At 44.0% G+C, this 143,184-nt stretch overlaps 4 protein-coding genes across 6 annotated transcripts in view; 3 read left to right on the top strand and 1 right to left on the bottom strand.

Moving 5' to 3' along the window:
- Positions 1–5,015: 5,015 nt before the first annotated feature.
- On the bottom strand, positions 5,016–12,644 carry ATP5F1A (ATP synthase F1 subunit alpha). Its single transcript, XM_061350369.1, has 12 exons — positions 12,480–12,644; positions 11,454–11,532; positions 10,191–10,360; positions 9,214–9,387; positions 8,964–9,130; positions 8,677–8,825; positions 7,526–7,677; positions 7,177–7,401; positions 6,979–7,086; positions 6,258–6,402; positions 5,878–6,028; positions 5,016–5,224 (listed from the first exon to the last, which is right to left on the bottom strand). Exons 1-12 carry the CDS (start codon positions 12,540–12,542, stop codon positions 5,143–5,145), a joined length of 1,665 nt encoding a protein of 554 aa, XP_061206353.1. The 5' UTR covers positions 12,543–12,644; the 3' UTR covers positions 5,016–5,142.
- A 5,591-nt stretch (positions 12,645–18,235) lies between these two features.
- On the top strand, positions 18,236–29,089 carry HAUS1 (HAUS augmin like complex subunit 1). Its single transcript, XM_061350368.1, has 8 exons — positions 18,236–18,341; positions 19,563–19,698; positions 21,441–21,575; positions 22,520–22,643; positions 23,516–23,581; positions 25,041–25,112; positions 27,312–27,359; positions 28,355–29,089. The coding sequence occupies exons 1-8, from the start codon at positions 18,236–18,238 to the stop codon at positions 28,430–28,432; spliced, it is 765 nt and encodes a 254-aa protein (XP_061206352.1). The 3' UTR covers positions 28,433–29,089.
- An 8,401-nt stretch (positions 29,090–37,490) lies between these two features.
- Positions 37,491–90,307, top strand: ARK2N (arkadia (RNF111) N-terminal like PKA signaling regulator 2N). 3 transcript variants are annotated; one of them, XM_061350370.1, is made up of 5 exons: positions 37,491–37,595; positions 61,164–61,980; positions 80,051–80,233; positions 83,690–83,816; positions 87,392–90,307. In XM_061350370.1, exons 1-5 carry the CDS (start codon positions 37,542–37,544, stop codon positions 87,579–87,581), a joined length of 1,371 nt encoding a protein of 456 aa, XP_061206354.1. In that variant the 5' UTR covers positions 37,491–37,541; the 3' UTR covers positions 87,582–90,307. The 3 variants fall into 3 exon arrangements, with proteins under 3 accessions (XP_061206354.1, XP_061206355.1, XP_061206356.1); XM_061350372.1 differs by lacking the exon at positions 37,491–37,595 and adding an exon at positions 59,920–60,362; XM_061350371.1 differs by lacking the exons at positions 80,051–80,233; positions 83,690–83,816; positions 87,392–90,307 and adding an exon at positions 67,830–68,294.
- Positions 90,308–100,287: 9,980 nt separating this feature from the next.
- The window catches only part of ARK2C (arkadia (RNF111) C-terminal like ring finger ubiquitin ligase 2C), a 50,714-nt gene continuing 7,817 nt past the window's right edge, over positions 100,288–143,184 (top strand). The window contains exons 1-3 of the mRNA XM_061350374.1: positions 100,288–100,445; positions 137,578–137,887; positions 140,516–140,641. Of these exons, the coding sequence (XP_061206358.1) occupies positions 100,385–100,445; positions 137,578–137,887; positions 140,516–140,641 (497 nt within the window). The 5' untranslated portion in view covers positions 100,288–100,384. The remainder of the gene's footprint in view (positions 100,446–137,577; positions 137,888–140,515; positions 140,642–143,184) is intronic.

Here is a 143,184-nt window from a genome sequence, read left to right on the forward strand (position 1 = left end):
TATGTTTCTCCAAAGGTACCAGATAAGAGATCACCTCTGATTCAGGAGGAATCCTCTGATTCAGATGAAGAGCAAGAACAAAGTGTAGAAAAAATTTCTTCCGCTCCTGTTGCTGCCCGTGTCCATAGTAAAACTAAGACTGTCCTGCAAGCCCCTCTTAGGGAAGCAATGGGACGAGAGGACCAGGATAAAAGTCAATTTCTCTTTAGGAGATTTGGATAATTGGAAGCAGATTGCAAAAAAACTATCAAAATGACCCTATAGGGGTAGCTAAGAAATTTGAGATGCTGGTAAAAAGTCAGGATCCTGATTGGAAGCATCCTGATTGGATGCATTAACAGAGACAGAAAAACAGTTGGTTATAAAAACTGCATGTACTCAGGTAAATGCTCAAATTACTGCAGGGGCGATAGCTGGGAGAGTTGAAGAACATATCCCCCTTACAGCTCCAGACTGGGATTATAATGATGCTGGAGATTATTCATCTCTAAAGAGATATCAAAATTGGATTAAATATGGTCTTGAGAATGCTATACCTAAAGCAGTAAATTGGTCAGTGCTATTTGAAATAAGACAGGGGCCAAAGGAGTCACCGACAGTTTCTGGACAAGCTCAGAGAAACTATGCAAAAATGCAGCACAATGGATCCTTCCTCAGAGGAAGGTAAATTACAGCTTGCAAATTCCTTTGTGGGGCAGTCATTGGAGGATATTAGGTGAAAGCTCCAAAAATCATCTGATTGAAATAAGAGATCTAGAAAAATTATTGGAAGTGGCTTGGGAAGTATACAGGAATAGAGAACAAGAAAGGAAATTAGGAAAGGTTTGGACAACAGCCACAATTGCAGCATTGGAACAAGCGAATGGGGGATATAGTGGAATGAGAGGTAGAGGTTGTGGCTGGAGAATGGTGATGAGAGGTGGGGGGGGTTTACAGAAGGACTTCACTTAGTCTGGATCAATGTGCAAACTGTAAAGGGTTTGGACACTGGAAACGAGAATGTCCACAATGTCTAATGTTGTGAATCCAGCATCTTTCCTTCAGGAAACCCCTACTAAACTGTTGACTCACGACTGCTTGGCTACTATTGAGACAGTATATTCAAGCCAACCAGATCTGACGGAGGAGCCTCTGGAGGGTGCAGATTCCTGGTTCACCGATGGCAGCAGCTTTGTTAAAGATAGTAAATGACGAGCACGATATGCCATAACTACAATTTCAAAGGTAACAGAAGCTAAAATGTTACCCTCTAACACCTCTGCCCAAAAGGCAGAAATAATAGCCCTGACTAGAGCCTTGCAGTTGTCAAAGGACAAGCGGATAAACATATGGACCGATTCTGAATATGCCTTTGGTGTAGTTCATGCACATGGAGCAATTTGGAAAGAACAAGCACTTTTAAATACCCAGGGAAGACAAACATGCAATGGAAATTCTGCGATAGTTGAACAAATGTTGTACAACTACCCAATGAAGTGGCTATCACACATCGTAAAGGACATCGAAGAGGTAACTGATCAACAGATTGGAAATAATTTGTCTGATCATGAGGCTAAACGGGCAGCAGAAACAGAAAGAGTTGAGGTGATGTCCTTAATTCCTGAGGGTAAACTGGTAATATAGCAAAATAAACCTAGGTACTCTAAAGAAGATATGAAACTAACTGAAGGCTTGAAATGACAGGAAAATGAAAAGGGTTGGATAAAAATACCTGATGGGCGAGTAGTGATCCCCTATAATCAATTAGGGAAGTTGATACAAGGAGAACATAACAAAACTCACTGAGGAAGTAATGCCTTGTATAAACATTTAAACAGATCATACGAAGAAATTTATATACCATAGTGCAATTAGTGACAAAATAATGTCAACTATGTCTGAAAAATAACCCTAAGACTTAAAACAGCAATCAGGTATGGACAATTGGAAAAGGGAATTATCCAGGACAACAGTGGCAAATAGATACCTAAAAAAGGAGGTTATCGATATTTGCTGGTATTGACAGATACTTTTTCAGGGTGGCCAGAAGCATTTCCTTGTGTGACAAATAATGCAAAACAAGTGATTAAGGTGCTATTAAGTGAAATAATACCTTGCTTTGGGGTACCAGCAACTATCTCCTCTGACCACAGTACACATTTCAGTGCAAAATTATCACAAGAAATCAGCATGAACTTGGAAATAGATTGGCAATTACTTGTTCCATATAGGCCTCAGGCCAGTGGGCAAGTGAAAAAAATGAATCAATTAAACAACAGCTTCGGAAGACTTGTCAAGACGCTAAGTTGTATTGGTATCAAGCATTACCATTGGCCTTATTGAGAATCAGAACAAAACCTCGGTTAAAGGAGGAAATTAGCCCATTTGAGATTCTATATGGAAGGCCATATCAATCTCAACTTAAAGGAGAGAGCCTTCAAGAAGTAGGAAAAGGACACCTTCAACAGTTCTTGGTAAACTTGGGAAAACAGAAGAAATACATGGCAAAGTGTTAGGGACCAGGGCAGAGGTTTAGATTATCCTATTCACGCTTTTAAGCCAGGAGATTGGGTTTTTAGTAAGAATTTTTCAGGTGATCCCCTAGAAGAGGAGTGGACCATACCAGGTATTACTGACTACCTTACAGCAGTGAAGATAAAGGAACAGCCTGCTTGGATACATTACTCAAGAATCAAGAAGACGCCATAACCAGAAAAACATCAGATCCGAGAAAAAGTATGGCGCGTCGAGTCTTAAGGACCCACACATACAAGACTACATCAATCATAATTTGGACTTGTATAATTCGTGTAGAAGCTTGGAATCAAAATCTGTATCTGAGATTGATACAAAATGTTACTAATGTCTTAAACAAGAGTGATTGTTGGATCTGTACTCACCTACCTATCACAAGACTAGGTACTCCTTCAATTGGCCTCCCTATCCCCTTTAAGACAAATAGGAATAGATTATGGAGAGACCCTGTTTATACCAACCAGGGCCATACAAATTTACAGGTTTTAAGGATAAAAGCCTTGAATATGTCAGAAGTTGAATGTGTAACCACTAACAAAACTCTTATCAAGGCAACATGTCAGTAGGAAATTACCCATATTGCAGCTGGCCAATGCAACTTCACCTTCAAAAACCTTTAACTGGTTATTGGAATATTCCTGAAGGGACAGGGTGGTATTGGTTATGTGGAGAAAATGCCTATAAAGCTTTGCCTCCTAACTGGAAAGGGACATGCACACTAGTAGTGGTTCCAAACTTTACAGTAATTGACATTCATCCCTCTGGACCCTGGGTTCAGAGTTTTATTAGAATCAAACGAGGATATAATCCCATAGCAGAAAGAAACACTGCTTCCCATAGCTTTGTTAGATGGCTTATTCCATCTTTAGGTGTTAGTGAATTAGAAAAGGCAATTTTAAGTGTCTCAGCTGCAATTGAGGAAATGGGAGATCAAACTGCTGCTGCCATTCTAGCACTACAAGAAGAAATAACCAGCCTGTCTAAAGCACTGCTCCAAAATTGAATGTCATTAGGTACAGTCAGCATCCCAAGGAGGAAGTTGTTCTGTAATCAATGATAGCTGTTGTTCCTATATAGGTCAAAGTGGAAGAATTACTACTGATCTAAAGGAAACGTGGAAAGGAAGTATTTCATGAAGTGGCACAGGACAGCACCTCATGTGGATTTGAGGAAATCTTGGAAAAATTAACATCATGGGTACCCAGTCTCTCCTGGTTGAGACAGTTGGTTTTTACTGTATTTGTAATATTAGGAATGGGTGTAATTACATGCATAATGGTTCACGTTCCTTTTGGTGTTGCAAACAAACCATGATGCACCATGATGAATGGAAGAAAAACAAAACTAAACATCAAGTAGGAACAGGGAAATACTTCAGGAAACTTTAAATAAAAATGAAATAACTCAGTTGCAAAAGAATTTGCAATAGGACAAGAAAAAAGAGGGGACTGAAGAGTGGGACTGACTGAAGAATAGGGTGGGTTGAAGAATGGGGTTGTAAATAAGTAACCTCAAGAACAGTAGGCTTTGTTAGCAACTACAAAATTACTAAGATAAGCTTTGCCAGAACCACCTGGTGGTTACTTATATGACAACGATCTAAAAGAAAGTGATGAATAACCACTGAGGGTCCGAAAGCCCACTACCATATTTTTGTATGCATACAGGAGGCAGGACAGTGAACTGTTTGAAAGAGTCCAGCGCAGAGCCACAAAGATGATTAAGGGAGTGGAACACCTCCCTTATGAGGAGAGGCTGAAGGAGCTGGGTCTCTTCAGCTTGAAGGAGACTGAGGAGTGACCTCATCAGTGTTTACAAATATGTAATGGGTGGGTGTCAGTATGATGGAGCTAGGCTTTTTTCAGTGATATCCAGTGATAGGACAAGGGGCAATAGGTGTAAACTGGAGCATAGAAGGTTCCACATTAACTTCAGGAAGAACTTCTTTACTGTGAGAGTGACAGAGCACTGGAACAGGTTGCCCAGGGGGGTTGTGAAGTCTCCTACATTGGAGATATTCAAGGCCCGCCTGGACAAGTTCCTGTGTGATGTACTCTAGGTTACCCTGCTCTTGCAGGGGGATTGGACTAGATGATCTCTCGAGGTCCCTTCCAACCCTTGGGATTCTGTGATTCTCTAAGAAGTATGATGTAATGTATGTAATCTAATGAATGTGTACGTTTAAGGACAATATAATCACAGCCTGGTTGATGCCAGGTAGAGACACGCTTGGAGGAGCGATCCCTCGTGTCTCCCAGCACCACAATAAAGAATACCTGCTTGTCAGCTTAGAACTTCCTTGGCGAATTCTTGGAAATTTCTCCAAATCACCATACTCCATATTCCATATATAGTCCAATCCACTCAATTCTGAACCCGCGGTTTGAATTTTCAGAGTTCCTCTCACAAGTGAGTGTCTAGAAGAGTTTAACTCTGTTTTTAAAGGCACAAGTGGCACACGCAGCAGGGCAGTATAACATACAATGAACAGAACATACACATCTTTTTACACAGGAATTTTTATTCTCACCAGTATCTGTACATTCAAGTTGCACATTCTTTTAAGTCTTTGATGGAGCTGGAGCACGGGATCACAACAGCCTGGCCTGTTTTAACAGTTTTACAAGTTTATGCCTCAAAAGTAGCCAGGAAATTGGTGACAATTTCCTTCAACTTTGCTTCCGTCTGGTCAGAGATCTTCCCTTCAGTCCTGTTGAGATAATGTAGTTAAAATTCTGACACAGGAACAGATAATGGTCAATCCCCAAGGCAAAGAAAACTACAATGAACCTTCCCATTTCTAACAAGATTAGCACAGTAATTAGCGTGTTTGATGCATGAAGCTATGTAGCAGTGAAATTAACATAACATCACTTCTTCTAAAGTCCTGTTGAAGAAAGGGGGGTTGTCAACAAATAGCTTTAAAACAGCTCTATGTAGTTCAGAAAGGCTCTGCCTTCTACAGAAATGGTAGGCATGTAATTTGACTCATGACAAAACAAGCTATGACTAGGGCAGAAACACTCAAAAACCCCAGCAGACCACCCAGCAGCAGGGAAGGCACTGAACAGCACTTAATCAACAGCACTCTCATAGCTTAAAGCTGCCAGAAATTTAGGACCTAACTAAATTATTTGTGTCAGATTATAGGTATGCGAGCAGGTTCTCATTTTCCCCAAGTAAAAGCTGAAGATGTGAAGCCAAGCTTAGGCAGCAGCAAAGCTGATTTAACCTCCAGCTCCAGAACAGGCAGCTCAAAGCCTGATATTGTAGGATACCCTGAATTAACAGTTCAGTGCACATTACCTGCAGTCCAGCCACCCATACCATCATCTTGGGATGATGCATGATTCACTTTCATACCTGATTGTGGAGAGGAGGGCCTGGTGCTGGCTCAGTACATGAGCTAGGAAAGCACTCTCAAATTTGGTGATTTTGCTGGGCTCCAGCTTGTCCAAGTGACCTCTGACACCAGCATAGATGACTGCAACCTGCTCTTCAATAGCCATGGGAACTGCAGAAGACAAAGCAGTTCATGCCACTGGTAACTCCCAACATCAGGACATTGTCAGTGCTACAGAGTCCTTCTTAAAAATCAACTGCACATCTACCACATGGTTTAACCAACAATCCAGTCTGCGTTCACCATGTCCACAGGATGGATGCAATGCTGCCAGGAAGACCAGCCTTGTTATAGCACACACTAACAGGAAATGCAGACTTGTTATGTCCAAGACACTCACCGTACTGTCCTTGTTTCAGCAGCTCTGTCAGACGTACACCACGGTTCAGCAGCTGCTGTGTGGCAGCATCCAGATCAGACCCAAACTGTGCAAAGGCAGCTACTTCACGATACTGAGCCAATTCCAGCTTCATGGTACCTGCCACCTACCACACAAAGATATAGATCAGGCTGAGTCTGACCACCTTTTAAATTTGTCTAGTAGTCTGCAGGTTATCTTCAGCTAACAGCTGTCACAAGTCAGCTTTGCCTGGCATTACAAGTCAAGTGAATCCTAAGATTCTGACAGATAATTATATGCATTTCTATAAATCCTGCTTTCTACAAATCTACAAAGTCTGCTTGGCCTTTTTAACAAACATGCTAATCCTCTCTGAAATGCTGACAGTAGATATGAAACCTAATTCCACACCTGGACTAAAAGACTGGGGTAAAGAGAGGATTATGTGTTTCTAGTTAGATCAGTACCCAGTTCAAGATACTGAAACTTAACAGCCCTACGTCTTTGTGCAGGCACAATTTTCTTTTCCCCCTACCAGCCCCAGGAGGCAACAGAAGTATCAAAGAGATCCCCAGAGTTTGCTCTTTTATGATTTCAAAATGCTAAGGAATCAAAAGTTTTATTCTCTGTGTATTCACAGCTCTTTAAAGAGTGAAATGGGTTGAAAGCCTACACACTACTTGTCTCTAGTAAGAGGACGACGTTGCAGTTTCATGCTTACCTGCTTCATAGCCCTGGTCTGAGCAGCTGAACCGACACGGGACACAGACAGACCAACATTGATGGCTGGACGGATACCTTTGTAGAACAACTCAGTTTCCAAGAAAATCTAGGAGAAAATATCTTGGTCAGAAGCCTGGAAGTTTCCTCAGAGATCTGCCATTAAATTACACAGAAGTACTGGCATGAGAAGTCCTACCTGTCCATCAGTGATGGAGATGACATTGGTTGGAATGTAAGCAGACACATCACCAGCCTGAGTTTCAATGACAGGCAAGGCGGTCAGAGAGCCACCTCCAAAGGAATCATTCATCTTGGCTGCCCTCTCCAGCAGGCGGGAGTGCAGATAGAACACATCACCTGGGTAGGCTTCCCGACCAGGTGGGCGACGCAGCAGCAGAGACATCTGACGATAGGCAACAGCCTGTGTAGAAGACAAAGATTTCAGACTTTAGTAGCTTATATAAAAATTTGAATTTCTAAACCTGAAGTGATCTGACTGCTACAAACATACCAGACTATAAGGCCTACAAACAGTGTTTCCTGACCTGTTTGGATAAGTCATCATAGATGATCAACGCATGTTTTCCATTGTCTCTGAAGTATTCCCCCATGGAGCAGCCTGAATAGGGAGCCAGATACTGCAGGGGTGCTGCATCAGATGCAGTGGCAGACACCACAATGGTGTACTTCATCGCATCTGGAAAAGAAAGGGAAACACACACCATGAGTATTTTACTTCAATGTGCGTGTGAACAGCAAACAACAGGCATGTGAAGTACTAGTCACTGAAGCAAGCCCAGGTAGCATCCCTACACTGTTACAAAAAGACCATCCTACTAGATTAAAACATTCATCCGCACAACTAACTAATGTCTAACACTTGCAGGCTCATTTCCCATTTAAAATTAAGTTTAAACTTTCACTAAGAAACACTTTGGTCCCAAAAGTAACTCAGCCTGGAAGCGCATGGTTTCCTGGCTGCTGCAAGGCAATACAATCCTTTGTTTCAAAGTGCCAAACAAATTACTGCAATTAAATGTGGTTTATTTCCTGTTAGGTATGACTCTGCTTTACACGAGCAGGCAAGAGGTAAGCTGCCTGATCTCTTGCAAGCTGTTACATACGCAGCTTTAGTCAAGGAGATCACTGTTTCTGTAAAGACACTATCATCTAATCTCTTATGTTTGGGCAGTAAAATCTATCTGCCGCACTTACAACTGCCACTCACACTGACTTCCGTATGTATGAAACAAATGCCAAAATACTTGCAGGCCACAGTTTCTCATCAGGCCTGCCTGCCAAGAGAAAGCTCAATGCTGCTGAAAAAAAACAAACCAAACAACAAAACAAAAAAAAAACAACCCACACATACACACAAAAACAAAACAAAAACAAAACCCAACCAACCAACCAAAAAAAACCCCAAAACAACCCAACAAAACCAGGCTGACTTTTCCAGAAGCAATGCAGGAGTTCTGGGGCCTCATACTAGTCTTTTAATGTGCTGCAGTAGAAGGAGGCTCTTTCCCCCAGGCAGCTAGAAAGATTTCTTGTCCACAAAAGCAAGTATTTCAGTCATTCAGTAACAAAAGAATTCTGTCTACATTCACAGGTAGGAGAGGTCATAGCAATATTTAGCATTACAACGGGAAGAGGTCACCAGTTGCCACGCTCAACTATCTTCAAAAATCTGTACCTGCATCAGTAAGCCTCTTCACCAGCTGAGCAACAGTTGATCTCTTTTGGCCAATTGCAACATAGATACAGTACAGCTTCTTCTTCTCATCTGTTCCATCATTAAATCGTTTCTGGTTGATTATTGTGTCAATTGCAATGGAAGTTTTCCTGTAACACAGAAGTTGGTAAGTTAAGCTACCTACAGTTCTCCAAACCTCTACACCACTCTGTGTTCAGCTCTGCAAAACAGCACATGCTGTTCTCAAGTTTAAAAAAAAACATTTTTAGCTTGTGCATTTAACTTACCCAGTCTGTCTGTCGCCAATGATCAGCTCACGCTGGCCACGACCAATTGGCACCAAGCTGTCCACAGCCTTAATACCAGTCTGCATAGGCTCACGCACAGAGATTCTGGGAATGATCCCAGGGGCTTTCAAGCCAACTCTTCTACGTGTCTTGGATGCAATGGAACCCTTGAAAGACAGGAAAAACCCTGTTACAGTCTGTATAACATACAAACAAGAAGAGATATTAAACATCTTGTAGTTACACTTACCTTCCCATCAATTGGATTGCCCAAGGCATCTACAACACGGCCCAGCAGCTCTTCCCCAACTGGAACATCCACAATAGCACCAGTCCTCTTCACTACATCCCCTTCCTTGATCAGTCTGTCATTACCGAACACGACAACACCAACATTGTCGGGCTCCAAATTCAAGGACATACCCTAGAACAAAGATCAAACTATCATGAGAAAACCCATACCGACACTTACAAGCATTCTGACAGTTTAAAACAGATGTAATTATTCTACGGTGTAGAATATCCAACATAACCTACTTCAGTCTTATTTGTAATAGTCAATGTTCTGCTTTTCCATACAACATGTGTATGTTCTTCCACAGTGATTACAGAACCTGCCTAAGGCTTCAAGCTTACTACAGAACTGTACCTGCAGTAGTCTAGCACTCAGCCCTTTCTCTCTAAAAAGAAAAGGTAAGCAGAATTCAAATACATTTGGCTCTTGACTAGGAATTGGACAAGGGAGTATCAGTGACTTCTTCTCTCCCTGAAGTGAGTTCGGTCACTGAAAAAACTGGAAGAGCCATTGCAGTACTCTCAGAACAGTCAAGACAGTTTTTTTAGCTTTAGACTACTCTTAGACTGTAAGAAGTCATAAAACTGCACACAGTACTGGAGCAGAGAGACTACTATCCAACAGTAAACAGAAAAGCCAGCCTGAGACCAAAGAAAACAAAATCCAACACCAGATTATCTCTTATACCTCTTAGATGAAGACAAATAAAGCTCTGGTGCTGGCCAAGAACCAGATACTGGAAGCAAAGTGTTACAAATTATAAGAGTATTTGCTTTTTTGTGGTTTTATATCAACTAGTTACTATGTATTAAAGTTGCAATGAAGTTTGTAAAAAGTCCATACAGGCACCTCCAGCAGAGTCTCATGTTCTCCTTATAAAAAGTCTTCTTTATATTCCTAGACTAAACAAATCTGCCTTAGAGAAAGCTTACCTTCAATCCAGAAGAGAATTCAACCATTTCTTCTGCTTGAACATTTCTCAGGCCGTACACACGGGCAATACCATCACCAATGGACAGCACACGGCCAGTCTCCTCAAGTTCAGCAGAGGTGTCAGCTCCCAAAATACGTTCCTCAAGAATAGAGGATACCTCAGCAGTACCTGGAAAGAGATATTTCAAACCAGATTTAGCATATTAAGACACCATATGAATTCTGTAAAAGCTTGTACCGAATTCATAAACCAAGGTACCATCTCGCAGATACGCCACATAGTATAGCAAGCTACATTTTTCCTCACATAGGAACTCAAGATAAATAACAATTTCTGTAGTCACAGACAATAAAAGCAGCTTCAACTTATCATTATGAGCCAGCTTTCATCAGAACATTGATGGCTATTCAGTTATCAATATCCTTCATTATGTCCTACACTATTACCTTCTCTCCCCTAGAAAGCAAACAGAATAATTAACCATAGCCCAGAAAGAACAGGTGTGCCAGCTCCACCTACAGAAGATTTACTTTGACTGAAGGCATCAAAACACCCTGTCAACTGATTTGTAATCCAGGATCTAAATATATTTAAAAGAACTTAATGCATTTATGGAGCAAGTTTTCCGATACAAGCTACAAAAATGTAATCTTCATGTTCCTCAAATTTGTTTGGCTCTGTACCTCCAACAACTTTTTACTTCCTTAAATATAGCTGTGAAACTGTTATTCCCTAGTAATACCTTTAATCACCCTAAGCAACTTCATAAAGTGCATATGAAGCACCACCAAAAACACAGCTGTGCAGTGCCGCTGTCTTCTCTAAGCACCAAGATATTGGCAGCGAAAAAATGACACTCAAGGACATAAGGTCAAACCCAGGCAGGCCTGGGAAAGTCATCTGTACCCTCATCCTGTTACAAACAAGACAGGCAACTGGAATCTGAGAGTTTTCCAAATAATTCTGCAGGAGCTTCTACAGGAGCTGAAGACTTAATTGAATTCCCATGGAGCAGGTAAGCTGTGTAAGACAGCTGACCACTCATTTGGTTTGGGCGTATGAATTTATTAAACTGAAGTCTCCTAAATGCAGCTATAGCAGTTCAGTGTTCCATACTGACACTAACAGTACATATGTGTCCTCAAATGTTTTGTCAATTGACAAAACCGATGTCCCTCACATTCCAAATTCAAACTCCTTTTTATCTGACAGAGCAAGTTCTGAAACCACACTCTTCTATGAAGATCTTTCTCAGACTCACCAGTTTTCTGGCAGCTTGTTTTGGAGGCATGGATATTTCTTGTAGCAACAAATGCTGCACCCAGGATGTTTCTGGAAACCTAAAATAAGTAATTATTTCAGTGAGATTTCTTCAGTCAGTAAAAAAATTTTTTTTGAAATAACAATCATATAAGGTTATACTTTCAACATGTCTGTTCACAAGTTGCAGTTATGGAAACATGTACAGCAATACTAAGCAAGCACAGATGGAAGATTGCTCTAAACTACTTTCTGCATTTTCCTGCATTGCACTGATGTCACCATCACAGCACTGCAGCAGCTCCCAAAGCACCACCTCGTCTTGTCTGCCATCTATGCAATGATGGTCAAAACCATAGGGCATTAAGAAACAGTGCACCCCTGATGGTTCTGCACAAGGGAAAATAAGATAGTGTCTTCTAAGGGTTGACCTAAGAAAGATCTAACTGCAGAATTTCCAAAGCATGGCAAGAACATATGTAACAGAAAAATAATAACTAATACTCTAAGATAATGCACTAAGCCATTATAACACATGAAAAGATTACAATCAGCATCCTAAAGCTCCTAGGGTAGTCCCATGCTGTTTTTCTGAACGCCTGTGCAGGCCTCTCCTTTCACCTTCATATGGGGACACACCAGGAACGGGTCCTGAGAGACTTTCACACTACCACTCCCCAAAACACAGGGGGGAAATTCCACCTAGCAAAGCCTCCCAGCTCAAATCCCCAACCTTGACCTTGTTCTAGCATTTTTCCGATACTGATCTCAATCCCAACCATGCAAATCCGAATCGCAAAGGACAAGCCGTCCTCTAAGCATCCCCTCCCCCAAACGAGAGGACCACTGCCTCAGCAGCTGCCGATCCCCTCAGAAACCCAGCGCTGTGAGCCCCGCACATCCCTCCCCTTCCCACCCAGAAACCCGCATCGGGAGCCCGCGACCCCTCAATGTCACCGCTGCCCCAAGATGGCGACGGCGCCCGTCTCGGAGACCGCTGGCCGTAGGGAGGAGGGAGAGGGCTCACCAGGCCTGCCTGCCGCGGTAGGGACCGGGCGAGGGAGGCGGCCACACGGGCGGAGAGCATCATGGCGGCGACAGCTCAGGCGAAGAGTGAAGCTAACAGGTCACGACTACCAGCCCCGCGCTCCCTCTACAAAATGGCCGCGGCGCGCTCCGCCCGTTTTGGCGGCGAGGCCACGCCTACGGGGCGGGGCGAGAACCGGAAGGGGTTCCTCAGCCTCAGGAGGCGAGGGCCTTTTCTTTTTGTCCCTGTGCTGAGCGGTGGAGTATTTGTGTATATGTTTATACATACGTGTATAAACAATAAAAAACCCTAAACGGGGCCTTTACAAAAGCCCTTGAAATGATCCTCGGCGGGCGGAAGGGGCAGAGAACGGCGGCGGACTTGGGGGTGGGGCATGAGGTGGGCAGTCTGGGACATGAGGGCGGGGGCAGGAGGCGTGCGTATGAAGCATTGCGGTGGGATGTCGTGCGGTATATGGCACATGAAGCAGGGGAGTGCGGAGGGATATTGGGACATGGGGCAGGGGCCATGAGACAAGATACGGAATACGGGGCAGGAACATAGGCCATGGAGCAGGGACGTGGGACACGGGGCAGGCACATGGGGCAGGGTCATGAGCTTAAATGTCCCTTCCAACACAAAACATTCCGTGATTCTTTGATTCTGTGTGTTACCCGTGCTGATGAAGGGCTCTGTATGCCTTTATTTGTAATTTGCCGTACGATATACATGAAATATTCAACTCCCCCAAAACGCGAAATCCCCGCAGATCCACTCATACCCGCCTACACACCCGGAACTACAAATCCCATCAGCCCTTGCAGCGCTTGGGGTATGCCGGGACGAGGCGGACGAGGCGGGAATCTCGATATGGCGGAGGCTGCTGCAACTCCTGGGGAGGAAACGCCGAAGCGGGTAACGGCGGGATCGGGGCGCGGGTTCCCAGGACGGGGTTACCAGAGGTGCAGGTCTGTGCACCGGGATCAGTTGCCTGCATTCCCCCCGGAGCGGCCGGCTGGCCCCAGTGCGTTATCGGAGTCCACGTCCCTCTCTCCCGAGCGCGGTTCCTTCATTCTTCCCACAGGAGGCACCGAGCGCTGCGCTGTTGGAAGTGGCGGGCCCCGGCGCTCGAACATGCGCTGGTCCCGGACAGGAACGAGCCCGCAGAGGGCTTTTGCCCCTTTCAGCGTCCTGGGGGAGGGGAGGTGTGGTCTCGCGGTGTGTTTTGCAGCAGAGAGGCGTGAGCTGGTTTGAGAGGCTGATCATAAGAATCACAAAATCAGCCAGGCTGGAAGAGACCTTTAAGATCATCAAGTCCAATGGTTCTGCAGCACTGCCAATGCCACCACTAACCCATGGCACCGAGGGCCTCATCTGCATGGTGTGTGAACACTTGCAGGGACGGTGACTCCACCACTGCCCTGGGCAGCCTGTTCCAACGCCTGAGCACCCTCTGGGGAAGGAATTGTTCCTAAGTTGTGAAAATCTTGCATTGCTGAAGTTTTTAGTGTTTCAGGTCTTTCTCAATAGAGAGACTGACAGAAAAACGTAATCCATTATTTATTTGAATACTTGGCTTTCTTGCAGTATGAGAGTTTTCACCTACACAAAGTTAGTGCTCTTTCCTTCTAAAGCCTTGATGGTTTTCTTCCCAGTTTAGTAGAGGGTGATGTTTTCTGTTTGCCATGTAATACAGCTGAGATGCTGGTGTGGTAGAAGCATAAAGAAGGACATGCTAGAATGAAAATTATAAGGCTGGGTCCCTTTCCATCACATTGCTTAGATAACCTTATACAAGAACTTACATTTCCTCACTGTGTTTGGGACCCTAAGGCTCATCCAGTTCCAATCCCCTGCCACAGGCAGGGACATCTTCCACTAGAGCAGGTTGCTCCAAGCCCCATCCAACCTGGCCTTGAACGCTGCCAGGGATGGGGCAGCCACAGCTTCTCTGGGTACTCTGTGCCAGCGCCTCAGCACCCTCACAGGGAAGAAATTCTGCCTCAAATCTCTTCTCATTCTCCCTCTGGCAGGTTAAAGACATTCCCCCTTGTCCTGTCCTTACAGGCCCTTGTCCAAAGCTCCTCTCCATTTTTTTTTTAGCCCGTTTAGGCACTGGAGCTGCTCTAAGGTCTCCCCTTCAGGAGCCTTCTCTTCTCCAGGCTGCCCCAGCCCAGCTCTCTCAGCCTGGCTCCAGAGCAGAGCTGCTCCAGCCCTCGCAGCATCTCCATGGCCTCCTCTGGACTCACTCCAACAGCTCCACGTCCTTCTTATGCTGGAAGCCCCAGAGCTATTATTAGCAATTATAATTGAATCTTTCAATTATGATTTTGTTAATCTCTTTCCCATTTCTGACCTTCTTTTCAGAGGCAGGTACTGTGCTTTGCAGGACTCATGCTTGCACGTTGTAGTAACTGTTTCTCCCCTGCTAGTCTGTGGAGACTGTTCCCAGTGCTCTATCAGAGTTAGGGCAATTTAACCCATACTACTCTACTGCTGTTTTTACCAGCTGCTGAAATACCTATTTTCCATCTTTTGGATTATTACTGTGCCTGTATAAAGAGGTCATGTCAATAAAAAGATAAAATTTTATCACCTGGCAATAAACAGGTGTCCAGAGAAATGAGGGAGGTTAAAATGGAAATGGTTTTCTAAACTACGATAGTGACTGAAGAAGAAACAAAGAGCACCACCCATACCTTGACTGGCATAGTGACAGTTATTCTTCCAGAAGCAGAGCCTGCAGCACTTTACATTTCTTATCTCCATCAGGTATTTTCTCTCATTTCACTTCACTGTTTACTCCTTTTTTTTTTTTTTTTCTTTTTCCTTTCACTGGTAGGATACTCATGGCTAAAGAAATTATTTGGGAATTGGCCTATTTCACAGTACAAATTCAATGAGCAGGCAGTTTGGGGAACAACCAAGAGGAATTAGACATATGTGCACATCTACGGGGATATGATATAATAGGCATCACAGAAACATGGTGGGATGGCTCCTATGACTGGAGTGTTGGAATGGAAGGTGACAGGCTCTTTAGAAAAGAGAGCCCTGGCGGATGGGGAAGGGAAGTTGCCCTTTATGTTAGGGATAGGCTGGAGAGTATGGAACTCTGTCTGGGGACTGGTGAGCAGTTAACAGAGAGTTTGTGAGTCAGGGTTAAAGGGAAAACAGCTATGAGAGACATTCCTGTGGGGATCTGTTACAGACCACCTGATCAAGAAGATCCTGCGGATGCAGCACTCTATAGACAGATAGGAAGAACCTCACGCTGACAGGCCTTTGTCCTGTGACATCTTTGTCCTCTGACATTTTTGTCCTGTAACATCTTTGTCCTGACATCTGTTGGAGCAATGGTACGGCCCGGCACAAGCAATCCAGGAGGTTACTCGATTGTGTTCAAGACAACTTCCTTCTGCAAGTAGTAGAGGCGTTGACAAGGAGAGGTGCCATGCTTGACCTCGTGCTCACCAACAGGGAAGGGCTCGTAGGAAATGTGGCACTGCAGGGCAGCCTTGGATGCAGCGATCATGAGATGGTCGAGTTCAAGATCCTCAGGACAGTGAGAAGACGGTGCAGCAAGCTCACTTCACCTGGGCTTCAAGAGAGCAGACTTTGGCCTCTTCAGGAACCTGCTTAGTAAGTTTTCATGGGATATAGCCCTAGAGGGCAGGGGGGCTCAAGACTCTTGGTTGATCTTCAAGGATCACCTGCTACAAGCTCAGGAGTGTTGCATCCCAACTAGAAGGAAGTGCAGCAGGAGGGCCAGGAGACCTCCTTGGATGGATGAGGAGCTCCTGAAGAAAATTAAAATGAAAAAAGAGGCTTATAAAAGATGGAAGCAAGGACAGGTGGCCTGGGAAGAAAGTAGGGATGTTGTCTGGGAAGCTAGGGACCATGCTAGGAAAGCTAAGGCTCAGTTAGAATTAAACTTGGCTAGGGATATGAAAGATAACAGGAAGGGATTTCTATAGTTACACTGCAAATAAAAGACAGACTAGGGACAATGCAGGCCCCCTCTGGAAGCTGTCGGGAGAACTGGCTACCCTGGATTTGGAGAAGCCTGAGGTTCTGAATGACTTCTTTGCCTCGGTGTTCACTGGCAAATGCTCTGACCACACCACCCAAGTCTTCAAAGGTAGACACAGGGACTGTGAGAATGAAGACCTTGGGCCCACTAGATGAGAGGATCTGGTTCGAGATCATCTTAAAAACCTGAAAGTACACAAGTCCCTGGGACCTGATGAAACCCATCTGTGGGTCCTGAAGGAGCTGGAGAATGAATTTGTTAAGCCACTGTCCATCATATTTGAAAAATCATGGCAGTCAGGTGAAGTTCCCAACAACTGGAAAAAGGGGAATATAACCCCCATTTTAAAGAAGGGGAAAATGGATGACCCAGGGAACTACAGACCAGTCAGTCTCACCTCTGTGCTTGGCAAAGTCTTGCAACAGGTCCTACTGGCAGGCATGCTAAGGCACATGAAAATCAACAAGGTGCTTGGTGACAGCCAGAACGGGTTCACTAAGGGCAAATCCTGCCTGATCAATTTGGTGGCCTTCTATGATGGGGCTACGGAACTGATGGACAGCGGTAGAGAATCTGATGTCATCTACCTGGACTTGTGCAAAGCGTTTGACACTGTCCCATACGACATCCTTGTCTCTAAAATGGAGAGACATTAATTTGATAGGTGGACCACTTGGTGGAGAAAGAACTGATTGGATAGCTGCATACAAGGATTTGTGATCAATGGCTCAATGTCCAGCTGGAGACCAGTAGCGAGTGGTGTCCCTCAGGGATCAGTTTTGGTACCGGCCTTGTTCAACATCTTCATCGCTGACATGGACAGTGGGATTGAGTGCACCCTCAGCAAGTTTGCTGATGACACCAAGCTGTGTGGTTCGGTTGATATGCTGGAGGGAAGGAATGCCATCCAGAGGGACCTTGACATGCTTGTGAGGTGGGCTGATGCCAACTTCATGAAGTTTAACCATGCCAAGTTCAAGGTCCTACACCTGGGTCGGAGCAATTCCAGGCACAGCTACAGGCTGGGCAGAGAAGAGATTCAGAGCAGCCCAAGGAGAAGGACTTGGGGATGTTGATCAATGAGAAAATGAACATGAGCCGGCAGTGTGCGCTCGCAGCCCAGAAAGCCAACCGCATCCTGGACTGCATCAAAAGGAGTGTGACCAGCAGGTCAAAGGAGGTGATCCTGCCCCTCTACTCTGCTCTCGTGAGACCTCACTTGGAGTATTGTGTACAGTTCTGGTGTCCTCAACATAAAAAGGACATGGAACTGTTGGAACAAGTCCAGAGGAGGCCACAAGGATGATCAAGGGACTGGAGCACCTCCCATGTGAAGAGGCTGAGCAAGTTGGGGCTGTTCATCCTGGAGAAGAGAAGGCTGTGTGGAGACCTCATAGCAGCCTTCCAGTATTTGAAGGGGGCCTATAGGGATGCTGGGGGGGGACTCTTCATTTTGGACTGTAGTGACAGGACAAGGGGTAACGGGTTAAAACTTAAACAGGGGAAGTTTAGGTTGGCTATAATGAGGAAATTCTTTCCTGTTAGGGTGGTGAGGCACTGGAATGGGTTGCCCAGGGAGTCTGTAAATGCTCCATCCCTGGCGGTGTTCAAGTGGGAGCTGGTCAGAGCTTTGGGTGACATGGTTTAGTGTGAGGTTTCCCTCCCCATGGCAGGGGAATTGGAACTAGATGATCTTAAGGTTCTTTCCAACCCTAACTATTCTATGAATATCTTGTGTAAGCTTGCAGAATACAACGAAGCCAGACACAGAGATGTTTCTTTGGTGATTGAGGGCTTGAAGGAGTGCTCAAAGGAATATAAAGCAGAAGGTGAGTTTAAAGCTACAGTTCTCAGTTCCATCAAGCTTATTCTTAGTAATCCTGAATGTTGTCTTTGTTTAAATCTTGCAAGTATATATATATATATATATATATGTATACATATATATATATATAAATACAACTGAAATGAACTCATCTTTTGTTCTGGTACAGTTTTTACTACAGTGCATCCCATGCATTTCTTTCAGCAAAATTTGTGGTGACATAAGGTTGGTCAAGAGCAATTTTTTGAGCCATGTTTAGCATGCTGCTAATACAGCAAGAAGTTTAATTGCTAAAACCTCCTACCTCGCTGGGCTGAACAGCACAGCGTTGAAATATTGGCTGGATAGACAGGGAAGCAACCCTACAGCTGATTTAAGAGTCTGAGCTGATGCTATGCCACTGTTAAGAAAAACACCTGGGGAATCTGAAATGAGAATAAGTTATGCTTGAGCTACTTAGGGTGAATGTTTGATAATGCACAACTTTTGGAGCAAGTGAGCGGTTCAGGGAACCATAATATTTTTTAACACGTGCTAAAGGATTGTCCCTTCGCTGGCTTTTTTCAGGAAGGAATTTTACTTCTCTGTGGAAAGACTGATATTGTACACATAGAGATGCTTTTGTAAAAGCCCTGTATGTTTGGGCTTTTTTTTTGCCTCAAGTCTTCTGGTGCCTTGCCATCAAACAAATGATGATGGAGGCTGAATGGTTGGTTTACCCTGTCAAGGAACATGGGCAGTACCAGACAGGCATATGTATTATCTGTGCTGCAAATGCAGACTTCCCAAGTCTGCTGTGACAGGGAAGTTCATGCTCAGGAAAGGCTTAGGTTGAGCTCTGCCGGGAGAAGACCTGTGCGTCCTCATCAACACCCGCACTCACTCATGTTTGAGTGAGTTCAGGCAGGCTGGTCAGGAAAATTGGAGCAGTGCTTTCTCCTTCAACACACTGAATTTTTTGACAAGCAGCAGTTTGGTATGTTGAAGCCTTCTTTTAAGATGTCTCTTTCCCTAACAGTGGAGACACAAAGTTCATAGAATTACAAAATGATTTGGGTTGAAAGGGACTTTAAAACTCGTCTGGTTCCAACCCCGTGCCATGGGCAGGGACAACTTTCAGTAGACCAGATGGCTCAAAGATTGGGTTCTAGTTTTGGAGAGTCCCTTAAAAGAACAGTAATATTAAAAAATAAAATTAGTATTTGGGATTGTATTTGTTTTCCAGCTAAGTATCTACAGCGCCTTCTCTCAGAAGAGCTGGGTCTTCCCACACACAAGCTGTCCAGGAAAGCCACCATGTACCTGGATGTCCTGGTAAACAGCGCAATGACACTTGAAACGAAGGACACTTCTCTTGCCAGGTAATTTTTCCTACTGTGCATCAGGGGTGATGGTCTGTGCTGTTTCCCTCTGTTTTTTCAATTCAATAGTTGCAAACTTGACTTTCACACCCAGGAATCTTACTTGTCCAGCTTATTTTTCACCCCTTGGGCAGCTCTAAGAGACATTGGAACTCAGCACAAAACTCTAACCTTAGTTATCTGGGGAAGAGAAAGTCTGTAGCCTAAGTGCCTTGGCAAGAAATAGATGCCTCTTGGGAAGAGGGATTGCACTTGGAAAGAGGAAGTGCACTGGTACTGCACTTGTGCCACAGCAACCCCATGCAACACTCCAGGCTTGGAGAAAAGTAGCTGGAAAGGTTCTCATGCAAAAGGACCTTGGCGGTGCTGATTGACAGAGCTGAACATGAGCAGCTTGTGGCAGGCAGCCAGAGCAGCCAACAGCATCCTGGCCTGTATCAGCAGTAGTGTGGCAGCAGGACCAGGGCAGTGATTGTCCCCCTGTACTGGGAACTGGTGAGGCCAAACCTCAAATCCTGTGTTCAGTTCTGGGCCCCTCACTGCAGGAGAGACATTGAGGTGCTGGAGCAGGTCCATAGAAGGGCCGTGGAGCTGCTGAAGGGCCTGGAGCAAAAGTGTGATGAAGGGCTGAGAAACTGGGGGGGTTTAGTGTGGAGGAAAGAAGGCTCAAGGGGGCCTTACTGGTCTCTGCGATTACTTGACAGGAGGTTATAGTGAGATGGGGATCAGTCTCTTATCCCAAGTAACAAGTGACAGGACAAGAGGAAATGGCCTCAAGCTGTGCCAGGGGAGGTTTAAACTGAACATCAGGAACAATTTCTTTACCAAAAGAGTGCTCAGGCATTGGAACAGGCTGCCTAGTGCAGTGGTGGAATTACTGTCCCTGGAAATGTTCACAAACCATGTAGTGGTGAACATGGCAGTCCTGGGTTAAAAGTTGGAGTTGATGATCTTAAAGGTCTTTTTCAACCCAGTTGATTCTATGATTATTTTTTTGCCTGTGCTTTTGTGGTCAGTAACTGTGGGATGTTGTTGCTCACACTGTTGTGTAAGGTAGCACAAGCTAAAGCAGCATTCATACTGCTTAGGCAAGGGCTGGGGAACTGAAAGTTCTGGTCTTTCAGTCTCAGCTCCTCATTCTTTGCACTTACCTGGTTTCACTTAATGTAAGGATATTTCCTTAGCCCCAGAGAAATGGCTACTATTAGCCTGGTCTTCCTGGGCCTGTCTTTTACCCATAACACAGCAGGTGTGTGCTGAGCACTGGCAGTAAGGACCAAAATTGCCTTGGAATCCAATTTTTGTATGATGTTCAGGAGCTTGGCTCCTACAGCTCTTCTCCTGAGCTGGATGGAAAAGCAGCTTTGAACCACTTAGGAAGAGAAAGGAGACTGAAAATAGTCCTGGGCATGCCTCAGGAACTGAATACAGTTTCGCTCAAAGGCAATTTGGCAAGCCAGGAGTGCAGCATCTGATGATGTCAAGTCCCAGTAGTTATATTCACCAGAGTGCAAGGTCTTGTTCACTTACTCCTACCAGATTGCTGGGGCACTTCCCCTTTCAGATGAAAGTTTTGTTAGTTAAGGGAAGTAAATACTCTTAGTGATTTATTTTATTTTCCTTCTATCATAATATGAGAACAAAACCAAGTCATTAGTGTAAAGCATGGAGAAATTAGTAATTCTGAGTTTGAGAAGATCTGGCTTCTGAGCATTCCTACTGAATCTTTCTCTCTTCACCAGCTTCATCTATGCCATCAATGAAAGGACATCTGAACTCTACACAATAGAATCAGAAAACAGAGAAATGGAACTGGAATTGAAAAGTCTCATGGAAAAAATAGGTACAGCACTGAATCTGCAGACTCAGTTAGAGAAGTGAGTAATGAATGAGAAAAGGGTATGTTTAAACATTTTAAGTGATGCCTCTGAACTCCACAATATGGAATGTTGGTTGTGATAACTAACAAGGATAACTGAATTTCTTAGCACATCTTTAATTCACAATATTTTGAAGGACTTATCACAAGCCATGTACTATGGACACATTCAGTAATGAAAAGAGATAAGGCAAAAATGATCTACAAACGGTATTCAGGTGTGCACTGCCTTCTTCCGCCACTTGCCTTCATTGGAGGTAGATGCAAACTTGATTTTCTTACCATATTTAGCATGGGCTCTAGTCAGAGTGAAGGAGTCAGGCAAAACAAAAACCACTCACAGGTAAGAATTTCCTTTACCCAGTGTGTAGCAGACTTCAGAAAGCAAGTAATAATTAGCAGTCAGTATGAAGTCCAATCCCTAGAGGATGTAATCTGAAATGCTTTGCCAAGCATAGCAGGATCAGCCCCTGCCTCAAGTGGGGATTGGCCCAGATGCTCTCCATAGCCCTCTTCAAGGCTAATTTTCTGGTTTTTGTCTTTTAGAGTAGTAAGTGTAACAAAGACACCAGACCTGTGTGTTTTGTGCAGGTTTGCATGGCTCCTTTCTGTGATCTTCAGCTGAGCTTGCCTAGCAGGTTTCTGACTGAATTGGAATTATGCAGAAGACTCTTACATTTTGCTTTTATGCAGATGGCTTTCGCCTTGGCCTTTTTTTACCCACCTTGGTCTTTGGAACTCTGGATGTAACAGCTGTAATGTGTCCACTGGGAAATCTCACAGGGAAATACAAGTTTTAATCTATTCTCTTCCTTCTCATGTTGGTTGTATTATAGGGTTTAGCTTGAGCATACGTAACTAAGCAATACTTGTACACTGGTATCTCTTGGAACATAAGTTTGATGGGTTTTGGTTTTTTTTTGTTTTTGTTTTTTTTCTTAGGGATCTTAAAAGTACACAGGAACTTGCTGAAGTAAAAAATGCCAAAGGTGATCGCAGATCCCAGGACTTGCAGTTCCTGGAACTTAAAGGCGAAGAGCTAAGGAAAAGGGTCGAAGCTGCTGAGGTAGATGGAAGGAATTTTTTCATGTCACAGTCATGGTTGGTTGGGCCCAAAATTGTAGTTCTAGAGATCCCAGGAGCTTCCTAAACTCCAGGATTGAGGATTTTTGGATTAACAGGAAAATATGACATTACACTTAAGTTGTTTCTGCTATATTCATGGTCTCTTCCCAGGACATCCTATGATAAATGCAAGGGCACTTTCACTGTGATCTGTATTAGCTAGGACTACCACATGCTTATTGTCACCTAAGAGTGTACACATAGCTACCAGTAAAGCAGTTGATCCACAGAGATAAATTGTGTGTCAAAATTCTGATTATATAATTTTTTTTAAAATTCTGCATCATTAAACACAGAAGGCAGAAAATGTACTGTCTTTCACATGATGAAGAATATGCAAATGCTTTATTTAACACTTGGATGCTGTCCAGCAACCTGACAAAGATGAGATGGAAAATGGTGTATTAGAGTTGATGACACCTTCATAGAATCGTAGACAAGTTTGGGTTGGAAGGAACCTTAAAGCTCATCCAGTTCTAAGCCCCTCTTGGAACTAAACACCTTCCACTAGCCCAGGTTGCTCCAAGCCCTGTCCAACCTGGCCTTGAACATATCCAGGGATACCTGTTCCCAGCCTTGCCATGTGCTCTTCACCCAGTACTTTTCTGGAAATACTTGCTATTCTTGATACAAATTTTAGTAGTAACTGAATTTGTACACCAGCTATGGCCGTGGTTCACACAGCATGTTTCTTTTGTTGACAGGTTGTGTTCTTGTTTGGCTCTTTAGCTCAAAACTCAAAAATAGGTAAAATGTCTCTCCTCCCTGTTGTATTTTGTGGTCAGTTCCAAAAGAACTCTTTCTTCTTTGTAGATGGAGCTTGCTGCCACAGGGTTTGATATGTCACTGTCACACAAGTCACTGGTGAGCCTGGCTGAGGTAAGTTTGATGGTACATGATAGATGTTTTACAGTGGCACAGACCAGGCTTGTTTGTTGCATCGTTTCAGGAAATGCAGGTTGTTATTTGGTTACGCCGACAAGTATTTATTATGAAACACAGATAAGAGTCTCATGGATCGGCTTCTGCTGAACTGGGGTGTGTTGGGTGGGTTTTTCTCTCCTAGAAACTGAGAAGCACCTATGGGTGTTGAAGTGGTACCTTTTCTTCAGGTTTAGATATGGGGTTATTTTGCACTTGGTAAGAAGCTTTCTTTCAAACAGTTCAGAATGACTGGAGGAGGCCGAGTAAAACCCAAATGCTGAACAACTGTGTGTGGTTTTTTTTCCCTTGTGTCTTTAAATATAAATGTTATATATTTCTTATATTATTTATATACTTTCCTGCTGTATTGTAAGCTCAGTGGGATAATTTGTTAAAGGGAAAAAAAACACATTTCTTGAATTACTAGTTATATAGATTCTCCACCTTTATGCCGAAGCATATTGAATGTATTGGTGTTGTTCTGTATGCACTCACCACATTTTAATATTATTTAATATTATTTGCTTTAATATTATTTGCTGTTACTGTACTGAGAACTTAGCCTTTCTACCCATTTCGTTGCTACCTGTTCCTGTGTTTTAAGTTGAACAATGTGAATAGGTTTCCTGATGTTTGTGTTGTCGTTCTCGGGAGCCAGCACTGGGTGGCAATGTTTACATTGCGTAGTGTTTCAGAAGAGTACTAACCAAAAATAATTTCTGTAGGAGTTCTATATACAAAAAGTCATAGGTGTTCTTTTCTGGACTTACCATCTTCTAGAACCTGAGCATAAGGGTGGGTTTGATTCCCTGGCACTTCTTTATCTCCTTTTCCAAGAGTTCAGTGAGTTGGGCAGCACAAGTGCCTTTAGTTTTGGAATGCATCTTTTTTAATTATTAATTATTTGAAAATAATTGAGTTCTGTGGAAGGTGCTTAATTTTCATCCCTAAAGAGAAATTGTTTCCCCTTGCTAACAGATTAAGCAAAACGGTACAAGTGTAATGTGCAAAACCATTTCCACACACAAGCCACAGGCATGAGAGTGTGTCTCCTTGGGGCTCAGTTCTTTCTGTGGCCTGCAACAGAGGTGGTTAGTGAAAAAAAAATCCTCTGTCTGGTGTATTCTCATTCAGGGAGATGTGGTCAGGTGGTTGTACTGTAAGAATAAAGGTATCTGAAGATGTCTTCGGAGTGAAGAAACCTCTGTGTAGAACTTGTACTGGGTTTGACTGATTGATAACCAAACAAGTAGCAGATCTGTAGATTTCCATGAGTTTTAAGATGGATTTTGGAAGCTCTTACCAGCATCTGTGGGTTTTGAAATGCTGTAGAGAATTGTGGATCTATTTCACTGGCTTGTATCACTTCTACAAGTAAGACTGTATAATATAATCTGCCTTACTCTCTTCACAGAAACTGGATAGACTGCAGAAAGAAGTTGTGCCACTGAAGAAAAAAGTGGAAAGCTACCAAGATTTACCTGCTGTAATTATCTTTTCCACTTTTGTTCTATTGTGTTTGCCATCAGATTAATTTTAATGGACTTCAGAATGTAAAGCATATTATGGTGGTTTCAGTGGACAGATGTATGTTGGTTGTAAATGGAAAACTTGACTTAAACAGAAGGCAATCTATTATTAAAAAGTGGGAAAATAAGTAGGCTTACCCACCAAACTCTGTTCTAACAAAAGGCACATATTTGCTGGGTAAACTCAGTATCGAGATGGATTAGCTAGATAGACAAATGTAGGAGAAAGGATAATCCTTAGCACAAGTCTTTTGCAATTTACCAATATTTTAGATCTGCATGTCATAAAGCTGTGAATACAGTGGGCACAGCACGTTGAGCAAAGGTTGGAGCCCTGAGCAAGATTTTAATTATTATGAAGAAATAGCCAAATGCAGGCATTGGACCTTAAACAAGTACTCTAGCTTGTGTGAGTGCTCGCTGCTCCATCATCTTCTTTGATTTAGAATCATAGAATGGTTTAAATTAGAAAGAACCTTAACATCATCAAGTTCCAACCCCCTGCCAGGGGCAGGGACACCTCACTCTAGATCACGTCACCCAAGGCCAGACCCTCAACAAGCTGGCCTTGAACACTGACAGGGATGGAGCATTCCCCAGTTCTTCAGGCAACCTGTTACAGTGCCTTACCACTCTCACAGTAGAGAACTTCTTTATATCCAGCATGAACTTACCCTGTTTCAGTTTGAACCCGTGACCCGTTGTCCTATCACTACAGTCCCTGATGAAAAGTCCCACTCCAACATCCTTGTAGGCCCTCTTTCTCTGGAGGGTGCTGTCTACTCATGCTAAATGAGTGCCTACTTATGTCAGGTTTGTCATTTAGGTGACTAAGTTGCAGTTCTGAAAGCCCTGTCTGTCTTTCCTTTGTTTTATATTTTGGCTATCATCACTACTGGTCCTTGTGCTAAGAGTTACTATCAGACTGTTATGGGAAGCATCTTTTATAAAAATGATTTTACCCTTTTTGAATTAGAATGCTTGTGTCAAAATTACAAAAAGGGTAATTTTGTGAACAACTTCATAGTGGCTTAAAAAACTCACGGGTGAACAAGGCTTTAGTCCATGAAACAAGGCCTTGGCTGTGTGTGACATCTGTACATTGCCACCTGTGGTATTTGGGACTGCCAAATCCAAGTATTTATAGTCTGCTTTAGAAGATTGTTATTGCTTTTATAAAGAAATATTAAGGACTTTTCTTTTTGTCATTCAGGGGGAAAGTAGCTAAAGCTGGAGTGTGAATAGTTAAGTGGGTTTTGGTTTTGTTAAATTCAGCTATAACTGTCTAATTTACAGTTTTGCATGCTGACATAGTGTCTGTCACCCCCTCATCTGAGTACCGCACAACCTTTAATAGAGCTAAACTCAGACCTTTCTGTGTAAGAAGTGAAAAAGTTTTATTCCACTTCTTATAAATGGGGCATAAAAGGCCAGAGAAACAAAGACTTACCCAAAATCACACAGAAACTTGGCAATTAATCGCATGTCTTGTATTATGAATAAGGGATCTGTTTGCTAGGCCACACTTCTCTCCCTACTTTGTTATCCCTTCCATAGAGTTCCTGCTTCTCAACACAACTCCCTCTTTCTGCTGCTGCTGTCTTGTTTCTAGAACAGAGTGAAGGGAGAGAACGCTGCTTCTCTTTCAGATCCATTTTATTCCAAGAGGCAGCTGCCTCCTTTTTTCAAGTGAAATGGGATGTTCAAGTTTGATTAGGTTCTCCAGTTCCCCATCCTCCCCTTATACTGGCACTAGAGACAGGCAGAGCCCCAGTGCCTCGCTCCTGGTGCAGTTAGAAGGAGGGAGGAAGGTTTATCCTTGCAAACTCACTGTGCTTTGTAAAACTTCATGCATGGATATGTTTTAAATCTAGTTCCTTGTTTAGTAGGTAAGCTGCAAAAAATGCTTTGGTTTTTTTTTCCCACTTTAGGCCATACTAGACTTTTGAAAAATACTGTGATTACCCAAACCAAATTGGGTAAAAGTCTGAGACCAGCCTTTTAATGTCAGTACCTCTTGCATGTGAAGGATGTATATATAACTGGTTTAATTATTCCCGAATTCCCCTGCAGCACATCATTAGGTTCTTGCCATGATGAAGGGACTCTGTGTTTCCAGCTGAAATACTAATTTTTATGCCATTTTCTCTCATTAGAATATTCCACTTGCAAAAGTGAAGGTTGAAGAATTAAAACAAGAACTGGTAAGAGTTTGTCTTTCACAGAGATTTAAATGAGCCTGATATTCCAAAACAAACTACATGTATTAAGTGGTTGTTGATTTATCAACCTCAGATTGTAGTCTTAATGATCTCTAAAGAGAGATTTTCCTCTGGTAAGGCAGAATCCATGCATACCAGTAGCAGGAACTAGTGAAGGAATGATAGTTTCAGTTACAAAGACAGTTGGGCATAGTGGTATCAGTGAGGATTATGTATCTATATCCCGCTGGATTTTGTCTGCTTCACCTGTCAGAGTGTTTATTCACCCAGCTGTGTTGCAGCTTCTTGGTCTCACAGCCTTCCTTGCTGCTCCTGAACTCTCAGAGTGCTCTAAGGCATGTATTCTAATGGCTGCATTATAGACTGCAGTGGGGACTTCCCCTATAAAACATAACACCCAATTTATCCATGTTTGTGTCATCTGCGCTTATGGTTGTATAAACATGTTTGGGAAGTTCATATGTAACTTTCCTGAGTCAGCTGGGCCACATTTGAGCATGTGAACCTCTATTTCTTTGGGGTACGGTCAGTTTGCTCGTAGATAAAGCATGAGGTATTCGGCCATAAGCCTTGAAGCGGCAATAAATTACAGCTATTTGGCAGCTATTTTGTACATTTTCAGACGAGACTGCTCAGGTTGATGAGCCACTTGGATTTGATTCAGAAATACAAGCTCATCTTAACAGCCTGAGGCTTTTATCGGGTCAGAATATTCAATGGAGAGTATCTATTCAGTTTGAAGGTTTTAATATCACACTGGGATAACTGAGCTTGTTTAGCCCTTCCTGTGAAGATTTCTCTGTAGCTGTCTAGGGGCTACTGCTGCCTGTGGTAGTGAGACCTTCTGGTTCAATACTTGGGTTAACTTGTGCCAGTTATGTCCGAAGGTTTGATCATTGTAGATATGTGTATCTAACAAGAAGATGAGGAAACTGTTTTCAGGGTTACTGATTGTTCTGCATTTTCTCTCCTGCTAGAATCACTTGGAGGAAAAGTTCTCCAAGCAGCTTGAAGAGTTGGCCGGTGATGTACAAATGCCCAAAAAATCCTGTTGAAGTGGCCTGCATGGAAGAAGATTTCCCTTCTATTTCCTATTTGCACTAGTAAAAGATTTTTTAATTCTTGGTGTACTTCTGCAGCTTTCTGTCTTTTCTTGCTGTTTGATGGCACACTTGCAACCTTCCAGTAAGCATGCTCGTTTTTAGGAATTCATGTACCTTTGTACAGAATAACGATACCTATTTCTCATAAAACAATAAACAATACCTATTGCAAACAATATACATTTCTCATAAAATAACCCCCTGAACTTAACTTACCTTTTATATGTGATGCATACCTGTAACTGGCCTCCAGATGGCAGCTTCACCAGATGTGTCAGGGTTTGACTGACATTTGCCACTTAACAACTGAACTAATAAGGGAGTCGATTTGTCTTTTTCCGTATCCAGGCCCAAGGATTGGGCTTTTTCCTGGAGTGCTGTCTTTGGTGGCGCAAGTATGATGATGACAGACTCATGCTGCATCAAGCAGATCATCGGCTTTTGCTCCTTTGTTTTTATTTTTTCTTGTCACTGCACTGTTGGGGACACAATGTTTTTTTCCACTTACAGAATGTCCGATGTTTACCAAGGTTGTGAATTTGATTCTAGACTAGAGCACTTCTGAGTCTGAACATTTTCTTTAAACAGAAGTAAACAGTTAAATTTCTCTATATCAGTGTTTGATATTTTGATTAAAGCGAATGGTACAGAAAGTGTGATCTAGGGCTCAGAATAGTAGTTCCTGTTGCCTTTAAAGCCCTGCAGCATCTGAGACAGCTCACAAAGGGATTTTCATGTGCATGTGTGTTGCTGTCTACCTTCGTAGAAACAGGCTGAGCTCAGAGGTGTTTCACGTGAGTCACAGGATTGACTTCACAGATCAGCAAATTGAGCAGCTCTCACAGGTTAAGAGCTGAGATGCAGCAGCATCAGTCTCCCAAGGTTCTGTAGTCCAGCTGTCATCTCATAATAGGGAGGCCCATGGCACTAACCTGTAAGGTTTCCCATGTTCAAGGCTTTGAGAGAAAGCAGTCTACTTGCTAACTACTTTTTTTTTCTCCTGATTTTATAGAGCCAAGCAAATGGAATTAGATAAATAGCTTTACGAATAATGAAGTGATGGCTTTAAAAATAAAATGGGCCTATAGTAAGACCTTTCTAGAACTGAAAATACCTCAATATTTTTGCAGAACCACTGTGGGATGTGATCACAGTTAGGCTGAATTGTTCTCTCCAGTTCTATCTCAAATGTCATCTTCCAAAAGAGTGCCCAGAGCCACCCTTCTACTTCCATGTTACCACCAACTGTAAACACCCCAGCTTTAAAAACTGAATTGTACTAAAGCAAAAAATCTGAAAATCTGTGCATGAGTTAAAAATCAAAATACAGAAATAGTGGTGGCATGGACTAGGGCCCGTTGTTACTGGCTGTGTCCAGACTAACAGCAGTGGTGCTTTCAGTCACAACTTGTAGCTACATGTATTTGCAATCAGAGTTGTGAAAGATTATGGTAACAGTAGAGCATGGTGTGCCTGTCCCCAGGACCTGTTACTTCACTGCAGACTTTGATTCTGCTGATGTGCAGGAGGAGTCTTTCTATTGCTTCATATCCTCCCTTGAAGCAACAGGATCATGGGATCTGTCTCTGATTATGTTTGGGGTCTAGCTCTGATTTCTAAGAAGCTGCAACCTCAGAATGATACTGGTGCGGTGCCACAGCCTCCTTCACCTTGTTTCTTTCACTGTGAAGGGGACAAATGGACGTTCAGAAAGCCACTGCTCATGGGAAGCTTCAGCCTCATCTTCCATATGCCAGAGGAAGGAGTCATGTTTGGTTTCAGGTTTTAAAATCAGTGTGTTAGGAAAGGGTTAGCTGCCTTAGTTTCCTGTCTTTTTATCTTCAATTCTTTCTGGGCTAGGAATCAAGATCACGGAATCAGAACCACAGACCGGTTTGTGTCAGAAGGGACCTTAAAGCTCATGAAGTTCCAACCCCCTGCCATGGGCAGGGACACCTTCCACTAGAGCAGTTTGCTCCAAGCCCTGTCCAACCTGGCCTTGAACACTGCCAGGGATGGGGCAGCCGCAGCTTCTCTGGGCACCCTGTGCCAGTGCCTCACCACCCTTACAGGGAAGAACTTCTGCCCAAGAGCTCATCTCAATCTCCCCTCTCGCAGGTTAAAGCCATTCCCCCTTGTCCTGTCTTTAAAGGCCCTTGTCCAAAGCCCCTCTCCATTTTTTTTGTAGCCCATTTAGGCACTGGGAACTGCTCTAAGGTCTCCCCTTAAGGAGCCTTCTCCAGGCTGAGTAAGTCCAGCGCACAGCCTGTCAAGATGGCAAAAGCGAGTGGACAAGCCATCTTTTGTACACGTGGGCTAAGCCGGCCAAGGGGAACTTACCTCAGAGGTGAACAACATGAAACTCAGAGCAGGAGTGGTAGTGTAGGGGTGATTACAGATACAGCTACTGCTTACCAGAAAAACCACTGGCAGAAGGCAAGCTAGTAGTGTTTGAATCTGTGAAGAGCAACAGCATAATCTGACTTTTCTGTTGTGGAAGGGAAAAGAAGTCTTGGAAGGCATCAGAGCATAGCTGAGTTGTGTCAGAGAATGGTTTAACAAGACAGCCATTGTAAGGCAGTGGAGGTCATGGCCTCACAATTAAGGAAACTTAATCACTGGAGGCCTTTAAGAGCAGATTAGAAATGTGCTGCTTAAGTGTTAATAATGCAAGGATCATGCCTTAGGATACAAAGATGGATTAGATGAGGGCTTGAGGATGCTTTCAGCCCTGCTTTTCAATGAGAATCTTCAGACTTACTCAGCTAACATCAGACGAAGGCTTTTTATCACACGTGTAGCCACAGCTTGAGGTTTGGGAGGCTTTCCCAGCACTATGGCTCTTCTTTAGCACCACTTCATCACATAATACTACACTGGTTGTGAAACCAGGGGGGTGCATTCTCCCCCTGTACCCACAGGGCAGCTGCACCACAAGTGCTGTGTATCCCATTCATTGGCAAAGAGCCTGAATACAGACAGCAGCAGGGCCAGGCTCACTTGAGAGCTCTCCAAACATCACCAATTGTCGCTTCCTAAACTGGAAAGGCAAGGAATGAAAAACCCCCACAAAACAAACCACCCAGCAGCTGCACTCAAGCTGTGTGGCACAACCAAGCCATCTGCAGCACACGCAGCATAAATATGAGGCCAGTTGTTGGGTCAAAAGCGCACCTTTTGATGGAAATGGAGTCAGGCAAGATTTGTGCAGCCAGTGGGCTGCCAGTAGTGCTGCTCAGCTCTTCAGGTAGCGTTTACATGGGCTGAATGCCCTGCAGGGCCAATGGAGATGTCCTCCCTCACTGTTGGTGCAGTCCAGGATGGGGATGGGACACCGGGAATGCCTCACAGGAGCACACCAGCCTGAGTGCTCTGCTGAGACACTGATTTTGGGCTTCACTCTCTGTCTTGTCAACTGTTGAGTGTTTCCACAGAGGTCACAGCAGAGTTGGAGGGAGGCTGCCAGCCAGGCCCCTTGGCTGTTGTATATCATGAAATAATCACCCTGCTGAGAATGACACACGAGTGAGTGTCTGGAAGGGCCTCACTTTGGGTTACATCAGCTGCTCCAATCTCAACTCACAGCCTGACTCCTGGAGACACCTGCAGAGCGTTGGAGACTCTTGGAGTCTGTTAACATCCACAGCCTGAGAGCAGTTGTGCTCACTGTGAGCTTTGTGTAGGGCTCCTGAGTTCTGGGGCTGGAGCTGCAGACCATCAGTTTTACCAACAAAGCACAAAAGATGTGTATGCTTTATCACCATATGCTCAAATCCTCCTCCAGGAAAAGATGGGTATCCAAATTCCACCTGAAAAGTTAGAGTTAAAAATGTACACTAGACATGAAAACTGGTCAACCCTGAGTGTAAACTTATTTTACCACACAATAACATAATGTTCTTACCAAGACAATGTGCAAAATAGTAACAGCTTTAGAGAAATTAAGATTCATCCACATACTAGCTAAGTGAAGGGTGTTTATTTAAAAGAAAACATTTAGGTACTAAACCCAGAGTAATAAACCTTAAATGCTAGAAAATTGCAAATTTAAGGCTACTAAGCTGAAATATGTATCTATTCACTCAAAATGCACTGAATCAAAAGATGGATGTAGTTCTGATTAGCCTTATCTAGTTGAAGATGGCCCTGCTCATTGCAGTGGGGTTGGGCTAGATGGACTTTGAAGGTTCCTTCCAAACCAAACTTTTCTATGATTCTATGAGGATGGGATCTCTTTTTGGCTACATGTTTTGGCTAGTACTATACAAGTATTGTTATTTGTTGCAAATATTTCATTGTGATTGCTTTTCAATCTTCCTTTGACTGAAAGCATTCTATTTATTTTTTCATTCCTATAAATCCTTTAGTAGCTACAGAATATTAAGTATATTTAAGAAAATTTAAGAAAATAGTTTCAAAATTTATTTTAAAAGTAAGATGCATTTCGTAACTTCTCCAGTAAAACACTCCACATACTCTTTCAGTATTCATTTCTGTTTGGGTACTTACCAGCAAAAAAATGTGACATGTTGAATTGTAAGTGTACTTCAGATTTGGTTTAGTTCCATCTAGTACTGAATAGGTCTTACAGGTCTAAGAAAGATTTTGCATTTCTGACGTGTTCTTTGAGTTTTTAAACTACAGAGTCAGCAGTGAAATAACAGTAATCCTGGACCATGCACCCTTGCATGCTGCAGGAAATGCTTCATTGTGAGGTTCTGTTTGTTGTAACTTCAAGAGGCTTTAGAAATGTTTTTTATTTTCTCCTTCATTAAAACATCAGTATCAGGCTGGGAGGATTTCTGCTTCTCCAATTCAGAAACATTTCTTCTGAAAACAAAAACCACCATGAGTGAGTAAGCAGAGGCTTTACCAGTAAGTTTAAAGGAAAACTTGCTGTTCTTTCTCTCTTTGCTGGGGACCCCCTATGTGGGAGATACAGCACTGCCTCCATCTGCCTTGAAGTCATTCAGCATTGCACCGTCCTTCCTGAGCCACCTAATCAACAGTAAAAAACCCCCAACCAACTCCAAAGCCACCACTTAATCTAATAAACGCTTCCTCTAGCTGCTTGCTAAATATGCTTTTCATGCTAATTAAGCAGCACAGCTGCTTGATTAGGCAATATTGGCTGGTGAAACCCAGCAGCAAGGAAAGTTTTGTCTCTCTTCCTTCCCCAGGAGACACACAGGCTGTGGCTTGGGGATGGTGAACATGTCAGTGTCCTTCCTCATGGTCCCCCGTGGAGGAGCCTGGGTGATGGCTTGGCCCGGTTTCAGCAGCCCATTTATGATTTCAAATGCTTGGCAGCCCATGGCCCATTGGAAAACAGGCGTTTAAATGTTACTCTGAAGGTGAAGTTTCTATATATTCCTTCTGCGGAGGATGCTCAGTAATGTGCCTATGGATATTGCTGTTAGATGCTTGGGATTGGGCTCATGAAAAGACATTCTCCCTGTCTGGAGCTGGAGGGAGACTTTCAGCCTAGGGCTGGGGAAGAGATGGGAGAGGGATGAAGGAACTCCACTCCCCCTGCCAACTGCTGCAGAGGGTAGCCAGCCTGGAAGCCCTTAGAGCCAAAGCACCTTCTCAAAAGGTTTTTACTTTGACACCACAACATGGCTCTGGGTCACTCCTGCCTCTGCTTTGAGTTAATGTCTTCCCATTGTCTTTGGGAAAGCTGTGGAGAGAGGTGGTGGCAGCCGTGGTGGAAGCTCTGGCCTGAAGGAGCTTCTGCCACTCCCTTTCCCAGCGATCCTCCCTAGAGATATCCCACTGATACTCCCCTTTCTCAGACAGAGGAGTTCTTATTGCTTCTTCAAGGACATAACTAACACTGAAATAATTTCACTCTTGGCAGATGTGGACAGAGAATGATACAGCAGAGCAAAAGCAGGCTGCAAAAGGCGCTGAGCTGTACTCCTGTATTCCTGGAGCCAGCACCACCGCCTGCCTTTTCTCCTCCCTTCCTAATCTTTCAACCCATCTCCCTGAGAATTCAGAATGAGTTCCATGGTGTTTCTCCTAATCTGGCATATAAACTCTCAGGCAATAAAGCTTTCACCACTTCCCTTAGGGAGACAATTTTCCAGCCTATGATTCTCTGTTCAAAAGCTTTCCACCCTGATTTTCAGCTTAAACATGCCCTTTTTTAATTCCACCCCATTAAACTCATTAACGTATCACCAGTCTTTATCCCACTTATTTCATTCAAATATTTACAGATCACTAATGCCTTCCTGCTTTGTTTAGTAATTCCACTGTACCTAGAATAGTCAATATTTCTTTCCTTTTCATTTCTAACACCTCCAGCCTTCTGGTTCCTTCAGTTGAGCCTCTTTGAGCTCCTTTCCATTTATCACTTTTGTTGCAAATGCAAGGCAGATGCTCACTGCCCTCGCCTGTATAGTTACGCTTTCCTGTATGCTGTCCGAAACTGCATTGCCTATTCCTTGCTGTTGTGTCCTAGCACCTGTGTGACAGCCTGTTGTCCTCTGGGTGTCTTTCAGGAGCTGTGCCCCCAAAACCATAGATCTTGGGATGTTTTTCTTTCTCCCAGATGTAGCCAGGCGTGCTGTGAAGGCTGATTGATGGCTTTAACTTGCCAGAGGGGAGACTGAGATGAGATTTTAGGCAGAAGTTCTTCCCTGTGAGGGTGGTGATGCACTCTCACAGGTTGCCAGAGAAGCTGTGCTGTCCCATCCTTGGTGGTATTCAAGGCTCCAGGCTTGGAGCCACCTGCCCTAGTGGAAGGTGTTCCTGCCCAGGGAAGGGGGTTGGAACTGTGTAAGCTTTAAGCTCCCTTCCAACCCAAAGCAGGCTGTGGTTCCATGATTTTAGCTGGTGGCAGGGCATGGCTGGAGCCACACATGAAATCAGAGCAGAGTCTTCCCACACAGGGCAGATTTCATCTTTTCTTAAACACAGACTTCATTAGCACCATGCTCATTCCCTCTTACCCCACCAATTCCCTCTTACCCCACCGATACAGGATGCACCAATGAGGATGGTACTCCTGCAAAGGAAGTTTTTTTACATGTTTGATGACAAATATATCTTACAAACTACTGTTTGAAGACAGAATCCTGAATCCCTAGCTACGTAGATCTAGTTCCTGAATCTCTTAATCTTATTAATCCTTGCTGTGACAAATTCTTCTGAGGTAGTGTGTGATCTCTATTTCCAAGTCCACGTACATGATTTGGGTGATGGTGGGGTAGATGTGCAAATACCCCTTTCTATATTACCAACTCTATAATCGTGGGATCCGCTAGAGGTTCCTCTGCTCTATGATGCATGTTTAACAAATTTCTCAGACTTTTCTATGCCCTGGCCAGGATTTAAGGACTATACTGCAATTATTTTACTACCTGAAAGGAGGTTGTGAGGTAGGGGTCTGTTTCCTCTTCCAAGTACCAAGTCATAGAATCATAGAACAGTTAGGGTTGGAAAGGACCTAAAGATCATCATGTTCCAACACTCCTGCCATGGGCAGCGACACCTTGCTCTAAACCATATTACCCAAGGCCTCGTCCAACCTGGCCTTGAACACTGACAGGGATGGAGCATTCACAACCTCCCTGGGCAACCCATTCCAGTGCCTCATCACCCTAACAGGAAAGAATTTCCTCCTTATATCCAATCTAAACTTCCCCTGTTTAAGTTTTAACCCATTACCCCTTGTCCTATCACTACAGTCCCTAATGAAGACTCCCTCCCCAGCATCCCTATAGGCCCCCTTCAGATACTGGAAGGCTGCCTCAAGCTGTACCAGGGAAGGCTCAGACTGGAGATTAGGAACAATTTCTTTCCTGAAAGGGTTGTCAAGCACTGGAATAGGCTGCCTAGGGCAGTGGTGGAGTCACCATCCCTGGTGGTGTTTCATGGACATATAGATGTGGCACTTAGTGACATGGTTTAATGTTGGCCTTGGCAGTGCTGGATTAAGTTGGACTGGATAATCTCAAGGGTCTTTTTGAACCTGAGCAATTCTATGGTTTCACAATTGCTGCCACATTTCCAATTGCAGAGCACTAGCCACACCGTGCAGTTGTGCAGCATACATACCTCGCAGCTGCAGAGCTAGACACTCTGATTAAGAAACACCATAAGGGTATTTAACGTGTGAGGTGTAACACCGCTGTAACTGCACACCATGCTTCCTACCCAGCCGCCAGGTCTCTGATCTCAGGGATCAGTGTCACAGGGAAACCCATGCTGGCCCAGGGCTGAGAGGTGTCTGTGGTGCTGGGCTCCGGCCCTTTCGCATGCGCCTCACCTCGCTCAGCCCTCCCCATCGCCTGGCCCCTGCACTGGGGAAGTGTTTCTTTCTTGTTGTTTCTCTGTTCCTTTCTGCTTCCTTATCTGCTCTTTTACTCGGGTGGGTCAGCACTAACCGCTGAGCTTGGTTTGCCCACACTGGGAAACTCAGAGCAGCTTCCAGTGCCTAAAGGGGGCTACAAGAAACCTGGAGAGGGGCTTGGGACAAGGGCCTGTAGGGACAGGCCAAGGGGAATGGCTTTAACCTGCCAGAGGGGAGATGAGCTCTTAGGCAGAAGCTCTTCCCTGTGAGGGTGCTGAGGCACTGGCACAGGGTGCCCAGAGAAGCTGTGGCTGCCCCATCCCTGGCAGTGCTCAAGGCCAGGTTGGACACAGGGGCTTGGAGCAACTTGCTCTACTGGAAGATGTCCCTGCCTGTGGTACGGGGCTCGACCTGGGTGAGCTTTAAGGCCCATTACAGAGGGTCCTATGACCCCAAGTAACACGGTGTGCCGTTAGCCGGTAATGACCCACCCTTCCTGCCCCTTCTTCAGCCGCCGCTGAACCCCTCACTGCTCTCCGCTGGTGCCGAGCTCGGTGCGGTACCTCCGTGCTCCCCTCGGGGCGCCGGCGGTGGCGCTGTGGGGCGGCGGCCGCTCTGCGCGGCGCTCGATGCTCCCGCTGTGGGAGGAAGTGACGCCGCACGCGGATCCGCGGCCTCGGTGACATTCTGTGAGGCAGTTGGTGCGGGGGGGCGGCGGCGGCGGCGCCGCGGCTCGGACCTGGCTCGTCCTGGCTGTCCATGCACGGCTGCTGCGGCTCGGTGGGGACGGCAGCGGGGCCCCACGTCCTACAGGTGAGTGCAGCCGGCGCGGGCAGGGCTTGTCCGCTGCGCGCTTCGGAGGGGCCGGGCCGGGCCGGGCCGCGCCGGGCCGCTGCCGTTATCCCCGCTGTTGCGCGGGCGGTTGGCTGCTACCTGTCTCCATCCTCTTTCCAGCTCCGGGGCCGGCGGTGTTGGGAAATGGGGAGGCGGCGGTCCTGCCTGCGCCAGGCCAAGGGCTTCGGGAGCGCGGGGTGCCCGGCGGCTGGCTTCGGGCTCCGGTAAGCGGTGACCTCCATCTCGGGCCGTGCAGTGCCGGGGCGCGGGAGACCCGCCGAGCCGCCGCTTTGGAGCCATGCAGCGATGAGAGCTGTGCTCCAGCTCCTAGGAGCAACTTCTGGACACTGAATTCCCTACGAGAGAGACATTCCTCTCTGGGCTCTTTATTACAAGAGAGACACTGAGGTGCTGGAGGGGTCCCAAGAAGGGCAGCGAAGCTGATGAAGGGCCTAGAGCACAATCGTGATGAGGAAGGACTGAGGGACCTGGGAGTGTTTAGTCTGGAGAAGGCTCAGTGGGGACCGTATTTTTGCTTTGGGGACAGGCTGCCCAGGCAGTGGTGGAGTCGCCAGCCCTGGAAGTGTTCACACACCGTGTCGATGAGGGCCTCAGTGGCATGGGTTACTGGTGGCTTTGGCATTGCTGGGGAACGGTTGGACTTGATGAGCTTCAGGGTCTTTTCCAACCCAGCTGATTCTGTGATTAGAGAACTTATGTGTTGCACTGTGGGATCATGTATGAAGTAGTATTGGCTGTTTGGAGAAAAACTTCTGAAAAGCAAGGCATGTAACTGCTCCAGTTTATGCTTCTCTAGTCTTTCTGCTTCTTTGTTTACCTTTGATGATGTGGGAATATATATTTCATGCAGAAAAAGAGTTCAAGTTGCTCCTTGCCTATCGAGCCTGAGGTCCCTTGAGCTACTGACGTCTAATGGGTTGCAGATGTGGCTTTGAGCCATACAGCTGTCCAGAGAGAATATAAAATTTAACTGTGCTACTTGTTTTTTGTAAAATGGAAAAAGTAGCCTGAGCAGACTCGTAAAATTTAAGCATTTCCCCAGTTCAAGTACTGTAACTTTCTTTGTATCAGGGTTATTTGGCAACTACTCAAAAGGCTGCTTTTTGAAAAACTTATGGGTGGGTTTTTTTTAGGTTTACATTGTGTAGTTGGTAGGGAGAGCTTACGTCTTTGTAAAGCAGCATCTAACTTTATTTATGTCTCTGTTTGTAAATAATAGAACCAGGCTACTTGTATTAACATTTGTAGCTGCTTTCGTGAAGCTGTAACTGCAATAAGTTAGTTAAACAAGGTCTTGGTTGTAATAGTCACACACTTTAAACCAGCACAAAGTACCTAGCAGCATTTAAAAGGCTGAAAAAAGGTGTGTGTAGAGATGCTGCCAGATAAGTCAATCCTGTTTGATACTGGATGTTTGTTATTTCATGGGCAAATGATTTTAACTTTTAAAATGAATGAGTAGTGAATCTTTGAACCCTTGAACACCTCTTTAAAAATGTAAAATTTCTCTTAAGCCCCTCTCCTCCCTAAGTTTTTATTTGGTTTTAAGTCTTGCCTGGTATTTGTCAAGCGTAAAACCAAATAATAGCTTATTTACAGTTTTCAAGGTGAAATTTCAGGTACAACCTGTAATACCTCTGCCCTTAGAACACCAACCAGTGAATGCAAAAAGCTTTCCTTAAAGTTGCTGAAGTCTGTTCAAAAGCTTGATGTTTGACCTTGAGGTGGAAACTGGGTATAGTGCTTTTTTGAGGTCTTCATCTTGTGGTTCTTCTGCCCTAGTTAACACCTGTAATTGCTGTTTCTGTGATAGAAGAGCTGAAAGTCAGACAGGCACAACACGGCAGATTCCCTTGTTGACCAGGAGGAGGGAAGCACTGCCTTTGCAGAGGGAGTAGGTTTGTGATAGGCTCCAAAGACAGCAGCTTGTCAAGTGTTTGCTAAGCCCAAATGTCTCTCCCCATATACAAGCACGATACAAAAGCAGTGAGATGAACTCAGCTGTCCAACAGCAATCTATCTTAAACATCATTTTCTGAGTCTTTCTCACGTCTAGTTATCTGGAGCAGTCTGGTGCTGGCAAAGGAAGCTCCAAAGGGGATGGTTATGTGGCTATTAATGCTAATAAAATACTGCTTTCTGTGGTTCTGGTACACCAGTAACACTGGTGTTTTGTCTAGGGGATTAGGAGGAGAAACAGTGCGGGTGGTAGAAGGCAGTACGTGAGTCTGGGCAGCTGGTATTTATCCTCAAGTATGAGGATAACAGTTCTGACTCATTTTTAATAACGCTTCAATTTTTAATTATAATGTGTCGAGTATTTCTGTTTGCTTTTCAGCCTAATTGCTAGTTGGCATCATGAAGAGGTGCAATGAGAAATTCCTGAGAAATCAGGAAGAGGAAAGGACTGTGGTCTTACACATTCAAACGTGCATTGCTTTACAGCTTGACCACCTGCACGTGCACTTGGTAAACACATGAGGGCTGCTACTTAACGCTGAAGAGCACAAACAAGTTGGGAAACGAGTGGATATATTAAGCTGGGTGCTATGGAGGGAGGGGAAGAGGGAAGGAACCTGAGGCTGACCACAGATCAGTTGAGAACAGTCGATGTGGAGTAGTCATACATGCTGTAGCTGATAAGAGAGGTGAGAAGGATGTTTATGTACGTTTGACAAATGAGCTGATCACACTGACAGTGACAGCGTGGACAAGGGGGGTTAGTGAGGTAAGGTTGGATGAACAAAGAGTAAATATGGAGAGCCATGAGGGGCTTTGAACACTGAGTGTTAGTTAGATAAGATGACGTAACTTGGGCAGAGAAGCAAGGAGTAGTTGCCTTGATCGTCCTGATCCCACATCTGCATGCTGTATGTTTACCTTTAAAATGCTGGCTTCTTTGACTTGCCTTGATGTTGTTCACCCCATTGCATGGCATCTTCCTGCTCCACCAGGGATGTATGTGCCATCTATGACCCACATGTATATCAACATCTCACATAAACATCTGTTAATGAGATGGGAGCCTCTGTGTACCACACTGGAAAAGTGTCTGCAGGCTGAGCATGCACGTCTGCCTCATTACCCTCTGACTGGAACATCACCACTAGTTAAAGCTTTGGAAACTTTTCAAATTACTAAATAGTTTCAAGCAACCTGGCTTTACTTTTCTGTAACAATTCAAAGTTAGCATGTTGATGGGACTTCTGACAGAATTAGGTCTATGGTCAGTCGCAGCTTCTGTGTTTTTATCTGCAGTTGACTAAATAACTTAGAAAGCAGTAAACATTGACAGAAACTGAGCAGCACATTTCATAACACATTTACTAGATTAAAGATTTAAATAGCACAATTAGAATCATAAAATCATGGAATAGTTAGGGTTGGATAGGACCTTAAGATCATCAAGTTCCAACCCCCCTACCATGGTCAGGGACACCTCACACTAAACCATATCACCCAAGGCCTCATCCAACCTGGCCTTGAACACTGACAGGGATGGAGCATTCACAACCTCCCTGGACAACCCATTCCAGTGCCTCACCACCCTAACAGGAAAGAATTTCCTCCTTATATCCAATCTAAACTTCCCCTGTTTAAGTTTTAACCCATTAACCCTTGTCCTGTCACTGCAGTCCCTAATAAAGAGTCCCTCCCCAGCATCCCTATATGCCCCCTTCAGATACTGGAAGGCTGCTATGAGGTCTCCACACAGCCTTCTCTTCTCCAGGCTGAACAGCCCCAACTTTCTCAGCCGATCTTCATATGGGAGGTGCTCCAGTCCCCTGATCATTCTGGTGGCCCTCCTCTCGACTTGTTCCAACAGTTCCATGTCCTTTTTATGTTGAGGACACCAGAACTGCACACAATACTCCAAGTGAGGTCTCACGAGAACAGAGGGGCAGGGTCACCTCCTTCGACCTGCTGCTCACACTCCTTTTTGATGCAGCCCAGGATACGGTTGGCTTTCTGGGCTGCAAGTGCACACTGAAGCCGGCTCATGTTAATTTTCTCATCAACCAGCACCCCCAAGTCCTTCTCCACAGGGCTGCTCTGAATCTCTTCTCTGCCCAGCCTGTAGCTGTGCCTGGGATTGCTCCGACCCAGGTGTAGGACCTTGCACTTGGCATGGTTAAACTTCATGAGGTTGGCATCAGCCCACCTCACAAGCAAGTCAAGGTCCCTCTGGATGGCATTCCTTCCCTCCAGCGTATCAACCAAACCACGCAGCTTGGTGTCATCAGCAAACTTGCTGAGGGCACGCTCAATTCCACTGTCCATGTCAGCAATAAAGATGTTAAACAAGACCGGTCCCAACACCGATCCCTGAGGGACACCACTCGTAACTGGTCTCCAGCTGGGCATTGAGCCATTGACCACAACTCTGCGTGCGGCCATCCAGCCAGTTCTTTATCCACCGAGTGGTCCATCCATCAAATTGATGTCTCTCCAATTTAGAGACAAGAATGTCGTGTGGGACAGCATCGAACGCTTTACACAAGTCCAGGTAGATGACATCAACTGCTCTATCGCTGTCCATCAGTTCTGTAGCCCCATCATAGAAGGCCACCAAATTGGTCAGGCAGGATTTCCCCTTGGTTAAGCCATGCTGGCTGTCACCAAGCACCTTGTTGATTTTCATGTGCCTTAGCATGCCTTCCAGGAGAATTTGTTCCAAGATTTTGCCAGGCACAGAGGTGAGGCTGACTGGTCTGTAATTTCCCGGGTCATCTTTTTTCCCCTTCTTGAAAATGGGGGTTATATTTCCCTTTTTCCAGTCGTCGGGAACTTCAGCTGACTGCCATAATTGCCTCTCCATTACGAGAGGCATCGGTTCGAGACCATCTTAAAAATCTGAATGTACACAATTCCATGGGTCCTGATGAAATCCATCCGCGGGTCCTGAAGGAGCTGGCGAATGAAGTTGCTGAGCCGCTGGCCATCATATTTGAAAAATCATGGCAGTCAGGTGAAGTTCCCGACGACTGGAAAAATGGAAATATAACCCCCATTTTCAAGAAGGGGAAAATGGATGACCCAGGGAAATACAGACCAGTCAGCCTCACCTCTGTGCCTGGCAAAATCTTGGAGCAGATTCTCCTGGAAGGAATGCTAAGGCACATGAAAAACAACAAGGTGCCTGGTAACAGCCAGCATGGCTTCACCAAGGGGAAATCCTGCCTGACCAATCTGGTGGCCTTCTATGATAGGGCTACAGAACTGATGGACAGCGGTAGAGCAGTTGATGTCATCTACCTGGATTTGTGTAAAGCGTTTGACACTGCCCCACATGACATCCTTGTGTCTAAATTGGAGAGACATCAATTTGATGGATGGACCACTCGGTGGATAAAGAACTGGCTGGATGGCCGCACGCAGAGTTGTGGTCAATGGCTCAATGCCCAGCTGGAGACCAGTTACGAGTGGTGTCCCTCAGGGATCAGTTTTGGTACCGGTCTTGTTTAACATCATCGCTGACATGGACAGTGGGATTGAGTGCGCCCTCAGAAAGTTTGCCGATGACACCAAGCTGTGTGGTTTGGTTGATACGCTGGAGGGAAGGAATGCCATCCAGAGGGACCTTGACACCCTTGTGAGGTGGGCTGATGCCAACCTCATGAAGTTTAACCATGCCAACTGCAAGGTCCTACACCTGGGTTGGAGCAATCCCAGGCACAGCTACAGGCTGGGCAGAGAAGAGATTCAGAGCAGCACTGCGGAGAAGGACTTGGGGGTGCTGGTCGATGAGAAAATGAACATGAGCCAGCAGTGTGCTCTTGCAGCCCAGAAAGCCAACTGTATCCTGGGCTGCATCAAAAGGAGTGTGAGCAGCAGGTCGAAGGAGGTGATCCTGCCCCTTTATTTTGCTCTTGTGAGACCTCACTTGGAGTATTGTGTGCAGTTCTGGTGTCCTCAACATAAAAAGGACATGGAACTGTTGGAACAAGTCGAGAGGAGGGCCACCAGAATGGTCAGGGGACTGGAGCATCTCCCATATGAAGATCAGCTGAGAAAGTTGGGGCTGTTCATCCTGGAGAAGAGGAGGCTGTGTGGAGACCTCATAGCAGCCTTCCAGTATCTGAAGGGGACATACAGGGATGCTGGGGATGGACTCTTCATTAGGGACTGTAGTCGTAGGACAAGGGGTAATGGGTTAAAACTTAACCAGGGGAAGTTTAGATTGGATATAAGGAGGAAATTCTTTTCTGTTAGGGTGGTGAGGCACTGGAATGGGTTGTCCAGGGAGGTTGTGAATGCTTCATCCCTGTCAGTGTTCAAGGCCAGGTTGGACGAGGCCTTGGGTGATATGGTTTAGTGTGAGGTGACCCTGTCCATGGCAGGGGGGTTGGAACTTGATGATCTTAAGGTCCTTTCCAACCCTAACTATTATATGATTTTGTGATTTTTCAAATATGATGGCCAGCGGCTTAGCAACTTCATTTGCCAACTCCTTCAGGACCCACGGATGGATTTCATCAGGACCCATGGACCTGTGCACGTTCAGATTTTTAAGATTGTCTCGAACCAGTTCCTCTCCTACAGTGGGCCCAGGGTCTTCATTCTCACAGTCCCTGCGTCTGCCTGCCAGGACTTGGGTGGTGTGTCAGAGCATTTGCCAGTGAAGACAGAGGTAAAGAAGTCATCCAGAACCTCAGCCTTCTCCAAATTCTGTGTAGCTAGTTCTTCTGAGAGCTTCCTGAGGGAGCCTACATTCTCCCTAGTTTGCCTTTTATTTGCTATGTACCTGTAGAATCCCTTCCTGTTATCCTTAATATCCCTAGCCAAATTTAATTCTAGAGCAAGTGTTCTAGAAAATACGTACTAAAACTTAAAAGTCTTTGCTAGCTTGAAAATTACTGGTAGAAATGGGGAACCAAAAATGAATGAATGGGAGAGGGGGATGGGCGTAGTGCTGGCAGATACCTCTGGGTTAAAGCTGTGTGGTACATAATGCGTGTCAAGGTAACCTGAGGTTCACAAAGAAACCACTTTTGTTTTCATTCTCTAGTGCATGAAGTTTGGGAGAGAACCAATGCTTGTGGCTTGAATTTTAGCTTTGTAACTTGGGATCATCTGAACTGTTGTGACACCAGAATCTGTGACAGCAAATATTATTGCAGGGAACTTAGCACTGTTTTCATGGTGATCTGTGTTGTCTTTCTATTGCATCTTTGTTCCAGGTCTTTAATGCATAATGCAGTCCTGAGCCTGTGACTTGAGGTCTGAAATGCAATATCTACAAATGTGCAATTCTGAATGAGAAGAAAACTGGAGGAAAGGGACTGTAACTGAAAATGTGCATACAGTGTAAATAGTAGCCTCTGCAGTTGCTTTCTCATAACAGAGTACATCTCTGAGGTAGCCTGGAGTGACCGATACCCTGTCACTTCTTCAGTGTTACTGTGAGAGTTAGAATTTAAGTTTTGTGGTTGCCGATTCCCCGTTGTTAGTGTTACTCTTCGCATGCCTTATCAGTGTGAGTAGGGCCTGTACAGTATAGCAGTTTCTGTGTGGATATGACTGACTTTATGCAGTTTGGGCACACCTTGATTACTCGTTGAGGACTGAAAGTGAGATGCTGCTCAGTCACTGAGGTGTTGCCATTACACTGTTCCAGATGCATTACTGAATGCATAGGGAGGTCAAGTAACATACCTGTGGTCATGTGGTGAGTCAGCTTTAGGTTTGGAATGATCCAGCCTAATGTCCCTTCTTATTTAAGAAGGTGTTTATAGTTTTGTATCAGTTTAACCACATAGTGTGTCTCTTGAATGCTCAGAAATTGATTAAAGTAGCAGAATAGCGCACAGGCTTCTGCTGTACAGAGCCTTGTGATATTTAGTCTCCAGGAAGACAGCTTGAAAGCTGTTAGGACTCAAGTGGCCACTTTTTAATTAAATGCAAGTATTTCAGACTTTTTCAAGCTAGCATTTCTGTTTCAGTATACGTGGATCATGGGTTTGACATTTTAGTGAGATTTCTTCAGTGTCCTGCACAGTATTTTTCTGCCCTGATGCTTCAGAATTTCCTGGAAATGAGCAGGAAGAGCCAGACCATGATCCAATGTGTTGTTCTTGTTACGTTTCTGCTCTAATGTCTTATTTCATGGTGCTTGGTCATATTTCAGAGAAGGGAGATTTCACGTGCATTCATCCAAAATGGTTAGAGACCAAGTGACTCACGGTAGCAGAACTGGGAATATCTAAAAGCCAGACTTTGTTAATACCAGTTGTCTGTGTGATGATGCAGTTACTGCCATTTCAGTAATTTGTTTTTCCCTGGGACTGTTACAGTTCCATGATACCACTTTGAGGTTGGCACTTTATGCTCCAGTAGTATTTTCAGACTGTCTGATGTAAAAAGAAGCAGTTTAACCTGGTAGCCCAGTACAGTTAAGATAGTGCTGTTCTCTTGCATTATAGCTTTCTCCCCAGCTGGTAATCTCCTGACTCCTCAGTTCTGTCTCCCAGTTCTAGGTCTCGGGGAATGCTAACCCTTGCTAGAGAGTTCTAAGTGTTCTAGGAAAGGAAAAGTTTTAGGGAAAAAGGTTGGTGAAGAGCAGGTCAAAAAGATCTCTATTAATTCCGTGTGTTTGTGGTTAGAAATGCAGTGTAAGATAATGGGGATTTAGAGACTGTCTCCTAATAAAAGTAAGTAGAACGAAATGCTCATAGCCTGAGGCCTCATCGTGCTTATTACGATGTCTTGTAAGTGAAGTTGTCACTGTGGGACAAAAATGGGCTTGTGGTGGAAGTAACCGTGAGCTGACTTAATGATAAATACAGTCTGAGTTGTCAATAGCTATGGCTACTTCTGAGTAGTACTGATCAAAAGGCAGCTCAGAATCTGTGGCGGGCTATTATAAAAAAAAAACCTAATCATATTTGTTTGTGTGTTGTTTTTAGAAAGCCTTTAAAGTGAAGTTTGATTTTCAATGGTTCAAGCTACTGTTACTAGTAAGTCATCTTAAAGGCAGTTCACAGACTTTGGATCTGCTCATTGTGTATAAACAAAATCCAGACACTGTTAAATATCATAAAACTAAGCTAGGGAAATTTAATGAGTATCTTGACAGAGATTGAAGGCCTATAAAGTTACAGGCCTCACCTCAGTGTGATGTTGGTTTGATTACAGACAATAAATTTCTCTTTTTTTGTCCTAAACGATCAAAATGGTTTTTGTGCTTTTTAACACCTGTAGTGGATTTCACTCTTTGTATGGAACTCATCAAGTTACAGTAGTAATAAGACTGTGTGGAATGAACAGAATGGGGTTGGATTAATACTCTAGGCTTCATAGTTTTCTTTCTATCTTACCCTTTTATTTAAGGGTAAGAAAGGTTTTTTTTTAGTTTGTCTTGGTTTTTTTTTTTTTTTTTTGTTGTTGTTTGTTTTTTTTTTTTTTAACTATTGTCAGTACCTGCATGGTACTGATGAAAACTGCCTTTTAATTTTCTTTTAGCTCTTTTTATAGCTGGCAACTTGGTGTCCTCTTACATGGTATTGTTTAATTTCTGTAGGCAAATATATGCAAAGTCTTTACGTTGTGGGAAAGAAATGTCTGTTTCCTGGTCTGTCTGTTTCTTTCTTGAAGTAGAGGTCAAATTTCTGTACCTCTGCCAACTGGGAGTAAGTACTGTAGGAAGTATTTGATAGTAAAACCCATGTTAGAGGCACTATTTGTAACACATGTAACTGCCTTTTGACCCAGTCTGTTCTGTTTTCTGAAATACCCAAGTAGGTTTTGTTCTTTTGTAGAGTCAACCTGTGCTTACTTTGTACCAGTTTTTCATCTGCTGTTTGTCAAAAGCTTATTCTCAATTAACCCTCTCCTGCGCTGCTGCTTTTCGATGTTCTTCCATAACAGACCATGCCACAGTTCCTCTAATTCTGCCAGTCTATGGCTGCAATGTTCTACAAGAATTTAACTGTTTTGTTGCATTAGTTTCTTAAGAAAGCTCAACTAAAGAGGAGAGTGTTAGGATTTGTGAAGATACAGACTCAAAAATTAGCTGTCTTGAGTTAGCTGTGCCCTTCAGTACAGTTCAGTGGCAGGGGTGAGCTTTCTTCATGCAGTCAAGGACTCCCAGAATGGTTTGGGTTGGAAGGAACCTTAAAGGTCATTCAGTTCCAACCCCCTGCCACAGGCAGGGTTGCCTTCCACTAGAGCATGTTGCTCCAAGCCCTGTCCAACCTGGCCTTGAGCACTGCCAGGGATGGGCAGTCACTGCTTCTCTGCACCGTGTGCCAGTGCCTCACCTCTCTCACAGGGAAGAACTTCTGCCTAAGAGCTCATCTCAGTCTCCCCTCTGTCAGTTTAAAGCTGTTCCCCCTTGGCCTGTCTCCACACGCCCTTGTCCCAAGCCCCTCTCCAGGTTTCTTGTAGCCCCTTTAGGCACTGGAACTGCTCTAAGGTCTCCCCTTAAGGAGCCTTCTCCTGACTGACCCAGCCCAGCTCTCTCAGCCTGTCTCTGGAGCAGAGCTGCTCCAGCCCTCACAGCATCTCCGTGGCCTCCTCTGGACTTGTTCCAGCAGCTCCACGTCCCTCCTGTGATGTTGCTCCAGAGCTGGATCAGGACTGCGGGGTAGGGGTCTTCCCAGAGTGCAGAGAGGGGGAGCATCCCCTCCCTTGACCTGCTGCTCACAGTGATGGACACAGGGTGTTTCTGGGCTGCCAGTGCACATGACTGGGTCATGGAGAGCTCTTGTCAAACAACTCCAAGTTCTCCTTAGAGCTGCTCTTGGTGAGAAGGTGGCAGGTAGTTTCCAGTGGAGCTGTACCTGTTGCCTACTGATTCCTCGTTAGGTCATGACAGATCAGTATGACGAGTGCTTTCTTCTTCAGGAGCGCTTAGGACATGCAAAGACTGGTATCCGTTGCTGGCAATCCAGTGAATGCAGAAATCAATTGGCACATCTTACTGTGGGTCAAAAAAGGATCAAGGATTTAGTGTTAAGAACAGTCCAATAGCAGCTGGTATCTTACTGCTACTAAATCTTCCATAATTTCAATGCAGTGTGACTTTTCCTTTAGTGTATTGGTACCAATTATTTTTCAGTAATGTACTTACTGAAAATTCATGTTGCAATATTTATACTATATTTTCATATATATAGTTATATATTCTTATACTGCTAGCTTACTAATTAAAGGAAAAAAAGAAAAAAGAATAGTATTAGTGGCTTGTGGACAAGAAAAGAACTTCAGGTTAGGGTTTGGTTGGCTTGCAGCTCCTTTGCAGCCTTTGGGCAAGTTACTTAACTCTCTTCCTCAGTGGCCAAACAATAAAATGTGTATGTTACTGCCCTGCACTAGAAAGATACTGGCTTAAAGCAAAGACACAGTATGGGTGTTGAATTAAAGTATTTGAAGGTTTAAATTACATGTGGGGTTTGTTCATTTCTTGAGGCAAAGATGTGAAAAAAGGTGTGATCATAAAATACTTAGAAACTGTACAGTCACTTAGTATCTCTTAACCCATCTTTGTTAAATGGCTGTCATAAATCCATACCACTTGTAATTCAGTGACAAAGAGTTCTTAGATAGCTGTAAGAGATGGGGAGTTGCTATGTGAGGTACAGAAGTGTCACAAGGCAGCACAGGTGGTTGTAGCATCCTTAGGGAGGCAGCACTGTTACTGGGAAGGAACGTTACACAGACCTTGACAAAACAGCTCTTTGCTGCTGAGGGCATCTCTCCTCCTGATGTCAAGGACTGTGCAATTCTGGAGTGCTGTTTTGCTCTCCCTTGTTCATGGCCTCTTGCTGTTGTCTGTTGTGTAAGATGCTCTCCTTACTGTCCTTCTGGACCCTGACTGATCTTATTCAGCCACTAACCCAATGATAAGGTGAACAGCTTTTCTCTGGGAAATTTAATTACAAAAGGACTTGATGGGTGCAAACTGGCCCAGCAGGTAGGCGCTTCTACCTCTGCACATTTGCAGTGGACTGCAGGATGGCCTTACGGCCTCCTGGGATGCTGCCTATGTGTCCCATGGCACTTATTCCTCCTTCAAAACTACCAAATAACAGCAAGAACCAGGTACGTTTGTGCTGTCTTTGATTTTTGTGGGAGACAGCACAAGCTCTTCTCCAATGAATATTGCAGTACTGTATCAAAGTTACACCACAGTTGTCCTGATCTGCCAGTTGGAGCTATTACCAAATAAATTAGTAAATTAGAAAAGTTTAATTGCTTTTGGGGTAATTCAGATAAATGTTCTTAATAGAATGAAAACCTGTGCTCTGAAAATCAGGATTAATTTGTTACCGTTATGCTCAAGCAATTTAAAATGTGGCTTTTCTGTGGGCATTACTTTATTGACTGTGGTAGAAAAATAGACAACATTTCTTCAGAAAAGGTCTATTTAGATAGAATAGCACAGAATTTACTTCTTCTGGGTAACAGAAATGGGAAGGTAAAGTGAGAAAATGTTAACATCTTAGAGAAAGCTGGTACATCCATATGATTGTCCTCAGTAAGGTGATCTTGTGCAAGCTAATCTATGGTAGAGAAAAAAAGAAATGGAGTATGGCTATCCTAGCATTGGTTTCTGCCACCAGTTTTGTTGAAAGAATAATGAAAAAATCTGAAAGTCACTTAATTTTTTAGGAACAGATAGTGATAGAAATATGCTTTCTCAAGTTTTTAGAGTAAAGAGCATTGTAGACTTTAAATCACTGCAGGCTTGGGAAAAATGCTTTGACTGAGAAAGAAAAGAGAGTTTTAGGAGGACAAGTACAGCCAAGCCTGTGTGCCTTTATCTGTGTGATAATGAATTTATTTTTATGAGGACTGTGGTGTTTTCCTTCTTTTTGTGTGTGTGATTCCAGTGTAGCTGGTGAATGCTTCTAGAAGCCTGTGTGCAGGCTTGTCATATAACCCATAGCTGATAGTTACCTTCCATTTGAAAGAGGCAGAATATGTGCATTAAGCATTATGAAGCAAAAACCTGTATTTAAATGTTAAGTCTTGCATATTATTTACAGTGAAAAATGTTGCTTTTCACACTTGCAAAGTATGCTCTGCAAACCTTTGTCTGAACACATACATTTGTAATTCAGTTGTGGGTAATTTGTATATGCACTCTGTTGAGCACTCGGCAGGAGCAGCCTATTTATATCCTTCATTTGTATATGCAAAACCAGTTGAAACACAGCATTAGTTTAATCCTTTCTTCTTTTGTTTCGCCCTGCAATGCTCTTACCGTGTGGCTTCTATTCTTTGGGATTGCTACCAGGACTGATTTATGAATCATCTGATAAAGAGCCAGCTCCACTCCCAGAAATGTGCCTTAGGTAGAATTGTATGCCAGTGAGTCAGCTTTAGGGCAGCATTTTCAAAGAACACGATATAAATTACACAGTATCCGCATGGGGGAGGCTCAATAATGTGAAAAATCTGCTCTGGAGCATCATGCGCATGCATCCACACAGAGCTGAGTCAGCTGTCTTTGGTCTGAATCGAGTGCTGGTCACATGCGTTACTGTTTTACGTGCTTGGTATGTGTGATGCTTTTAAGAAAATAGAAACCAATGTGTAGTATCTTGGGGAGGAAATGAATGAGTCCAGAAGGCGTTGGTATGTCTGTGTTTGTCTGGATACAGATCAGTCTTTTATGATAAACGTCTAATTATTTGGATTAATGAGTTTCTTGTTATTTGGGCATTGTGTGGTTGGGCGTATGTGTTGTTCGTATTAGAATGTCTCTGGTGAGTTTGCTGAATTAAGCGTGTTGGCTTTTAATGGAAAGGAAGACAGTTGTAGTGGGGACAAAGCATGATCAATGTGCGGATTCACCTACAAAGGTTTTCAGTGGTGTGGAAGTGAAGACAGTCATTCACATCTTCAGAGCTATGTGTCTGTCTGTCAGAAGAGGACATAACTTCCAAAAGGATAGCCTTCCAGTACCTGAAATGGACCTACAAAGATGCTGGAGAGGGACTCTTCATCAGGGACTGTAGGACTGATAGGACAAGAGGTGATGGGTTCAAACTTAATCAGAGGAAGTTCAGGTTGGATAAAAGAAGAAGTTCTTTACTCTGAGGGTAGTGAGGTGCTGGCACAGGGTGCCGAGGGAAGCTGTGTCTGCCCCCATCACTGGCAGTGTTCAAGGCCAGGCCGGACAGGGCTTGGAGCAACCTGGTTTAGTGGAAGGTGTCCCTGCCCATGGCAGGTGGTTGGAACTGGATGATATTAAGATCCTTTCCAACCCAAACTATTCTGTGATTCTGTGATAACTTAGGTCTTTGCCAAAGGTTTCTCCTGTATTATGAAGTAGACTTGCGCATTACAGCCAACTCTTCGGTCGGCAGGTCATGTGCTGCTTCAGTCCTTTCCCAGCCCCCCATCCTTAGACACATAGTCTGCCATATGCATGATTCAGAGTTCTTGATAAGCTTGTCTGAGTGTATTCTTTAAAAAAATTGGCTGTTTCACATAATTTTATTAGCCTCAGTTTTATACATTTTTCATTACCTCTCTCACACCTCTTGATTTATTTCATCATCAATTATGTTTGGTATATGTGCGATAATGTAATCACTGGGGATTGTTTATGTAAATGTGAGCCACTCTAGTCTCAATTCCGTATAAATGCAAAAACACATTTAGATTTAGATGAAAACACTGACTGTGACACTGGAGCTGTAAAGTGCTGTAGATGCGCTGGAAGGAACTTTGTAGCTAACTGTTTTCTGAACAAGTAACTTCTTAACAAGTAACTCTGATGCAGCACTGCAGTTCTAACTTCTCATTTAATAACAAAACCTGAAAGAGCATATTTGATGTCATTTTCTGCAAAATTGTAGCTACAGTTTCTCATTCGTAAGAATTACGGGTGACGAACACATGGCTAATGTGTGAGGAAGTAGTTTGCTCTAAAAAACTAATGTTTTCTTTCAGTCCTAACTAAAATGACATTAAATGACAAATGTGCTGCTCGGTTTGTTTTTTGTTTGTTTGTTTGTTTGCATTTTGTTTTATTTAAACATCTGCTAGAACTGGCATAGGAGGGTGATAAGGTTCTAAGCAGGGGAAAGAAGTGGTCTGTTGGACTCTGAATAAGAGGAAATATGTCAGTAACAAACTAAAGTGACTTCTAACAGCAAGCTGCTATGGAAAGCTCAGTACTACCAATGTGAGAATCTGTCATATCCAGAGTTGCTGAGAAAAAGAGCTGGTTTGCTTCATATAAGCTAGGCATTCTTTGTCAGTACAATAACACCTAAAATGACAGTGTACACTTAAGGTTAGGGTGACAGGGTGTTAATAACAAGTATTTCAGGCCTTATCATTTGTTTGGGTGAAACTCATTTCCTTCTGACATTGCAAGGTGTACAATTATAAAGAACACTGACTGACAGCAAGCTAAACAAAAGTATGAAGGATGTATCAGTACCAGTTACTGATTGATAAAGGGCATGCATGCCATCTTCAGTAAAACTCTTTGTGCAGTAATATATATTATTTAATAACATACATGATAGTTGTTCTTTTGGAAGCTGCTAACATCGCTGTTTGTATTTAGCTTTTGGGTTTTTTATTTTTTTATTTAATATTTAATAATTTTTTATCTTCAAACATTTCTACTCAAAGAGTACTGTGAAAGAAACCCCCAGTACCCTCTCCTGTGTCTAGTTAGAACCTGTGAGCTCAAGGTGTAGTGAGACCAAACAGGTTCCACTACCACTACAGGTAGTTTTTAACCAGATTTTTTTTTTCTAATGGGATGGTTTGTGCTTGCCCTCCTTTCACTCCTTCCTGCCAGAAAATTTATCTATTTCTGCTGGCTTAGTGAAATGGATCTGTCCACGAAAGGATGAGCCAGTTCTGGTGCAAATGAGGGAAATATGACTGTGGAGTCAGGATTAGGTGGTAAAAGAGCAGGGAGTAAAACTCATTCCAGTAAAACCCATTCCAGTGGAGTTTTTTATGTGGTGTAGCTGCTGTGCTTGGAGCTGGAGTAGCCGCGCTGTCTGTTGCAGTCGAAGTCTGAGTAGCGACTGTACTTGTCGCTGGGGGTGGTGTAGCTGCTGTGCTTGGAGCTGGAGTAGCTGTGCTGTTGCTTTGCCCTCAGATCCAGCAACAATTTTTTTTTTTCCTTTTGAAGGTGCTGGAAAGCGTTGACTAAGGCCCTGTAAGCATAGGCCAAGCCCTAGTGTGTTGCCATGATTTGTTTATCTCTGGTATGGCCAGAATGACCACACACTTCATTTAAGTGTTTTACTAATTCTTCTGGATTTTGCAGTTGTTTGGTGGTGAAGTTCCAAAGTACTGGAGGGGCCCACTGACCTAGATACTTGCCCAGACTATCCCACACACCCTGCCACTCGTGACTGTCCAGCCTCGTAGAAAACCTCTTGGTCATCCTGTATCGTCATTTAACCCCAGATAAGACCCAAACCTGACTCTGCTTAACTTTTGAAAACAGACGAAATGGTCATGGGCAAAATAAACTCTGTATGCATGCCAACATGGTGAGCCCCATCACAATCAGCAGACAAGTCTTAACAGCATTAAAAGGCCATTCAAAACCTTCAAAACTCTCAAATGATGCTGTAAATGGTCGGGGGGGGGGGTGGGGAGGAACTGTGGGAAGGTAAAAGAATGTCTCCTTCACAGGTTGACCACCCAAGAAGGAGAAAAAAAGATGCGTAAATGCTAAGCACTTTTATTATATACCTCCCAAAGTATAAAGGTGATGACCATACTGGGAACATAAGCTAGATCAGTTTCATGATCAATGATTCTATTGTATTACAAGTCATTACCGTAAAGTACAATGAGACAAAAACCTTAGCCCAAGCCCTACACTTGAAAACCTAATACAGCAAATACCGGCTTGAAGTAAGGTACGATATACTGAAACTGTGAGATCGAGAGGAACAACTTTGAGAGCCAATAAATCAGCATTGTGACGAGTGACTATTATTCTGGACAAATCTGTCATAATCTCAACCCCTCGTGCCCCACATTGGGCGCCAAAAATAACTGTTGTTATTTAAACCCAGCCAGACAGCTTGTGCACTCACTCCCAGTGAGTGGTGCCGGGCTGGAAGCAGTCGAGGCCCATGTCGTCCCCGCCTGGGGGCTCCCCCCTTCCCTGCTCCCGGAGGGATGGGGGGAGAATCGAAAGAATGCAGTTCCCACGGGTTGAGATAAGAACAGTCCAGCAACCAATGTAGAACGCAAATCACCACCGCTACCACCAACGACAACAGTTATAAGAGAAAATAACAAGGGAAGAGAATATGATACCACCTGCTGAAAAACAAGTCTGACCCAGAAGACCCCATGTCCTTCCAGGTAACTCCCAGTTACATCCTGGGCATGACGTGCTGTGGTATGGAATACTTCTTTGGTTAGTTTGGGTCAGGTGTCCTGTCTTTGCTTCCTTCCGGCTTCCCATCCTCCCTGGAAGGGCATGAAGCTCACAAAGTCCTTGGCCAAACCAAAACATCATTGTTATCAGCTCTGATCCCAGCCCGAAAGTCAAAACACAGCACTGCACCAGCTACCAAGAAGGAGAAAAATGCCTGCTACTGCTAAACCCAGGACAGGACAGCATACTGTTAGGCTGGCTGGGCTGCTCTGCTGATCTGACCTTCAAAATCCTTCTGGATTGTTTCACTGAAGTTCAGGCTTCATAGTGTACTAATTGTTTGCCTATACAAATGGGTCCATGATGTGAAATACTTCCCAGGTAATGAAACAAAAAGATATATAATGGTTTAACCATACTGGTATGTTCTATGTGCAGCTGGAAAATAAAATAATTTATATTGGGAAATTCTACCATAGAAGTTTTTACAGAATTGCCTTTTAAAATCACCAGCTCAGTATCTGTGCATCAGAAAAAGAGAATGACATTTCTGAGCAATGTCTCATTAAGTATCCCATCTGTGTCTGTAAGCATCACAATTTATTTTTCAGTGCTGTGTTCTCATTTAAGTAAAAAAACCTGGTCTTTCTCTAGCATCACCTTGAAATTATTTTTTCTAGTGCTGTAACTAGAAAAGTGAGTGGCAAGAAAGGAATGGGAGTTTTTCAATATAGTCTCTTCCTCTTTCTGATCTGTAAATTTTCCAAATAGAAATAAAGAAATACATTTTCTGTCTTTGAGACAAGTCTTTCCTTGGCATACACATTTTCCCCTGAACTATCCTGTGTTCTTCCCTGCAGCAAAATGTGTCTGAGTCATGATAGACTTTTTTTCCACTGAGATGAATAAAAAGTCCTTTTTTTACACACATCTTAACACTTCAATTGTTGACATTTAAGTAGCCAGTTTAAGGGACCTGGAGAGCACAAACATCATCAAAGCAAGTATTTTTTCCAGATGCACAGAAATGCATGTCAGTGGGACCGAGTAAACTTTTGTGAAGTTACTAGTCCCTGTGCTGCCTTCTCACGGAAAATTTAATTCACTGATAGTTGTATGAGGGATCAAACCACTGTGGTTTGAATAGTTAAATCACAGGATCACAGCCTGGTTTGGGTTGGAAGGGACCTTAAAGCTGATCCAGTTCCAACCTCCTGCCAGAGGCAGGGACACCTTCCATTTGGCAATTAAGTAGAGATCCTATTTATAATAAGGAAATCATAGAATCATAGAATAGTTAGGGTTGGAAAGGACATTCAGAACATCTAGTTCCAACCCCCCTGCCATGGGCAGGGACGCCTCAAAGTAAACCATGCCACCCAAATCTGTCCAACCTGTCCTTAAACACTGCCAAGGATGGAGCATTCACAACCTCCCTGGGCAACCCATTCCAGTGCCTCACCACCCTAACAGGAAAGACCTTCTTCCTAATACCCAATCTAAACTTCCCCTGTTTAAGTTTTAACCTGTTGCACCTTGTCCTGTCACTACAGTCCCTAATGAAGAGTCCCTTCACCAGCATCCCTATAGCCCCCCTTCAAATACTGGAAGACTGCTATAAGGTCTCCATGCAGCCTTCTCTTCTTCAGGATGAACAGCCCCAACTTTCTCAGCCTGTCTTCATACGGGAGGTGCTCCAGTCCCCTGATCATTCTCGTGGCCCTTCCTCTGGACTTGTTCCAACAGTTCCATGTCCTTTTTATGTTGACACCAGAACTGCACACAATACTCCAAGTGAGGTCTCACGAGAGCAGAGGGGCAGGTCACACTCCATTTCATACAGCCAGGATATGGTTGGCTTTCTGGGCTGCAGGCGCACACTGCCGGCTCATATTCATTTTCTCATTGACCAACATCCCCAGGTCCTTCTCCTTGGGCTGCTCTGAATCTCTTCTCTGCCCAGCCTGTAGCAGTGTCTGGGATTGCTCCCACCCAGGTGTAGGAACTTGCACTTGGCATGGTTAAACTTCATGAGGTTGGCATCAGCCCACCTCAGAAGGGTGTCAAGGTCCCTCTGGATGGCATTCCTTCCCTCCAGCGTATCAACCGAACCACACAGCTTGGTGTCATCAGCAAACTTGCTGAGGGCGCACTCAGTCCCACTGTCCATGTCAGCGACGAAGATGTTGAGACCGGTCCCAACACCGATCCCTGAGGGACACCACTCGTTACTGGTCTCCAGCTGGACATTGAGCCATTGACCACAACTCTTTGCATGCAACCATACAGCCAGTTCTTTCTCCACCAAGTGGTCCACCTATCAAATTAATGTCTCTCCAATTTAGAGACAAGGATGTTGTATGGGACAGTGTCGAACGCTTTGCACAAGTCCAGGTAGATGACATCAACAGTTCTGTAGCCCCATCATAGGCCACCAAATTGGTCAGGCGGGATTTGCCCTTAGTGAACCCATTCTGGCTGTCACCAAGCACCTTGTTGATTTTCATGTGCCTTAGCATGCCTTTCAGGAGAATCTGCTCCAAGACTTTGCCAGGCACAGAGGTGAGACTGACTGGTCTGTAATTCCCCGGGTCATCCATTTTCCCCTTCTTGAAAATGGGGGTTATATTTCCCTTTTTCCAGTTGTTGGGAACGTCACCTGACTGCCGTGATTTTTCAAATATGATGGACAGTGGCTTAACAAATTCATTCTCCAGCTCCTTCAGGACCTGCAGATGGATTTCATCAGGTCCCAGGGACTTGTGTACATTCAGGTTTTTAAGATGATCTCGAAGCAGATCCTTTCTTACAGTGGACCCAGGGTCTTCATTCTCACAGTCCCTGTGTCTACCTTTGAAGACTTGGGTGGTGTGGTCAGAGCATTTGCCAGTGAAGACCGAGGTAAAGAAGTCATTAAGAACCTCAGGCTTCTCCAAATCCAGGGTAGCCAGTTCTCCCGACAGCTTCCAGAGGGGGCCTGCTTTGTCCCTAGTCTGTCTTTTATTTGCAATGTAACTATAGAAGTCCCTTCCTGTTATCTTTCATATCCCAAGCCAAGTTTAATTCTAACTGAGCCTTAGCTTTCCTAGCATGGTCCCTAGCTTCCCAGACAACATCCCTATATTCTTCCCAGGCCACCTGTCCTTGCTTCCATCTTTTATAAGCCTCTTTTTATTTTAATTTTCCTCAGCAGTTCCTTATCCATCCAAGGAGGTCTCCTGGCCCTCCTGCTGCACTTCCTTCTAGTTGGGATGCAACACCCCTTTGAGCTTGTAATAGGAGATCCTTGAATATCAACCAAGAGTCTTGAGCCCCCCTGCCCTCTAGGGCTATGTCCCATGGAACCTTACTAAGCAGGTTCCTGAAGAGGCCAAAGTCTGTTCTCTTGAAGTCTAGGGCAGTGAGCTTGCTGCACCGTCTTCTCACTGTCCTGAGGATCTCGAATTCAACCATCTCATGATCGCTGCATCCAAGGCTGCCCTGGAGCATCACATTTCCAATGAGCCCTTCCCTGTTCGTGAGCATGAGGTCAAGCATGGCACCTGTCCTTGTTCACTCCTCTGTTACTTGCAGAAGGAAGTTGTCTTCCACACAATCAAGGAACCTCCTGGATTGCTTGTGCCAGGCCATTCTGTCGTTCCAACACATATCAGGGTGGTTGAAGTTCCCCATGAGAATAAGGGCCCATGAGCGTGAGCCTGTTCCTAACTGTCTGTAGATTGCGTCATCCACAGATGTCCACAGGTTTTTGTAATTAGGGTGTTATTGAGGTGGCAGCACATAGATGAAAATATTTTTCTCTAGCTGATAGGCCAGAGAGATGGAAAGAGCAGTACAGGTGTCCTTCCAGTCCCTGTGGGAGCTGGGAGGTAGATTATATTCCTAAGTAGGACGTTTGTGAAGAGTCTTGAGTTCACTTTAGCTGTCCTTCGGTTTTGTGTCAAGCTCTGTTCTTTGCGTTCCTTAGGCTAAAAGGATGATTAGTGCAGAAGCTATTCGGCAATTATTAGCATGAATATTTAAGTACATTTCTTTTGGCTAGGCTAATATCTCCTGGTATGTGTTGGAGCAACCAAATTTTTCCTTGCATATACATTTCAAAACTCATATTTCTTTTCAAAGTGGAAGACCAGAGCAGAACTGCGAGTTTCACAAGCAGGTACAATACATAGCCTGCTGTGTATAACTCTTGGCCCTTCATTCAGTCATCAAATCTGTGGTTTACTTGTCTGTATAATAGGAAAATGATTTGATAATGTACATTTGTGGATGAAAAATACGTAGAAATACTGGCTTTATTGCAGTATTTGGATGCAGTTGTTTCTTAGAATGTGTATTCATCATTTGAGTTTGTTCCTGCTGTGCTGTGGCCTTAGAAATAAGCTGGTTATTATGTGATATTTATTCCCTAGATTAAATTACCTTATCCTGAAATTCTTTTAAGCTGCTTTCAAGAGTTATACTCAGTGCAAGTATGAGCAAATATTTTTCTTTAAATGTTTAGTATGTATTTTATCTTTTTTTTTTTTTTTTTTTTGAAGTAAAATGCTGGGTTTACTGTTTGTTTGGGGTTTTAGGTTGGTTATTTTTTCCCTCACCTCACCTTTAATATTCTTTAGAAATGAAGTTTTAAAAGTGGGTTAGGGAAGAGAGGACAACACTGAGCTTTCTGTTATAGCTGTTAGAAGTAGGGAAGTAGCCTTATTCCATAGTGCAGTTAGAGGGGAAGCATCATGCAGTTAAATACATACAATTACAGGCAGCTTGGGATGGATCTGAAAAACGAAGAAGGATTGTGAGGGTACAGAGAATCTCTTTCTGAACCATTGATGCTTTCTCAGGCTGCTCAAGTGCTAATTGCCCTGGTCTGCAGAAGTTAAAACAGTAGATTAAATCCAACTGCTGCTTTTTCTTGTCTACATTTTCTTTTCAAGTGCCATAAATTTATCATTTCCTGTGCTTTTAGACCCAAGAACGATTTGTTCTGTACCGTTCATCTGTAAGCAAATGTGGTAATTGAAAGATCTTTATTCTGTGTTAAATTCTGTGGGAAAATGTAGGTGGAAGGCAAAGAGTGATCAACAAAGCTAGAATGATAGCTACTGGTCTTTCAAACAAAAGTTCCCTGAAGCTGCTGCAGGTGATTTTGGGTTGGTAATGTGCAGGTTACTAGTCAGATAAATAGCTTGGGTTTTGCATTTACAGTGAGGCAATGCAGTTTGTTAAATAATAACTTGAAGTACAGTGTAAGATACTGGTGTAGGTGGACACCGTTTCTTGCTTGCAGCCCATACTGTTTGATGCTGTTTTCCTTGCAGATTTGAGAGAAACTAGGTCAGCCTATAGGTTCTCATATAACCAGGACTTGTGTGGAAGACATTCAGGGAGTACTTTAGTATTAGGTACACTTCCAAAGTCTCTGTGTGACTCACCACCATCCATGGTGGTTGTGCAGTGACAGCAAATCTGTGTTACACGTAGCTAATGCTTCTGAAGACATTGCCTGTAGGTGTCATAAACCACATGTCTCTGACAGTTTAGTGTCCTTTCATGTCACTTGTAGATATGTCTTTGGTATGTAAGACCTACTGGCAGAGCAGTGCCACTTGGGAAAGGAAGGTGTTTGTAGTCTTGCTAGATTAATGTTCAGCAGCTGCTTGGTTTCTGGTCAAAGTGACCGTATTTCTCCTGTACCGTGTTACCACTTTAAGTTTGCACATTACCGTAAAGCTGTTGTAATTTTATAAGGTTGACGTTCTGTCAGCTGAAAGCAGATTTCTCATAGATACAGAAAACTGAAGTGTAGTCCCATCTGTTGTGGTAGATGACCACTAAGTCTTGGAATTTTCAGGCTGGCATTGTTCACAAGGGCTACAATTCTTCATTAAAATATGTTTAAAGTTCTAGTTAAAGAGGTTTAGCATGTGTTGCTTATAATATATTGATTTATGTTTTATAAAGTGAGCATTTAGAAATATTTTTATTATTTTCTGATCTGTTCCAATTATTCTAGTGAGGTGATTCCAGTACCATCTTTCATGGATGTGTACCAAGATGGGTCCACGAGGAAGAAGTAAAAGAAGAAAACCAATACAATACTGAACTAAACTGTAATTGAAAGCCCTGAGTTGTTTAGGTAATAGTGTAAAGAGCAGGACTGAGTTAATTGGGTAAATTATTCTTACTGTTGTGTTTTTGTGCAGGCTGCTGCATTGCTGAAGTCCATCTCCTGTTCATCCAGTCTTCCAGACCACGTGCTCCATGCTTTGAGACCAGGAGGACCTTGGTGTTCTGAAATGAAGATGGAGGCGGTGGGAAAAGCAGAAGAACTTCTTGATTCACAAGTTCCACCAAAGACTTCTGAAAAGCAAGAGACTGTTCCTGATGAAGATGGACCTATAGAACTTGAGACACACACTCAGAAAGACAATGTGCCCATTGCAGCAGACTCTGCAGTGCTGTCCTCAATGCCTTGCTTACTGATGGAACTAAGGCGAGACTCCTCAGAGTCTCAGCTAGCATCTACGGAGAGTGATAAGCCAATGGGTGGTCGAGTTTATGAGAGTGACTCTTCTAATCATTGCATGCTTTCCCCTTCTTCCAGTGGGCATTTGGCTGACTCAGATACATTGTCTTCCACAGAAGAGAATGAGCCCTGTCAGGCTGAAGCTGTTGTAGAGGAAGATCCTTCGGCAGCATCTGGGGTTGCAACTGGGAGGAAATCCAGGCGATCCAGGTCTGAAAGTGAAACTTCAACAATGGCTGCCAAGAAAAACCGACAGTCTGTTGATAAGCAGAATGGTCGAGTTACCAAAGTAAAAGGTCATCGAAGCCAAAAGCACAAGGAAAGAATCCGGCTCTTGAGACAGAAACGGGAAGCAGCTGCTCGCAAGAAGTACAACCTGCTGCAGGACAGCAGTACCAGTGATAGTGACCTGACGTGTGAGTCGAGCACAAGCTCATCAGAGGATGATGAAGAGGTTTCAGGGAGCAGCAAGACAATCACTACAGAGATACCAGGTAGAGGATGTTTTTTAAACTGAACTGTAACGCATCTGCCATTGTTCTCAGCCGTCATGTTAAGTTAGATGAGTGACACTTGAGAAAAAACAGGAGAACTGCAGCTCTGTGTAAATTTGAAGACTGCAGTATATTAACAAGACATGGGCAAATTATAAAATCTGTTCCAAGGTTTCAGTGCACTTCTGCACTCCAGCAAAGCATAGGAATGGTAAATTGGAGGAAAGACTATCTTTGAATTCTGGAATTTTCAGATATTTTCCTTTGCAAGCCTCTATGAACTCCTGTCAGTGCTGTCAAATCCCATTAGATGGTGATAATGTAGTAAATACATTCTTAAGATAAGTGGCCAGCTTTGTTTTAATATATTAAGACCACAGCTCAGCATCTGTATTAGAAATAACATGGCAAACCTCTTGCTGTGTCACAGGAAGGCCCTGTTCACTATTGTGCTTGCCATTGCTTTCAGCTCTACATTTCAGTGCATGATAGACCTACTTAGCCTTACTTTAAATTCTTGCAGATCACAGCTGGTCACCTATTTTAGGAGATAAACATGAATTTGTTTGTGCAGGTACCCAAGCTATTTCCACCCCCAAATTTTTAACACTTGAGACAAAGCTGTTACTATTTTCCTTTGACATAGGATCTTTAATGTCTATAGAAAGTTTCGTTTCTGACACATCCATTTTAAGATTAAAGGCAGCAAGTTACAATGGCCTTCTCATGACTTTGTTAGCAAAAGAAAGATGAATTCTGTCTACCGAGTCTGTTATTTTATTAGCTCAAGTGCTATGGACAGGAGCTTGTGTGAATTACTCTTGCAGCATATTATACCATAGAACCATCACCATATGCAATCAGAAATAAAAACACGTAAAAAGAAACCTTTTGGCTTGGCAGTTTTTGCTGGGTTACATGCCTTTTTGCCTCTTGTGCTACAAGTTTGGGGATTTTTTTGAGATAAATATCAGCTTACACAGGACAAGAACATTTAAAGGAAAACCGCAATAATTGAGTCTTACGTTGCTGAACTAACATTTTCTAGATGAATTATTTAAAATATTTGCAGCAGATTTTACAAATAACTGTGTTTTAACTGACTTGCTTATGGTGTATGGCTTTGGCACCATGAGAAGTGGCATTTTTCCCACATACCGCTAGGAAGCAGGTTGCACAAAGGAAATTAATGTTTATTATTACAAAGTCTGGCAAACGCATGGTCCTCCTATAATTATTGTGTAGTAAACGTCCAATAGAGATCTAAATTGGTGAAAATAATTTTAGTAGTTAAACTTACAGCTTTCTTAGTTTTGTGCCTATATTTACTATATTTACACTTGCTGGGTAATTAAAGCCTGGTTTATAGCCTGTCAAACAAGACTTATTTCATTGAGTTTTGGGACAGGTTCCCCCTCAGCCCTCAAAAACCCCAAACCATACACAATAAAACCCTCAGGTTATGTTATTTTTTAAAGTTATAGAAGTACCTTGTGACCTGGAAAGGCATGACATGGTATTTTCAAGTCTGCTTAGATTGTTTACTTCTATTGCATGGACCTGAAACCACTCTAGGGTGCTTTTTCAGTGTCACTAAGGCATATCTGTGTTTAGAGTTCTCTGTCTTAACTGTGAGAAGCCTTTAGTGAAAAGGTCCCATTGCAGTGCACTGAAGAGCTTGTTTATTCAGTGGTAATGACACCAAGACCCAAGTTTACCTGCAGAGCAAGATGTGGGAGAGCTTGATACTAAAGTGCATTTAAGACACTAAAACTTCTGAGCAGTTGTTTTGGACTTAGGGGCAATGTGCACCTGCCACATCGTGGTTTTCTTTTAAATAGAAGCAACTTTGGTTTGTGGGAAACAGTCTCCAAGTACAAGAGAAAAGTATTCTCTGTAGAGATAAGGACAAGGTTGGCCAAAAATTCATCTTGTCCTACTTGTGGGTTAATGAAATGTTGTGGTCTGAACAGATGCTATGGAGCTAGGAGCCTGAGAAGGACTCTCAGGTCTTGGTTGCAGTGGCAAGTTCACGTGCCATCTGCGATCCCTCTTCTTGGAACTGGCAAAGTGCTTACCTTGAATTGTCTTTTTTTTTTTTTTTTTTTTTTTTTTATTTGACTAGGAAGCTGCTTTAGTGCCCTTAGTGTTAAACTGTGAATATCCTCAAAATTTAGGGAATGAGCATGTAGTTAGAAAATAATACAAGGTATCAAAAACATTACTGGAAAATCAGGGCCATGAGTGTCCTCTGAAGATAGTTAAAAGCTAAGCGGGTTATCTTGAGGCTTGAACTTTAATATCAAGAAACTAGAATGTGCCTGTTAGAGGGAATGAAGCATGAAAAGACTTTTACCTTTACTTTTGGAAAAGGTCTGTATGCATTGATGCAGAGGAGTTGTACAGGTAGGCTGTGTTCCTCTTAGTCTTCCTGTATTTGGACACTTCAGGTATAGTTTTGGTTGGTTGTTGTTTCATTACCGATTTTCAAACGGCTGTTGTCTGAATAATCACTTTGCCAAAAGAGATGCTCAAAAACTTTTAGTGACAGTTAATGTGGCCTTTCATGCATGGAGGTTATGTCATCATACTGTGGCTCTTAACTCACATAGTGTTACAGGAGACAGTTGGCTTGTGTGTGGTCTGAAAATTAAAGTGCTGCATTTGAGAACACTGTAATCTTTCCTGTTGTGTAAATGAGCCTCTTCCATTGTAATAGTGCAGTTATTTTTCTCAAATTATCCACATCACTGGCTCTGAAATAAGTTTGGCTAAATAAGTAAGGTAAGGGAAATGTTTAGTGAGATACATAACAATGCCATGAAGTTGTAAACTGAGGTGTTTTGTAATAGAGTCAATTCTGTCTGCTGAATTCAAATGTGATGTGGGTTACAATACTGGCAGGCTTGTCTGTCTTCTCAAGAAAGACGTAAGAGTAAAGAATTGACATCTCACTGGTGGTACTTCAAATACTGTGAGCTCAATAGGAGCTATTCAAAATGCATGTTATGTTTTTCTGAATGCATTATGTGGTGTTAATTTACACCCAAAAATACAGTTTCAATCTAAACTTCATGGATGCTACTGAGAATTTTTTCACTCACCTGCTCAGTCCTAATCTTCATCTCATTAATGAAGGGAATGCCATGATTTTTGAATTACTGCAGATGAGGAGAAATTTCTTTTAATGATTAAGCCTCTCTGTTGGCATTTAGGATTTTGTCATTCTTAAGGAAACAGCAGTTAGTGTTTATGTCGTAAGAGGATGATCTTTGAAAAACATCTGTTGCGTATCTTTCTGCAAATCACTCTTAACTTGGAAATGGTAGCATAATGAGATGGAGGAATCATCCACGATTGCTAATGAGAATGAAGATGTGACATATTTTAAATTGTTACGTTGTCAGACTTCCTGAATTAAGTAACCTTGGATTTGGTTATTATTTAGATAGTATTTCAAAGATCCCATAAAGAGACAGCATTGGGATATTTCTTAGGTGCTGTTTTGCAGGAGGTGTTGTCTTGAAAGTAAGATACGATTCTTGGATTCTGACTCCTTTGAGATTGCAAATTACCTTTTATATTGGCGTAACTTGAAAAACTATAGAGCTTTAAGTTTCTATATAGCAAAAGGAACAGTTAGATAAATGCTAGCATTCTTAATACAATAAAAACGCATTTTTAGGCTTGATTTGCTTTCTAACCATGAAGGCCACCAGTAAAGACAAGACTTACAAGAACTGCAAGGGCAGCATTTGAAACATTGATTTGCTGCTACTGTAAATTCTAGATATACTATAAATGATGCCTTTAAAAACTAGTATTGCAGAGTGAGATATATTTCAAAGCATAGTTTATTCAGTTTACAAATTGGTTTTGTCAACTTTCATCATGCTAGTTCATTCTTGACGCTGAAAGTTGAGCTAGCAAAAATCACACATCACCACCAACAGTTTTTACTTAAATTGCAGTTTAAAGTTATTCAACATTACTTAAATGTGTCTGATCATAAACATGTGAAAATCAGAAAGATTGCCCTGTAGTTACTTGATCTTAGGATTACAACCCTGAATAAAGTAAAAAAGAAACAAACCCAGAATTGTATTGGATGTTCCACTCTAGGAGTACATGAACAAAAAGAAGCTTGGTGGTTTTTTTCAGGGAGAAAAAAGACACAATTATAAATAAAGAATGACATTTTGGGGGGGGGGGGGAAGGCATTTTATTTAATTAGTTTTAGTTAAAATGCAGTTGGAGGGATGTAAATTTGTTGCTATAAAGTAATGTATTTTTGAGCAGAGGACCTGAATGCTGAATTTCCAGCCTGCCTAACAGGTAAACAGATGGGAGAGTGTAAAGCAAGGGTTTAAAAACAGAATGGTTTTGGCCCCCGACAGGTAGCATTGCTACTGCTTGGAAATAAGGGAATGACCCTGGGCTTTGTTTGGCTGTTACTGATGGAATTATGTATACCTCATTTAAATAGCTGCTAAAAAGAATGTATTATGTAAGTAACACTGCAGTTTCATGTGCACAGTGAAATCCCAATAAAGATTTAGTGCCTTATGTTTTTATTAGTAAATATTTACTTAGGTTGTGCAATGATTTTTCTCATTCTTAGGGTATTTTCTATTAGTCTGAAGCTAAGAGAAATTAGCTATTTCTAGGATCCCACAAGTTTCACATTTACGTATTAAATTGTCACATTCTGCAAGTGCTTTGTGTAGTTTAATGTGGTGCTTGTCTTGTTTTGGAATTTACTTAGGAAACATTTGTGTGTTTGGACAGCATGCACATATTATTACTCCTCAAACAGCTACAGAGCCTCTTTTCTTGGGGTTTTACTGCTTCTAGAGGATTCCTGAGTGAACTCCAAACTCAAAAATATAGATACCATTGCCTTTTCTTTACTGATACTTAGAGTAAATAAATGAGAACGGCCTTCTGTCCTTGCTGCTAAAGTTCTTACTGATAATCCCAAAGCCAGTAATTTCAACCATCTTTTTGATGGATAGAAGGAAGGAGAACAGTTTCCTTCCAACTGTGCCCTGTCTGGTTTTCTGCTTTTCCTAGAGTTGATACCAGAAATGCTGCAAAGCCAGTGGCTCATGTGATGAAAGGCATGCTTCTGATTGGTGTGAGGTTGTGTCATGTGGGCATGTCGTTGTGATGTAGCTGTGTCCGTCACACCTAGCAGATGTTGCTTTCACCTCGTTTACCAGGATGGCATTCACATACCTTCTCATGTTCATACATGTCTGTATTGTGTATTTTCTTCACTGGTGTTCATTGTGTTCCCCAAAACTGGACCAAGAGTTTTGGGCTTAGCTACTTCAGATGCTGCAGTTGCAATATCAGCCTTTATCTCTGTTGTGTACGATTTTGACTGCATTTAACAGTCCATTATAAAAAGGTTCAAGTATGTAAGTAAAGTGATGCGTAATTATTCAGTCTTCTCAGTTAATAGTATTTGGATCTCAGCATAACAGAATTAAACGTTACTGTATAATGTTTTGACACTTTCAGTTGTATTCTAAACAGAAATTGCAAGAGAACTGGACTACTTTGGTTTATTTATAGGGGAAAAAACCTTTGTGGCAGGGTTTTCTGAGAATTCTAGGATAAAAATAATTTCGAAGCCAAAATTTCCATTATAAACTCAGTAAGTGTGAAAATGTTAATTATTTTTGACAGTAGTACTGTTGGTTAATATTTGTTAATTTCTCCCCTGTTGTCATATCCATGGGACACAATTAGAAAAGTTGTTTTCCTGAGCTAACATGCGTTGATAAACAGTTTTATGTTCTTACTTAATGATGTCTTATCAAATGGCCTCAATGTCTTTAAAGCTGGCTTCATTCGTGCTGGGGGATCTGGAGGAGCGACCAGGGAAATTCCAGGATTGCTTGACAGGGGCACCGTGTGGGATAGGAACTGCATAGGCAATGTCCTGGAAGAGGCCATGAACTGCTTTGCCGAGATGCAGAGGCAGACAGAGGAGAAATTTCGCATGTGGATAGAAAAGCTAACCCATCTTGACACAGATGAAGAAAGCAAGCAACAACTGGAGCCCAGGGAACCTAAAATTCAACTAGTTGGCCAAAGAATCCCCCCTACCACACAGTCAGGGGCTTTCCTACAGATGCCTGGTAGCCAAATACTTCCACAGCAGTCATTCAGTTCTTACATGGGCTATCAAAATGTTGATGATATGATAGAGATCCCAGCGACTTTTAATAACAATTTTTCACCTATCTTTCCAGAGAATGGGAATATTGCAGAGCCTGATCTGAATCAATCATAAACTTAACAAATTCTGATCTTTGCAATATTGATGTTGTTTTGGATTATGCTTTAAACAAGGTTTGCTTTTTTCTTCATATATGTTTGTTTTGATTTTTCTCTTTGGGATTTTATTACCATGGTATAATTGTTTTTTAATTTACAGAGAATATATATGTAGTTTAAAAAAACCCAGAGTCTACCCACATGCGTGTGCCAGCACACACATACAAACACCTTTAAAGGTGTGTATGAGGGAAACCAGCCTAAGTTTCATCACAAAACTTGGGAAAATATAACTTAAAATCCCTTTAGCTACCCCAAAATCAGCAGACCTATGCCTGCTACGTTAGGAGCATTCAGAGTATTCATCCAAATGCTCTTTTTGCATGTTAAAACATTTATGTGAGGAAATAAGTTTTATATTTGAATATGTAAAGTACTCTAGAGAACCAGACTAGGTACAGACCTATAACATTTCTTTAACTGTTTACTCCCAAGTTTTACAGCTTGAAAATGTCAAACATTAGTTCTTTCTTCTTCCCTTTTTTAGGCAGAAGTAATGAATAAGCTTACCCTAAAGGTTTAACTATATGTGCACAACTGATTTGCCTTTTTTTTCTGGTCTCCCTTTTAGTAGTTCATTTTCTGTCCAGAGTTTTTATTAATGTCACTACTGTGTTGCACATAGCACATTTATGGAAGCAGCTGTCTTACACTGTGTGCACAAGTATGCACGTGTATATGTGTGTATATATATATGTGTGTGTGTTCAGTTTGGATGGAAGTCATCTCCTCTATTTTTAGGTGCCTACTTTGCTGTTATGTGGATCTCCTGAGACAATGGGAAGAGGTAAGCACCTAGAGAGGATACCTCCTGGCAATGTCTTCCTCTTCCATTAGTTGTCTAAACTTCCCTTACAAACAGTTTAGGATAGGTAACTTCTGGCTGAAGTCTGGGGAGATGAATCACATCCAACTACATGTATGTGCATAACCTGTGCACACAAGGCACTGCTGCTTCCTTCTGTATATACAATTGAGCTGCATCCTTCATGCTGGAATAAAAATAGTTGTGTCAGACCTGAGATAAGCAGCCACCAGTGGATGGATTGAGCCTTGGCATAGGAATTTAAAGGAAGGCTTGACAGTTGGGTTAGTAAACACTGTGGTGGTCTGAAGGGATGGGTTGCTGGTCCATGTCAGACAGCATGAGCTGCTTCTAAACCGCATTCAAATGCCACTGAAATAATTTCTTACCTGTTATGGGGAATGCCAGAACATCAGTTTCATTTAAATAATACAATAGGTTGCTGTTGTGTGGAATCTTTTTAATACTTATAGTTACTCTAAATAGGCAGGCTTGAAACTGTGATGTTTAAAGTAGGATTAATTTATACTATATATTAGAAATCTCTATTTAATTCTTACTATTATCAGTACACGCAGGGATTTTTTGGTCATGTCTTCATTAAGACCTTTCTTCATGTGAAGTAACTTCTCTGTAGCTACCAAAAATGTATATTTATCATCAGATAGAACTTGCTAAAAGTTTCTAATCCAAATTAAATCGAAGTTCTAATAATGGAAATTGGAAGTCTGCATAGACATAGTGAGAGAACACTTTAGCTCTGTTATTTTGCTTTTTAAACCACAGTCATTTTTGCTCCCCCCTGATTATTTTAGTGTAATTCCTTCCTGTTCGAAGTAACCACTGATTTTATTTTATTTTATTTTTTTCCTTCCTGAAGTCAGTGGGAGTTTTTCCATTAATTTATGTGGGGTTTTGGATCAAACCTGTAACAGGAACTTAAGAAATGCTTTTTGTTATCAGTATAATACTTGGCCAGACTGTCTTTTTTTTTTTTTTTCTTGGGTGTGTGATGCCTTCATTGAAAACTGATGTGGTTAGAGAATTGTTTTATTTTCATAGTAACTGTTTGAAAGACTATGCAGGAGATAGTTTTTAAGTACTGGAATAAATTCTTTGCAGATCAGCTTCACACATAATTTTGATACAAAGATTTTGATGTAAACTTGTAAGAAAACTTCCTCATCTGAAATTGTATTTCAGGTAGAAGTTAAATAAGTTATTTTATGTTTGTAATTCAATACCTTGTCCTCATCCATTTAAAATTCAAGAACCTTCAGGGAAGATTATTTGCTGATACTAAGAACAATCATATCCTTTTGGTGTTTATAGGTTTATATATATACATATATATATACACACACATATCCTTTATGCAGATAATAAGAGCAGCCTATTTTAAAGCATGATGATTTTACAAATCTTCCCATGCATGCAGAAGCAGCCTTTTGCAGTGACTGGTTTCTTTTTTGATGTGCAAGAGTCACTTAACTCAGTATGTCTGTAAGCATGCTGTTAACCTTTTTTATCAAACTGTATATATGGAGCAATTAGGTATTTCAGAAACAAATTGTTTCAGGGGATTGGTTGAACTTGCCTCTCAGATTGAAACATCTTTGTGTAGGGGTCTCATAAATGGGTAATAATTTTGTTAGGGATGTAGCCAGTGAGATTCCTGCCAGTCTTCAATGACCTGGTGGTTAGTAGAAAAACTCTAAAAACTCACCAACAAAACTTAAGTTAACAAGCAGGTATTCTTTATTGCGGTGTTGGGAAACATGGGGGTTAGCTCCTCCAAGCATGTCCCACTCGAGCACCAAACAAGCTGTGATGATACAATAATTAAATATACAAATTCATTACATTACATGCATATTCATGAAGTTACTTATGCATTGCATCGTATCTCTAGAAAATTCTTCCCACATGCGCACAGTAATGTGGTAGTGATTTTTGAGACCCCTGGTGGTCATTTCTTCATCACCTTTGTCTTCATCACTTCATCCTTTGGCTGAAGTTTGGAGCTGGCCGTCCTTGTCCGTTTGCCAGCCGCTTAGTTGGTTCTGACTGGTTTCCCTAAACATTAACTGAAGAGTTCTCTTCCTTATCGTTGTTATAGAGTCCACCTGGGGTCCAAGTCACTTAGTTATAAGCAAAAGGTGCGTTCTATATACAATGAGGTATCCTTCATTCTGTCTTTCTTGTTCTTTCCCCATCTCTTTGGTTAGGTAATCTTAAAAAAAAACCCATTGAAATAATTCAGTGTGTTAATAGATAAATTTTGGATTTTGTTGCTACAGGCAAAAATTTAAAACTTTCAAACATTTTTATCCATTACTGTTAATTGTTGTTTTCAATTGCAAGCAGCTGTGAATGTGAAGGAACAAGCAGATTACATCAGTTGAGCATACAGATTTTAAAGCTATGCGTTCTCTAGGGTAAAATTACTCCAAGACACCCAGAATACTGAGGGAATAGTTCCTATTAGATATATTTTTAACTGAAGTTCCCCTACAAAAGCTACATAGTGTGGAGAACATGTGTGCAAGACCAGTGGTTATAAATTATTCTGTAAATGATAAATATGATTTGGTTGAGTTGCTCTTTTCACTTGCCTCAAAACTGTAGCCAGATCTTCAGCTGCCATAAATCAGCTCTTAAGATGAAGTGTGCATCTTAGACCAGACAGCTGACTGTTTGGTCTAAACTGAAGCATCTCTCTTCTTGCTTTGTATTGTGATTTTGAAAAATGCGGAGCACTGAAGAAACCAACCTTCAGATCCTAGTGATTAGTCTGTATTTTAAATGTGTGTGGCGACAGCCTTTGGCATCTCTGAAAAAGCAGATTCCCAATATGTAATTTCAGATTATGTTTTACTTTTTCTCCTGGAAATATCTTTGCTATGTTATATGTCTGCAATTAAGTTTCTCATGATTTCCATTACAACCTCTTGTTTTCAAAGGGCTTTGACTAGAAACTTTCAGGGAGTTAAAATTTCTTCAGCTGCAATTTTAACATAAATTTTAATCTCTTCCATATTTCATTAAACGAGTCTGGCCTTACTTAAGACTATTTTAAGATTATCAGAAGGAAACTATTAAACTTTCCAACCCAGAGTTACATTTTGAATCTAAGTTTATGCTTGCGTTATCAGTAAAATACTTCAAAACTAGCTACATTTTGAATCTGTTTATGCTCACATCTCAAGAAATTACTTCAAACCCGTGAAATTTAACAAGTGGGGGAGAAATCAGAAGGAGTTTTGCACAGAGGTAGGGAATCACAGACTATAATTTAGTTTCTTTAATTGCCCTGGTTTTATACTTAAGAGTGGAGCAAAGAAACTTGTTGTTTCTTTAAAGATTTTTATGTATGATTTGAAAGATAAAGGCATCAAGTTAGATCAGCTGGTTCAGACTGATGTCGTTCCAGGGAAGATGGTGTCAGCTTAAACCTCACTGGCCTATTCAGGTTCCTATATTGTCATCTTTAAATTGAAATACGTGTTTTCATGCAGCATCTGTTTCTGCATGGGGGTAATTGAACACCCCTGTGACTGCAGAGTTGGGATTTAGTAGCATGTAAAACACAGCTACTTTGTTAGCTTTTTTATTTGCAAGTGCAAAAGAAATATTGATTTAAATGTCACTAAATACAAACTGACAATCACTACATGGAGAATTGAAGGATCTGCTCCTAGAATTGGAGCCGATGTAGGAGTCCTTGGCATTTCCAGGGGATTCAGTGTGCAGCGTTTTTGCAGGCTTAGGCTGTAAGTTCTTCCCCAGGTATTTGTGCTGCTGCCCTTCATCTAGTGGAGTCTGCAGGAAATCCCACCCTTCACACCTCCTTTTATCTGAGCATTTGGGGGTTTTGCTTCACATGCTTCTGATAAAACATCAGAATTTTCAGGTTTTATTTAGAAAAAAAAAAAGTGTTATATACAGTGGAAATTCAAACAAAGGCAGTGAAACTTCATTCAGTGTTTCTGTTGTAAAAAATAGAGCAGGTAAAAAGACAAAAAAGGGAAAATAATCTTAAACCTTTCAGATTTACTGCTCCTCAGTGTTGTTTTTAATAGTAGTAGGACAGAATAATTCAGACAGAAATAGACATCTCTATTTATGTTCACAGTGTATTTAGTGTTTTTGAAGGATTGTGAGGTTGTTTTATCTGAGCTGCTAAAGTTAAGACTTGGAGGACAAATCTTAATTTCAGTGACACTGGATTATATTTAGCAGTTATTTTCCAAATTGAAATGTATTTATTTTCACTGATTTGTTAGTGTATTTTGTCCCTTCCTGTATCCATGTACTGTAATTTATTTTTTTTTCAGAGTACTGTTTCAAGGGCATTAAGAAATTAAATCCTCATTAAAAAACAGTAGAAATTTTCTACTGATTTCAGTGGGACTATCATTCCACCTTGTTAGAAACGGAACTTATTCAGCAGTTTTTTTGGTCAGAGAATCCTTCAGCTGACTTTTAGGGTAAACCTTTGCCTGATGGGTGTGTGTAAATCAGACAAGTTAAGTAGATGTTTTTAAGCTGACCTCTGCAGTTTCACATGGGAGCATGAGAGCAAATGCAATGTGTAGTTCATACTGTATGAGCTAAAATATTCAGGCTGATTGATAGAGATGGACAGTACCTTGCAAAACAAAACAAAATTAAAAAAGCTAGAAATCGGACTTTCTCACAAATTTTATTAGTCTCATCATGTTAGATCAGCAAACTGAAGGCACATGGGAAATAGGCTGATTGAGTTAGTGATTGAAGTGCTTTGTTAAATCTCAGAGGCTGGCCAAGCCAAGGGATTAGTCTGGACCATAAAAAGTTTTGCACAAATGCTGTATTAGCCTTTCCATGGGAAGATGCAGTTTGTACTTGCAAAAGTGTGATGTTTTCTGGAGGGGAGTGTGTTTACTTGCCTTTTCCTAATGTAAGCAGTATGTACATAGGGAATACTTTAACTGTCATAGCTCTGTCAGAATTGGGTGTGATGATTTCCAAAACCCTCCTGATACACTTTGCAAGTGAAACTGGGGAAGAGATGTGGCTAATATATATGCTTCCATAATTAATGAATCATTAGGTGACATCAGGGAAAATAAATCTTATCGCAAGATACAAAGTGCACACTACTTCTTGGTATTTTCAGTACACAGCCATGTTCCATGTGCCTTTGCTTAACACCAATGAAAAAGGCAGGTTTATGTCTTCACGTATATTTTGATAAAACAAATCCAAGATACTTTCTATCTAGTCGTCAAAAAGCCTGAAAGAATGAATGTTGATAAGCAAGACTTGAATTTTTGCTGTCTAAAAAATGGTCTGATCTGAGAACAGATACTCGTTTGATCATGTTTTAAGTTTATAATTTTATTATTATGGTAAAAAAAAACAACAAAACCACAAAAGCTTTACTGTGTGAAATGAAGGAAAATGTGAGGAAAGTGGATTCATGGGTAAAGTTCACTTTATGCTTTAGAGTGAATGTTGTTACACTCTATTGTTTTTTATTGTATTTACAATGTATTCTTTGCCTAACCCTGTAAATTTTGAAATGTAACTACTGTAACCTGGAATAAATAAATATAAATATAAATATAAATAGTAATGAAGTGTTTTATGTTGCTGAACAATATAAAAAAGCAGCAATCTCCTGCATCCCCACCCTGCTTTAGGAATTGTTTTGGGATTCAGCTAGTTTGTGCCATTTAAACTGCTCATACTTTATGAAGAGGCAGCTCTGGATCATGTTTTAAATAATGCCAGGTTTATATTGTTTATCTGCAACAGAATGACTGTCAGTTCAGCCTGTAGTCTTATATCCGAACCCTTTCTGATCAAAGTTACTGATGTATCTACTGTAAAACTACTTTGGCAAGTCACTTAAGATGAATATGCAAGTTTTTGGCATGCAAAATATGATTATTTCCACCACTGTAATGATCACTGATCTTAAAATTTATATAGGTATTGAAGTCCGTTCTATATTTTGCTGAACTGTGAAGTAAATGGAGTTCTCTCTCAAATTTAAGTGTCACATGTAAATCAGGGTTTCTTAGGTCTTTTATTGTTTTTAAATGTCTCTTTTGTTATATAAAAATTAAATACTACTTAGTTTAGAATACTGGGATCGAGACAAAGCAGTGCCTACATTCCCAGTGCAGATGTGAGACTGGAAGCAGACCTGTGTTCTTGGGCTTGTGATTATCCCGGTGCTTCAGTGTGGTGCCTTTACACCTTTTGTATGTTTCATGAAAGCATTTCCAAACACGGTTTTTAAACTCCTCAATAATTTACCAGTTAAAAATAGCTCAGTAATTTTAGGGTAGTGTTGTTTTCAGCAAAGCTGAGCTCTGCTGCTTATTAGCCTTGAGCAAACTGCAAATCTCTGCTTGCCTCAGTTTCCCCCACAGGCAGAAGGAGGTATAATAACCACCTTGGAGCTGTTTAGAGCCACTAATGGAAAGTTTTTTCTAAGAATAAATTGCTTTAATTATTATTGCTATTATTAATATACCTATTCTGTACGTTTTAAAGCGTAGGGTGATACCACGTCACTGAGGCTCCATGTCTTCTCATGGCAAAGATGCTGATGACCACCAAAATTAGTCTTTTAATTTGGAAGTTATTTCAGTCAGGATAATCCTCGGGAGATTTTGCCACTACTTGCAGAGAAAATATAGCAAAGTTTAAATCCTATCCCGAAGGCTGAGATTCATCTTGCTGGACTTCAACTGTCTGAAAGCTAGGTGCCTTGTCTAAGGGGGTTGTCTGAGCACTTCCTGCTTACTGGGGAATAAGGGAGATGAGGATGCTCCAGGCTGCAGTTTCCAGTCTGGGATTACCTAACCCTGAAGTTCCTCTCTCAGACTACAGTGGGAGGGAGTGTCAGTGATGAGCATGGCGCTAGATGCCTAAATTTAAGAAAGCTAAAGAGAAATAATGAGCTAAAAGGCTAAATTCAGGGTTTGCTAGCTACTGTCTTTTGTTTCCTGTTATGAAGTACTGCTGTGCATTGATACAAAGCTGTTGCAGCACAAAGGTACGGTGCTTCTACAGGATCACTGCTTTTAACCTACAGCTGAAATTTTACTGTTGATTCCTCCTTTTTGCTTGTGCTGCCATTATAATGAGCTAAGGGATAATAGGAGTGTGGATCTTACAGCAGTTCAGACTGAATGTTGAGATGTGGCTCAATGAAAAGCATGGGAATGTCTAGCAGAGAAGAAATAACTGAATTTCCTACATGGCAAGCTTTAAAGATATTGTTAGACCTGGGGTTTTGCACACATGGCTTCTGACGCAGTTGTCCTGAGTGGAGTTAGTTTTGATGAGCTGTGTAAATTAACGGAGAGTTTGACACTTGGAAATGCTGTCCTCGTGGTGACCTCTGCCTCTGAATTCTTTAAAAGAAAAGTAAGAAAAGCAGTCTCTCCTCCCCCTGTTAACATTAAATGTCAACAGCTGTATTTTTCTTCTGGTACTTATTAACTTTTCAGCCTTGCCTTTTTCAAGTGTTTGTTGCTTTAGAAATGAAATAAAGCTTATCACCAGGGAAATGTAAGTCTTCCAGCTGCCTTGACTTCTCAAAAGAAGCAATTTCTGTTAAATAGATTGTTTAAATTACTGATCAGAGAGCCTCCTAATTGTGCTACATTAAATTTTGATTCTGGCATGGTTTGTTTTGGTATCTGCTTTTCTATCTGTTGAAATCCTGTGACAGTCGGTAATTAGGAGGAGTAGCTCTCATGTAAAGAAAAGATGATAAGGTACAACTGTGGTTGTAGTTAATCCTTAAGTTTCTTTATTTTTTTCCCCTCAATTGTTAACCTGAAAGCATTTTTTTTCCACTTATTTCTTAGCTGAGGCCAATTGTCCTTATTTCTTGGTACCACACATTCACTTTGCATCACATCATAGAATGGTCACATATTTGGCTAGGGAAATATTATTTATTTCCAAATTTAACCCCTCCTAACCCATCCTTTTAGCACTGAAAATGAAACAGGCCTTTGGAAATGGGGGGTTAAGATTTTTTTATGTGCCTTTGCTGCAGCTTTCATCTAGTTGTAGTTGTTTACAACTTACTTATTCTTTTGTTTATTGTTTGGGTTGCTTTAAACACATACATGTATTTATTGCTCATTTCTTCTGTTACACATGCTGGTAATCCTAGGATTTATTGCAGTGTCGAGGCCATTTTTTTGTCCTCATTGGTCATTTACTGGTGATAGGTATGGATAACCCTCGTGTCAGAAGCCTTTCATTTCCAGATCTGATCCTGAAATGCAAGGCTGAGAAAAGCAGAAATAGGCCTCTGCTGTGATTTCTTTACAAATAAGGAGTTTGGTTTTTCAGTATGGTTAAATTGGTGGCTATTGCACTGACAAGTATGAAAGTACAGTGTGTAAATTATATTAAAAGTATTTCTGTCTGTTTGATGTGTAATAAATTTAAGCTAAGTTATAAGGTGTGCTGTTTGGAAGTGTGGAAGATACAGGAGTGGAGCTACAGATAACAAGTTTATGCTTGTATTTCCTACTGATGAAGACTTTCACACAAGTTATTTCTATGGGTAGGTGATGAGAATATCACTCTGCATGTATATACATTTATTATACATTTTTGCATGATTATACATGTAGGAGTGGTACAATTTTGACTTGAGACTATTGGTGTCTTTTGTCCAGATATAATTTCACTTGTGTAGACATGTCTATCTAAAATCAAATTTTTGCTTCTGCTTTTAAAGATCTCAGTCAGAAGCAAGAGAAACAAAGACCTGAAGTAACAGTAAATAGCTCCTGAAATCTTAGATAACCTATTGAAAAAATGGTCATATAGTCAATATTGTACTTGACCCTCGTATCTTCTGCACTCAACTGTTTATTTTTATAGATCCCATTATATATGTTCATGATGAACTTTGATTATACAGCTGAAAGAAACATGCTTCTCATGATTCAGTCCAGTTCTTGCTTTCTGCATGTAATTTAATCATCAGCTGTCATAAATAATTAACTGAACATCAGCCAGCTTAATTTTGAACTTCGTGTTACATTATTTTGTAATTGCCTTTTGAAAAGACAAATGTTGCCTTTCAGTTAATTATCAGGACTTCTTTTTCAGTCATAATCATCAGCATTTCATCTTGTGAACAGTTTGGTCTTTTAATACATTGGTATTTAACTACCCATTTATTTTTGTTTGGTCTGTTTTAAGTTTGTAATATAGCATTGTTATGGAATTGTTGTGTTGGAGGCAGGTCTGATTGGAAATATTTTGTGAATTTCTTCATACCTTGTTGCAAAACTGATCTTTAGTATGATTTAAGCAATACGGTCACTCTTTAATGAAGTCTGTTGCTAAGCACAAAATAGGCATTTCTTAAAATAGGGGGTGTTGAATTATGTTTCAGGGACCAAGTTACAAAAAAACTCCAAACCAACCAAAAAAACCCACAAGCAGACAAACCCACCCTAAAAACCTCAGTGGAAACAGCCTTTCAGAGGAATAAATTTGAAACTTTTAAATCATCGTATTCTTTTCTGTCTTCAACAGCCACTTAACACTCCTAAAAGAAGCTAATCTTTCTGAAAAGTTTTTTCATTTTATTATTTGTGACTTTTAAAGATTTCTTTAGTCATTCTGTAACTCTGCAGTTCCTATCATCCTAAACACATTACTAGTTTATGGTTATTTTGCATTATTCCATGCAGATTACACTGTCTGTGTTTCATACCCGTAACAAAAGTGTCCTGCAGACCCTCAGCTGCTAGAACTTCCTTACAGTTAAAGAACTGCAGTGGCAAACCTGCTGAGCTCTGACCCAGCCTGTGTTTCTATTTCATACTCATTTTTGTGGATGAAGTCTTGGCCCAAAAGAAAGTTTTGATTCTCTCATTTGGGGAGTGGGAACTTCAACCACTTTCGTCCAATCTTAGTTGATAAGCTGTTGCTGAGACAAGGCATTCGAGTTAAAATATGCATCCTTTCAGAATTGCAGCATTCATTCATTCCCTCTGCTTCCATATTAATCTTTGTCTTGAATTTGACTTTTCTGAGCCTCTTGTGTTTGCAGCATGCTTTCCAGTTAGGATTTTCATTCCTCATAAAGAAGATAGTCCATCTTAGCAAAATAGACCAAAAATAGATTAAATAGCTTTTTTATTATTCTTCAAGAATAGATTTCATGTTAGCAGCTTTCTCTCCTGCTTCTCCCCTTCACTTTGGTGGCAAAAAATATATATGGTAATCATATTGAATTAAAAGCATATTTATCACTGCACATTATAGTTTTGTTTCTTGCTATTCTTGATCTCAAAAAAAAAAAACCAGCAGCAAAAACCTTTGCATTTTGAAAAACTCCCCTGCCATTAGCAGGTAAATATTATGAAAGGGAAGTTGCCTAATGTTATTGTCACTGGGTCATTTATATCAAAAATTTAGTTTTATTCAACAAACCCTAAAGTAATGTAAGCTGTCACTTGAGTTCTGTAAAATCCTCTAGATAAATATTTTGTCTTGCCAAATTTTATGTCCTGTAACTTAATTATTTTTATATTTGAAACTGAAGGTTTTATCCTTTTAGTACTGTAAATTTAACGTTGTCAGATACGGAGATGTTTATGTGTTAATGTAAAAAAGATAATACACAAATTACTGATACATTGATAAACATGGTTTTCTTACATTTGTGTTTTCTGTCTATGAAAGGTTAAAATGTCTCTGTAATCTCAGACTATATTCATTAAATGAAATGTTAAGAATTCATAAAATTTATAGTTCTATAAGAGATTCATGTAGGGGAAGGCATCAGTCCTTCAACAAAACTTTTGCAGTTTTAAAGGTTTCTTTCACAGTATGCCTACTTCTAATCCATGTTGTTTTTCTCTTCTTCTGCAGATGGACCTCCTGTCATACCTCATTATGATATATCAGACACAAATTCAGACTCAGAAGTGGTAAATGTGGATAACCTGTTGGCAGCTGCAGTAGTTCAAGAGCACAGTAATTCCTTAGGAAATCAAGACTCAGGATCTGCCTGGAGAACCAGAGGGCTGCTAGATGAACTGAGTGGTGATACAGGTTTGTTTAAATTCTTTTCCTCTGACATTTTTTCCAGCATCTCAGTTGGTGTCTCTTCATTTCCTGCTTTTCAGTATTTTCATAGTTTATGAAGCTTGAAAAGCTCCTTGTGTGGATTTTGCAGTAAAACAATACAGGTGCTTATTAAAAATGCCTGACATTTATTCTAAAATACAAACAATAAAAATAGGCAAAGGTTGCTGCAATGTATTGCTAACAGTAGTTTTCTTCATTATTTTTTTCTTTCTTTTCCCTCTAATTACTTCTTGGAACTTAGGTCTTGTGGACTTGGCGGTTTTGTAATTTAAAGTGAGCTCAGCTTGTTATTGAATAATTGATTATGATGACCTGTGCCATCAGTTAGGAAACCGAACATAACGTCATTTTAAGTATTGCAATTTTGTATGTCTTTCTTCTTTGTATCTTTATTTCTTTGAAATGCAAGCATTAATCATTCCCATATTCCATCTGGATTTCTAACGTAGCTTAGAAAATTGGACAGATCATCAGCAGATAAAGATGAAGGGTGGAAAGATGTTGGTAAATGGGTTTAGCATCAACAGACAGCAAAGAAGTTTCTTTCAGGAGAGCAAGAGCAGAAATACTATGGGGGAATTCAGAGGAGTTCATGTAGCTTGTAAAAATTGTTCAGTTTCCATTGCTGCCTGCAACTCTTCCCTAACAAAAGAATTAAACCACAGGATTAAATGTTGCTGTGTTCTGCATGCATACAGCTAACGGTGTACTTCCTATCAACTTCATCCTCTAGTTTTATATGCTAACATACTGCCTTCCTTTCCACTCATGGTTTTAATACCCATGTCAAGATTTTTAGCTGCGAAAGACATAGAGTATTGCCTGCAGTGCTGGAGCATAGCAGAGTTTTCTTTCATGCTATGTTTTCCAAATGTAAGCCAGCCAAAGGGTACCTGCATTGAAAGTGTCCTGATGGCTCTTAGGTACTTCTCAATGTCTATAAAGTTTAAAGAACTACAAGCGTGTGGCTGATTTGGAAAAAGATCTTCCATTATTATCGAGTGGACAAGTCTATTATTTGAATATGAGAGTCTGTCGCATTTTCACTGTGATCTGTAGCTGGACGTTGTGGCTTTTGTAAGATAGCTGGTTTTACAAGCTCATTGGTATTGTTTGAAGGGTATCAGCTGACTGATGCATAGCTGTTTGACCCCTAAAAAGCCAACTCCTTTATTAAGTGATTTATTAGACATTAGAACACCTAAAATTAGCTTTAGCACTAATAGATTGGCACTTCAGAGGAGCCTAAGTTTCTTACGAAGCTTTGTTCCACTTTCTGCTTATGAGTACAGTGCTGCAATGCAGCTGGAGATCTGTCTTTCTTCCTCCACCTATATCCATGGGGACTTGCAAGGAGAATGTTGCCAGGTAAAAGAAAACTTCAAGAAACTTCATCATCCCTGGTTCTATGGGAATGTGTCCGTACAGATTTGCTTCTAGTGCTGTGGCCATCTCAATGTCTGAAAGAATTAATCTCTTTTCTCTTCCTTCATACACCTTGCCCCAGAGCCTTGTAGCCTCGGTGCACTTGTGACTGTGCGTTTGTCAGTACTGGCCTTTTCTGACCATGTCTAGGATTGCACATTTGGAAAGGAGAGTTTTCAACACTTGCATCTCATTCACAGCTATAATCTTCAGCCAGTATCTAATTTAACAGACATTAAATGGGAATTTAATTTCCTGTGTTCCCATGGGAAAATAACAACATAAGCCTTATTTCAGTGAAAAATCTTACTAAGACACACTATCACATCTTTGTGCATGGGCAAATATTTTGGGCCATTTTGCAAGAACTGATATTGCAGGGCAAACAAAACGTCTCCTTTGGGCATCATCCTCATGATCCTGCAAAGAAATTAACAGCATAGGCATGTTATTAGGCATGAAATTTCTATGGCCAGAGTCTGTAAATACATCTGTGTGCTATAATCCTGATTTACCCTCAGCTACTCTCGCAGTATTTACTCTGCTAATCATAGTTTCTCTACTGCTAATTACATTTTTGTTGTCTGAGCTTAAAGCTATGGCAATATGTGAAAGCTGTGTTGGAAATCCCATTTATACCTCTGGGGATTTATTTTGGGGTTATTTAGTCTGCTTTGTCTCTCTGCCAGACATTACCCTGTCTAGGAAAGGATGCAGAATGGTGTTACATCATTAGCACATTCATAAAACATATTAAGGCAAGTTGATATCTGTACCAGCTTGCATGATTTGGTGACCAAGGACCAAGAAAAGCCACACAAGGGTTGTGTTACTCTCATGCTGCCTGTGCTGTAGCAGCAGTGATGTTCAGTCACAGGGTGATGATCACATAGATCTCGCAGTTCATGAATCAAATGAACATGAATCAAAGCCTCTGAGCGCTTCCATTTTATGTTTCACAGTGTGCCCAGTCACTTCTATTAAAGCAAGATCCGTGACCCATTTTGGGACTTTCTGGAAGTCAGTGGTAATTGTCAGTTGTTCAGCTAAAATTTGATGTTAGAAAAGGTCTCCTGTGCTGTTACTTCACTTTAAGCTGACACATCTTTTTTTTCTTGAGGTGGAAACTCCTCCTGTGGGTACATGGTAGCACACAGGTTTCGTTCCCTAGCTAACCCCCGTGTTGCACTAAGGCACTTTGCTTTCCAAAACCAGAACATACAACATGGTCTCTGTCCCTCTATTTGCTTGCATCTTTCCCAAGTACTTCAAGCAATCATTAAGAAGTTTCTCTGGCACTTGTTTAAACTTAAACTTAAATTTCTTCTCTCTGTGTCCTCTTGATCCAGCTGGGGGTATAAATCAGTTTTGCATGTTTACACACCTTTGAAATTCTGTGGATTGTTATGGTGTTCTCCTCCTCTCATCTTAGAATATTGTCCAGTCAAACTAGACATGTATAATATATTCACCTAATCTCAAATTTCCTGCTACAAAAATGATCCTTCCCCTGTGTAGTACAGTTGAGTGAGTGGTTTCCAAGAAGCAGGTATTGCCATTGCTTCAGGGCTTAACAGTATCCCTTGGGTTACTGCTACAGAGAGACAGTAGAAGTAATTTTTTTTGTTGTTAAGGAGAAATAATTAAATAGAAGTTACATCTCTTTATTGAACTAATTATGTTAAAAATAATTTATTTTCTGTAAAACAATGATTTTGGCTGTTTTCTGGTTTTCGTGCAAGTACTACTTAATATGTCACAATATGGCTTCACTAGTTGTGTCTGTGGCCAATGGTATGAGGTTCAGCAAGGCAAAATGCTGGGTCCTGCACTTGGCCACAACAGCCCCATGCAGTGCTCCAGGCCTGGGGAAGAATGGCTGGAAAGCTGTTATGGAAAAGGACATGGGGTGCTTGGAAAATTCCTTTTCCAGCTGATTTCTGAGTTGTGTAAGCTGTTAAACATCAGCTGTATTTGCTTTTTCCCCATCTGTAGGTCATTTGGATCCAGGCTTCCTTGCAAGTGATAAAACCTCGTCTGGTAATGTCCAGATCAATGAAGAAATTCATATCGCCTCTTCTGATAGCGAAGTAGAGATTGTTGGAGTTCAAGAACATGCCAGGTATGAATCCCTTTTTCTTGCTGTTAATATTTCTTTCATTTTCTCAGAATACCTGTATTTCCAAAATTAATAAAGAAAAAACATGCTGACTTACACTTCTGTAGTTACCCATCCATGACTGAGGCCCCAAAGCTAGCAAATGTTCCACTTGGTTTTATCATTCTGCTGATCATGGTGATGTCAAAATCTGTTTTCCTTCAGAACATTACCAACTTGGTAAGTATTCAGACTAAGCTTGTGATTGCTATCACATGTTAACAGTCTGAATATATGTAGTACTGAGATACTGAATATTGAGATACCAGATAATATATATGCATCAGGAATACAGATTTTAAAGGCATAGCGTGGCTATGCAAATACATAAACAAAACTATATGGGTTCTTGTTTGCTTTCAGAATATTCACTTTAAGCATTTAATCAGCTTCCAGTTTAATTAATAATTTAATACTGTCATTTTTTCAATGGCTAATGTCATAAGATAGCCTCTCTAGATTAATCATATCCTTATGAATCTTGGTTTTATTTCAAGATATGAGAGAGTTCACAGTAGATGAGAGTGAGAAAGCCAGAGGTTTCTCTCAAGCTCAGATACAAAGCTGTCCACCTGTGCTTTAGCTGTTGTTCTTGATAGGCTTTTTTTGATGTTACTTTTCATATTTAGTTTACGATCTTTCCTTGGCTTAAATTATTACATAGCAGTGGAACAAGACTGGCATTTTCACATAGTATGGAGTGTTAATTTGGTGGAATAAAAGCAATTTAAAACAGTAAATGAGAGAACTCTTTCTGAAACTAGTCTTGCTGCCTGGTGGATGCTTGAAGGCGGAACAGGGATGTGAAGGACAAGGAACAGAGTTGTTCCTCATTGTCCCTTCATTGCATTTTTCTTGAGGAAAGGAAGAAAAGGGTATGCAGGACTCAGTGTCCCGGGTCAGAAACTATGCAGTCTGGACACAATCCAGTGCTGTTGGATGGGAAAAAAGGAAATTTGAAGGTGCCAAAGGAAGAGAGATTTAGTCTTGGCTTTTAGAATAGTGAAAGTCCTTGCATGGCCAACTCATTTGAAGATACTAATTGCTTAGGAAGTAGCTGTCCTGACTGTTCACCCAGCAGACCCAGGGCTTTGTCCTAATGATAAGCAGAGTGGACTTACCTTCAATACTAGTTCAGGTAAATCTGTCTAGCACTATGTACACCTCTCTAGCACTATGTACAGCCCTCTGTTTGAGGTCCCCTATTCAAAAGCTTTCTGTGCTCCTTGCCTTGATAACATTTACCATGTACAAGGTAATGTTAGGTTAATGCAGATTTGCTGTTTAAAGTCAGTGCATGGGTTGTGCTTTCCTTTGTTCATGTAACCATCTCCCAGAAACTAGTTTTTACTGGCTCATTCAATACTCATCCATTTCAGTTGTTCAAATCCTAGTTAGAATTTTATTTCTCTTGCAGGTCTAGGCTTGCAGTTACGAAGTATTGATGGGCTTCTGACAGGGTTATCATTTGGAGAAGGTTTAGGTTTTTGATAGTATTTTTTTGCATGCTTAGTACGGTGTTTGGATTCAGTTATTTTGCTCACAGTGTTTTTCATCGTGCTCCATATTCTATGTTGTCATTGGAGTGGTGTGAGTTGTGACATCCAGAGTTTGTCCATCATTTGTGATTTTTTTCAGGTTGCTACTGGATCTGTCATCATTGGAATATTACTTGGCATCTGCTTAGGACAAGTCATGCTTTTCAGTTTGTTTAATTTTTCTCGAATAGATTTTCTTTTTTTTTAATTATGCATGTGCATAAAACAGTCTTCCTTTGATTTTTCCTGGTTCCTTCCCCCATCCTTCTTTTGGTTTCCTTTACCTGGTGTTTTCCCTTAGCTACAGATTGGAAAGCATGTTCCCAAAGCTGTGTCTGATTGAATGTTTTGCTCTTGACTGCTTGTGTGACTTGTTTGAAGACAAACACTTATTTTTGCAAGGTATCATGAGGTATTTTATAGCTTGCTTTTTATCATATTCAGGGAGAAAAGTTAGTATTAGGTTTGTCTAAGCATTGTAAGCATTGAGGACTGTTCTGAATGGGAATGGTGGACCACAGTCCCTGAGACCAAACATTGTGTTTAATTTGCTTTGGCTACAAGCTTTTCTTGTCAGTTATGCTTAAAAATACTTCTTCTTAGAAGAAAGCTTTAAAAAAAAAATTCCTTCATTTGTTAGAGTTCCAGTCCCTTATTACAAATTCTTTGTAGATATGTACTGTAAGCATGTAATTTTACGACTGAAGATGTAATAAAAAAGTCATTCTGAAGATCACATCAAAACTAAATAGCGTATTTGAGAAGGAAATGAGACATTTATAGTCAGAGAAGCTAGAGCTCAGAATGAGATTTTTCATTCTATTTCATGAAACTCTAACCGGAGCCAAGAGAGATGAGCATAACTGAAGTAAATCTGAAGAAAATAAATTGCAGTACTTTTAAGTTAAAACAAATAAAATGTAAATGTCAGGGTTATTTGCCCAGTGCAGAAAGACTGGCTTCCTGAAATATACAGTACACATGATTCACAAAGAGAAGGGAAAAGGTTACTCCAGCAGCCAAACATCTCCTACTTACGTATGCAGCCAGGAGCAGCTACAGCCACCATCAGTGCTTACAAGAGCAAAATGACTTTTGGAGCACCAGGTTTAAAGTTTTACTAGCCTTTGTTTTAATATCTACAGCTGAAAGTGGGGTGATGATCTTAAAGGCTCCAGTAAATTCTTACCACTTCATCATATAATAAAATTGGTTGATCTTTCTTTTTTTTCTCCATCTAATTATTATTAGCTTGTACTTCAATTGTCACTATCTATTATGAATAGGTAAAAATACTGTGCAAATAAGTAGGTATGAACCTCACTCAGCAGAGCACTTTAATGTGTGCAATAATTTAGTGTCTTTGACTCTAATCACTGAAAGCTTAAATGTTTTGCTGAAGTGGGGCTGTGCTCATTATCAGTGAGCCTTTCCCAGCATGTTTGTAATCTTCAGTTAAGAAGACCAAAGGAAAGAATCAAATGTAATGGCTATAGTAATGTAATTACAAGAGCTCTTTTGTAATTATTGTAATGAAAGTATCATTATGTCCTTATTTTAAGAGGGGTTTGATTTCATATAGAAAAATAGCTTTTATCAAGCCCCACTTAAATTTTTTTTCTTCTTTTTAAAAGTCCAGTGGGTGAAACTGCTATCAGGGAGCCATGCTTCTGGATAATGTGTGGTGCTACACGATGGGGCAGATCTCCTCAAGTTCCTTGGGTTTCATTAACATATTTTATGAGGAATATCTCATACAGCCACTGGTAGAATTCAGTTCTTAATAATTTAATCCCCACCCACCCCCAGGTTTAAGTTCAGTCTCAGCTTTGCATACTGGGTACTTAACATGTCATGGACTCTACCAATGCACACTCCACAAGAAGAGTTTGGAGAGGGATATGTTAACAAGATGTCTAAGTGATGAAACACTCCAGATAAGAATCTTGTGCCTGAATCAATTTGTAGCTGTAATCCTTTGTGCTTTTTGCCTACCTGCAGGTGTGTGCATCCCAGGAGAGGCGTGATTCAGAGTGTGTCTTCGTGGAAGCATGGCTCAGGCTCACAGTATATTAACACTCAGCAAACGCAATCATGGACAGCTGTGACTCCCCAGCAGAATTGGTCTTCGCCCCCTGAAGTAGTAGACCTCACTTTGGATGAGGATACCAGACGCAAATATCTACTGTAATTCAGTGTCACCATGTTTCTGTCCCCACCCCTTCTCCCCTTTATGACATAGGAATTCATTGTTAAAGCTTCAGCTTCAGAAGCCCTGCTTCTGGCATTGAAAAATCCAAACTCATGAAAACTTCACACAAATGTAGTATAATTTCAATATAATTTAAAATGGTTTCACCTTCTCCAAGGAGGATTCCTCCCAGAATTAAAACCAAATAGCACCAAATTTAAAACACAGCTACAGTACTAATGTGTGTGTGTTAAGATTAAGAAATAACTGTGTGCAAACTTAAATCCTCCCACCTTTTCCTACCTACAGCATTAGAATATTTTTCATTTATCAGTATATCGAGATTTTATTTTTTTTTGTTAGAAGTTAGTGTTTTGCTTTGTGAGCATCAGTGATTTTGAGACATGCTGTGTGTTCTCACTGATTTTAGTGGAATTGGGGGTATTCAACACTTGCAAAAACTGGGCCAAGAGTATTCACACCTAAGCTGATTTGGTGTATACCAGCAGGAGGGACTGTCTTTAATACAAACGGCCCATAACATATGCACTGAACAGCTTTTAAAGGACTTTTATTTTGAATAATTTTTCCGTTTACACTCTTTCCAGTGCTGTCTTCTGTCTACTTGACTACTGTGTTTCGCTGATCATTTCCCACTGCTTATTATGATTTAAAATAGTAATAGTAGTGATTTAGTAGCAGCTGATTATTGCAAAAGCATAGGAAAAAGTAATAAAAAGGCCCAGCATCTGTCTCCATTTTAAATATAGCTGAACTTTTCTACCTGTATCTGGGTCTTGCCTGGAGTAGGAGAAGGGGAGAAATTAAACATTTCACTCATAGGTATCATTTCTGTTGTTGTTTATTTGCTTCATTGAGCAACAAAATTCCAAAGCCCCAGGCTGGCAAAGCACTTTAGCAGCTGAAACTGTGGGGCCATTTAAGTGCTTAAAACCCTGCCGTAAGCGATCTTGCAGGATCAGAGCCTGAGGTTGGGATCTTTGTTTTGGGTAATTTTGGGTTTGTTTTTTTTTTTTGGTAAACCCGTATATCTGCACCATTTTCCTGGCTCTGGGCCATGTCTCTTATCCTAGCTTTGGGATTGTTTTGGGGGTGTGATCCAGGATCCACTTGTCCACCAGAATACTGACTGAATTCAGTGTAACTACTTCCTTGAGTGGGCTGTGTGTATGGGAATTCCCGCCCCTCATCTGTCATTCTGAGCCTTTCTCAAGGCAAAAACCAAAGATTAGACTATAACAAGATGACATTCACTTTAAAGACTACTGTGCAATTAAAATGTTCCTTTGTATTCCAAATGTTCCTAGGGGGAATTTTGTACAGCTCTATCCTTGGATTATATTTTTTCTTTTTGCTGTTAAGGTGGTAGTCAGGACATAGGAAGTTGTGATTTTCTTTTTGTGTTGGCTGGTTTCTGAATTTACTTGACTTCCAATAATTGTATCTATAGGAAAGAAAATTAAATAAGGTTGCCTATTTTTCACATAGAGAAACAAAAATACCCCTGTATTGTTAGTAACAAAGAGCTTTTTCTTTAATAAGCAGAACAGCTGTGACTGCACTTTAAAGAGCAACTAGATTAAGGGATTGTTATTCTAATTTCAAGCTTTCTAAGGCATTGAACATAAGTGAATTGCATGGCCAGAAAATTGTGTGCTGTGTTTCTAGTGGCCAATGTCTTCTTCTGGGGATGAGAGGGAGGGAAGCAGCGGTGCCTGGATGGAGCCCATGAGGGAAGAGCCCTGTACGACTGGGGCACTGCATTGGTTAGGGGCTGTCCATCTTTTCTGCTCATGTTGTAGCCAAGCGGCTGTTTTTAGCACACATGCTGTAAAGGTAACTTCGGAACTGTGACTCGGTGTTGCTGCTTCTTCCTGTTTCACAAAGCCTTTTGAAGATGAGTTCTGACGAAAGCTGCAGGGACCCATTTGTAGTCCTCCCATGGAAAATGCAAACTAACTCCCTTGTTTTTCAGTTTGTATATGATGTGACTTCCATGTATATATATATATATAAAAATTACTGTGTCCTAACCAAACTTCCTCCAATTGTGCACTGTGTTAGTTTAAACAATTCATGTATTGTAGTCTGATGCAGGTTTTCTTTTATTTAAAACACTACATGATTTTCTCTTGTTCTTAACAGATTTGAAAGGGTAGAGATCTGAAAACTGCAATCACTGGATAGCTGCAAAGTGGGTTTGTTTTCTTGTTGTTTTGTTTATTATTTCTTAAGAGAGCAAAGGGTGCCTGGACGCTTTTGCTCTTCTCAGCAGGAAAGAGAAGTGTTAGCCATTGTATGGCTGCGAACCAGTGCACTTGAGGGCTGATCCCATTGGAGCTGATGTTTTCCATTGATTTCAGTGTGCATTGGCTCAAGCCCTTCATGGCTTAGCAGTTCCTGAAATTGCTGGAGTGTGAACTTGGAATCTTCTATAGTGAAGACAAATCATTGCTTAGGATATAAATATTTAAAATGTGCAACTCTTATTAAAAGATCTGATTCTTCTCGACACTCATTATTTAGTTCTCATTTTCCATCTAGTATTTAATGGTCTTTGGAGAAAAAAAAAATAAAACAGAGTGTTATATATATAAATATATATATTTTTGGTGCAAGATGAGACCTTCTGTTTTTTGCAACAAGTCTGTAGCATAAAGGTTAAACTATTTTAAAACAAAATAAAGTGTATTATTTAAACAATATCTATTTGCTTGTTGTTTTTTTTTTTGGTCCACTTTCATTAAATATGCTGCTGTTTGTCACATCTCCAAAATTCAGCCTTAAGCTCTGGCAGTGTTACACTTGGATTTTCTCACACAGCCGTATAGTGCTGTGGCTCAGATCTACTTGACATGGGAAATGAATGTGTAGACCTGCTATGAAGCTCTGGGCAGGTCCTCACAGACCATGAGAGACGTGGTGTCAGGGTAACAGTCTGGAGAATCACTGAGTTATGCTGGGGAATTTACAGCCACAAGCGAAGAGAAGGATGGTGAGTGTAACTGTGCTAAATTTGGGGTCCTGCTGCCTGAGTGGCCTCTCAGAGCTAATACGGAAATAATAGTAGTAGTAGTAATAGTAGTAATAACATGAATTGAGAGACCCTGAGGAGAAGGACTTGGGGGTCTTGGTCACTGAGGAGCTCCCTATGACCCAGTTTCAGTGTGCACTTGAGCCCAAACCCCCCCATGTGTTGGGCTGCATCCCCAGAGCATGAGCAGCAGGTTGAGGGAGGGAATTCTCCACCTCTCTGCACTCTGGGGAGAGCCCCCCTTGCAGTCCTGGTGCAGCTCTGAGGGAGCAGCAGCACAAGAGGAATGTGGAGCTGCTGGAGCAAGTCCAGAGGAGGCCATGGAGATGCTGTAAGGGCTGGAGCAGCTCTGCTCTGGAGCCAGGCTGAGAGAGCTGGGCTGGGGCAGCCTGGAGAAGAGAAGGCTCCTGAAGGGGAGACCTTAGAGCAGCTCCAGTGCCTAAAGGGGCTACAGGAAACCTGGAGGGGGGCTTTGGACAAGGGCCTTTACCACTCCAACCCAGTGCGTGATTCTGTGATAATAAAGATCCTTTACACTTCTAATTGAAAAGGGGAGTTCACTTTAGTTCTGATGGTTTTTTATCGCGAGAAGACTCTCAGTGGTGCCAATAAGGAGAACTGTTTATCAACATATTTTAAATGTCAAGATGGATGATGAGAATGAAGTGTTGGCTTTTCAGCTCCAGTGAGTTCCTGGTTCTCATGAAGCTTGAAAATACAAATTCTGGGTCTGGCCATGGAGGTGGACCCCAAGCTCAGATGTTATTTCACATCTATCACCAGCTGAGGGAGAGCAGCAGTGTGGAATTTGGTTCATGTGTAAGAGGAGAGCTGATGTATCTCCTGAATCTTTTCTTCCTCCACCACCAAGAGACACTCAGTCTTTAGACTTCAGGATGTACTGAATGGAAAGCTTAACATTCCTCCTGTGGCATTCAACACATCCCTCTGTCTTTCCCCTGTGAAGTCATTGCAATGCAAGTTAAAGGCTGCAAATTCAGTTTGTCTGCCTCAGAATAGGGACAGGAAGGGTTTGACTAAGTGCATTAGTTCCCCAGTTCCATGGAGAACCTGTCTCTGGTGCCCTTTGCTGCGTGCATCACCTCCATTTCCTGAAGTGCTGCTTGGTTGTGCCTCTTCTTTTCAGGGCTGTCATCTGTGAACATTGGTGCTGTGGCCCTCTCCTTAGCATCACAGGGATGCAGTTTCCTTTCTGCCTGTGAAGGAGAGGAGCAGCACACCTGCAAAGTGCAAACTTGAGATGAGCCCCACATTTACTTTCATCTTAGAATCTTAGAGTCATAGAATCATAGGATCATAGAATCACAGAATAGCTAAGAGTTGGAAAGGACCTAAAGATCATCTAGTTCCAACCCCCCTGCCATGGACAGGGACACCTCACACTAAACCATGTCACCCAAGGCTCTGTCCAACCTGGCCTTGAACACCACCAGGGATGGAGCATTCACAACTTCTTTGGGCAACCCATTCCAGTGCCTCACCACCCTCTCAGTAAAGAACTTCTTCCTTATATCCAATCTAAACTTCCCTGTTTAAGTTTTAACTCATTACCCCTTGTCCTGTCACTACCTAATGAAGAGTCCCGCCCCAGCATCCTTATAGCCCCCCTTCAGATCTTCAGTGCAAATGAGGCGAATGCCATCTTTTTATGGAGATTAAACAGCAGATGAGGATCCAACCAGCCCCGTCCGTGTCCCACCCCCCCCCCCTCCCGGGTCTATAACTTGATACCGGGAAGTGTATGAAAACTAAATGTGTTCCTGAGAGTCCTTATGACTGCTGATTCATAAATGCCCATTGTAAGCTTTCTCTTGGGGTTGGTTAGTCACCTGGATTTGCAATTCAGTTTGAAATCAGAATGGAGAGCCAGCTACTGAGGAGACAGTGAATCTTGGGGCCAAGCTGTATTGGGCAGGCTAAAACTGCCTGAAAGTTGAATTTCAGTTAGTTTCTACATTTACAAGCTGCAGCTTTGGGTGAATCCAGAGCAACCACATCAGAGCTGGAAAATGGAACAAGCGAGACTTCCCTGTCCGATTCATTTTCCATTGCTGTAGGTGATGCAGATTGAATGCAGAACTCCTGGAGTCCAACTGGTGCCTTTTCAAGGGGGGTTCCTACATATGCAAAACACCATCTCATACACAGTGAGGATCACACTGGCTTTGTCCATGGCTTCACACCACTGACAGCTTTTGGCTGGCCCATGATCAAGGACTTCCACATTTCCTTCCATGTATGCCTACCTTAAACTTGGCATTGCTGAACTCCAATGTCCTGTCCATCACTCCAGCCTATCTGACTTCATCCACATCCTCCAGTACTGACAGCACTGTTGCATAGCTATGTGTGATCAGCGGGTTTGAGTACAAGTTTCCAACTCTATCAGCCAAAGTCACCCATAAAAACAGTGATTTTCCATTGCTTCCCTGGAAATGCATCTTTCCTAATGTTACCACCAGCATCCTAAAAAAACACCCAATTTTCCCCCATCATTACCGCCTGTGGATTCGGCATCACCGACCTCCATTTGAGGCTACCATTTCGGAGCAGGGCAAATTCAGATCCCCCCCTCTGTGACTGTGGATACAAAGGAGATGTTTGTCCATGGTGGTGTGAGTTGGTAGTGATTCTGTAAATCCAAAGATGAACTTCCAAGTCAGAGGTGGTTGAGCTGGAATGAAGCTTTTAAGATCCTAATGGGAAATGTGTTGTGTATTCTCACTCACAGCTCATCCTGCCTGGCACAGGGTATGACAGAGACTCAGGAGAGGATAATTTTCTTGGTTTTCTACATGATTACACTTTGCATTCAGGTCCATTTATCCACACTCTCCCTGGACCATATGTGACAAATGAAAATACCAGTCATTATAAATCACTGTAACGTGTTACAGCTCTGATAGGATCCATCATTACAAAGAGCCACAGAAAAGCTCTACACAACACAGCAATGGGCTGGACACCACCTCCTTGGCTGGGCTTCCCTTGGCCAGCAGCACATCCTTGAGAGGAGGAGACCTCCTGCTCATCTCTATACTGCTCAGGGCAGCAAGAGGGAAGGACATCCTGAGAACGTTGTTTTGCATTTACTTAAAGCAGTGATATGGGTTAATTAATAGATTTGAGCAGAGTGGTGGTTCTGAGAACATTTGGGGTTGGCTCTTGAAGGGGAGGACTGCACTTGCTCAGCTTTACACTTCCACTGCCTGAGAGCAGGGAATGATGGAGGTGTCCTCACAACCCAGGTACCAATGAGGATGTGTCCTGTGGGAATGGGATGTCATCAAAGGCAGCTGGTGGGCGACTCCTTAACTGCTCCACAGTTTTTCCTCTTGCTTCTGGAGAGATTCCAGCCCCTGGGCAGAAGGGTTCAAGGTCAGGTTGAATGGAACTTGGAGTAACGCATCTACTGGAAGGTGTCCCTGCCCATGGCAGGGGGTTGGAACTGGATGAGCTTTACAATCCCTTCAACCCAAACCAGTCTGCGATTCTATGATTCTAGGAGATTATCCAGACAAAACCCTGATGGACAATCATATGTGGGAGCACCAGCTGGTCAGATAAAGGGACACCCCTATATCTATTCTTTGTCCAACCAGCCTACCAAATACCTCTCATTTAAAGTCCCTGAGATGATGAAAAATCCAATTGCTTGGAGTCACTGTGTGTCCACAGACCACATCTGGCCTGGGAAAAAGCCAGCTGTGGGAGCCAGGAGCATGTAGGTGAAGCAGTATATATAGGGTACAACTTCAGCAGGTACTCAGGGCAAGGCACAGGTCTGCTCTAACAACCCAGGATGTACTGAATAACCTGACACTCAACCCATCCCTTAACTCCTAACACAATCTTGTGGCTTTTTGGTGTCTGTGGCTCTGGGGAGGTGTGAAGCTGCTCAAATGATCATGCATTACTTAGGCTGGAGCAAGTAAGCAGATGCCTTCCCTTAAATAATTGAAGACTGGGTGTTTACCTGTGCTGCTGTACTCATTTGCCATGGGTGTGTTATAGATGTGTTCAGTGAGCATCAGACAGTCTCAGTAGAGCTCTTGGACTTCTCTTTTGCAATCAACCCATGCCACCACCTCTGACCGTAACAGATGATGCCTGGGACGGGATTAAGGGACCAGAGAGCTGGGTGCTGCCCCTTGCTTGCTGCAGGGAGGTCTAAACCTGGTTTCAGTATCATTTATTCAGTTGGGTTTTACTTTCTATTTTCTTTTGCCCAAGGAAGTTGTGAATGCGCCATCCCTGGCTGTGTTCAAGGCCAGGTTGGGCAGAGCCTTGGGTGACATGGTTTAGTGTGAGGTGTCCCTGCCCATGGCAGGGGGTTTGGAACTAGATGATCTTAAGGTCCTTTCCAACCCTAACTATTCTATGGTTCTATGATTCTCCATCCTATTTGCACCGGTCAGGATGGGTTCCCATGAGGTCTGAAGACCCCTGTCCCCTGCAGAGGTGGGGAGATGGGAGCAAGTGGCCTTTTGGGTGACCCAGAGCAGACTCAAGCCATGGGAAGACGATAGCAGGAAGGTGAAGAGCAGGCTGGAGGTGTAGGTCACACAGAGCAGAAGACAAAACAGTGAGTACAGCCTAATGAAGAGATGGATAACTTCAACAGGCAGCTCACAGCATGTCTCAGACAAGACTTGGCGAATTAAAAATGCTGTTGAGTTCATCTCCTTCATTGCAAAAGGAGGATGGAGAACTGTGTTGGTCAGGTTAGATGGGGCTTGGAGCAACATGGTCTAGTGGAAGGTGTTCCTGCCCGTGACAGGGACTTGAAACTGGATGAGCTTTAAGGTTCCTTCCAATATAAACCACTTCGTGATTTTGTGATTCTATGAGCCCCTGGCACATCCCTGACCTTCCTCACACCTCCTAACACTGTTTAAGGACCTTTTCTGTGGCTGGGATGCTGCTAAAATGTTGTCTCAGGTGGCTAAAACCCCCTCGCACTTGGAGGTGTTGAACCACTGCTTCTTTGCACAGTCTTTTCTTCCTCCATCTGCTTCTCAAGAGGAAGAATTAGGGCCATTATTAATGCAGTCCCACCTGGGGATGGCACAAGGCAGGGAGCATGATTTCCACCAGACTCCAGAAATAACTCTTCCACAGCCAAGTAAGTGATGTTTTAATGCTTTATACCCTGCTAAACAACAGCATCACATGACATAGCCAAGGTTTTGGACAGGTGATACTGAGCTCCCCCATCCTTTGATGGTCAGTGTGAAGTCTCCCCCTGGACCGGCACCCCCAGCTTGTGCAGGTCTATAGAAAATCTCCAGAATGCTCAGAAAAGTTCTTAAAAATGCTTCAAAATCAGCTTTTCACCTAAATCCCTTTCCCTATACCCAAGGGAGGAATCCTCTCAATTCCTGAGCAAGACCCGCTCCCAGCCCCATGGAAAGGCTGTGGGGTGGGCATGAGGGTGAAATTGAGGGCTCTCAGAAGCACCCAGCCTGCAAAAGACCAGGTAATACTGGTCATTCCTAACACAAGCTGGCCACTGACGGGTAGCTCGAAGGCCGGGCTGGAAGCTGCCCTTGGGAAGGCACTAGATGGCACCAGAGCCAGAGGATACGGACTCCGGGCTGTCATCGCAAACCTCGTTGTATCCCTCGGAGTGGGGAAAAGTGTCTCAAAACTGGCAAAAAGGCTTTGGGATGTGACAAGAACAGATGGTTTCTGTTCTCCCAACCATGATGGACTCAATGGGTTTGGCCGGACTCTGCACATACACCAGAATCTGTCTCATGGCAGGGAAACAGGCCCGGGAAGAGCAAAAGAAATCAATCCAATGTAAAACTGAAATTAAGATACCCAGTTGTGATTCCAAGGTAATTAACCATCAGTTAGTCCAATGGAGGGTCGCTTCTCTGGGTGTCAAGCCCAGGATCTTGGAATGTGGGCAGGGATCACTGACCTTGCCTTAGTTTTGGCTAATGCGAAGCTGCCTTGAAAGCAAGGTTTTGATTTCATAAATAAACTATCACCATGTCCTTGACTGGTGTCAGGAACTGTGGGGTGCTGCAGCAAGGATGCTGCTGAGCACGTTGTCAGGAGAGGGCCGTGGCCGCATCCCAAAGCAGGAAGCTGGTGGGATGTTGGGATGGGGAGAGCATTGAGGGATCACCAAAGGGAACGTTAAAACCCCTACTCCCCCAAAATATGGGCAGGAGAGGGAAGAAAGGATGAATTTAGGGCCCAAGGATGATGGCTGGTGTGCCATTTGTGCCCCAGAACTTCTCAAGTGCTTTGTGTCACCTTTAAATTTATTGAATATCCTCTGTGTATGCCTAGATAAGGAGGAAAACCTTCCCTGTGAGACTGGGGAGTGAGACATCCCAGTGCCTCAATGCCTGTGCTACAGCATCTCCAAATACCTACTCTATAGGAACACTGGTGGCATGTGTGACTTCCATGAGGCTGGAGAACAGCTCATGGAAGAAAAATCATAGCATCACAGAGTGGTTTGGGTTGGAAGGGACCTTACAGCTCATCCATTTCCAACCTCCTGCCACAGGCAAGGATTCCATGATGTTTTAACGAGACCTTGGGACAAAAGAGGGAGGGTGCCCCAAACTGAGTGTGCTGGGACTAAAGAAGCTGCACTGGGGGACACCAACAGGCACTGGCCATGTGGGCAGGAGGAAGCCAAGGGCTATTTTTAACATTAGCCTGTGCCTGTGGCATATGCGTGACATGCAAAGCCCTGTCCATGGATTGGGTGTCCCAGACAAGGGGGGAGTGTGTGTGTGGATGAAAAGGAACAGCCTCATGCAATACTCCTGACAACTGCTCTGGTGGAACAGGGGCCATGGAGCAGCTGCCCAGGGCAGCCGGAGCAGGAGGAGTGTCTGTCTTCAGGATGTGCTTAATACAGTGAGAGCCAGAGATCACGTCTTGGAAATCACTTCTTATCAGTGGCAGAAAGCACAGACTAGTTTGGGTTAGAAGGAGTTTTAAAGTTCATCCAGTTCCAGCCCCCTTGCATGGACAGGGACACCTTCCACTGGAGCAGCTTGCTCCAAGCCCCTGTGTCCAACCTGGCCTTGAGCACTGCCAGGGATGGGGCAGCCACAGCTTCTCTGGGCACCCTGTGCCAGCGCCTCAGCACCCTCACAGGGAAGAGCTTCTGCCTAAGAGCTCAGCTCAGTCTCCCCTCAGGCAGGTTCAAGCCATTCCCCTTGGCCTGTCCCTACAGGCCCTTGTCCCAAGCCCCTCTCCAGGTTTCCTGCAGCCCCTTTAGGCACTGGAGCTGCTCTAAGGTCCCCCAGATGGATGTAAGAGGATAGTTTTTCCATGCTGCACCACAAACAGGGCACAGGAAGCATTTCATTACAGCATGAGCATGTGTCGTGGTTTGAACCCAGACAGACAGCTTGTCCACTCACTCCCCCCCCCCCCTTCTTGCTCTCCCCCTACTCCCGGAGGGACGGAGAGGAGAATCGAAAAGAATGCAACTCCCATGGGTTGAGATAAGAACAGTTTAGTAACTAAGGTATAACACAAATCACTACTGCTGCCACCAATAATAGTAATGATAAAGGAAATAACAAGGGAAGAGAATACAACACCCCATCACCAGCCGACCGATACCTCGCCCCCCAGCCCAACCAAGCACCGACCCATACCTCCTCCAACCCTGCAGTCCCCTCTAGCCCCTTCCGGGTCCCTCCCCAGTTACATCCAGGGCATGACGTGCTGTGGTATGGAATACCTCTTTGGTCAGTTCGGGTCAGGTGTCCTGTCCCTGCTTCCTCCCAGCTTCCCTCCTCCCTGGCAGAGCATGAGGCCCACAAAGTCCTTGGCCAAACCAAAACATCATTTTTATCAGCTCTGTTCCCAGCTGAAAGTCAAAACACAGCACTGCACCAGCTACCAAGAAAGAGAAAAATGACTGCTACTGCTAAACCCAGGACAGCATGGAAAAAAGTCTCTTGGGAGACACTGAGGGGGCAAAGTAGGAGGGAAACCCAGACTGGGATGCAGTGGGGTGGGCACTGGGAGGCACTGGGAACCTGGGAGTTTCCCTGCTCCCATTTGAAAGGAAATCAGTGCAAACCCTCACCCAAAAGAGCCCTTTTGGATGGACATCATGGCATGTACAGGGTGTGCAGGAAGCTGTCCCTGCTTCTTGGGATGAAGTTAATCCTTCCCATGTTGCTAGAGCCGGTGTCTGCCCTGAGGCTGGAAGGGTTAAACAGATCCAGGGTTGCCAGTCCTCTGTTTTAATTCAGATCAGGGTTAAAAAACACAATGCACCCACAAAACAACCCCATCGACAAACCAGCACAGTAATCCAGGCCAGCAAATCCATGGCACACACGTGTAGGAGCCTGAAACCCGCCAGATGGAAGGGCTGAATAAAGCTGATCAGGGATTAAGGGGCTCCCACCGCAGGACCACGGCAAAAGCACCCCCTGGCCTGGCCAGCATGGAAAGGCCATCACAAAACGGGATTGCAGCAGGGTGAGATGTGTTCTGGAGCCTGTAGAAGGCTTCCTGCACTATGGGGTTTGTCTCACTCTATTACAATGAGTATAGTGAGCAGGGATGGGGGTCTGCTTGGTGTTTTTAGAGGGAATTGTAACTTCTGTAGGCCATGGGGGTCTTTGCTCCACCAAGGAGGGCTCTGAGCCCAGGGGGGTTCAGGATTGATGTCCCACTGGGCTCAGCTGGAGATGTTTTAAGTCAGTGATGAGCCAGCAAATGGGTTTGTTCAGAAACTGGAGTGACAACACACAGGCATGGGGATAGGAAGGGGAGGACAGGGATGGAGATGGTGATAGGATGCAGATGAAGGTGGGATGGATGCATTCATGTGCCCAAGTACGTGTGTCCATGTGTCTGTGCACATGTGCTAATGCCCATGTATGCTATGGCAGGGGGGTTGGAACTAGATGATCCTTTCGAACCCTAACTATCCTACGATTCTATGGTTCTATGATTTCTGTGCGTGTGAACACTCATGCACACATGTACCCATGTATGCATGTGCACGTACACATGTATACTGGTGGGGGCATACGAATTCGTGCACATGTGCACTTGTGTGTGCGTATGTATTCATTTGTGTAAATGGGTATTGGTGTGTGTATACACACATATGCACACGTGTACTGCTGTGTGTGTGTGAAGATACGCACCTGTGGCCGTGTATATGCACGCACACATGCACACGTGTGCTTGTGTGTGCGTACGAACACATTCACGTACTCGTGTACAGGTGCGCACACACACACGCACGCACGCCCGCACACGTGTACCGGTGCGTGTGCGCGCACACACACACACACACACACACACACACACACACACACACACACACACACACACACGCACGCACACACGCACACACATTCGCGCGCGCCGTTCACGAGTGCGTGCTCGCGCGTGCCCGCTCTACGGGGAGTGGGGGGGGGTCGAGGGGGAAGAGAAGCGGTCGCACGTGCGAACGCGCGCCCCCGAGCACCCCCCGCCCCTCTCCCCCCCCCCCAACCGCTTCAGGGCCGGTGCCCATTGGCAGGCCCGGCCCCGCGGGGGGGCGGGAGGGGGCGTGTCCCTACGTCCCAGTCCGCGCTGCGATTGGCGGCGGGAGTCTTTGTGCGCGAGCGGAGCGCGCGGGCCGCAGTTGGCGGCGGCGGCGCGTCGGAGGGTCGGTCGGAGGGGGCCGGCAGGGAGCGGGGCCGGGGCCGCGCCGCCACACAAAGGCCTCAGCATGGTCCTGGTGCACGTCGGTTACCTGGTGCTGCCCGTCTTCGGCTCCGTGCGCAACAGAGGTACCGCGGGGCCGCGGGTTCGCGTCCCGGGGCCGCTCCGCCGCGGATGGTGTGGTGGTGGTGGTGGTGTTGGTGGTGGTGGTGGTGGTGGTGGGGAGGGGATGTATGTGTTTGTGTCGTGGGGTGGTGCGGGTGTGTGGTTCCGTATTCCCGGGCTGGAGAAAGGGTGCCCCCCCCCAACCCCGGTCAGCGCAGTCCCAGCAGTGCCCATTTTGGGATGCCGCCTCACACCCCCCCCGGGTGTCCCCATCTCCCGCCTGCACCTCCAGTCTGTGCTTCAGTAGGTCCATTTTCCTTTGCTTTTGTTTCTTTTTTATTTTAACTTTCTTTTAAGTTTTACTTTACTATTTGGTTTACCCCCTCCCCGTCTCGCCGTGTAGCGTAGCCACCAGCCCATCTCAGCATAGCTGTAGACGATAACAGCCATTTTTGTACCTTCATCCTGTTTAGCTGAGTACATTGCACTGTAAATTCCTGTTAAGTGGTTTCATTTTGCCGTGGTCGCTGGGCGCAAAGTTCCTTTAGAGGGGGGTGACCCAAAAGCTCCCAAATTGTGGCCAAAACCTTCCCCAAAAACGTGGACTGAGGAGGGGAAATCATAGAGATTTGGGTTGGAAAAGACCTTAAGATCACCAGTTCCAACCTCCTGCCGTGGGAAATCGGGCAAGGAAACGCAAAATCTGGTTGAATTCTGAAAATAAAATTGGAAAACTGTATGAAAGAAATATATGGGATGAAACGGGGTAAAATCCCCCCCCGAAGCTGCTGGGGGGTAACTCCAGAAGGGGTGCAGCATCCCTGTCCCCATCGGGGGTGATGGCCAGTCACCCCATCTCCATCCCACCCGCCACAAGTGTCCCGTCCCTTCCACCCCCTTCTCCCCCCTCCTCCCCTGCCCATAAAATCTCATAAAGAGATGCCTGGCAAAATGGGCTTCCATTAAACAGGGATAACATTTTTTTCTGCTGTGCTAAATTACTTCCTGTTCTTATTTTGTGGGTAATTTTCTGTATCGAATATCCTTTGGTTGTGTATTCTTCACCTTTTTTCTTGTACTAAAACTTAAAGCATGGTCTGTATTTTTTTACATTACCTAGTTTTCTGATGTAAATCTCTCTGTAGAGACATACCCTGCTGAAATGTAATGTGCTGTAGCCTATACATCTGCTCAGTGTACGCTGCTTTTGTTCTGTTGCCCTTCCATAGCATGGTGGGCCTTGCCTTTTTTGTATTGTGTGCATGATGACATTGTTACACATGATTCCACTAATACTAATATACGATCTCTCAATAAAGAAACTAGTTTTCCTATATTAACCTAGTGTGCTTTTTCTATTGCTGTTTTCCCATTTATTGTTGTATCCTGCTGTTTAGATTTTTTCCCTTGCTTTTCTCCCCATCATGAGGTTTAAGTGAGTGGAATTTTTCCTCCCCGTAGCACAGATGTGGGGGCTTCTTAATACATTTTATTTTTCATTGTTCTCCTATCCCATATCTACCCTCAGCATTAGCCTCTGTGTTCATGCTTTCCAGGCGCACAGCCCGCATTACCGTTGTGCCTATGCAGAGTTCTGTTTTACTGCAGAATAGCCTAAAATATAAGCCCAAACCCTCGTTATCAATCAGAATTTGCCATTTGATGAAGGGTCTGCGGCTTATCTCATTCTACTTACAACATTACACATTCCTTATGAATCTGATGTCAAAATGAGATGATCTTCAGATGGATGGGGGGAATAATAATAATACTGTTGTTATTATTATTATTTGAACTCTGATTAACAGGAGGTAAATGAACCTGGGGAAAAAAGATAACGATCCTGCTAATCTGTTAGCTGTATATTTCAACATATGTGCGAGTGCCCTGCCCACCATCTGCTAGGAGAGAAGTTGCAGTGCCTTGGTCCCGTGGTGGCTGGCATGCTGTAAATATCTTCAGTAGACCCCCGTGAGGCTCGTAAAACCACCCCAGCTGCTAATGTCGTAGCTACATGTTCCTCCCTGATGCCTCCAGACCCACCATCTCCTGAATAACCCCATTCGGGTGAATAGAGATAACTATATATTGGGGAAAAAGTCACCGGGAGGCTTAAAACGTGGGAAGCAGGGAGGGATGGGCAACGTAACAGCAGCCAGCGAGCGGTTTTGCTGCAGCTGAAACACAATGATAATCCCAGTCACATCTCCCTGTCCCTGCGCCAGATCTCCCCATCCCGGGTCTGCAAAAGGGTCCTGTAAAACCTCCCAGTTTTGGCTTGGATGTAGCAAGAAACCTAGGGAAGTCAGAGGAGATGGGGCTGGGAGGGGGGAGGAGAGGGAGCATCTTAATAGCATCTCTGCAAAAGTTGGTGGGAGACACTGGGTGGGTTCTTTGCCTTTAAGCGAGAGGAGCACAAATGCAGTAGGTCGGTGGTTGTTCCCACCGCAAAATTGTCAAGAAACAAAACAAAAACGAGTGTCTCCAGCAACTCCCACCCCAGCACCCGTCCAAGAAATGCTTCATTTTTGCAAGGCCGTGCCTTCCCACGCCGCTTTATCCTCAGTTTGGTTCATTGGTTTATTTTAGCTTTAAAAACATCTATTTATAATTTCCTCCTTCATGCTTCCTTCTCCATGTATCTCAATGACTGTTTGGCCACTATCCTATCGTGTCCCCCGCCTCCCCACCCAATCCCCTGTATGAGCACAAGCAGGTTGCTCTCTGTGGATGTAGTAGTGTATGCTGTGGCCCTTTGTTCTTGCTCCATCCTTGCCCCGGGGCCAGTGCTGAGCTCCGTGTCCCCGTAGCATCCCGAGGAGGGAAGCTGTGCTTCTCGCTTGCATGAAGGGAGACGTGCATGCCTTTTGGGGCTGATCATTTCCAATGTGATCTTTTCATTATTTTTATTCCTTTTTATTATTTTAATTTTTGAATTCACACACCCCCCCCAATCATGTCAGACAATGAGATTCTGCATGTTAAAAGATGAATCCCAACCCCCAAAACCCTACCCCAAACCCCCGACATGGATAAACCCATTCCCTTCCGAAGTGTTCCTCGTGATACGGACACCTGCCAGCAGCTGCCCCTTTGTTTGGAGTGGTGGATTCACTGCAGTGAGCCTCATAACCCCCGTTCCAGATCCTACCCTGCAAATTAGCGCCGATACAGCACAGAACTGTTTGGTCAATACACTCTGAGGATACCTCGGTAATCTAATAATGCAGGAAGCTGCTGGGTTAATGGCAACTCGTACTACAATTTATCATCCACATCATATTTTGACCTGTCTTGTTAGAAACTCATTCGTACAAGAGGAAACATTTCCCCCACCGCTGCCACCCCACCTCCACCTCCCAGACTTATTAGTCAGTAACCACTAGGCTTTCATAGCTCATAATCCATCAAATGCATCCACATTTAATGGCTTAATTCCTTTGACGCTTCTGAGTCTTGGAAAGCCAGCTGGTACAAAGAAAATAATCTTTCTTTCAATTTTAGCATCGTAGGCTGAGGAAATCCAGGGCAAGTCGTGTGCTGGTGGTGCTGCTGTGGGTGTGCAGTGTCTTCTATAGAGCCTATACATCTCTGCAGCACCAACCTGTATTCCTGTGTTCCTTTAAATAACTTCTTTTGGTAACAGGGAGATGGTTAACTCCAAACACAGACAAAACAGGCTCTGAGATTCATTGATGTAAGGGTTGTGTAAAGGGCTTGCACACATCTGTGTGCATTTAATGGTGACAAATGGGAGCTGGACCAACTTGTCCCTCTTACAAGGGTCTTGGGGTGGTGTCACGATTTCCATTGTTTTTAAGGAAAAGATTAACAAATAGTGGCTACATTTTGCTCATGCTGTAATTACCAGCAAAGTTCTAATGAAAGCTGATCTGGATTTACCGTGCTGCATGCAGATCTGGCCCCGTGGAAGTGTGTTGTTTAAGAATTGGTGAGTTGGTGGCCAAGTAAGGAAGCAAATGAAACTAGGAGAGGGTTTGGGGGGATTTTGCTGCAGAATCTGGGAGGTGTTCCAGTTGTGGGGGGACATAAGGTGGTGGGGGCTTGGCAGGGACACATTTCAACACTATTCAGTGTATCCTGGACAGGGTATGGGGTACCAAAGCGGGGTGCGAGACCCATAGGCACCATGGTGGTGCAATAACCATCTCGGTGATTTCTGAGTCCCTCTCTGTGAACCTGCTGGAAGGACTGCCCTAGAGTAAGTCTGAGCTTCCTTTGTTGTTGCTTTAAAACACGGTTGTAATTTTGGGAGCACTTCATTAGTTGAAAAGGGGAGGATGGAGCAGTGTAGGAGCCCTGTTCTCCCGAACTGTAGGAGAAACCTCTTCAAATGCCATGGGGACCATGTGTGACATCCAAGACTGGCTCACCCCTTTCCGCTGACCAGATGGATGATGGTCACAACTCCTAGAGGTGCAAGGGTGGAAGGAGAGGGAAGGGTGACTGTGGGGCATGATTATGGGTAGTGAGGGCACGGATATCTCCTCCAGGCCTTATATATGCTGGTTTGAGTTTCCAACTCAACTGGAAGGTCTTTAGAGATGTTCAAAAGGGAACATGTGCTGCAGCGGGTCAGTCAAGAAAACCCTTTCCCACCCGTAACCTGGGAGCACTAGTTTTGGGAAGCACTAAACAAATGTGCCAGAAATGCAAGGGGAGACATCGCAAAAGACCTTCTACACCTAGATCATCTTCAATATCCACAACCTCCAAGACCAGACAGTTGGTTTGGCAACTGGGAGGGTTGTGATGGCATCATGACTTTTGGCCATCTCACGGTATTTGGGTGTTTCTTCATCAACCTGCAGCTGCTGGAGTCAGGCAGTAGCGCAATGCTTTTTGATTAAAGGGTTGTATATAAAATAGAACTTCAAGTTGCTGCTTATGGCAAACTTGGTTCTCAAAACTGAGGAGTCAGTGACAACACACAGGAGGATTTCAGCCAGTGCAGTGGTTTGGGAAGGAAAAGGGTTATGTATGGCTATGGTGGGATCAGAGCAGGGACCTGCAGGTGGGCTGTGAGAGTGAGGCTAAGACCCAGTGACGAAAATGATAGTTTTCTCCCTTTCTGGTTTCAATTTGGGGAGATGGAGTGGGTTGATCTGCAGTGGGTTGGCATAGGGGTTGTGGTTTCCCTAGTGGCTCCTCACAGAACCCCATGGGAGATCTCCACTGGTTAAATCCTGCCATGGTCTTACTCTTAAACCTTACCAGGGAGAAAACTGGGTCTTTTGGGAATGGCTAAATTCTCCCTCTAAAACAAAGCAAGCCCCCAACCTTTGCAGCCAGGATCCTGTGCTTGGGTGGGCAGAGCTGGGACTATGGAAAGCAAACCTGTGTCTGCCCCATGCCTCCCCACCACCCTTGCTTAACCTTTTCTGCTCCTCCTTTGCTCAGTTTTGCAGTCTCCCAGGACCTTTTCTCACCCATTTTCCTGCCTACTTGTCCTTTACATTTCCCAGCCCCAGCTGGGTTGGGCTGGCTGGCACGTGCTGTCGTGGATCCCTCGTGGTAAGTGTCCTTAACCACTGTTGCTTTCTCTCCCTCCCTTTTAAAGGCTGTAAAATGTGCCTGCAGGAAAAGTTGCATGTATGTGGCTTGTAGCTCTTTAATGAACATTATCACTTTGGTTTGAGTGACCAAGCTGGAAGCTGTGAAGATGCAGGTTATGGGGAGAGGCAATAAGGTACCCATGGGGTGGGACCTTTTGAAGCGAGGACATGCCTGTGGGGACATGTTTGGGTGTGATTTTGGTAGCTGGGAGGAGGACCTGGATGTCTCTGTCTCTCACATCGCATCCCTGTGACCCTGGCCCTGCCTGGAGGTGACAGCCCGAGGTGTGGGTGAGCTTAAATGGAGCCAATGGCCAGTGCTGATTTTCCCTGCTGGTCTCAAGTGATGTTGCAAAGCAGTTAGTACACATTGCTTCTCCATCTCCTTCCCCAGCTGGTACAAGGAGCAACCATTACCCCTAAACTCCGAAAAAGCCAAGCCATGGTATGTTCTGGGACTTGTCTGAAGGGGCCATGAGCAGGACTTTGGTGGAACTGGGCTCTCCACCAGGCCACACGTCCAGACACTCAATACTGGGGCTGAATTAGGAGCTGCTCTGAAACCTGCTCCTGTCCTTTTCTCCAGGCTTGGGAGGGTCTCTAGAAGACATTCAGAAACATGGTCCCTTGGGTATGCATCACGCTGCAGCTGCTCCCCACACTGAGCTCTTCCAGTGGAGGGTGGGATTGGGAAACATGCCCATAGCAAATGTGCCCTCCCTGGCAGTGCTACGTCTTGTATTTCTGGGCTTTCTCATTCTCCTCGTGGCATCTGACCCTTCCTTCAGTCAACACTGCTAGATCAAGGTATTGATATATCCAAAGGCATGTGAGCTTTTTTGGAAGCTGTGAAGGAGGCACTACTAACCAACCTGTTTCCTTGAAAAGTGTGCATGAAAACTGGGCACCTACCAACAAATGGAAGCTTTCTCATCATTTTCAATAGCAGAGGAGATGCCTGTTCTCATGTAGCCCCGCAACATTGGGTAGGATCTAATTTGCCTGTGCTCGTTAGGGCAGTGGAGACTGTTTGGTCCATTCAGGGCTGATCATCATTAGCTGGTGGAAGCTGAGACTTAGACTCTTCTGTGAGCCCTTGCAAACCTCCATAAGGAGCAGCTGGAGCCAGGAGTGAGCTGTGGGCTCATGGTGAAGCTGCCTGGATGTGAAGTTGGACACAAAGCTGGAAAGGTCTGGACTTACTTACATATGCATAAATCCAAAGTAAGTCCTCAGCTTCCGAAATAATTGCTTCACATTTATGCTGGGATGAGTAAAATGAAAATCTATCTTGAGATTATTTTGTTTCTTAAGTAACTGGCAGTAAACTGACCACAGTCTGAAAGCATTTTGTTTGCAGGAGGGCTGGGTGATGCAGTTGTCTTTGCAAGACTATCAGTGTGCTTACAGCCCTGTGGTATGGCATTCAAGCTGTTTGAATCTCAGGCAGTGTCTGAAGATGCTAACGCTTTGGGAGAGGTGTCCGTCAAGCCTAGCACTTTCCACAACCTCCAGGCAAATACCATGTCTAACTCGCTGGGCAGTAAAGGAGCTGTAAATGTCATGCAGATTGCCGCGCTTCTTGTTGTGGGTTGCTAAATCCACATTTCTCTTTCTTGTAGCCTGGCCTTTAATATTAATATCTTTAATTTCATTTATAAATTCACTTATCAGCTTTCATTAGTCATCCCGTTAATGATCCTAGGCAAGAAATTTGTTACTTGACATCAAAAGGCAGATTAAGGGACTTCTAGAGCCTTGGGAAACGGCTTCATGCTGCACCGGAATTATAGCGATTGGCATATGGGGCTAATACTATGTATAATTTGCATCCGCTGCTTAGTGGATGAGTGATTATTTTATATATTTAGCAGAAAACAAGAGCATTTCTTAATCGTGAATGGTGTTACATTTCCTGCAAACTCTGCAGTATTATGAATCACGGGGCTATAAACATCTTGTTGCCAGCGTGCCTGGTTTTGCATTGCCAAGGCGGTGAACCCTGGAGGGTCAGATCCTGACAGCTCCCCTCCTCCTGGAGGGATATTACTTACTGCACAAGCATCTAATTGAAATTAAGGAGTTCCCCCAGTGGTAGGAGCTGGAAGGGACTGGGAGTGGATTAAGCATTGCATCACCAAAACAGAGCATCTCTGCTCTCACTGCTGGGAAATGAGGATGTTGGTAGGGTTTGGAGATGGGTGTTTCAGGCATGAAAATAGGGAAGAAGCTCTCAATATTTGCTCAAAGGATCTGGAAAAGAGCAGGGTTGGACTGAAAACAGATGAAACTGTCCTCAGATACTGGTCCATTCAGGTCCTTCACGATTGAGGCTGCATAGATTTTAGGAGCAACAAGCATGTTGGAAGAAGCCTTGTCTTGTCCAGCTGTTGTTTGTGATATCCCACAGATCTCTGGGCTCTGAGATAAGGAATAAGGAAGCTTTCTGCTCAGAGATAGTGTGACATTATTAGGCTTGGGGTTACAAGGCTGCCTTTTGAATAGCGAATATCTCAGTTGTGTACAACTGTATGAAGGAGGGTCCTCTCTGCACTGGCCACTTGCAAAGCACATTGGCAGCCCTGAGCTCCCTCAACAGGCTGCTCCTGTGGGCAGAGCCTCCTTCACGATCAAGGGGCTGCAGGCAGCTCTCCATCAGGTTGAACAGAGAACACTTTCTCTGTTGTGTTCCAAAAGCACTTACTGAGGTGGTTTTGCTCAGCCCTTCTTGGCCTGAGAGGGAAACCTGTGTACAAGCACGCAGTGGGTTGGCCTTGTCTGAATGCAAGGTGTCCACCAAACCACTCTATCACTGCCCTTCTCAGCAGGACAGGGGTGGGTAGAGAATAAGATGAAAAGGAACTCATGATTCAAGATAAAGGCAGCTTAATAAAGCAAAAGCAAAGGCCGTGTGCGGAAGCAAAGGAAAACAAAAGATGTATTCTCTGCTCCTCATCAGCAGGCGATGTCCTGCCACTTCCTGGGAAGAAGAGTTTCAGTACATGTATCTTTTGCAGATGTTGTAATAACAGATGCACCCTCCTCTTTTCTCTCAGGTTTATTGCTGGGTATGGAATATCTTTTAGGTCAGTTTGTGCCAGCTCTCCTGGCTATGTCCCATCCCAAGCCTGCTGGTGAGTAGGGAATGCTGGAGGGACAGCCTTGATGCTGTGGAGCACTGCTCAACAGTAGCCAAAACAATGGTGTGTTACCCACACCTTCCTAGCTACCCATACACAGCAACATGAGGGCTGCTGTGGGGGAAATCAACTCCATACCAACACAGAACCTGAGATACTGGTTATACTGTGTGTCAGCTGCAGCTCTGTGACAGCCTGGAAGTGGGAACAAATCTGGCCAGGTGCTGTGGGCTGGTCTACACCATTTGCTGTTTTCATCACATGAATCTGGCCTGGGTGCGAAGTGACATCCTGGGTCATGAGACAGCTGGAGGCTGGGGCAATATGGGGAGGTGGAGCCATCAACCTTCCATCTGCAAGGGCTGACCCACAGCCTAGGAAGTGAAATGGACCTGGAGGTGCTGATTGACGGAGCTGAACTTGGGCAGCTTGCGTGCAGGCAGCCAAGAAGCTATCAGCATCCTCACCTGTATCAGCACCAGTGTGGCAGCAGGGCCAGGGCAGTGATCATCCATCCCCCTGTACTGGGCTCTAGTGAGGCCTCACCTTGAATCCTGTGTTCAGCTCTGAGCCCCTTACTACAAGAGAGACATTGAGGCACTGGAGCAGGGACAGAGAAGGGCAATGGAGCTGGAGTAGGGCCTGCAGCACAAGTGTGATGGGGAAGGGCTGAGGGACCTGGGGGTTTCAGGCTGGAGAAGAGAAGGCTCAGGGGGGACCTGATGGCTCCCTACAACTGCCTGACAGGAGGATGGAGCCAGGAGGGGCGGGGCGCTGCTCCCAAGGAACAAGGGATGGGACAAGAGGAAAAAGGCTCAAGCTGCACCAGGGCAGGTTTAGACTGGAGTTTACGTAAAGTCCTTCCCTGAAAGGGCTGTGAAGCCCTGGAACAGGCTGTCCAGGGCAGTGGTGGAGTTATCATCTCTGGAGGTATTTGAAACCATGTAGATGAGGCCCTCAGTGACGTGGTTTAGTGGTGGCCTTGGCAGTGCTGGGGAAAGGTTGGACTTGATGATTTTAAACATCTTTTTCCAGACTAAACAGTTAAGTGATTCCGTACCTTCCGGCTCTTATCAAAGCAGCAGCAAAACCCATCATCTATCCTCTGTTGCTCAGCTCTTTGCCTGACTCCTTCCAGCGTTAAATTAACTAGAGGTGGCCAGACTCTCGTCTGAGGCACTTCCTTGAAGATGCAAGATGAAAATATGTTATTGTACAGGAACTAAGCCCCAAAGCAAGGGGTATTTTGTCCCAGCAGCAGTCTGAGGGTGCAGGGGTGAGTGACAGATGGTGGACCAGTAGCTCAGCTGATGGCACATCTATTAATCCGAGTTGCCAGGGACTGGAGCTATGTGGAAACAAAGATATCTGGCTTTGATTGTGATGATTATTTTCTGGTTCACTGGCTGAAAACTTATTTTCCTGGCTTTTTATTGTCTTTGAGTTTTTCAGCATAATGAGTGGGGCAGGGGGAGGCTTTTATATGGCTCATTCGAAGGGAGATGAAATAGGCCACAACTCCAGAAGTGAAATGATATCTTACGGTAGAAAATGAAACTGCATCAACTGGATGGAGGGAATAAGACGAATTCATCATAACCTCTCAGTTGGGCTTTTTGTACAAAGATGTTTCACCTAGACAGTTTTCATATCCTAGAGATGGATTTGGTGTTTTCTGCTCACATGGAAAGCACGAAACAGTATGGAATAGACTGCCCCAGTCCTCTGTGTTATTGTACTGTGAAACCACGTTGTGACTTTAGGGTGTGCAGAAATCTGATCGATTTCATCAACAGAAAGTGCTTTAATGCCTGAGTGAATTTTGGGGAAGCAAAGGATGTGTTCCCAGTGCAGGAGGTCACTAAACGTAGTTGGGACCTTACAAAACAAGGAAGCTCCCATAAGCCCCTGCCTCTCCTTCTTTCTCACCTCTGTTGGCAATGAAGGTGGGATTCCAGGCTTGTGAGGACTGGAGTTGGTTTCCAAACTGAAAATGAGAGCTGAGGCCTTGAATGGGATGTGCAACCACTCTGCTTTGCTCTTCACTGGGCTCATCCACCTGAGTTACTTCAGCCTGCAGAAACAAATAGCTCTTTTTCCATGTCTTTGATTTGAGTAGGAAAAATCAACCTGGCACATGTGACTACAAACTTGCTAGTGGAAATCTTGGGTGTTTTGCCAAAGGAGGCCATAGAAGCACCCTGAGATAAGGATTTACTTTCCTGCCCTGGATCATCAGCAAGGAGACCCCTCTATTGCCAGATCCAGATGGCACATGAGGCTATCTGAATGCTTCTTCTACAGGGTGCAGGGGTGTCTTGGGAAGGAAAATATTACCAGGAGGTAGTTACAAGCTTAGAAAAACAGGACATGGACCAAGGGGCAGGGAGATAAGGAAAATGCCCTATCCTTTGGGCAGAACACAGTTCTTCCTGGAAGGAGTTGGAGTCCTGTTAGGGAAGCTGAAATATGAAATATTTACTCTGATGGCTTTAACCTGCCCGAGGGGAGACTGAGCTGAGCTCTTAGGCAGAAGCTCTTCCCTGTGAGGGTGCTGAGGCGCTGGCACAGGGTGCCCAGAGAAGCTGTGGCTGCCCCATCCCTGGCAGTGTTCAAGGCCAGGCAGGACAGGGCTTGAAGCAACCTGGTCTGGTGGAAGGCATCCCTGCCCATGGTGAGGGCTTGGAGCTGGATGAGCTTTTTGGTCCCTTCCAGCCCAAACCAGTCTGGGATTCTGTGTTTGTTAGGTGTTCATTGTGACTCTGTTCTTCCTGTAACAAGCAATTTCGAGCCCCCCTAACAAAATCAAGGGCCAGACCTCAGCGACATTCAGGAAGCTTCTCACAGATGGAGGATCTTCTGGAATGCTCAGTGTGGGCTGATGGGAAGAGGAGGCTGAAGAACAAGTGCTGTCCTCTGCCTGCTGCATCAGGAGATGGCTGTGATTGGTGTGCTGTAATAACTGGTGCTGGGAATGCAGTGATGGGGAGGTCTATCTCTTAACTGGAATATCTGCTTTAAACCGTGGTTCATTAGTCATTTGGCCAGGGGGAAGGAGCACCACGGTGTGGTGCCAAGTGGGCTCTGGGTGCATCTCTCTCACCCAGCTTCACTTCTAAGAAAACACTGCTTGGGGGGGGAGGGGACGGGACGTGTTTGATGGATGCTTTTCAGAAAATACCTGTGCAAAAGTGCTGCTGCTCTTCTATCCCATTGAACAGGGAGCATGGTTCCTCTTCTCTCCCCTACCTCCTGTTTTTGGTGTACACACTGGCCCACGGTGGGAATGGGGAGCCAACAAGAGCTCCTTCCCAATGCCCTGGGAAACAGAGAGGTGGACATTGTTTGCAGAAACCCAACTCACTCGCAGCATCCCCTAGGGGTAAGGTGGGTGGTGCAGGGATGTACCAGGGCACCCAACAACTAACCCTGCTTGGAGATGTCACCACTGCAGAAGGCTCTAGGGAGTCCTTTTTGAATGCAGCCTGTTGGAGGTAAGTTTAATGGGGCTGCTAGTTTGCAAAGTTGGCAGCTAAAACGCTCCCCTCCAGTCCATGAACAGATCCAGCTTAAGCTTGTGTTACTTTTTATTTTAGTTTTGTTTCCCAGCATAAAGAGCAATTCCATTTCTAGTGATGCTGTGACACTCACACTCTCACATCACACCAGGTAGCTGGAGCTGGGGGGCTTTGAGAAAGCCCAAATATAAAGAACCTTTGTGGATTAGAAAAAAAAAAAAGGGGGAAAAAGGGATAAAAGCCCTGAACACAACATGAAAATACAACGTGTTAGCCAAAGTTCAGACACGAAAAAGCCACTGAAAAGGTGCTTTGTTCTTATCGATGCCATGAGGGGTCTGCTCCCCATGTCTTCTGGAGCTCAGGGGCTAGCTGTGGTGCAGACCTTTAGCTGTAGGAGTTGCTTTCTCTGTGTTCATGTGCATGCAGCCTTCCATGGTGAGGGTGGTTTCCACCTCTGGTGTCCTGCTCTCTTAGAAGAGCAGGGCTTAAATTCCTGGCAAATTTGCATCCGTAGGAGGGATTTTGGCTGAGCTGTGGTGTGGAAGTGCTGGGTAATGGTGGAGGAGAGAGGGCAACACAGCAGGATGCTCCCAGGGCAGTGGGTGATGGACCAGAAAGTCAAGGAAAAGCAATGCGCAGAGAGAGGTCTCATACTCCAGGCTTGAGATGCTCATCACCACAGCTTGGTAATGGTTAGGAGAAATGAGGGTCTCCACTGCATCCAAGCCAGGCAGGAGTTCAGGTTGGCCTTTGACTGGTTTCCACAATATTAAGAGAAAGGAGATCTTTGTAAGCAAGCTGAGCTGCTCTCAAGGGCTGGGAGCTTTGGTTGAATGTGCCCCCACTTGTCATTGGGGAAGATGGGGCATTCAGAAGTGTGGTGACTCTGCCCAAGCTGCACCTGTAATACCAGGGCATTTCTGCATTTGAAACTACAAGCAGGTTAATGCTAGTGAGGCTTGACACTGCAGTGCTGCTACCCTGTAACACAGAGAGCAGAAATCATATGCTGTATTACAGCAGAAGACTAGATTACCTAGGGTGCCAGGAGGAATCTTTTGTTGTTTCTCTAAAAAATACGAATGTTCCCACTCTAAAATGTCAGGAATCAGGATTTTGCCCTCCAGCTTTCTGTGTAAGGGCTCAGGGACTGCCTGCAGGCATCTCTTCTAGATGTCTGCACATCTGCCAAATCATGGACAACCTCTGACCCAGCCGGCACCTTCTAATGGAGCTCGGTTTGATTTGCTTGGTCAAAATTCTTCTCAGTGTATGAAGAGGATTAGATTCTTTGTAGTCCATCGTTCTCAAAAGCATGAGAAACGTTTTAGAAATGGAGTGTGTGGCTCAGCTGGTATTCTGGAGGCTTTAATTAACATCACTGAGAAATTCAGATCCCAACTTTAACTCCTTTTTGTTTGTAACCAGGAGCTCTGAGGAGTTAACAAATTCTGTAGCTTGAAAAGATGTTATTATTTTTATATCCCAGAGCTGGGGTGATTCTGAAATACACCTCTGTAATTGCTCCTTCCCTCTCTTCTGCTTGATACCTGCCAGAACCAACATCCAATAGACATTACATGGCTCACTGTTATTCATGCTATAGCGTTTCAACTCAGGCAGAAGTCTTCTCCTGGATTCAGTGGTTAGTGCTGTGAAAAATCCAGTAATCTTTTACTGCTTTCTGTAATGGTTCAGTTCTGTGGTGAACTGACAGTATAAATGGAAGATGCACATGCAGGATTATTTTCATTCCAGCCTTTGAAATGCTCTGCATGATGCAGAAGTGCTGTGCAAGGCACCACACTCTGTATGCGTATGTGTATACCCTTGCAAGGGTGAAGGAGACTTCTTCCATGTTGGTGTTGCTTCTTTCAGAGCTGTAATGTAGAGGCACATACCCATCTGCCCCAGAAGCTGCTCTTAAAAGAACCACAAACCCCAGCAGCTTCTCCCAGCTCATAGGGCTGCAGTATAAGCCATCTGGGAAGGGACAGATTTGCTCTTCCCTGCCATAAAATCCGATGTTGGACACTTCCGTTCTGCACTGGTGTTGTCTGCTCCAGACAAGAGGACTTTGCATGGGAAGGGAAATCCACTTCCATGGCCACATCTGCATGGGTTCAAGGCCAAGCAACTGGGCTGTGTCCAGCACCTGGAGCAGAAACTGGCTCTTCCCAAAGTGGTGGACATGCTCCTGCTTATCTGAATGGCGTGTGTGGGTTCAGGTGGGAAGTGGGCAAAACATGCAGACCCCCAGCTCCACAGATCCCACGTTGGACCCTCCAGTCTTCCCTATGGTTGAGTATGTGCTTTTGGTCTTCCACTTTCTTTTCTCCATCTGTACAGCACACCACTGCCCATCTTGCGAGTCCACTGGGTATAAAATTCAGGGAACAAGGAAAACGTAGATGATTCTGCTTCTTTGTAGGTAAAATTCCTGAGAAAATGTAAATGTGGCTGCGGAAAAGTGGATTTCTGGTTTTTAGCCTCCTTTCTGTGGTCACTGGTGAGGAAATGTGTTACAGGAGATGTCTGAAGAATTGTGTTTAGCCATAATGGCCAGATGTTTCTGCTTTCTTCAGGAAATAGATTTAGAAATGAAACAGCTGACAGAGCTGAGATTTTTGGATGAAAAGTACGAAGCTCAACTCTTTCCTAGTGTCACAGACACACATATATATTTTTAATAATGGTTTTAACATTACTTGGGTTTAATCCAAGAGGAAGAATTTTCCCAAGGTCACCCGTTACAGTAGTGGGAAGAGTGACTCAGGCTCCATCTCTTCTATGAAATCTGCTTGAAAATAATGATCTAGGGGAAAACCCTGGCTGCTGACACTAGCTGTATGTCTTCCTTCCTTAGCTGCTCTGATCAATAGGTTTGCTTTCCCCATGTAGCTGATAGATCTTGACTTTTTGAGTCTGACAGCAATGTTCTGCAGTGCCAACTGATACAGGGCCAATGGAGACTTGTGGCCACTTCTTGCTAGCAGGGGATTTGTTGAAGCAAATCAGATCCGGAGTCACTGAGAGGGAATTAATGTGAAATGCCTTGATGTTAGTTTTACAGTCACTTTAATAGGCATAGTTACACTATTAAACTGATCTGCATGTGTTTAACTCTTATTCATACTTGAGCGGAATAAATGTTTTCCTTTAGGAAGGGTGAATTTTACAGAGTAAAAGAGCTATTATAAACCTCCCAAATGCCTCAGCAATAATGACATGACAGCTTACAGCCTGAAACCCAGGCTCCTTATGCTGTGGTAGTGCTTTAAAGACCTATTTCACCCTTTTCCCCACCTCCTCTTCTCCTTCACCCTAATTACGCTCTCAAAATGTCTCTGAAATGATGGTGTTGGGCACATAGCTAGTTAGACCTTGAGTAGTCACACACAACTAAAATTGTCACCTTGCTTCAGCAGCAGAACTCCTGAATTCAGACCAAGCCAGCTTCTTCTCTTTGTTGTGTTACATACTGGAGATAATTCTCACACTGATACCCAAATGGGACTTTGATAAATTAAGGCTTTAGAAGAAGTTGCAGCTTGTGGTGGCGCGGTATAGAGGTGAGCTGGCTGCACCTTTGGGTTTGAGTGCTAAAAAGCAGGACAAGTTTTTTCTGATGGTTTTATAGGTCCTTCTTTCGCGTGGGTGACCCAATAGGTCTGACTGAAGTGGGCTCATCCTGACCCAACATCCATGAGTCCAGCAACAGGAAGAATCTCATAGCATCTTCAAATCCTTCATAGCCTCTTTGTGTCAGACAGCATGATGAAAAGCCTATACCCATGATCATAAAGCAAGGAGCAGAAATACTTGGCTTGGGGGTGAGGAAGCTGAGACAGAACAAACCTGCTGAAATTTATTTCTTGGGGTTTGGTAAGGATTTCTTGTGGGTTTTGTTGTGTTTTCTCCCTCTTCTTCTAATTTTCAACTGTAGCTCATGCAGGTTTGTCACAGGTCAAGAAAACTTTAAGCCATGATTTGTAGGAGATGAATGGACTTTCAACATAGATTCTGTGGTCCCAGGTGTCAGTGGGGTGCCAACCACTATGTAGTGGTACTGCCCAGTTCCTCTGCCTCTATCATGAGGAGGCACAGGCAACACTCATAACATTGCTAATTCCCAACACTTGTTAATGGAATTGAGCTGCCTGACCTTAATTTGTGACTGATACTTAATTTGAAGTTTCTATGGACACCAGTGGGCTGTAATGGAAACAATACAGGCCCCATAATGAAAAGCCTTATTCCCGAAAAGACAGCTAAATAAATTAAATTTAGTGATTAGTAAAAATCATAGAGTCATAGAATAGTTAGGGTTTGAAAGGACCTTAAGATCATCAAGTTCCAACCTCACACGAAACCATGCCACCCAATGCTCTGTCCAACGTGGCCTTGCACACTGCCAGGGATGGAGCATTCACAGCTTCCCTGGACAACCCATTCCAGTGCCTCACCACCCTAGCAGGAGAGAATTTCCTCCTTATATCCAATCTAAACTTCCCCTGGTTAAGTTTTAACCCATTACCCCTTTTCCTGTTACTACAGTCCCTAATGAAGAGTCCCTCCCCAGCATCCCTATAGGCCCCCTTCAGATACTGGAAGGCTGCTATGAGGTCTCCACACAGCCTTCTCTTCTCCAGGCTGAACAGCCCCAACTTTCTCAGACTGTCTTCATACAGGAGGTGCTCCAGTCCCCTGATCATTCTTGTGGCCTCCTCTGGACTTGTTCCAACAGATCCATGTCCTTTTTATGTTGAGGACACCAGAACTGCACACAATACTCCAAGTGAGGTCTCACGAGAGCAGAGCAGAGGGGCAGGATCACCTCCTTCGACCTGCTGGTCACGCTCCTTTTGATGCAGCCCAGGATACGGTTGGCTTTCTGGGCTGCAAGTGCACACTGCAGCCAGCTCATGCTCATTTTCTCATTCTCCAACACCCCCAGGTCCTTCTCTGCAGGGCTGCTCTGAATCTCTTCTCTGCCTAACCCGTAGGTGTGCTTGAGATTGCTCTGACCCAGGTGTAGGACCTTGCACTTGGCATGGTTAAACTTCATGAGTTTGGCATCAGCCCACCTCACAAGCGTGTCAAGGTCCCTCTGGATGGCATTCCTTCCCTCCAGTGTATCAACTGAACCACACAGCTTGGTGTCATCGGCAAACTTGCTGAGGAAGCACTTAATCCCACTGCCCATGTGAGCAACAAAGATGTTGAACAAGACCTGTCCCAACACCGATCCCTGAGGGACACCACTTGTTACTGGTCTCCAGCTGGACATTGAGCCATTGACCACAACTCTTTGCATGAGGCCATCCAGCCAGTTCTTTCTCCACCAAGTGGTCCACCTGTCAAATTGATATCTCTCCAATTTAGAGACAAGGATGTGATGTGGGAAAATACAGTTTTCCTTGGTCGCCTGTTAGTTTTAACTAATTGGACCTCATGTGGTGCTGAGGAGTTCAAAAGTATTTGAGCCTGCAGTTCCCATTTTGAGGACATTGTTTTTGTCCTCAGCTCCAGCTTGGTGCATCTCCAGCCCTACAGCCATCGCCATCATCCTCCTGCTCTCTTTTGCACAGGCCATCTACCCCCAAGCCCTCATCCACGGGGTCTCTCCTGATGCACCCACCACCCCATGGGGTCCTTCCTATGTTTCCTGCAGTGACTGGGTTAGCTATGGTCCCCATCTGGCCTTTTCCTAAGAATTCATCTATACCCAGAGTGGATGTGGTTAACCCTCATCCCAGTGCTCAGTTGCAGCCCTTGCTGCACTGGAAAGTGCATGCATCAGGTTGATTTGATCTGCTATACCTGGGGACTGGGGAGCTTGCTCTGATTTGGGATGCTCTCTCAGTGAGGTCCACTGTCAAAAACATCCATGCATCTGGGTTACAAGCGGGGCTTGGCTGAGGCTGTTTTCCTCCATTCCCATGGGATTTTTGAGACTATGTGAAGAAGCACAAATCTCTGCCTGTGTGTCAGGGCTTTGGGCTCTTACTGTGTCCCAATACAGGTCAGTTCCTGCCCAACGAGTCCCGATGTTAAGAGGCATGAGTAGGTGTCTGGGTTGGGACTGTCAGCGAGGTTTATTGCCAGTTCCCCTCTTCCCATGAGTTCCATGAAGTAAGTAAAATTGGAGAACGAGTCCACCACCCCAGATGTTTGGCAGGGAAAAGCATGACCCCTCCTCAGTCTGGAGCAGATGAAAACATGTCTCTGGAGCCAAAAGGAAGCCCTGGGATAGTGCAGGGGCAGATAAAATGTGGAATTATGATTTCCTAAATGACTCCTAAGCTTCTAGGTCCGTGACATTGTAAAAGGTGCTCTGTCATCCTTTGGGAAGGAAAGGTCTCCATTCCCTAAGATGAATGAGTGATATATATATATATATGTATAAGTATATACACACACATACACACACACACAAAGCTTGATTCAGAGAAAACTCCAGGAACAAACTTGCCAACAAAGTTTCCAAGCTGACAATCTTTATTGCGGTGCCTGGAGACACGGGGGATAACTCCTCCTAACGTGTGTCCCCGGATTGCTACACAAGCTGTCCTTATATAGTCCCTGGGCACACATACCTATTCATGAGCCTACATATGGATTACATCACTTTTCAGAAAGTTCCCTGCATGCGTACAGAATTGTGGTGGTGGTCTCTGAAGGTCGTTTACTTCTTCCAACAATCTTCATCACTTCTGGCAGCCTTTGAAGCATGCACTGTAGATGCTCATACCAGCTTAATTGGTTTGTTAGCACCAAAGACATAATAACCCTCCTGTCCTCCTACTTATCAGTTAGTTTAACTGTAGGCCATCCTGGACACTTGTGGTTCTCAGATACTCCTTATCCCTGTGTCCTGTTCTTCTAGACTGTTTTTCTTAAAACTATGTCAACTATAACGATTTATCTTGTGAGAATTCTCAGTATATTCTCTAGCTGTACCCTATTTTTTTTCTCTATGTATCCTGCACCTCAGTAATTTTCCATTGCTACTGCTACAAAGCCATCAAACTTAACATTACTTAAAACTGATTCTAAAGGTTTATATATTCCATTTTGTAATTTTGTGCTCCCCCTTGTCTCAAGCTGTACTATCTTATGGTCTGCAAATCCCTGGGGCTCCCCAGTATCCTTCAGGATGGATATTCCCAGTCCTGGCCATGTGTGTCCATGGTCTGCAATGCAGAAAACTGCCTGCTGCTGGGAAAAATGGGTAAGGTGAAAAAAGGGTTTCTGGGGTGGTACTGGTAGAAACTCAGCCCTGTTCTTCTTTGGTTCATCTTGCTAGCAATGGTAACATACTGAGCCCTGGGTGGGGTATATCAGACAATTCCCTACAAACCTGATGTAATGAAGGAGACCTTTGATAGTCACAAGGGAAAAGGTGGCTTTGGTCCCTGAAGCATCACCAAAAAGCAGTGGTGGAGGAAATGGCATGGCAGCAACCTGCATTTGTACAAACGCCTTTTCATAGGAGATACTTAGGTCTGGCCTTAGGTCTACCACCAACTGCTTCTCCTGCCCAGGCCAGCTCTGTCCTCTGTCCAGTTCCCATCTCCTCCTCCCTAAACCAGGGTGCATTCACTAGCCCAGTTCTCACTGCACTGGGTGCAAGCTCTTTGCCATCCTCTTCCCTGTGCCATTTAAGCACAGAAACAACTAATTTGGGTGTGCCGTGATTTACCACAATATGAAAAGTCTGCTTGAAGGCCCTGCAGAGGAACAGAAATGAAGCAAATTTCAGATGGCCTCACAAATGAAGCTGAAAGGTCATCACAACATCAAGCAGGAGGTCGTGTACAGTGCTGAGAGCCTCTGCTAAATATCAGCCAAAGATTAGTCCATTCCCTCTGAAAGGCCAAGAGCTATAAAGGCTTTGAGTTCCTTCTGCCATGAATTCGAACTCACAGCATCTAAAAATGGCACAAGCTCCCTGTGAAAGAGAGATACAGCTTCAGGAACAGCAAGGGAAAAGGTCAGGCCAGCAAGGTGTGCAGAAATACGCTTAGAAAATACCAAATGCAAGGTCCTGCACCTGGGTCAGAGCAATCCCAGGCACACCTACAGGTTGGGCAGAGAAGAGATTCAGAGCAGCCCTGCAAAGAAGGACCTGGGGGTGTTGGAGAATGAGAAAATGAACATGAGCTGGCTGCAGTTTGCGCTTGCAGCCCAGAAAGCCAACCGTATCCTGGGCTGCATCAAAAAGGAGCATGACCAGCAGGTCGAAGGAGGTGATCCTGCCCCTCTGCTCTGCTCTCGTGAGACCTCACTTGGAGTATTGTGTACAGTTCTGGTGTCCTCAGCATAAAAAGGACATGGAACTGTTGGAACAAGTCCGGAGGAGGCCACAAGGATGATCAGGGGACTGGAGCACCTCCTGTATGAAGATAGGCTGAGAAAGCTGGGGCTGTTCAGCCTGGAGAAGAGAAGGCTGCGTGGAGACCTCATAGCAGCCTTCCAGTATCTGAAGGGGATCTATAGGGATGCTGGGGAGGGACTCTTCTTTAGGGACTGTAGTGACAGTAAAAGAGGTAATGGGTTAAATCTTAAACAGGGGAAGTTTAAGTTGCATATAAGGAACAAGTTCTTTACTGTAAGGGTGGTGAGGCACTAGAATGGGTTGCCCAGGGAGGTTGTGAATGCTCCATCCCTGGCAGTTTTCAAGGCCAGTTTGGACAGAGCCTTCGGTGACATGGTTTAGTGTGAGGTGTCCCTGCCCATGGCAGGGAAGTTGGAACTAAATGATCTTAAGGTCCTTTCCAACCGTAACTATTCTACGGTTCTAAAGTTCTTGGGTTATGGAGGGCTTTTTTAAAGCCAAAAGGGACTTGTAAATCATGTGGATAGCATTAATTAATTTGGCTTATAGCCAAGCATTGTCATGTCTGTTTAATCAGCAGCTGTGAAACAGAGCATTGCCTGACTGCCTGCCTCCCACCCCAGCTCCTGGGAATGGCAAGGGACATAGCTCTGTTAGATCACTGCATCCTGCATTTGCTTGGAAATCTGGCCTTTCAAATACTTCGTATGACATAAAAGGTGCCAGTGCAGGAACTGGGCTGGAATTTCATCTAGGATAAGCAGAGTCAGGACATCAGTTTAACTTGCATCAGTTGGGCTCTTTTTGAAAGTGCTCAACAAGGCTTCTTCCCAAGGCCATCAACCTTCCCTTAATAGTATTGTGCTAATTAACTGGCAAATTCCTTGTGGTGATGCTGGTCTAACTGGTTTCACTAATCTTCTCCCAGTCCAATTTCTGACACTGGGTCTCCCACAACCTCCAGAGGTCTAAGACCAGGAATCTGAGGTGCAGCTGAACCTCACACCCGTTAAAACCACTACGAGCCTATGTATGAGACACCCTGCAAACATGAAATAACCTACCACCATGAGAGAAATCTCACCTCAGATGTGGTGGGTAGTGACTAGTCCTGAAAACATGTGGGTGGATGCATCAGTTAAAAGTGTCTGGAGTGCAGAAAGCCCTGGGGACATAGACATACACTTTCCCTGTCACAGCATCTCACCTTCCTCCCTGAGGGTGACAGCTCAACAGACTCCAGTCATTGTCACCACTTGTATTTACAGGGCACCTAACCAGCTCTATAAACAACAACTTGCAAGTTACTCCTTACCCTGTAATCAAAACCATCATCTTTATTTTGGTATATCTGTTAAGAGCATCACCCACAGCTGCAGGAGCTGAATTCCCTCTGAACGTCAGTTTTGTTTTTCAGCAGCAAGGCTGCCTTTGGAAATCAAGATAATAATGGCAACCTGATGCAGTTAATAAGCTTCTCCAAAGGGTCTGTTAGCCCAGTGGGTCTGAGGGCTGCGTAGCCTCACCATACCTGCTCTGCTTACAGGTTTCCAAGGTAGGTGTAATAAAAACGAAACCCATGTAAGAGAGTAAAAATGTTTCCGTCTGAGTGAGCTTGGCAAAACTGCTGTCAGGAATGGTAAAAATCATAGTGGGAGGTCAGCTCAGGTTCTGGCAGGTGGTTTGCTCCTCTGTGCAATAGGAGGAGGCAGTTCTTTGACAGAAAAAGGTAAAGGGAGATAAACGTGCCTGGCTTTGCTTTAGTAATAACCCCATTGGGTGACTTAAGGCTGCCTAGTTTGGCTTGTCCCATGCTGATAATCACTTTCTCCTCCCAGCAGCAATCCAGTGCTCCCCATCCTATGAGGTGCCCATCACGTCCAGCTGATGAGTTGATGTGATGTGAGGATGCTGGATCCAGTTTCCCACCCTGTGATGCTCAGTTAGCTCTCCCTGACCTAATTTGGTGGGGAACAGACTCCTGGAGGCTGTGTTTTGCTTGAAGGAGGGAACAGACTGCTCTTGGGGTGCCTGTTCTCTTCCCCCGTGTCCTCATCTACTCAAGCCCTTTGTTTCTCCCATGGCAGCTGAAGAATACATGAAACCAGGGGTTGTAGTTTTTCATATGGGCCCCCTTTCCACCCAGCTTCATTCATTCTGGATTTGTTCGTAGCTTCAATGTCTTTAATATTCATGTGGATTAATCTTTTGGCACTGCAGCAGCTTTTCTGTTTGCCGCTTTAGATTAGTTTAATTACTGGCACTGTGTTGCCTTTAAGTCTAAAACAGAAAAAACCCCAAGCCATTCATTGACCGCAAGCACAGGGAGTGCAGACCCGTTGCGGCTGTCTTTCCTGCAGACAGGCTGAAGCCAGCATGCAAGGATTCTGTGGCTGCCCCATGCCTGGCAGTGTTCAAGGCCAGGCTGGATGAGGCTTGGTGCAACCTGGTCTAGTAGAATTTGTCCCTGCCTGTGGCAGGGGGTTGGAACTGGCTGAGCTTTGATGTCCCTTCCAATCCAAACCAGTCTGAGATTCTATGATTTGCAGCAGACACACCTGGCGCTGGCCAAACGCTTCCCAGCCAAGGACCATGCCATGTGTTTTATCTAGCAACTCAGCTGTGGGACCTGTGTTACATCTCATGTGAGTGAGAGGTGGGAAGACCTTGCTATGGTTGGAGGTAGCTTTGGATGCAGTGTTGTAATTTGTCCACCAAAAAATCATAGGCTCACAGACTGGTTTGCATTGGAAGCAACCTTAAAACTCATTCAGTTCCAAACCCCTGCCACGACACAGACACCTTCCACTGGAGCAGCTTGCTCCAAGCCCCTGTGTCCAACCTGGCCTTGAACACTGCCAGGGATGGGGCAGCCACAGCTTCTCTGGCCACCCTGTGCCAGCGCCTCAGCACCCTCACAGGGAAGAACTTGTGCCTAAGAGCTCATCCTAGTCCCCCCTCTGGCAATTAAATCCATTCCTCTTGTCCTGTCCCTACAGGCCCTTGTCCCAAGCCCCTCTCCAGATTTCCTGTAGCCCCTTTAGGCACTGGGAGCTGCTCTAAGGTCTCCCCTTCAGGAGCCTTCTCTTCTCCAGGCTGAACGAGCCCAGCTCTCTCAGGCTGTCAAAAATCCCTGCATTGCCTCATTGCAGCAGGTGGATGCTTCTTCCTTGGGTGCAGCTTCTATGCCATGTCAGAGTAGTTTCACATGAGCGAAACTAAGATGTCTCACTCTGACATCTCCTACTTGCTTTATAATGTGGCTTGTGGCTTATTGCTGGTGTTGCTTGTGGACAGATGGCCCAAAGTGTACTTGTATATTTGGGAGTTTTTCTTCTGAGTCACCAGGATCCTGTGCAATCCAAACCATATGTGGGCCATCCCCTTCCTCCTGGAGCCTATACGTATACAGGGTTTGATGGCAGGCTGGGGCAAGGGGTGCCCTCTGCAGCATGAGCCTCCTGCCTTGCTTCCAGACAGTGAATTCCCCATACCTCTTTTGAAAGTAATTTTTCACTGGATCTGCTGGGATCTGGGGATGCGGGATGATTGCATGGCGAGTCTCTGTGCCTGCTGTTGGGTTGCAAGCTTGGTGTTGAGACTGATAACTTGGTGGGAGGATGCTTTGGGAGAAACATTGCAACACTGTGGAGTTGCCTTCAATCCTGCCTCTGAGCAAATGAGGACGTGGTTCAGAGGGGACAACGGGTGGATCTGCACCCCATGGAAAGCACATTTTCCTAAGGTAATGTGTAGGGTTCTTCTTCATGTTGCATGACCCTGACCCAACATCAGCCCAGCTCCCCATTACACTGCAACACTCCCATACCCAGCAGCCCCCATTGTCCATTGCCAAAAATTCCAGCCCTGCAGACAGCAAAGCATTTGGATAACAGCACCAGCATCCCACTGGCGACCCTCCAATGTCTGGAGCTGACCCTATGAGCACAGTCACTGCTATTTCATTCTGTTCCAGCTGAGGTGGACTTTTGAAGGGTGGCCAAGCCCTCGGCCTGGGGGCTTGGGTTGTCTCCTTGGCTTTTGGCCACTGGAAATTAGCTGGCCTCCATAGAGCAAAATCTGAGTGTGGGGTAAATCTGGAAGTGCTAAAATCCTCGTGGATAGCTGATGAAAACCTATGCTCACCCTGGGGCTGGTTAGATAGTGCTGGGCTGCAATAACTGTCTTTACTCTAGAGGACTGGGATGTCACAGGGCCACAATTAAAATAGCAGTCCATCTTTAAAACGTTACTGACACTGATTAAAGAGCTTGGGGAATTTTGCCATGTTTTAACTCTTTCTGATCATCAGGCTTCTTGTGCCAGAGATTGAATAATCCAGCGTCACAAGTCAGCCCCAGAAATATCAGGCTGTGATGCTGGTACTCTGCTGGGTGCAGGACATTGAACCCATAAAAGAGCAGATATTAAAAAGGCAAAATGTCTGAGAAATAGCAGTATAGACTGTGTGTGTATCTGGAAAAAAGCCACTAATCAGCATAAGCTGCTTTTCCAAAATTATCAGAAGGTAGGAAAAAAAATATCCCACACATTTTTCTTTTCCCATTTTACAGGTTTAAGCCAAAAACAAGAAAGAAAAAAAGAGAAGAAGAAAAAAAAGGCTTATGAGATTTAAGCTATTTATTACCGAATAAAACTGCATCTGGTCTGTGTGCTTCTGTGCCAAGTTCTGGCATCACGAGAGCACAAACATCGAGAGTTATGAGCCCCTTGAAAGTGGGGTTGATCACAGAAACATTGACTTAGTCTTAATTCTCTAAGGGATGCCACATGCTTGTTTGGGATGTTTCAGAATCCAGGTGCAGGGAAGTGAGATGCTGCCTGTGACAATGCAGCTTCTTACCTGGTTGCTGCCAGGCCACTTCTATGGATATTCTTGATGGAATAAACAGGAACCTGATTTCCTATTCCCATCATGATGGAAAAGTGAGTTCCTTGTAATTAGCATCTCTTGCCTTCAGCAGGAGTGACAAATTCCCACAAGCAGGTTGATTTTCATGCTGGAAGGGACAGCTATTATCATCTCCTCCATCCTGCATCTCCATGTTAATCCCAGCCCAAGTGAGTAGACATCCTTTAGGAAGCTATCCAGGCTGGGATTTATCAGCCTTGGTGCCCCAGAGGGGATTTCTGCTGTATGTGGTGCCCAGTGCTTCAGCCTGTGCTGGCTGCAGGTCAGTCACTGCTGGGTTTTGTCAGGCTTATAACCAGGCTGATGAACCTCCTCCTGCCCAACTCATGAGAGGCACCATTTTAGGCTCTACTCAACCATGGTTTCATCTTTGATCTTTCTGATGTGGAGTCCCAGCATTTCTTCCCTCCAGAGGTGCCTGCATGGCACCCTTGGGCTTCTCTCCAAGCCTTCTTCCTGCCTTTGGCATCAGTATAAGAGGCTTATTGCTCCCAAGGGAACCCACCTCCTGCTTTTTATTCAGCAAATACTTGCACCTTCAGATGCTGCTGGGGCTCTGGAAGTTCATGGTTTGCTGATTATCAAAAATCGCTCTCAGATAGCCTCCCAGCTGCAAATCAGACCTGTATGGTTTTTCTTGGATGTCTTTCCGTTTAGCTGTATAAAATGCACATTTCTTGCTGTCTGGATGAAGTTTTCCTTTATATGTTATTATAGTATGGCTTAGCAGCACTAACTCATGCCAGGACCTCATGCAGAAATGTAAAGTAAGAGCTATTTCCGCGTCGAGAGACTGATGTTTTACTTGTACGTTATGTTTGGTGTTCTTTCTCCTGGTGTAACACATACCTATAAAGTTTAGGATATGAAGTTTAATAGGGAACAGACTTCCAGAATCTTTGATTCTTAGCTACAGACTTTGTATTCTTGGAGCATAAAAAGGGAATTGTGTGGATGTGGCATGGCAGGACTTGTGTTAGATGGGGTTATCCCAAACCTGAGTTCAGCTCACTGCCAGCACCCACCACATCTCATGCAGCTTCTCTTCAGCACTGGTGTTTGGGGTGGGCTGTGATCCTGACTACTGCCAGGGGTGCAAACAAGTCCCTGCATGGCACCTCCAACCAGTGCACAGTGATAGTCTAACCTCCAAAATCCTTTAGGTTAATTAAATAAAGAGGTCTGTTGAAGGCTGTTCTTGAACTATGGGCTGAGATCCTGGGCTCAGGATAGGAACTTAGAGTGCTGTACAGGGGACTTACTAACCTTTGCTACTGGGAATATTTCTGCTCTCTCCTAAGAGGTGATCTTCATTCTTTGTACCCCAGCTATTGTAAGAAGCTCCTGTCTTCTGTGTATTGTCAATTGGAAGACGTGCCAGCTGCTGAATGGCTGCTACCTTCTGCCTTGTGGGGTGAGGAGGAACACTTTTTGGTGTGGTTTTTGAGTGGTTTCTGAAAACCTCAAGGGAACCATGCAGTATACTGGCTTCCCTGGGTGGCAGGTACCTCAGCGCTGCAAGAGTTGCCCTCTTGGCCCCACTGAGGGTCTCATGCAACCTTGTAAATACTTTGCACCCTACCTGACATGTGTCTCTAAGGTTTAAGATCAAGTCCAGCAGGTGGCCTGCAACATGGGATCAACAAACCCCTTTGCAAGGGGATGTTCCATGTCCTGACTCCCATCCTTGCCTCCCACTGCTGCATCTTTAATAGCTCTCAGCATTAATAGGGTACTAATAACACATACAGCACTTGCCGCTTCCCTTTCTTTAGTAGCCAGCCCAACTTCTTACCACTCTCCAGCGCTGTGATCTCTTCATGGGGTCAGGCAGCTGGTTTTGGTGGCACGTTTCTGCAGATGCTAGGAAAAACAAAACTCAGAGCTGTGCTTCGCTGCCAAAACGTTCTGGCTTGGGGGCTGATTTGCCAGGCAGCCAGCGAAGGAGAAAGGCTGGACTGCAAAACATCCACCATCCAACCTCACATTCTGTTCCCAGAAGTAGTGAGACACTCCACAGGTTTCCCAAACCCAACTCCCGATCACTTGCACTCACTGTGGATCCATAGGGATATTCTGGGAGGGATCTCTTACCTCTGTTTAAGATGTAGATAAACAAACCCAGGAGGAAAACCCAGCTGGTTGTGACAGTCCCATTTGAAACACAGGAAGGGGGGGAAAATCAATGCGTAAAAAATGGAGATGTATGGGAATGATGCAGAATAACCCACCCAAAGCAGCCTCCTCTTATGTTTTTTAAGACAGGTCTCAACTGCTGCTCCAATCTCTCCCTAGCAGGGAGGTTTAAAGCAGGCCATGCAAACCGTGCCCCCAAAAGCATCCTTCCCCTCTTAACTGATAAGTGGAAAGATGAATGAGAATCCTGGAATCATAGAATCTCAGCCTGGTTTGTGCTGGAAGGGAGCTTAAAGCTCACTCAGTTCCAACCCCCTGCCATGAGCAGGGACACCTTCCACTAGAGCAGGTCGCACCAAGCCCCATCCAACCTGGCCTTGAAAACTGACAGGAATGGGGCAGCCACAGCTTTTCTAGGCAACCTGTGCCAGTGCCTCAGCACCCTCACAGGGAAGAATATCTTCATTAAAAGTAAAGAATATCTTCACTAAAAGTAAAGAATATCTTCACTGGAAATCCCTATGGGCAAGGGATATAAGAGGTAGGTGATGTTGTATGGCATAGGATTGAGGTGCTGTCTTGCATCCCCACAGCCCTTGTGGTGCAAGCCTGTGCCAGGGCTGTGGATAAGTCCTGGCTCCTGAGTGCCTGTCGGGTATGGGAATACCAAAGGACTGTGCTCCTGTCTGAGCTGCTGCAGCGTGGCATGGGTGGTGCTGAGCGGATGCAGGTCTGACACAAGGTGGGATCAGAAAGCAATTTGCTTAAGCAGATTTAAAAGGCAGCTGAGGGCATTGGTTTTTCCCATTAACATGTTTTCTGGGGGAAGGTTAAAGTTGCATTCAGATTTCAGACCTACCAAGTTTGGCAGCCTTTAGGTGGAGGGTTTTGGCTTTGGCTGTCACGGAATTAAGAGTCTCTATGAGCAATGCAGTATGACGCCCAAGACCCTGCCAGCTCCTTGCAATGTCTGGGATTATTTTCACCCCATGGATTTGGGATTTTGCCGATTTCTGAGTGTTCTACTACCATTACTGGTAGGATGGAGCTTCTGCAATCCCCCCTGGCTGGCTATTAGGAACAGTTAATAGTGTTTCAAGGCAGGTGTTGAGCACTTCCAAGTATCTGGGAGGGGACTTTGGAGACTATGAAAACAAGGAAACATTGGAAACTCAAGTATTGAATTTTGCTTTCCAAACAACTGGTTGCAGCATATTGCTGCCTGTCAAAGTCAAAGGCTCCTGTGTGCACAAGTCAGCACATTTTTACGTTCCCAAGCGTAGGGATAGGGCTTGCTCCAAGTGCTGCCCCATTGCTCTGTGCAGACAGAGAGAAGTAACAGACTGCTGTCACGTCAGGATTTCTTATTTTTAATTTGAGGATGAATTCCTTCCCCTTGTTAATTTTCTCATTTCCAGGTTGGGAACCCATTCATGTGGATGTAACACCCTGCTAGTAACTATAACCACAAATTGATGAGCTCTTTCGCCCTCTTTGACCAAAGGGGCTCCTTTTGGGGTGTTTTTGGTTTTTGTTTTTTGTTGTTTTTTTTTTTTTAATTGGGCTAATAGTCCAAACCATGGAGAAGAGCTGTCAAACCCACATGCCTGCCAATAAACTGAGAAAAGCTCCAGTTTTGTTTGCCTTTCCCAACGTGTGTCACATAAAAAAGGGTTTGGGCTACACATAAGAGCTGGAATGATGCTGGGGAAGAAGGGATGGCTGAGCATAATGGGTTGCATAGCTGATGAACAAAGCTCCAAGAGTTGCCTTGAAGTTCAGGTACCAGCCAGACCCTCTGTGCCCTTGGTAGTGCTGAGGTTTCACTTGGGAATAAGCCCTGAAAACAGCTGAGCAGCCCCAAAATATCACCGAGACCCGAGATGTGACCCCTGCTTTTAGCATGGGCATTGAGGGGTGATTCCTTTTGCCTGTTCATTCTCCATCCTTTCCAATGCCTTCAGACCAAACAGAAATGAGAAGTGTTATGAAAAAGTTGCTGAGGGGTTTTGCAACATCTCCAAAGCCATGTTCCTTCCACACTTTCCTGGCAGATGTGAGGAGCTGGGCCCAAAACCGTGAGAAATGGGGCAGTTTGGGAAGGAAAAGCTGGGCTGGGCTGGAAACATCATGCCAGGATGCCTGGGCCACCCATCCCTCCAGGCATGCAAGAGTTTGGGATTGGAGGAGTGAAGCTGGGACCATTAAACCTCAAAATGGTTTCTTTCCATGAAATATAGTTTTTTGGTTTTTTTTTTTTTTCCTTTTGGTGTGACGATCCAAAAATCATAAATACATCCTCGAATGCCATACATGAGATTAAAGCTATAATTAAAATGAAGTGCGAAGTATAAAAGCAAAAAGACGAATTTAAGTGTAGCAAAGCTGCTGAAGTGTTTTTCCTTCCTCCTCGGAAAATATTGCTGAATTCAACATTCTCCTGTGAAACATCATCTTCAACAAAACTTTCTTCTTTTTTTTTTTCCCCTGAAGTTAATGGAAAAGGGTTGCAGGAAAAAACCCTCATCCAGAGCTGTATAAACAGCTGTCTCTCTCCTGTGATGGGGCCAGGCTGCCTGGCTGTATCCCATCACTAGCTCTTGTTGCTCTTCATTCCCACTGCTCTGAATTGCTCTAACCCAGACTGCTCCAACCCTACTGATACATTACAACAGTAAATATACTAATAAATGCTGATTATTTCCAGGTTTATTTCCAGCCATTGAGTGCTGAGCCTAGGCTCTAAAAGTAGCCTAAAAAAACCCCAAAAGCCTTAGGGTTTTTTGGTGCATTTATCTGAATGTGCTTTTACCCCATGGTGTGCAGGAGAGAAAGTGCTTTGCTCAGTGTTAGGGACCATGTGCATGTGTGCATGTGTGCATGAGCCTGTGCTTTAGCCAGGCCAGCTCATATCTCTCAGCAATTAATGAGAAACTTAATTAGGATGAGAGAATATTGAATGGGGACTGTACAAGCAGGCAGGGGCAGTCTTTAGACTGAGGTCCATGTTTATGCATTTTGGGGGATGACCTAAGCTGTATTTTGCTGTGCCTGCACAGAGGTCCTCAGAGGTGAGACACTTGGTGTCAATGACCCATCAAATGTCTGTGGAGGAGCCCCTATCAGCCCTGTTTCTCTAAAGTCCTTTGCATCCCCTTTCCATTAAATGTGCAAGACTGAGCAGGAGGATGATATACCTCCAAAACTTCATGTTTACACCCAAGACACAACCACAGCAGACCATCCTTTTGCATAATGCAAGGTATCCATCCTGACTTGGTTCCTGGCACTGCACAGCCTGGCCAAACAAATAGCACCAATGAGAATGCTCTTTATTCATTGCTATTGTGTGCTGGGGCTGCTCTCCTGGCCGTGGCACTACCTATTGCATGGCAGTAGAGGTGCAGGACAGAAGGCTGCACTCTTGGCTGGATTTGAGCCTGGTCCCTATTATTTTTGACACTGTTCTTGACATTTGCTAAATGAAATGAGAAAGCTGTTGTCAAAGGTGCTGAAAGTGAGGCACATGACTTCCTGTCTGATAAATTTTTCTCAGGTTCTTCCCTCCTCTTATTTGATCCTCCCTGACCCTATTTCCTTGCCCTGCAGTTTGCTGTCCTATAATGGGAGTGAGATGGCATGATATCTCCCTCTTTTCAAGACCTCTAAATTTTATATAGCTAAATATACTGTGGATTTGTTCTGGGGGTTTATTTCTTTCATTTGATATTATTCAGGTGCATTGTCACCTCTCATTTCCTGTTAGTAAGTCAGTTTAATTTGTTTAATAAGGGTATCATAGAAATCATAGAAAGATTTGAGTTGAAAGGGACCTTAAAGCTCATCCAGTTCCAACCCCCTGCCACAGGCAGGGACACCTTCCATTAGACCAGGTTGCTCCAAGACCCATCCAACCTGGCCTTGAACACTGCCAGAAACGAGGCATATATTCACATATAATTTGCAAAGGGTTAACGCATGGCTGATGACACCGGGCAACTAGAAGGCTGTTTGCAAACACATTGTGAAGCCCCTCTGATGTCCTTCTCCTGTGTTACATGAAGCTGGAGCTATTCCCATGATTTCAGCTTTCACTCACTCTATGCTATCGGGGCAGATGCTAACTTCCCACCGCATTGCTGTCTCTGTAGGGAATCTTAATGCATGTCCAGGGAAACAAGCTTCAGGCTTTTGGGTTATTAAAAGCCTGGCAGTCTCTCTGCAGAGCCCAGTGCTTGGAAAGGCAGTGCTGATGGCTCCTCTTTATAGGGTTTATCTGCATCCCCAGTGCAGAAGTAGGCATTGTGGAGACTGTAATCAGTGTGAAACAGCTGAGCCAGCTCAGCTCTGATTGCAATGGGCATAACTTCTGTGGTGGCAAAGCCTGTTGGTGAGTGAAGCCAGGAGCTGCCATCTCCCTGTCTGAGCGACGGGATCAAGATGTGAAACCAGACCCAGCCTCCCCACTGCACACACTCCCCCCCCCCCCTTTCCTTGCATGCTCGCATGCAGACCATGAATGCCTTGTCAAGCTGGCCAGGTTGTCTTACCCAGGGGAAAAATGCACATGCATCACAGGCATCTTAACAGCAATAGACAGATTCTGTTTTGCTCTGAAAAGCACCGGCCTCCCTGGGCTGCAGCTGTCTGCTCAAAGTACCTATCCCCAGCGCCAGCTCCAGGTCTCATCTTTGTCCCTTACTTGTAGCCAGACTGCATCAAATACATGATTGCCATAAGGAAAGCAGGTGGAAATAGATAGTTCTGCTTTCTGGGGTCTTCTTTTCATCAATTGCATAGCATCCCCCCAGCAGGGATTACCCAGGGGCTTTTCATCTCTGATATGGGTCAGTGTTTAATGGTAACTGAGATCCCTTGAGCCTTTATGAGTGAAATATTGCTGGATTTATAAATTTGCATGCCCATAGACATAGTCAAATCATGACTGATGACAGAAACACCTAGTATCAGACCAGTACAATTCTGTGACTCGATGTCATGTACCAACCTGCAATAACAGATGAAGTTAGGGTTCACCTGGGGGTATAAGGGAAGTAGCAGCACTTCTTTTAATAAGAAACTTCCAGCCTGCTTCAGAAAATGTATAGAAACAATAAATATAACTGTAGAACTGAGAAAGGGGAAAAGAGGAAAAGCTGTGGAAGTGAGAAAGCAGCACTGAGGCTGACTTGATGAGTTTTCCCGTGGGTTTCCACTGTGTTGGAAGGGTGGAAACAGCGAGCAGCAGAACAGGTTCATCTCTCCACACGCCTGCATCATCTGTTGCCTTTCTAAAAACAAATTTATACCTCCTCAGTTTGAGACTGTAGCACGTTAACACTGTCTTCCAGCTAAGTGTTTTGGGTGGTTTGTATGTAGCTATTAAGCAATCTTCCCCAAGGACATTTTAGTTGAAGATGGTCTTAATGGTGCTGGTAGGGAGATGGCACTCACAGTGCTGCCAAGCTATGTAGCTGTGGGGAATACAGCAAACCCACCTCCATGGTGAGTCCTTGACATCCCAGTGAAGGCACAGTGTCCATGGCAGCAGTGGAGGTGAGTCAGGCCAGCCAGGGCTGCTACTGATCTGTACTTGTGTTCTGGCAGCATCAGGAATTAGCAAAGCACAGATTGGAGAGTCTTGATGATGATCAGGGGCTGGAGCACCTCCCATATGAAGACAGGCTGAGAAAGTTGGGGCTGTTCAGCCTGAAAAAGAGAAGCTGTGTGGAGACCTCAGAGCAGCTTCCAGTACCTGAAGGGGGCCACACTGATGCTGGAGAGGGACTCTTCATCAGGGACTGTAGTGATAGGACAAGTGGTGATGGGTCTAAACTGAAATAGGGAAGTTCAGTTTAGATGTAAGGAAGAAATTCTTCCCTGTGAGGGTGGTGAGGCACTAGAACAGGCTGCCCAAGGAAGTAGTAAATGCTCTATCCCTGTCAGTGTTCAAGGCCAAGGTTGGACAGAGCTTTGCATGACATGATCTAGTGTGAGGTGTCCCTTTTTAGGCTTGGATTATCCAGGCTTAGGCATAGAGTCACAGAATAGTTAGGGTTAGAAAGGACCTTAAGATCATCAAGTTCCAACCCCTCTGCCATGGGCATGTCACCATGTCACCCAAGGCTCTGTCCAACCTGGCTTTGAAAACCAGCATAGACATTAGCTGCCTTTGGAGCTTAGCTGAGGCCAACACTATGGAAAGCAGCCAGGGTTGCCCATGGTGGGAACTTGGGTGGATGGGAGGGCTGAGAAAATCAGACCTTGCAAAAACAGACCTTGCAAATGCGTATGGTCAACAGAAGAGCATTAGGAACTAATGTGAAGAAGGCAGAAAGGGTTATGGAGACGGAAGGAATGCATTGTGCTCTGCTGAGAAATAGCTCAGTTTAGATGCTTGCATTGAGACAGACGTCCCTAATTTTAGTGACATTTGGCCTCAAACAGCTAATGGGAGCCTGCACAAAACTGCAATAAGTCATCTGCTTTGCTGTCAGATGTGACGCACTGCTCATCTCAGAGCTGCTGATCTGATGTTGCTCTGAGCTGTCATCATCTGCCACAACAATAGCACTTAAATGAAAGGAAGAACCAACAGGACAAGGAAAGAAGGATTTCTAGCTGATGGGCAGTCTGACAATGAGCTCAGAGAAATCAGTGCTCCATGGCTTGAGGTATGAGCAGTTGGAGCTACTGGTGCCCCCAGGAGGATTACGTCAGTGGAATCACACAACAGGGTAGGTCGGTCCTTCTGGCCAGCAAGCTGGACATGGGGCCCCATATTTCCAGGTTGGCCTCAGGTCAAAAGCCTCTTGGGGCCAGTGAGGACTGTGTTACCTCTGCAGCAAGGACACTGCGCTTCTCCCTTCCTCTTTAGCTGGAGAAGAGAGGTATTTGCAGCAAAGCTGCTGACCCTGCTAGGTTCCTTTGGGGTAGGCCATCAAAAAAATCATCCAAGACCTGGCTGACCTCTCTTCCTTCAAAACCAAAGTATCCCAAAGGAGAAGGAGAATCCTCCTGTAGGATGAGGACCAAACCTCAAGCTCAGTGAGCTGAGAGGTCTCTGCCTTGCTGATCCCAAGACATCACCTTCCTGCAGCCACTGGTAGGCAATATGGCTTGTGGAGGATGCAATTAGCAGCTCTGGGGTTTGACAGGTCCTGCAGGTGTTTCACTAAACCAGACTAAGGCCTCCCAAGACACACAAAAAAGGCTGGAAATCCTTAGCTAAAGTTGCACCAGGCATCAGGAGATGAGAGACGGGCTTTTTTTGCTTTACTTGTGTGCTACAGCGTGTCTCAGTAAACGTGTGGGAATACCACTTAAGTTTCACTGTCTTGTGTTACTCTAAGCTGTTTTTGTCTGAAATACAACTACACTAAGGTCACAGACTTGTGTTAGGGTGCGCAGAGGGGCTAGCCCTTTTACCTGCTCTTGCACCTTGTTTTCAGGCCCTGTGAAGACCTGGAAGTGTAAAATGGCTCACCAGTAGCAACTTCCCATGGGGAGGAATCCATGGACATTAAAGGTTGAGCAATTCACCATGAATTGCTTTGCAAGTACCCAACTAGCACAGCAGTTAGGAGGCATCTCCCCATGACTATGGTGCTGCTCAGCTTTAGCAATGTGCCAGGGCAGCACAGAATTCCCATTTCGTTACTCAGCCTTTACACGCCTGTGGCTTACAGTGAATTGGTGACAGCAACAAATATGACCAATACTGGGGGAGTGGGGTATGTGAATGGCTCTTGGGTCTGAGTTTGCAGCTCTGTCACGGAAGAATGGCAGTTCTGATCCCACCTCCTCTGGTTTTAATTGATAACATAGTCGAACCACACTGTTATCTGACAGCATGAGAAATTATCACCTTAAGAAGTGCTGCTGCTGGTGGCACACATATTTGTTACCTGCTGCCTTTCTCAGAGGGGCACTGTGGAGGATTAGCTTGTATTTAAGATACTGTAATTACTTACACAGAGTTTTGCAAACCATTTTTTTCTGTTAGGTCCTCTCCCATTGTTTCCCTTGCTGGTATTTGACATGCTTTGTGCATCTCCTGTTTCCATAGGGGTATGAACAGTGAGCAGTCAGGGCTCCCTGTGCTTCTGTGATGAACTGAACCTGCCTGCTGGCAGATGGGAGATGGGAGCAGAAGGGATCTGTGTGAAGAATACATGATGTCCATGGCTTGGGATGACACTCAGTGTCTCCTGGTGCTGTTGTTCCTGGATATTTTGTGCCGTTGGCAAAGGTTAAAAAAGGAAGAGGAGGTTTTTAGGAAGGTGTTCAAAACACTAAAGGGTAGATGTTCTATTCTGAGGCTGATCCTCAGCAAAGAGGCATCTATAATAACTTCACTCGAGCTATTCTTCACCTTGGAGTTGAATCTTTCCCTAGTTGAAGAGCCAGAAATTTTACCATGATGCCTGTAAATTAACATGCCATATTGGGCCAAGGGCCTATCCAACAAGGCACAGTCCAGTGATAGATGTTTTGCAAAAGGCTCCACTAGAAATGACTTTCACACCTCATTTCTTCCTCATTCCAATCAGTTTCATGGCTGGTCTCATAGCTGTTGCTGTTGTGTTTTCTGCAGCCATCCTCTCCCTGCATGCAGCTCACAAGGATGGGCTATTGAAGGGTCTCAGCAAAGACACATGGTCTTAATCCTGGCCTTCAGAAATGGAAGGTCTCATTCATGTCCTGCAGTCAGCAAGACAGTTTCTTAGAGCAAAGATTATTTCCTTGCCTATGAGACATATTTAGACAGGCAAAGAAACACCTTGAATGGCTTAGAATGTCAGCAAGCTTTGAAAACTTCAGTGAGCTCATAACCCATGCAACATATTTTGGTAAACAGCTGTTTTTTTCCCTTTTCCTAAAATGCTGGGGCTGTATCACAGAATCATCAAATGGTTTGGCTGGGAAGAGGCTTTCAGTGATCATCTAGTTCCAACCCCCCTGCAATGAGCAGGGACATCTTCCACTGCACCAGGTTGGTCAGAGCTACGCACAACCTGGCCTTGAATGTTTCCAGGGTTCGGGCATCTACCATCTCTCTGGGCAACCTGTGCCAGTGTTTCACAATCTTCACAATGAACAATTTTTTCCTTATACCTAGTCTGAATCTCCCTTCTTTTAGTTTAACACCATCACCCCTTGACCTATCACTACAGGCACTATTTTTTTCTTCTTTTCTCTTTAAGACAGGAAAACCAAACCAAGCTGAAGTAGTTTTGATCACTACACACTTTAGTTTGGAGCCAAAATTCATATTGAACTCAAACATATGTTTTGGTTCCAATGTTCTTTGGAGGAGAAAAGCTATTAGTCAAAATCAATATTTGCCATGTAATCGATGTTAACTGACCTGTTCTCTTTCTTTTTAACCCTTTTAGCAGAGAAGAAAACTGATGTTTTCCCAGTTCTTGCCCTGGATGGCCAACCACTGTGCTGGGTTGCCCTGGCTGCCACTGGCCTCCTTGACAGCTGTGATCTTCTCTTCCAGGTGCTCCATTTCAAAGGTCTCAGCATCCCCATGCTACCTCCTGCCGGCATTTCCACCTGGGTCCCCAGCCTCAGCTCCCTGCTGACTTCGCCCTGCCCCACGCAGTGCAGCCCCAGCCGGGGCTGACTCCTCACATGGCCCCCCCACACCAGCACAGTGGTCCCCTGCACCAGCCCCTGGCCCCAGTGCCAGCCCTGCCCTTCCAGGACATGGCCGGACCCTCCTTCCTACCTCAGGCGCTACACCAGCAATACCTCCTCCAGCAGCAGCTCCTAGAGGCACAGCACCGCCGGCTTATGCCCCATCACAGGTAAGGGGAACCTACTTGTCTTGTAGGATACTGAGAACCTATCTTAGCTTCACTTCAGCAAAATGGCTCCTGCAAAACCCTGAAAGTATGTAGAGACATAGAATCATAGAATCATGTAAGTTGGAAAAGACCTTTAAGTTCAGCAAGTCAAACTGTTACCCTAGCACTACCAAGGCCACCACTAAACCATGTCACTATGCAGCCTATGAACAGTTCAAGGGATTGTGACTCCACCATTGCCCTGGACAGCCTGTTCCAATGCCTGACCTCCATTTGGGGAAGAAACTGTTCCTAATCTCAGGTCAAACTTGTTCCTAATCTCTGGTGCAGCTTGAGGCCGTTTCCTTTTGTCCTGTCACCTGTTCCTTGGGAGCAGAGACCAGCCCCCTCCCGGCTCCATCCTCCTTTCAGGTAGTTACAGAGAGCGATAAGGTTATCCCTGAGCCTTTTCTTCTCCAGACTAAACCCCCCAGATCCCTCAGCCATTCCTCATCACACTTGTGCTGCAGTCCTTTCACGAGCTCCATTGCCCTTCTCTGTAGCCATTTCAGAGTCGCATGCTCGTAATGCTGGGTTTTCTTCACAAATAAGTTCATTGTGTACCCCTGAAATGCATCCACCAGAAGAGAAGACGCAGGGCAAGTTGCACCTGCGGGTACACCTTTCCCATGGGGATACAGAATGTGCTCATCTAGTATGTTCCATGGTCGTCTATTATTGTTACTTGCTCTTCATGTTCTTCATGTAACAGAAAGCAATAGACTCTATGAGCTACCTCATCACAGCTCCTGTTTCAAAACCATGTCAGAGACTGTACTCACCCATCCCATCAGGTTTTGCACATGAAGGCCTTGCTCCTCTGGGTCAAGGTAGGCTTCCCAGCTCAATGAGGGAATGACACTGTTGACCTGCAGCACATTGAGCCATGGAAAGCAGCCTAAATTCAGACTGGGCTCATGACTGCAGAGAGACTTACTCAGCAGAGGTGGAAATGGATGCCTGGCCTTGTCCTGACTGTGTTTCTTGAGAGAGGGGTTTAGATAGCACGTAGGAGAGGAACACTTTTTTTGGAAACATATGGAAGCTATTTGTGGGTTGTACCCATGGATCAAGAATCAGAGGATGAGTCTTTGTGATAATACTTCACATGGAAAGAAGGCTGCAGACAGAAAACACTTTCTCTCCGTACTCTTTCTGCCTGAAAATCGTGTGTTCTTCCCATCCTTGTTTTGTTTTGCATAAGCTGGGGTTTTAGGTGGATTTAATGATTAGTTAATAACTGGGTAGCAAATATGTGCAAGGCTGAGGCACTGATGATACAAGTGTTTATCTCTTAGTCATAAGCTGAATTCAAATAAAAGCACAGAGCATAATTCCATGAAGAAGCTGCTTTGGTGGATGCTGTCAGAATTACATTTGGAAGTGGGTTGTGGTGTGGAAAAGGTCAGGAACATCTTGCCTAGTCCCACATCCTGTTTCTGAAAGCACACCTGCATCAGACGAGGGTGTCAGAATCCTCACAGCTTACAGGCATGAGGTCCCAGTAATGGGAATCTGGGCTACGTCTATAAAATTGAAGCCTGTGAACTGTGGCTGCATGAAAAACTCTTTATCTAGCTGTTCCCTGCTGCATTGGCTTTAGTGTTTTCCCATAGGTTTTGTGATGACTCCACTGGTAAGCAGGGACTCAGCAGGGAGCAAGGTGTATGAGTCTGTAACACAAATCCTGCTTGTGCATCCACCTTGTCTCTCTCCAAATGGGGATACAGATCAAGCAGCACATGCACTACCCCTAAGTAATTCAAATAAGCAGTTATCAAGAGAAGAGACTCAAATCCTCAGAAAAACCTTACTGCATTTTCTACCGTTTTCCTTTACCTGCCTGCAAAGTCAGCAGAGCTGAGGGAAAAGGAGCTGGATCCCAGCCTGCCCTGTCCATCATCCAGAGAAATATTGGCAAAGGCCAGCGAGAGTAAATTCTGCTTTCAGTTACTCCTCAGTAATCCTGTTATGAATGAGGTTTTCCAGGAGTTTATGGACTGCATGGGGAGACGAGACAACCTGCAGCTTCTTTATGATGATAGATAATGGCTGAAGCAGAGACACGTTTTATCTTGTCTTGTTTATGGGGCTGGCAGTGAAAAATGAAATCGTGCAAATGGCACAAAGCTGCTGAGGAAGAAGTTCTTTGGTTTCCTCTTTTTCTCTCCATGAGAGTAATAGCATCTCCTGTAAAGTGAGCATAAGTGGATGCCATGGCAGGTGGGGGAAAGCGGAGGTCTGCATTTTGTCTGTGGTAACCATGAGTAAATGACATAGCCTCTTCCTATCATCCCTGATACCTGTCTGGACTCTTTTCTCTTGAACACGTAGAATCGCAGCCTGGTTTGTGTTGGAAGGGAGCTTAAAGTCCATCCAATTCCAGCCTCCTGCCATGGGCAGGGACACCTTCCACTAGATCAGGTTACTCCAAGCCCTGTCCAACCTGGCCTTGAACCCAGGGATGGGGCATATTCACAAGCCCAACAGTTTGTTTCTGTCCTTTCATTCATTGACACATACTCTTGAGCAGGAGCTGTACATACCAGTGAGGCCGCATGGCTCACCCACTCTATCTCCTCCCCACAGGCGGGCTCAAGAGCGTATGTCTGTCCAGCCTCATCGCCTACACCCCAGCTTTGACTTCAGCCACCAACTGCAAACTCCACAACCCATAGGGCCCCAGCCCAGGTATTTAGCCGAAGGCACGGATTGGTAAGTCTTCCACATTTCACTAGTGTTTAGAATGATGCCTTTGAAAAGCATTGGAAGGGTACAAGTGTTTATGAATGTCACCATGGATCAGCGCTTCACGGAAGTTAATGGTTCAGCTCAACAGATATAATGTGTGCAATAGGAAACTCATCTTAGGGAGGGACATCTTGGCTGAAGCACTTACAGAATCATAGAATGGTTTCGATTGGAAAGGACCTTAAGGTCATCTGCTTTCAACCCTCTGCATGGGCAGGGATGCGTTCCACTAGACCAGGTTGCACAAGCAATATTCATAACTTCCTTGAGCAGCCTCTTCCAGTGCCTCACCAATCTCATAGTAAAAAATTTCTTCCTTATATCTAACCTAAATCTCCCATGTTTAAATTTAAACCCATCACCCCTTGTCCTGTCACTAAAGTCCCTGATGAAAAGTCCCTCTCCATCATTCCTGTAGCCCCCTTCAGTTAATGGAAGGCTGCTCTGAGGTCTCCACGCAGCTTCTCTTCTCCAGCCTGGACAGACTGAATTCTCTCAGCTTGTGTTTACACAGGAGGTGCTCAAGCCCCTGATCATCCTCATGGCCTCCTCTGAACTTGCCCCATCTATATGCATGTATATGATCACATTGAGGTGTTGATATTGCCTGTAACTCTTCATCCATGCACAGACCATGCAGCCAAGTATTAGTCTTCCCCAGGGGCTTTTCCTGCTGAAGGGCACAGCCAGGGTCCTGTAGACCAATGTCTCTGTCCAAACTAGATCTCTTGCTGTCTACCAGGCATTCAAGAAACAGTGGCCACAGCTTCTTCGGTCTAAATTAGAGAGCACTGTGCTCACCTGCCCTGCAGGGTGGTGTGAATGAATTAATAGCTGTTAATTGTTCTCGCACTGTAGTGTTCGATATCCTGGAACAAATGAGCAGGGAATTGGCCGTTTCATTTTCAGAGCAGGTCTTGAGCTCCTGCGCAGTTAGTATTAATAGGGCCCTATTTGGAAGAATAAGAAAATAAAAACATAATTCTGAGCTTGTTAGCTGAGGAAAGTCCATTCTGTTCACTGAATGGAAGAAATAGCATGTGAACATGTAATTAGAGACAATCACAATGAGTATGCACAAGGGGAACAAAATAAAATGGCACAAGAAATCTTAATTATGGCATTTTCTAACATCTGAGTACTTCACTCTGCAAATGGAGAATCCTTTCAACAAGGGGGAGTTTTCTTCCTCCAGGTTAATAATACACAACTTAAGGTATGGACAGATCCTTCTGCTGTTTTCTTCTCAGGTGTTCCCATTACCAGCACCACTGTGGTCTGAATTTGGCCAAGATGACATTGTTCAGATCAGTTTGCAAAGCCGTTCGTGTACCATCTGGATACAGCCATCCTTTCTGCCTCTGTTTGGTAGCAGAATGTTTAATTATGATCATTAGAAGGATCTGATAAAGCATCACTTTATGTTCCCCTCCTCCTCCCTCCTTTCCCCTCTGTGTGTTGCTCCATAGCCTTATAAAACCAAAGGAGTAAGGATGACAGAAATCATGCACTGTGTATATATATTTGGGTGACTCACTTCCCCTTGGGGCACATGTAGAGTTTTGGCCAGTGATGGATATAAAAACTTTGCTCTAATGTGTTACCACTGCATAAGCAGCAGCAGTTGTAGGCACTGTTGCGAGAAATGGAGATGGAAGGAAGATCTGAACATGATCAGTCATCTCAGACAGCCCAACTTTGATTAAAATCCCCTGGTGAGGTATAAATAAACTCCCATTTGGTTCCTTAAATCATCTTCTGCATTTGTGTTTAGTGATGACCATTCAACCTGTTATCCTTGACTTGCTGGCTGTTGGCAGCCCCTGTACCATAAACATCACAGTTCTTGAACCTCGCATCTGAGCATCAAGATCTTGTACAGTAATCCATGCAACACAAGCTAGAAGATGATGGTTGGTTTTGGTTTTCTTTACCTAATGTGCCCTGCTTATCCATCCCCAAACCCTAAGAAAACACCGCTCCATGAAGTCTTCTGCTTCAGACCCTTCTGTACTACCACAGCATCACTTCAGGGGCCCCAGTATCTGATTGTAAGGCTTTGGATGCACAAATGCACAAACAGTTCAGCAGTGCTGTTAATGCAATTACTTGTGCAAGTCAATGATGGCCATTCATCTTTGAGAGATCCCTGCAGCCCTCGATTTCAAAACACTCCAGGGATTTTCACATCTATTTTTTAGACAGTGAATATGGGAAGGCAGAGAGGAAGTGGTCAAGGTCATGCATCAGGCCACTGACAGGGCTGGGAAGGGATCCAAAGCCTCCTGATTTCCAATTGAGCCTTCCATCCACCTGGGAACAGTCTTAAGCAACTGGATAAACATCCAAAATTGTGACACAGGAGCTGGAATGTGCCCAGTTCTGCAGCTTCTCACCCTGGTTGTGCTGTTTCCAGCTGCCTGCTGTCTCTTATCCTCTGCCAGGTTTTGTCTGTGCAGCACATGGCTAGCACAGGCCCAGCAAAGATAGTCCCTTTTTGCTTCACC

Source organism: Neopsephotus bourkii, unplaced genomic scaffold (assembly GCF_033783945.1).
Source record: "Neopsephotus bourkii isolate Nb327-2 ecotype Australia unplaced genomic scaffold, CSIRO-AGI_Nbou_v1 NB_484, whole genome shotgun sequence".
In the NCBI taxonomy this organism is placed as follows: Eukaryota; Metazoa; Chordata; class Aves; order Psittaciformes; family Psittacidae; genus Neopsephotus; species Neopsephotus bourkii.

What these genes read in the sequence shown, in the direction of transcription:
- ATP5F1A (XM_061350369.1), bottom strand. Translation starts at nt 12,542, where the DNA reads ATGATGCTCTCCGCCCGTGTGGCCGCCTCCCTCGCCCGGTCCCTACCG. An exon ending in GAAGAGGCTTACTGATGCAG is followed by an intron (nt 7,678 to 8,676) that starts GTACAGATTTTT and finishes TTTCTTTTCCAG; the next exon opens with ATGCGATGAAGTACACCATT. An exon ending in GCTGAAACAAGGACAGTACG is followed by an intron (nt 6,029 to 6,257) that starts GTGAGTGTCTTG and finishes TGTCTTCTGCAG; the next exon opens with TTCCCATGGCTATTGAAGAG.
- HAUS1 (XM_061350368.1), top strand. Translation starts at nt 18,236, where the DNA reads ATGAATATCTTGTGTAAGCTTGCAGAATACAACGAAGCCAGACACAGA. An exon ending in CTGCAGACTCAGTTAGAGAA is followed by an intron (nt 21,576 to 22,519) that starts GTGAGTAATGAA and finishes TTTTTTTCTTAG; the next exon opens with GGATCTTAAAAGTACACAGG. An exon ending in AAAGGGTCGAAGCTGCTGAG is followed by an intron (nt 22,644 to 23,515) that starts GTAGATGGAAGG and finishes TCTTCTTTGTAG; the next exon opens with ATGGAGCTTGCTGCCACAGG.
- ARK2N (XM_061350370.1), top strand. Translation starts at nt 37,542, where the DNA reads ATGCACGGCTGCTGCGGCTCGGTGGGGACGGCAGCGGGGCCCCACGTC. An exon ending in AATCACTACAGAGATACCAG is followed by an intron (nt 61,981 to 80,050) that starts GTAGAGGATGTT and finishes CTTCTTCTGCAG; the next exon opens with ATGGACCTCCTGTCATACCT. An exon ending in GGAGTTCAAGAACATGCCAG is followed by an intron (nt 83,817 to 87,391) that starts GTATGAATCCCT and finishes GCCTACCTGCAG; the next exon opens with GTGTGTGCATCCCAGGAGAG.